At 47.2% G+C, this 144,179-nt stretch overlaps 1 protein-coding gene across 4 annotated transcripts; it reads left to right on the top strand.

Moving 5' to 3' along the window:
- The first annotated feature begins 46,166 nt into the window (after window positions 1–46,166).
- Window positions 46,167–135,185, top strand: GNG2 (G protein subunit gamma 2). 4 transcript variants are annotated; one of them, XM_048852180.2, is made up of 4 exons: window positions 46,167–46,334; window positions 125,207–125,271; window positions 127,726–127,841; window positions 131,498–135,185. In XM_048852180.2, exons 3-4 carry the CDS (start codon window positions 127,755–127,757, stop codon window positions 131,624–131,626), a joined length of 216 nt encoding a protein of 71 aa, XP_048708137.1. In that variant the 5' UTR covers window positions 46,167–46,334; window positions 125,207–125,271; window positions 127,726–127,754; the 3' UTR covers window positions 131,627–135,185. The 4 variants fall into 4 exon arrangements, with proteins under 4 accessions (XP_048708137.1, XP_048708138.1, XP_048708139.1 ...); XM_048852181.2 differs by lacking the exon at window positions 46,167–46,334 and adding an exon at window positions 46,388–46,665; XM_048852182.2 differs by lacking the exon at window positions 46,167–46,334 and adding an exon at window positions 47,754–47,923.
- The last annotated feature ends 8,994 nt before the right edge of the window (window positions 135,186–144,179 follow it).

Raw genomic sequence — 144,179 nt, 5'->3', positions numbered from 1 at the left:
TCATTTAACCATGCCACTAAGACTTATAAACTACAGAAGCCGGCCCTAGTGTATCCAGCCTCGCACAGCACCAGACAACCCCCCCCACAGCCAAGCCGGGAAGTGACACTGCTGAACACATCCTGCTGATGCTGATCATGCCACAAAGGCCACCTGGGACTCTGGCGCCTACTCACAGTTCTTGCTAATATTGGATCCCTTCCATTGCAAGCTGACCGCTTCCACCTTCCCCTAAGGGGAGAGAGAGAAAGAGGACTCCGATGCCATCTTGTGGTACTAGATGATCACAACCGTCCAGTGCTGCTCAGTTCTGGGCATCTGTCGTACAAACAATAGCAAGAAATAACGAAAGTCAGCGAGAAGGGCAGGACACTGGGACTCCAAAAACCTGCGTTCTGTTAGCAGCTCTGCTGTGTGACCTTTGCCAAATCGATTCCCCACTCTCTCTCTCCTCCTGCTGTTTGTGCCTTTAGACTGTATTTTGCTCAGGGCTAAGAATCTCTCTGTGTCCAACACCTCGCCCAGTAGGGCCTTGATCTTGCCTGAAAGGAGGCAGTGAGCAGAGAGCCTGGTAGGGTGACCAGATGTCCTAATTTTATAGGGACAGTCCAGATATTTGGGGCTTTTTCTTATATAGGCTCCTATTACCCCCCACTCCCTGTCCCGATTTTTCACACTTGCTATCTGGTCACCCTAGAGCCTGGCATTTCACTACTGCTTAGACTGCAAGGTAAGTCTGAAATGAAAATGAAAATGAAGTGTGAGTTAGTATGGGAAATATGTAAATGTCAGAGTCAAGTGAGGCAGGAGCGGGAGAGGTGTGTCTAAAAGCAATCCGGCCCTTGCAAAGGACGTGACGTGGTTTGTTTGTGCTCCTTGCCCCAAATCTGGGAACATCCCCCTCCATTCTGGTCCCTGAATTTGGCGGGGATGTCTTTAAGCACCAAATCCTGTGGCATTTGCTGCTGGCCCATCCCCGCGGGTGCTAGGGTAGTGGCTGCACGGAGAGCCTGGTGCCATCATCGAGCTAGGAACAGGGTCTTAGGGGCAGAAGACTGGGAAGGCAAAGATAATGTGCAATCAACAGCTCTGCCAGCTGAGCTGGGGGGAGAGTGTATTGGGGGGGGAGGGGGGCTGCATCTGATTGAGCAGCTAGAGGCTAGGGACTTGATTTGCAGAGGTGCTGAGCCGCCATGGCTCCGATTGACCGCGACCGCAATTGTGTGCGCTCAGCACCCTTCCCAATCTCTCCCCCCGCCCCTGGCTGCTGGGTGACGGGTATTTCTGGACTAGCCAGGGACTGCCTCTTGGCTGAAATGCCTGCCCTTTGCAAAGATGCTGGGAATGGTAATTCTTTGTGACAACATAGCTCAGGCCACTGCTGGGTGCTCCTCCTACTCCAGCACGGGTAGAAATTCAGGCCTAATTCTCTTTGGTCAGAAGGTCCAAACAGACTTATTGAAGTGAGATAAGATGTAGTCCTCCTCCTCCTCCTCCGGGTAGAAGTGACCAGCATTCTCGGAATGCGTCAGGGCAGCTGCGAAATGCTACCAGAGATGGCAACTAGCAATCTGCACTGTGTACACGCCGTTTCATGCATTGTGCCATTCCTTGCAATGGGTGATCTGCCTGGGGAAGGAGAGGAGGTGTGGGCCTTCGATTTCTAACCTCCTGTAGACCTCCCGTGACATGTAATGGGCCAAATCCTGTCTTCATTCTATTTCTGTTTTAATATTTATATTGCCCTGGGCTGCTGCCATTGGCACAAAAACCAAACGGAGAATCAAGGAGGTGTAACCAGTTGGGAGAGCTCCACCTTCCCCTTAGCCCCCTGGAGACTGCACAGCAAAGAATCTGGGCTTCTGCTTGCAAAGACTAATTGGACCATGGCACATCACCCAAGGACACCAGCCAGCGGGTTATGATTTTGATCCAAGTTCCCTGTTGTCCCTCCCTACAAAGTGGAGATGAAGGACAATCTTGCTCCGTAGTGGTGGTTGTTTTTTTTTCTGATCTGCTTTGAGGTGGTAAAGCCTTTGGAGCAATTGCTAATGTTTAAAACGTTTTCTTTGAGCATAAATATGTCTTGAGATTGGCATTGATTATCCTCTCCAACGAGGGCAAGAGATTGTGACAGCAGCATTAGGGGGCTTCAAATGCAGCAGCCAGGAGCATTATCATAGGCCGATGACAGTTCTCCATACTGCTCTATGAAATCCTCCCAGGCTTATGTGTGGAGGGAAGTTGTCTGTTTTCCCATGAGTAGCATGTGAAGTCACCGGTCTGTGCTGAGCCCTTTTCACTGTTCCCTAATATGGGAGGAGACCCGTTGTCTTCACTTGAAACCTGCATTTGTGATGCATGTAAAACACAAACCAGCAAAACACAGAATGGCCAGTGAGTTCTTGGAATGTATTTGCGCCAAAGTTTTGTTTCAGAAAGTAGCGGCAGTAACCAGGGGGACAGCCATTTTAGACTCGATTCTGACCGATAGGGGGGAATTGGGTGCGAATCTGAAGGTGGAAGGCAATTCAGTTGAAACTGATCATGAAATGGTAGATGTCGTGATTCTAAGGAAAGGCCGGAGTGAAAGAAGCAGAATAAGGACAATTGACTTAAAAAGCCCCCCACCAGATTTTAACAAACTCAGATTGCGGGTAGGTCAAGTCCATGGAAAGAAGAAAATCGAAGGGGAAAAGGAGTTCAGGAGAGCTGGCAGTTTCTCAGAGACAATATTAAAGGAACCACAGCAAATTATCCCAATGTGAAGGACAGATGGGAAGAATAGTAAGAGGGCAAAATGGCTCCATCAGGAGCTCTTTAATCACCTGGAAATCAAAAAGGAATCCTACAAAAAGGGGAAACACAGTTGCATTGCTAAGAAGGGGTACAAAAGATTAGCACACGCATGCAGGGACAAAATCAGAAAGGCTAAGGCACAGAATGAGTTACACCTAGCAAGGGGCAAAAAAGCAGTAAGAAAAGATGTTATAAATACATTAGGAACAAGAGAAAGATGAAGGAAAGTGTAGGACCTCTGCGTGGCAAGGAAGGCGAGCTAAGAACAGATGGTCTCAAGAAAGCTGAGGTGTTCGATGCCTATTTTGCTTCAGTCTTCCTTGTAAGAAAGTAAATTGTGACCAGAAAATTAACAAAATGAATATTAACAACAGGGGGAAGGGCACCAGCCACCACAGGGAAAGAACAGGTTAAAGAACATTTAGAAATGTTAGCTGTATTCAAGTCAGCAGGGCCTGATGCAATTTATCCTAGAATCCTGAAGGAACTAGCTCGAGCTAGTCGTTAGTGATTATCTTTGAAATCTCATGGAGGCTGGCTGAAGTCCCAGAGGACTGGAGAAGGGCAAACATAGTATCTATCTTTAAAAAGGGGAACAAAGAAGACCCCAGGAACTATAGACCAATTAGCCTAACTTTGATACCTGGAAAGACATGGGAATGAATTCTTAAGCTATCAGTTTGTAAGCACTTGGATGATAATAGGGTTATAAGGAATAGCCAGCATGGATTTGTCAAGAACAAATCATGCCAGCCCAATCCAATTGCCTTCTCTGATGGAGTTACTGGCCTAGTGGGTAAGGGGAGGCAGTACATGTGATAGACCTTGATTTTAGTGAGGCTTTTGACACAGTCCCACATGACATTCTCATAAGCTAAGTAAGGAAATGTGGTCTAGATGAAATTACTATCAGGTAGGAAGACTGTATTCAAGGAGTAGTTATCAGTGGTTTGCTGTCAGACAGGGGGACATATCTAGTGGGGCCCCACAAGCGTCTGTCTTGAGTCAGGTACTATTCAATATTTTCATTAATGACTTGGATAATGGGGTGGAGAGCACACTCATAAAATTTGTGATTAACACCAAACTGGGCAGGGTTGCAAGTGTAACACCAACAGACCCCAGTTGGCGGCGGGCAGGATCGAACCGGGGACCTCTGGAGCTTAGTGCACGAGCCTCTACAGCAAGAACTAAAAGGAAACTGTCTGTTAGCTAAGGCTGTAGAGCAGACTCATAATCTCTCTCTCTCTAAGTAGTCTTGGTGCCACTAGATGGGACAGAACGCCACACCCAGGAGGTGTGTGGGTTACACAAGCACTTTGAAGGGTAGGATAAGCATTCAAAATGACCTTGACAAATTGGAGAATTGGTCTGAAATCAACGAGATGAAAGTCAATAAAGACAAGTGCAAAGTAGTTCACATAGGAAAGAAAAATTAAATGCACAATTACAAAATGGGGAATAACTGGCCAGGTGGTAGAACTGCTGAGAAGAAGCTGGGGCATATAGTGGACCACCAGTTGAACATGAGTTAACAATGTGATGCAGTTCCAAAAAAAATCAAACACAAAAAACCTAGTATCATTCTGGGGTGTATTAACAGGAATGCTGTCTGTCAGACACAGGAGGTAATTGTCTGCTCTGTTTGATACTTGTGAGACCTCAGCTGAAGTATGGGGTCCATTTCCGGGCAGCACACTTTAAGAAAGACGTGGACAAATTGGAGAGAGTCCAGAGGAGAGCAACAATAATGATAAAAAGTTTAGAAAACGGGACCTCTGAGGAAAGGCTAAAAAAACCTGGGCCTGTTTAGTCTTAAGAAAAGAACATGGGGGAACCAGATAACAGTTGTCCAATATGTTAAGGGCTGTTACAAAGAGGACAGTGATCAATTGTTCTCCATGTCCACTGAAGGTAGGACAAGAAGTAATGGGCTTAATCTGCAACAAGGGAAATTTGGGGTTAGATATTAGGAAAAACTTTCTAACTATAATAATAGTTAAATACTGGGATAGGCTTCCAAGGGAGGTTTTGAATTCCCCATCATTGGAGGGTTTTAAGAACAGGTTACACTAAGACCTGTCAGGGGTGGCCTCAGTAGAGGTGCGGGGACTGGACTAACCTCTGAAGGTCCTTTCCAACCCTACATTTCTATGATTCTGTGTAATATTCAATCTGAGGGTTTGTCTACACTACCGCACGGGGTCGATCTAAGATACGCAACTTCAGCTATATGAATAGCGTAACTGAAGTCAACGTACTTAGATCTACCTACTGTGGTGTCTTCGCTGCGGTAAGTCGACAGCTGACGCTATCCCATCAACTCTGCTTGCGCTTCGCGTTCTGGTGGCATACCAGAGTCGACAGGAGAGCGCTCAGAGGTAGATTTATCGCGTCTATACTAGACTCGATAAATCGACCCCCGCTGGATCGATCGCTGCCTGCCCATCTGGCGGGTGGTGTAGACAAGCCCTGAGTATGTGCAGAGGAAAGGGAGTCTTATCTGGAGTATGCTGGCTATTTAAGCTTCCAAGAGTAATGCCTCTATATGTGTTTCCTGGCCCCAGCAATGCAACCCCAACCAGCATTCCACTCTGACTGTGGTTGGGCAAGCCTGGGTATTTTGGCTGTTCTTTTTCCTGAATGTTCTTGCCTCCATCCTCACTCGGTGTGCCCAGGCATCTAACAGAGAGATGGATGGTCAGTTTCAGCTAGCTTTATAGGCCATAGGAATTGCTGTATTGGGTTGCCCCATAGTCCATGTAGCCCAGTGTCCTGTCTCCAATGACGGCTGGTACCAGATGCCCCAAATGAAGTAGCAAGAAACCCCACCGTAGGCAAGTTTGGGATACATGGGCACGTCAATGTGGGATTATGGTCCGCTGCTTGGTAGAGTCTTTGACTGGCATCCTTTTTATTTTTTCTAAGTCAAAATAAAATATAATAATTCTTTTCAGCGGGCGGGGTGGGAAGGTGTATATTCAGACATTCAACCTCAGATTTTCTCCGTTTGCACTAAACTGAAGTGTCCTGCTGATGGCTGGCACCTTCTCCCATTTGAGGGGAGGAAGGATGCCCTTCATGTTAAACCACAGGGCCAGACAAGCTAGACCATGGGGGTTGCATGGCTAGCTCTCTGGGACCTGGGGCACGTGGCAGAGGCCCAGGCTTTCCGACGTGGCCGATGCTTCCATTTTTGCACGCCTGGCTGGAGACATGCACAGCAGAATTAGAAAACAACGGGTACAGGCTGCAGAAACAGACCCACAGCAGCCAGTCTCAGAGTCCAGCTCACCTGATTCGCGAGCTCATGTGGCTCACACTGTAATAGCTGTGTAGACGCTGGGGCTGGAGCCCGCCCTCTGAAACCCAGTGCGGTGAGGGAGGGGATCAGAGCCCGTGCTCTGAAACCCGGCGCGGTGGGGGAAGGGCTCAGAGCCCAGGCTCCAGCTCAAGCTGAATGTCTGCACTCCTTTTAGCCTCGTAGCCTGAGCCCGAGTCAGTTGACCCAGGCTCTGAGACTCACTGCCGGTGGCTGGGGGGTTTTTTTGCTGTGTAGTTGGACCCGAAGAGTCTTGTGCACATCCGTGAAACGCCCAGGCAGGGTTCCAGCCATTGCACTGTCCTCCGGTTAAAAGGGGAGGGTGATTTAAACCCACAGAACTGGCCACTTGAAACATGTGACTAGAAATGTCACTGTGCTGGTTTTATTCCCTAATCGCAGGATGCAAAGCTCCCTCAGAGGGAGAGCAACTCCCCGTGCTCATTGCTGGGGTTCTGTGCTATGTCTGCTCAAATCCAGTGCAGCTGGCATGCACGAAGCATTGCCCAAGTTGACAGCCTCTGACAGGCCTGATTAGACGCATGAGAACCATTATGCAGGCGGGGGAGTAATGGACGCTGCAGCAGCGAGCTATTAGCCAGAGTTTCAGACTGATTAACCCACGACCTGGTAGCGTGCGATGGCAAGGAAACCTGCCAAAAATAGCCCCAGCAAGCCACTGGGAAATAGGGCTGGAGCCATGCGGGAAGGTTCGCGCTGAGATCTCTGCGTCGGAACATGAGCAGGTTGGATCTGGCCTGGGGTTCACAACAGGTTTAAGAAGGCGAGAGAGAGTAGATTAAACTCCGGAAGTTGGCAGGGGGTGGGGGGGGAGGGGGCAGCAGGAAGAGTGTGAATTTAGCATCACGAGAGCCTGTCAGGGATCTCTCCCCATCAGATGCTACATGGAAAGTGCATTCACACAAGTCTAGTCCTTCCGGAGCGCACGACCGCCGTGTTACACACACAAAATTCTCTGTTACTCACCCACTCTAGGGACACCCGCCCTTACCCTGTTCCTAAGAGCTCAGGCATAACTTTACATTCTAGGACACCCACCCTTACCCTCTTCCTAGGGCTCAGGCGTAACCCTCTTAATTTAGGCATTTAACTTTACCTCTCCGTGGGCGCCGGGCTCTACTCCTCCAAGCTTCGGGTAAACACCCCTTCCCTCTGGCCTCAAAGCAAACACCAATTCCCTCTGGACTCAGGGCTTAATCTTTTGCGGGTTTACGGGGTCTTTTACCAGTGAAAGAGCCTTAAACACTAATATCCTACTTAACCTCTATTTAGTAACAATCACCAACACAGAATGCACACTCTACACATACAGTGCTCACCACTCCCAGTAAGACAGACGAACTTTTCTTGATGTCCAGTCAGGATCAGGTCATCTGGGGGTCTCCAGTTTCTGCATGGTGTCATTGGCAGAGCATTGAGGTCTGGCAGCTCTGAGCTTGGGTCTGTGTCCTGGAGCTGGTTCCCAAAGAACTTCCTTTGGGACCCCCGTTTATCTAGTGAAACTTGAGTCCTGCTTAGCTCTACCTTAACCAATTATTTTACTAACCAATCCTAACATATTGAAACAAAATTCGCTAACCAATCGTACCCCACCACCTTAATTGATTTACATCTAGCAAAATTAATTATGTAACAGACAGAAACAATGAAAGAACCAGACAGAGACCACACAGACAGACAATAGGGAAGTGGGGACCATAATGACAAAACGATAAAGAAATGAAGATTTCACACCCACAACTGTTGATAAGTGGTTTCTTGCCAGACAGAATGCTATCAAACTAAGTTTTCTTTAACCACCTTAAGATCTGTTTCTTTATCTGGTGATAGTGGGTGCTATTAGGACAGGATCTCCTTCTTAACGGCCGGATCTTATAGTGTTTTAATGTCATTTAGCTGGAACGTGAGGATGCGACTTCCTGCTTCTGAGCTAAGGGCTGCTGCTCTCCTAACATGGCTGCAGACAAAGGCCTTAGGCCTTACAATATGGCTACAGGAAAAGGCCTTATCGTTACAGTTGTCAATCTAGCAATGACAGGCTCTCCGCCCTCCCACCAAGGGCTTCTGACTATTTCTCCCCTTTCAGAGTCCTAAGTGAAGCAAACGAGCAATCCCAGGGCAGCGAAAGAGATTAAACAAAAAGGCGAAGAAGACAAAACAAGCCCGCAGGCAAGTCTAGCCAGGATATTTGGCCTCTTGTTCTTCAGAAGGGCCCTGGATGGATCATGGCCTCCCCAAAGCTTTCTGGGGCTCCAGTGTTAGCCTGAAACAGATTTTAAGGTGTATACTTTCTGAGGCCGCTCAGAAGATGGGCTAACCTGCAGGCCCTTCCCGCTCCCATACCCGGGGTAGTTAAGAATAAAATCAACAGGGTAAGGTGCAAATACAGCAAGATTTATTAGACCAACGTAGTCTTAAAAGCAGAAGCCTTGTTACAAAGCTAAATAATAATAGCACAGGTAATAGCAAAAGCACAAGTAATAACAAACAGCTCAGTTATTAACAGCAGATGCAAATGGACTTGCAGTCCGGAGCCCACAAACCTGATACACTGGGATAACCAAAAGACAATAAAAGGAAACTACAGTACCAGCTCTCTCCTTGTCCAGGGCTCGAACCCCGATCGTCCAAGGGATGAACCCCGACTGTCCCACGGAACGAACCCCAACACCACAACGAGGATGGTTCTGGAATCCTGGACAGAGCCAATGAAGACTGGAAACGCTGGACCACGGGAACGCGGGAACAGGATGCGACGATCACCAGGTACGTGGCTTGTCTTCTGGCTTCCGTGCCCTGCGCGTCATCCTGAGCGGTAGTGGGCAGACTCGCCGGTGGAAATGGAAACAGGTGCGTCCAGTGTACGACACCGCTGGAACCTGACCCCTTACGCTATGCTCCTGGCCTAGCTGGACTCCTTCCACCGGCTGGTAATGTGGGAGACGCTGGCTGCCCCGAGGCTGGACAGCCCCGAGCAGCAGTGCGGCTCCCACCTAAATAGTCTGCGGTTGCTGGGCAGGCCACGCAGTCACATGATCCTAACCGCTCCCTGCCTTTCCCACTCTAATTCGAAAAAGGCAAAGGGCGGGGCGGGAAGCTCTCCGTGAAGGAGGGCGTCCAAAATGGAGTCCAACTTGTTGATTTTACAGAACAAGATGGAAGCTAGAGGAGAAACATACCAAAACAAAGATTTTACCTCAACACCAGGACAAGCTCTACGAGACAGTCTCCTCCCCGTTTTGGGGGACAGAGGATCTGTGTTCCCTCTTCCTCTGAGAAGAAGAGGGAAGCTCAGAAACCTGCTCCCTCTCCAGGGCTGCTCCTGGCACTACTGAGCAGTGCTTCCTCCTTTAAACTCCTCTTCCAGTCCTGGCATGACTTGTAGGTGCAGCACGGTGAGGCGACTCCAGCCCAAAGTAGCTCCTGCCCCCCTTCCATGCTGGTGTGGGTTTATACACCCCGTCCCAGAGCCATCATCATTCCCTGGCCCAGGAGCCAGGCTGCAACCCACTGTCAGTGATCCCTGGGATACCAGAAGCGTGTCGGCCTTCCGCTCGCATGACAACAAAACACTTGGAGGAGGGGACGATCTCCCCGCACGCCCATTCAGCACTCGGCTTCACAATCTGCAGCCATGTATTTAAGCTGTCCTCGTTTCCATTGTCTCGCCAGGAGTTTCAATGCAGCTGGGGAATGCAATTACTAACCAGTAAGGAAATGCAACCATTATGCATGTACAGTGACTGTGATGCTGGCAGGCCAGGGGCTAGCTCATGCCAAGGTCTCAGCTGGACACTGACAGATACACAGCTGCAATCTGCCTGTGGGTTAATAGTGGTACAATAGGTGTTAGAACGATAAGGAAGCTGTAACGATGCTGGTTCTGGTGGGACCCAACTGAGAGTGCCAATTCAGGACAAATTGCTTCAAGCAGGGCAGTTACAGCCCAGGGCTTTGGTTTCTATGCGCATCAAGGCAAACCAAACCAGCCAGACAGAGAAGACTTTGGTTTTACCCCACTGGCTAACCCCAAGTCACACAAGCAATTCCCCTAGACATTCCAGTTTCCCAATATCTCCACCAGTGCCACTCGTTATGGGGACAAATGGTTATGAAAACCAATACCCCAGTAAAAGATAAAAGGTTCTCTCGATTCCCAAAGGACCAAGCCCCAGACCCAGGTCAATATACAAATCAGATCTTACCCACAAATCACGCTGTTGCCAGTCCTTTAGAATCTAAAATCTAAAGGTTTATTCATGAAAGGAAAAAGATACAGATGAGAGCTAGAATTGGTTAAATGGAATCAATTACATACAGTCATGGCAAAGTTCTTGGTTCAGGCTTGTAGCAGTGATGGAATAAACTGCAGGTTCAAATCAAGTCTCTGGAGAACATCCGCAGCTGGGATGGGTCTTTCAGTCCTTGGTTCAAAGCTTCAGTGTAGCAAAGTCCCTCCAGAGGTAAGAAGCAGGATTGAAGACAAGACAGAGGAGCTGCAGCAGCTTTTTATATTCTCTTGCCAAGTGGTCTTTCTTTCTTTGTCCCAAAGACAAGCTGCCCATCACATGGCCTGGAAACACCTCAGAGTTCTGTCCACAGGCAGGTCCCTGCATGCCTTGCTGAGTCACAAGGTGTATCTGCCTTTTCTCAATGGGTCAGTTGTATAGCAGATGGTCCTTAATGGGCCATCCAGCAGACTAGGCAGAGCTGACACCAACTTGTCTGGGGTGTCACCCAGAAGCATAGCATAAGTTTGAAATACAGACAGTATAGAGCCAACACTTATAACTTTAAATACAAAAATGATACAGGCATACAGATAGCATATTCATAACCAGCCAACCATAACCTTGTCTTAGACACCTTATTTGACCCCCTTTATACAAGATTTGGTGCCACTACAGGACCTTGGTTGCAACAATGTTCTGTACAGTCCCAGTTCAAGTCAATAACATCATAGAATCGTTCAGTGTTTGGACTCTGTCAGATACTTGTGCGTTGGTGCCTGTGTTAAATCTTACTTGTTAATATCTGTGCTCCATATTGTAACGTAATATTGGAGCGGGTGTCATGTGACTGCACAAATCACCACAAAAGAGAGGGACATTAATTAGTGGAAGGAGTTGGTCATCTACAGAAAGCATCACACCCTTCCTGAAAGATGAGACCCCTTGATACCAGACGGGCTACCGCAGGATCTTACAACTGGAAACGCGCTACATCCGGACTGAGAAACCATCAACAACAGGACTAAAGACCCTTATTGTTGCTCTGCTCTCTTCTCCATGTAGAGGAGTCATGTGAGTGGACTGCTGCCATCAGCTGAGTGTGCAGCTCAGCGCACGTTAGGAGGGAGATAAAAACTCCAGACCAATGGCGCTAAGGATCTCAGTGCTGCTTGGACTCTGGGTGGGCAGGGTGTTTCTAGGCATAAGCAAGAGATCCCCAGCTGCTTAGCCTGGGGTAGCCCTAAAGGAAAAATAGAGCTTGCTGATTATAGATGCCTACATTACCTTCTGAAATCTAAGGCCCGGTCTACACTACAGACCTTAATCGATAGAACTACATCGCTCAGGGGTGTGAAAAATCCACACTCCCAAACAACATCGTTATAGTGAGCTAACCCCCCATGTAGACATTGCTATGTCAGCGGGAAAGCTTCTCCTGTTGCCGTAGCTACCACCTCTCGCGGAGGTGGGTTAACTAGGCCAATGGGAAAGCTCTCTCCTGTCAGCTAAGAGCATCTTCATTAAAGCATTACAGTGGTGCAGATACATCAGTGCAGTGTTTGAAGTGTAGACTTGCTCTAAGACTGTAACTCATTCATGTGTCTATATTTGCTTGCTTTAACCCTGGAAATAATGCTCCGATTTCCTTTTCCTAGGTACTATAGGATTGGCTTCAAGCCTTGTCTTTGGTGTGAGACCTAAAGTGCAATTGACCTGGGGTAAGTGACTTGTCTTTTGCGATCAGGACTCATCTGAATATTGCTGTGATTCTTGGTGTAAGAGCCCAGCTATCTCAGAGCTATGCTCACCTGGGGAGTAAGACAGACCCATGTAGCCCAGGGGAGTGTCTGAGTCTCTGTATTAAGGCCATTAAAGGGCCTGAGGAGTTTGCCCTTGGTACAGTGGGTTGGTGAAATCGAAGTTTAGAACTCACAACCACTGTGGGGCTTGTGCCCTGGTTTTTAACAGCCTGCCCCCAGGTTGGTACTCATGCTTTTGTGTCACCATTGGGAGCATCACAGGATGGGTACATGTGGGCACCTCCTTGAGAGAACTGCTTCTCACGATGCTAATATTGACCAGTGCTGTGGAACAGCAGTTTTGGACAAGGCTACACTACCAATGAAACAGGGGGAACCCTCTGACCATATGTCTTGGTCCCAGTTTCAGGACATACAGTGCTACCATGAGAATGAATGGGCTACTTCTCAATGCATGGGCATATGATTATTTCCTAACCGGAACTCACCACTGGCCTAAGTTGTGTATCCCAGAGGAGGTCGAAGCAAGTTACAATTCATTATGTGTATTGCAGTAGCACCCACGAGCCCAGGGCTCCCTTGTGCCAGGCGCTGTACAGACACAATGAAAATATGGCCCCTGCTCCCCTGCTTGTGGGGATACAGACAAACATTTTGAGCAATGGTGTTTCTTCTAGGAAAAGCCCATGTTACAATACAACTCCTCTTGTGTCCATTGACAATACCAGGGAGGTCAGGACTGCTGCATACTCATGCTTATGACTAGATGCCGCCCGTGAACTCGTGTGATGTGGGGAAAGGGTCCTTGTGACTACAGAAAGGAGCAGGCAGACACAAAGGCTGCCAGGATGCTGAGTGCAGTATTGAGCCCTAGAGAGTATAGAATATAATGTCACTGATATCTTGTGGCTCACGGACCATAAAAGGGGAGACCATATCACGGACCATAAAAGGGGAGTTGGTGCTTTTAAGCCAGTTCCATTGGCATCCTTGTTGGCAGTTCCAGTAGGTCCATGGATTCAGTAGGCCATGAAATCTGAGCTACTCATGCACCCCTAGAGATGGTCTCTCCGGAACAAGATCAAGGTTCACTGGGGAGATGGCGGGGGGGCAGCCTGCGTTGCTTTTGTCACATGGCACCCCTTTTGTAGATGAGCGTAGGACTAAAGGCTGGGATTGTCCCAGGAGCCCAAGGGAGTTAGGCACCCTACTCCTATTGAATCCAGTGGGATTTGGGCACTCACCTCCTGTTGACTTCATTCACCCTCCCAGCCGCCGTCTCCCAGCCTGCTCAGCTGGTACCTGCTGGGATTTAGTATTGACAGGACTGTGAAATGATGAGGGAGCAGACGATGTGGAGGTAGCAAGGATGGTGAGAAGTGCTGGCGTTCCCCAGCTGGCGTCAGCGGAGCATGTGACGCACGGAAGGAGAGCATATTGCACTTGTCTTCTGCAGAGACCGAGGCCCCGGAACGGCGCCTAGACGGTCCCCATGGCGCTGTGCTCTGTGGACTCTAACGGGCCAACAGATTTCTAAAAGATGTCTCACTTCCTGCCTGAGCAGAAGGCTGGCAATGGAGCCTTAGCAGTCTATGTCACGGCCCTTGACACCAGCCCTCTTGAGAGTGTCCCGGGAGTCTTGGGATATTCTGTGGCTTTTCTGGATGCCCCAGCTCCCGGAGTCGTAGGTGAGAAGCTTGGCTTTCATTCAAAAATCTGAGTTTCTAGAACGCCTCTTTCTAGTGAAAAGCTTGAAACCCTGAGCCCAAAGGCTCACTAAAGAAGCCAACTGAAAGAACCCTCAATTTATTCTCATTGTTTAAATAGCATTGCAAAGCCAGTGCCGTGGCGTTCACGTTTGGACCTGGCCACATTGCCATGGAGGGTCTAACCTCTTTCCAGGGCATGCTCTCCTCTCGAGGGATCTTTTCCTCCCCAGAGGCTTTTATCGCTGTGTCCACGCCCCTCTGTGTAGTCCCGTGCACCTGCACAAAGCGGTGTGAAGTGCTAGGATATCAGGATAATAGTGTATACCAAGAGATGGAACGTCTGTGGCCCCATCCCCGTTGTACCTGCATGCCTCAGCCTTTGCTTTATTTACCCTCCCACCACCTCTGTGAGGGAGGGAAGTAAGAATTATTATTCCCCTTTTACTGAGAGGCAAACTGGCTGGCCTTAGGTCACACATGGAGTCTGTGGCACAGCAAGGACTTGACCCCAAGTCTCCCAAGACCTCAGCTAGAGCCCTAACCATTGGGCCATCTTTCTTCTCGCTTGCACTGCTATTAACACCTGCCCAGTGTGCAGAGCAAAGGAGAACCTGTTTGTCACAGCTCCAGTCGAGCGCCCCCTCTTGGCCACTCACTAGACGGCTATGAGGGGATCCTGCTGTTGAGTCCCCGGGTGTTTCAAGCCCATAGATCCCAGGCCCTGTTGCTGCCTTAGGGCCTGCAAGCACTCACAGGGTGCAGATTTTCTATCTGGCACCCTTCCTATGAGCTTAGACCATGCAGCCTACTGCCTAGCTGCTGGACCCAAACTTCCCCTGTATCTTATGCCCACGTTCTCTCTGAATTTCAGGTGTGCACCATACTGGCTGCAGTTTAAGGCTCTCAGGGGCACAGGATAAGGTGGAGTATGTAACACATGCAGACTTTGCACTGGACGCTAACCCGTTATTGCTCTTTCTTTAATAGCACGACAAATACAGAAACCTATCCAAGTGTGATAATAAACTCTACACACACTTCCCTGCCTCAGTTTCCTCACTACTCCAGGGCACTCTTCTGGCTGGGGTCAGGGTCACGTGGAGCTGTCCAGGGTCCTTCGTTTTGCAGTGCATGGCTTGGAGCCTTCTTCCCTCGGCTCACCTACTCTGTCTGTTCCCTTCCCCTGGCCTGCCCAAACTTCCTGTGTGGCTCCTTGTTGACCCATTCCCCATGAGTCCTTGTGTAACCTCCTACTTGGTCACCTGTGTCCTGCTGAGAGAATTTCCACTCACTCCATTTCTCGCTCTTCTTCAGACAAGAGGAGAAAGCCTCTGCTCCCAGCTTGAGCAAAGACATTGTCCCAGGGACCTTGAATAGACAGTCGAGTTCTGACGACCCACCGCTGTCCCTGGGCTGGGAGATACAAGCTTAAAGGCTTGACAGCAATGTCGGATGCACAGAGCCAGAGAGGCCTTCCATCCTACAGCAGTTTCATAATAGCAACTTCAATGTATCAACCAGATAAGTTATACAGAGAGACTCCCCAAAACCATTACGCTGTCCCAGAGTACCCAGAAGGTAGACATAAGAAAAAACAGCAAAGGGACTACAGTTAATCTCTGCAAACAGCAGCCCAGTGCTTGCTCTGGTAAAGAACAGTAACTGGTTACCAAGGGCTTGATCCAAGGCTCATGAAAACCCTTCCATTGTATCAACTAGACTTTGGATTAGCCCCCACGTGCAGGTGCCCTCTGCAGAAACATCACTTTATAAGGGTTCAGGAAAGGGATAGTCAACTATTTTTTGTGGCGGTCCAAATTTCTTGGTCAAGGGAGAATCAAGGTCCAGACTCCAGAGAAAATAATTCAAAACATAATAAGTAAATAAAAAGATTTTGGGGTCTGTTCAAAAGCGTCTGGGAGTCCAGATTTGGCCTGCAGTCCACCTATTGATTACCCCTGTGGGAAGTGGAAGGGGGTGGCATGGTGGGCGTCCCATAGTTATTTGGCTAATCAAATGAGACCAATCAGCCAATGCCCCATCTCTTTTTTTTGGTGTTGGCTTCCCCTCCGGAGCGTGCTTCCTGGTTTTATTTCTTCTTTTCTTGCTTTCTTTTGTTTTTCTTCTTCCTGCATCTGGCAGGAGTCAAATGCACTTGAACGGCCATCCAAAAATATCTGCTTTCCGGAGGGGATTCCAGGCTCTCTTCCTATTGTCTGCCTGAAACACCTGGCACGTCACTTGGCCTTGTGAATGAATGCCAGGAGCAGAAGCAGCATTTGAATAGGTAAGGGTGAGTCATGGGCCAGCTGAGCTTCCAATAGCTCTGCAGGACAAAGGGAGAATTTGGGCAAGAGGGGGGACCAGTAGGTGGCAGGATAGGAAGAGCCAATGGATGGATGTGGTTGTAGGATCATCTATTTACAGCAGGTATGGGGAAGGTTTGAAGTCACACACTTGGGCATGCCGGCAGAAGTGATTCTACCCATCTCCTCAGCTTCCTGCAGCCGTGGTTCTCATGAGGCCATCAAAGAGGTCTTGTTTCAATTTGGGAGCCAGGAAAAGTTCATGCAAATCTGTCTCCCAGTACTGGTGAGGTTATGTCTGCAGTCTGCTGTCCCAACCATAAAGGAAGGATCCGTGCCTGCTCGAAGGAACAGTGGCAGTCTAACATAGACAGTGCAGTCCAGACACAGGCCTAGTCTCAGATGCTCCCTGTGCTTTCTGGGGTGGGCGTCCATGTGGTTGTTGGGCATGCAGGGAGCAGGAGGGAGTTCTGAGAGCAAGGGGTGGCGTGGCAGGAGGACTCAAGACATGGGTGGGAGGAAGAGGCAAAGGAGGTGTTGAAGAGGTCTGTGTGGGAGGAGGGACATGGGAGTGGGGGCAGAGATGTACTGGGGTTTGAAGGTGAGTGGGAGAGGGTAGAACTTGAGGCAAAAGGCAAGAGAGATGGGGGGTGGGGTTGGATTTGCAAACACTTCATTTTTTCCTGATTTTTTTTTTGACCCAAAAATTGCAATTTGGACAACGTCGCCCTGCCCCCAGTGGAGGGATTTGGAAGCAAGTGCAAGCGGGCAACAAGAGAATGGAGATAGCGGGAGATACTGTGCAGTAAGAGGATGACTGAGGGCTGCAGATAAATGTGGGAATGGCTGGATTGGAGATCACCAAAGGGTGGAGCACCAAAGAGTGGTCCACTGGATTGGAGATCATGCAAAGGATGGAGGGATGAATGGTGTGCGGGATGGGAGATGTTTCTACAGATACAGCAGCACCCTGAAGCTGAGAGATCGGTGTTCAAGCCCTCGTGTGGCTCCCAGGTTGCACCATGCATCTCAGTCAGAGGGGACGAGACCCATGGTGTCTTGGAGTGATGTAGTCCAGTGAGCTCAGCCCATCAAGGAGTGGGACTACAACTCCCACAAGCCAGTGCAGACCCCCGCAGGAAAAGGTGGTGTAATGCTGACTATTTCAGTTCACGCTGAATGGAGATTTCGTTTCAGTTTTTCCCAATGGAAAATCAAAACATGTTGGAAATGACACATTCTATTGGCTGGAAAATTCCCGACCCACTCTAACCCCAGCAAAGGGACCCAGCGAAGGACTACGTGCTGTGTGCGGCTCACCGGGCATGGGCCTGTTATTTTGATATAAAGGCACATAACACATAATGCAGAATGCCTGGGCACCAACGAGAGAGAGAGACCGACTGAGTCTCCTCTGGCTGGGAGTGTTTAACTGGATCAAAATACAGACACTAGACATCTGGTCCGCTTTGCCCAGGATTCTCCACTGGCCCATCCTCTTGTTTGGGATGCAGTGATTCAAACATCAGACCCAACTGCCTCTCAGATACCGAAACCTGCATGTGACCAGCATCCGCAGTCTAAACAACCAGGATCTTTTGCAATGGACCAGGCAGCTCTGAAATAACATTTCCTTATGGCCTGGACTGGGTTTGAAGTATTCAGGTGCCTTTTCTCCCTCCTGTTGCCTTGTTCTGGTCCTCCCCAGGTCACTTTGCGTACATCTGCCCCTGCTGTGAGGAGATTCAGGCTGAGGCCTGTTGACTGGCTGCGGCCTGCTGCTAGCCAGCAGGGTAACATTTGCCAAGTGCTGGATAATGGGAGCAGATCAAAGGAGGCGGATGTAAATGTTATTCACGCCAGGGTACAACATGATTCGGGAAGGAGATTTGCCTCCCTGGTTCAAGGGGGAGGACTGAGTGGATTCGAACAGTAATTGACTGATGGGTCAATTCCTCTCCTTGTAGAAGTTCATCACAGGTGAGCTTAGCTGAGGCCACCTGGGAACCCAAGACTTTACCATTTCAGTTCTTTCTGTAACCCCGGTTGTTGGCGGGCAGGATCGAACCTGGGACCTCTGAAGCTTAGTGCATGAGCCTCTACCGCATGAGCTAAAAGCCATATAGCCCTTAGCTAAGTCTGTAGAGCAGACTCATTAATCTCTCGCTAAGTGGTCTCGGTGCCACTAGATGGGACGGAACACCACACCCAGGAGGTGTGTGGGTTACATTTCCACTTTCTCATCCCGCCAGCCTTCTGACTGACGATGGACTGTAGGAAACAGCTACTGGCAATTGGCCAGCATCACCCACTCCAGATCCAAATGTCTTTAGAATTCAGGGGTGCTCCAGGCCTGGCGATTTGCTTTGAGCCCATCTCCAGTTGCTACTTATGTTCATCATCATCATCATCATCATCCTCATCATGCTCTTTGACTACTACGCTCACTTCGTCCCTGGCCTTGTCGCCAGCCACGGTGCCCCCTCCTCCCACCCACCCCAAGTCCATTGACAATGCTGCTGCCAGGATCCAAGCCCTGGCTCATTGCTCAGGCCACATCACCTATGTCCTTCCACTGGCTCCCCCTCATCAGCTAGAGCAAACATAGGCTCCTTGCCTACGAAACCCTTATCATTCAACCCCACCTTCTCCATACCATCTACTAGTTTACTAAGCTGTCAATGCTGGCCTTTGTTCTGCCCGTGATGGTGGCCTCAACCACCTGCCTGTCCACTTCTCCTCTAGCACCTTTCTGACGATCTCCGTCCCCCACAAAACCGCCACAGATATGGGGGGAAGCCCTGTCAAGATCCATAAAGCTGTCACTGTCACGAAGCCTGGGCCCCTCCCCATCTGCCATTGGCAAGGCAGGGGGTGAGCTGTGACCTCTCTGCTAAACTTTGTTTTAGCTTTCCCCTGGCCGCCCATCCAGCCCACCCTGTTGGTCTGTTTCACGCCCCTGTTGTGGCCAAGCTGATGTGTAGCCTGTGAGCTCACTGAGACAAGGACTGTTGGCTTTGTTCCATGTCAGCACCAGGCACAAAGGGGGCTTGACTCTTGATTGGGATCTTGGCGCTCTCTCATAAGACAATAACACAGTCCAGTGGAGGGCATGTGCCGTTAAGCAACTCTAGTTACCAGGATGCAAATGTGACAGCAGTTGACTTTCCTACCCTGCCCTTTAATGGGGTTGAGTGGAAGCTGGAGCATTCTGCAATAGGATCTTTCTGTTCCTTCATCTACATTTGTGCAATTCTAAGACTACAAACAAATCCACTCTGCAAAACAGAGGCCGATTGGAAACGCCCACTACCACCGAAACCCTCTGGATGTACAATTGACTCCCTGGGAATTCTGTAACCCACTAGTGTTAAGGACGATCCCCCCCACCGACCCCGGACTGCCATGCTGAGCTTCATAGAATGATGTGCACCTCATTTATGATTTCCTAAAACAATTGCTGCTGACGAGCTTTCCTTTTGTGCCCCAAGACTAGAACTGGCCCTGAGAAGAGCTGTGCCCAAAGACGGACAGTTGAGGCACTAGCCGTTACAGGTGGGCTTCAGGGGTTGGCATACGGCCCACAGTAGTTCCTTGCTATTTGCCAGTGCAACAGGAAATACCAAGTGTAGCTAATTGCATCACGCAGGAGGCAAAGGCAGGAGGAGAGAGAGAGAGAAACAGACTCAGAGGGTTTTTTTATTGTTGTTTGTTACTAAGAATATCCTCCAGATTTTATTATAGTCAGATGAAAACTTAGATGGTTTCAAATTATGATCTGATAGTTCCCTGCACACAGACCTTCAGCCCTGCTCTGCCTCCTTTTCCCAACCACCGGGAGCCACCTCTGAGGGCTGGGGAAAAGAAAGGTAAGTTAGGGTGTTTCAGAGAGCTCAGCAATGGCCCAATTCTGCTCCCAGTGAAGCCGGTGGTAAACCTCCCATTGACCTCAGTGGTGGCAGAAGTAGGTAGGCCAGTGCTGAATGCTTCTGAAAATCCCCACCGTGCAAGGAATGGCTCTAGCCCTAGCCCAGCCAGTCCTGCGCTCACCAGCATCTCACGCTGCTGCCCAGCCAAAGGGGGGCACTACACAGCATCCTGACTTAGAAGTGGCCTGACACGGCCCTCGTGTGAAGCACTGGGAGCATCAATGTTCAAGGACCTTCTCTTGGGCTCCGCGGCCCTAGGAAAATGGTCCATTGTTCACCGCCATGGTGCCCAAGAGCTCAGTCCCCTGCCAGCTGAAGTCGAAGGGAATCTTTCTATTGACTTCAGTGGAGGCTGTGGATCTGGCCTATGGTTCCCTCCTCCCCCCTCCCTGCCCCGCTGGCCCAAGAGACATATGATGGTGATAGAGCGAGTCTTTCAAAATGTGCATTGAGGTCTGTGACCTGGTCATCTGGCCCTTAAGGTCAGTCCTCTCCATCCCATGGCATGGCTCTTTAAGAGGTGGAGGTGGTCTGATACACAAGGCCTGAGGAGATATGGGCATAGAGGTCCTGGGCAGATGTAGCATTTAGATGGACTCCTGTTACTGTACCTTGGAGTCTTGCAGAGAGGGTGAGGCAGGGCTTCCCTCTCACCCTCCGTCGTATCAGGACAGATGCCTGTAGACACTCATGGGAGTAAGAGGACAGCTGCAGGGCCCTGCATTAGCTGGGAGAAGCCAGAAGCCGGGGAAGGTCTGGTCACTGAACCCACCCAACCTGAGGGTAGAAGGATGGATTGGGGAAAGGGCCAGCTGCACGTGCCTCTACAGCTGGCTTAAAGTACAACACCTGCTATGGAAGGAGAGTTAGGAGGCCCCTGTCTTAAGGAGAGGGGCAAAAGTCCTGTGTGAAACGCAGCCCAGCTCCAGGAGAAGGGCTGGGACCTCCTGAACAGGGGCGGCAACTCGCCAGGATTCTTATATGGACCTAGAGTGGGTGTGAACTGGAGTTTCCCTCTGCAGAATGAGTAAATAAACCAGTCCCCAATGGGGACTGTATACAGTGTGCCTGCAGGGCCACAGAAGGCCACAAGGGGGGATAAAATCCTCGGCTTGTCCTATACAGTCGTCTTTAATGATCCCTGATTGTGCTGTCCTGAGGAGCACTGCACGCTCTGCAGTGTCTTGTTGAGAATCTTTTAAACCCCCCTCTGGGTATGCAGAGGTGTGATTTGCAGCTTGTGTAGACACAAACCGTGTTACCTTTGATCCAGCTAGCCTGGCTAAAAATAGCCATGAAGACGCAACAGTGTGGACTGTATTCGCCCACCTGGTACTCCTGAGTTCGAACTCCCATCACTAGCCCATGCTGAAACCCATGCTGCTGTATCTTCACCACTATATTTAGCGAGCGAGCGAGCTAGATCAAAGCTGGCTTGGGTACCTCTCGACATGCTGCAGTCACACCTCTGGTTGCAGCGGCTAGTGCTGTATAAGGGTGTGGGCAATTCTAAGGGTCACCCTTCCCCTGGTCACGCAGCAGGAGCTCTGTGAACGCTGCCCAGAGCAGAGAGCTGGCCACAGCCAGGGACAGGCTTTCGCTTGGGTGCTGTTATGTGGCCGCAAAGTTACAAATGGCATTAAAAATATTTGTTTAACACAAGCGCTCCTTGCATGGACACTGTGACAGGGTGGATTAGGCCCAGAGGTAGGTTAGGCTGGAGGCCTCAAGGTCCTGCCACACTTGTCTCGGGTAAGCAGCAGTGGAGAGGTCCTCCAAGCAGGCTAGAGGGGCTGCAGGGGAAACAGCCAATCAGGACCCAGGAGGTCACTATAAAAAGGATCTACAGCGCTGGGGAGAGGGAGCAGTTCTTTGTTTGAACTGGTGGAGGGTGGATGGCTGATGGAACTGTGGCACAATGGCCAGCCCAATGCTCACAGGGACCAGGGAAGCAAGGAAGAGCTCCTGGCTGGCTACTGGGCCTCAGGTTAGAAGAGCCCAGCGCTAAGGGTAAGACATTGGTAAGGGCTGGGGTCACAAGGAAGTGGCTCAGGGAACTGAAGACAGTTTTACTAAAGCAGTGAGTGGCTGCTATTCTTAGGGTTCCTGGGCTGGGACCTGGAGTAGTGGGTGACCCAGGGTTCCCCACCCACCCCCACATAGGTCACTGGGGAAAGGCCTACAATTGGATGTCAGTAAACCCCTAGAAGGGGACTGAACTGTCAGGAGGCCCAGCTGAAGACTGAGGGCAAAACCACTGCCTACAGGAAGGAAGCTCTGGTGGTACAGCCCAATGGCAGGGCTGGGACTGTTTAAAGACTGTGGACACACCCAACTGGGGGGGCATTTGTGAGAGGTGGGTGCCAACCCCATTACAGACACCATGAGCCAGGCACCCTCCCAGCTCCTCTTCATCCCACATGGCCGCTTTAGCTCTGTGACTGTTTGTAATATCCGCCTGGCCTGGCCTGGCCAAACCATCATGGAAAATTTGCCAGGTCAGCCACAAAATCTATACGTTCACCCTTCACTGTAATGAGAAAACTGTTACTTTACTCTCAATGATCCCCCTCGGCAAATGGGTGAGTGGAATTCTGCACAGTTGCTTGATCAGGCTGTGCTACGGGGAGGTGCTTCATGGAACAAATGCCAGCTCCGGATCCTGTGACACAGAGGCACGTTGGTGGTTCACTACTCTATGTTAGCAACTCTGCTCAAATCTGACAAACTCACTGCACCTAACACACTGTTGTCGTGATATATACCCAAAAGGTGACACGTAATATCTCACTGGAAAGCTAATAACTCACTGATCATTAATATTCTTGGGTGGTGTATGTACAGGGTGCGTACAAAGAGTTATGGATAAAGTATGTTTGGCAAGCAAGACCTAAGTCCAGTCTGTCCTGGACAAAGGAATGTGTATTTGCTTGTCTGGCCAGGCTGGCTGGCTGGCAGGCAGAGACAAGGAAGGTACGTTTAGATGTAAGGTAAAACAAAGCTAACGAGCAGGAGAGAAAACAGCCTGGCTTCTGTGTCCCAGCTGGAGAGAAAAACTTCATCTGGGGATATGCCTCAGAAGAATACATTGCAAATGTTTACTGGGCTATAATGAGAGGGGGTCTGAACCTCAAATGATAAGCAACTGAATCAGCTGCTTGTATGCAATATCACTGTATTATAAAAGTGTATCGGGTAAAGTTTTTTCTGCGATGCACCGGTGATTCATCTCATTGTGAAATATCTCTGTTAACACTGTATGAGGAATTATGGATACTCACTGATATTCTGCTTTAAACTCTGTGACCAAACACAAGGAGAAAGATGTTTGCTCCCAGACAGGAGTGAAAGCAGCTATCTAACATCTCCAGTGTAAATTAAACATCATGGGATCACAAAAATGGAAATCCCATTTACACATGAATCAGCAGGGTGATGGGAAGTCAACAGGAAGGGGAGAACAGCAGGAAATCTTCCTTCCTCTGATAACAAGGTGAATAAACTTTGGGAGATATAAGCAGAAATAGAAAAGCATTTTGGTATCCATCACATGGGAGATTCAAAGGGCCGGAGCTCTTCAAATCACAGAACACTGGATAAGTATCTAACAGTAGCAAATGCCAGGTGCTTCAGAGGGAATGGACAGAACAGACAATCATTGAGTGGTGCATCCCCTGTTGCCCATTTCCAGCTTCCCGCAATCAGAAGCTAGGAACACTTCAGAGCATGGTTTTTGCATCGGTGCCCATCCTGGCTAATAGCCATTGATGGACCTTCCTCCATGAACTTATTCTTCAACCAAGGGGGCTGAAGTCTCTGGGAAATGAATATAGGTGAGAAACCTGCTTAGGAAAAGCAAAAATTTTCAGGACTTGCAGAAATTAAGTTTTAGTCTTAAAAGTTCTGTTTGCTTGTCGCCCTTTCTATCTTTATTCTTTATATTAGGTATCCCTTAATCCTATGTCCTTTTGTTAAATATACTTTTACTATTAAATGAGTTTTTGGTGCTTGAAATAAGAGTGTGTTTGATGTCAGTTAAATTGATGAGCCTGCAGTGTGTGGTCTCTTTAAAGGAAAAACAAACTCAGTAACTTCTGAGAGTGTTCCAGGAGAGGGCTAGACACTGCAGGGGGATATCTCTGGGGAACTTGGGAATTGAGGTTCACGATTTGTTACCCAAAAGGCAAGGTTTAGGCCAGCAGAGCCCTGAAAAGTTTGCTGGTAGGACAGACAGGCTGGTGTCACGCAGCTGAGCAGTAGCAAAACTCTCACTTGCTGAGGCTGAGGGATAACACGGTTACTCACAGTTCTGGGTGCCTCAGCAGATTGTCACATTGGCAGACAGTGTTGGGGAAATTCGGGCCTGGGAGGGGATTGGGATCACCCTGCAAGGAGTAACTGGGCAGTGGAAGTGAAGGTGGGACCTGCATACGTGTATGCTGGCGGTTGGTGCCCAGGCTGTGAACCTCAGTAGCCTAGCATTGAAGGCTGAGTTTCAGGGCAGGTAGTGACACCCCCCTCCCCTTCCTGGTCTGCACTGAAGAGATGCTCTGGGCACTGCGAGCCTATTGCCTGGGACCGGGGTCACACCTGGTGTGAATCAGCAGTAAAGCTGTTGAACTCAGTGAAGATCTACTGGTGAAAAATCTGAGTAAGATCAGAAGCGGGCCCTACTCTTGATGTGAGCTGTGGTTTCTGTTTGGGCTAATATGTCAGTGTACATTTGTTTGGGGTAGGTCGTATGCCCTGTAAAACCAGGACTGGCTAGGAGCTCTTCTTTGACCTTACTTTGCTATTACAGCCACAGAGCATAGTGAATGTATTACTTTGTTCTTAAAAATAGAAAAGAATTCTCGCTCCGAACTGATTTGGCAGGGGTGGGGAGCAATTATACAAATCTTTTCCTGCTGGGTTAACTGTTGCTTCAAATACCCTGAGGACCCCTTTCCAGGTTCTGCAACTGGCAGCTGACACCGAAACCTGTTGGAAACTGAACCACCGAAACTGCAGTTAGAACTGGTATCATTTGGTATAGCAAGTGACTCCTTCCACTACCGATACCTTTAACTTATGAGAAAATGTATCGAAGTATTCTTGATTTCTCCAGACCACTGCATAGTTCTTCCCTTGCTGCTTTGCTTATATTAGCTGCCAGTGGCATGATGGCAAAGGACTTGCCCATATAAAGCAGAAGATGAGGCTAGCCACTTCAGGCCAGTAAAGCATAAACTGAAAGCATGTGGGCATGCTCAGTTAAGAACAAAAGTTCTCTGAAGATAAATGTAAAAACGTCATTGGAGTAAGGAAACCGCAGAGCAGCTGCTGAAGGGGTCTTGGAGCTGGCTGATAAAAATATTAATGCTTTACAAGTGACATGGAAAAGGAGAAGTCTGTTTCTGCTTTTGCTGCTTTATGATTGTGAGAAGAGAGCCTGGAAAAAATTAATTTTGTTTGGTTTTTATACTTTAGGAATAGCAGGAATATTAACAGTCATATTCCCTGTTTTTTACTGGAGAACTCCTATGACAGCGATGTCCAATACGTTTGCCACTAGCCACATGTGGCTAATAGGCTATTGAATTGTGGCTAATGCATGTGGCTTTTTTATAATGTGGCTAATAAGAAAAATTCAAAACCACAAGTCTGGCTAGCAGTGTGGCTAGCATCGAATTTCTATTGGACACTGCTGGGGACTAGAGAACTGAAGCAAGACTTGTCTCAGCCTTCGCTTGTGTTTGAATCTTAAACAAAGAGCTTTTCTCCCAACTGGCTGTCAGGAGTTTGAAGTACATAGAAGTTAAACAAACTCTTTGGTTTTTGTTACCCCCAAACGCCTTCCCTCTCTCCATTGTTCAAGCTTCAGTCTCTTGTACGTGTGATGTCAAAATTCCATAGAGACTCTTGGCAAAATCACAGTAAATTGGACTGGCTTTTTCTACCATGGCAACAAGCAGCCCTCACTCACTCTTAAAGAAAACACTACAATTTCTATATACATCATAAAGAAACCAGTGGTTTGAAATAGAGCTGGGCAAAATTAAGAGGCGGGAGCTGGGAATTTTACAATTTTTTTTTTAAATTCCCCCCCTTTCCAAAATTTAAATATTTAAAATTTGAAAAATTTCAGCTAGCTATAGAGGTGTTTTTTAGAAATGGAACAGAATTACTGAAACTCATCAACATTATTCACGATTTTCTTTATAAAATTTTGAAATTTCATCAAAATTTTAAATTTTCTCCCCAGCTCTGTTTCAAACACAACTTCCCCCCTTAGAAGCATTTCCATTTTTTTCAGCTTTTAAAAATTAGATTTCTAAAGAACACAATGCTTATAGTGGATAGTTTTCTCCTGCAAAACTACAGTAAGTGTGGAGTATAAGATACATTTTTGTAATGATGTGACATCATTAGTAGAGACAAGGGTTAAAGCTGGTTTCTACTGCAAGGGGTTTTATGATAGTGTTAATACAAAAATAATTCCAGTCCTGATGTTTTGCTGTAGCAGGATGATAGAAAAAGAGTTTTTATATACATGTTCCTTTGACCCACTCACCTGCACTCTGCCCACTAGTTTCTCTCCTCCAGGATTTATTCTGGTGTTCCCAGCCACTGAGCAGCTTCAACCACTTAAGATATTTAAAAACAAGCTGCCACAAAAATATTTTCTCCTCTCAAATGATTCTGTGTTTCACCCAAGGGTGCTCTTGGTATTTCTGCAAAGAGACTAACAAATCCATGGCTGCCCTGAAGAGTCTCTGGAAGAGTCTCTGGATAAGATGGTTCAGGGAGAGTTCTCCTTGGGTATTCATTTCAACAGTGCCCCAAGTGTGTCTGACCATGGCACCTGGTACTAATCTTGTAACCCCTAGGGTACAGCTGAAATGATGTGCAATGCTATTGGAATCTGAAGATGCATGTATAACTGTATTCATGGATTCCTGTGACGGGTCATTGTTGCAGCCTGGTCGAAGCCCCCTCTCTGTTCGAACACCAGACTGTTGTGATCGGATCCTGGTTCCCCCTGTGGTTCCACCTGGAACTGGGGTACCACTGAGCCCCGTGAACCACCAGCCTGGACCCTCTCTCACATTGAACTGCTGTGACAAGCTGCAAAGCCCTCCAAGCTTGCACTTTCACCAGTATTCACACAGGTAGGGACACACCCTGCTGCAGTTACATGCAGGCTCTCTAATCACCAGCCTCCCAGCCTAGGACCCCAGAGCAGGACCATCCTGCCCTGGTCAAATCTGGCCAGTACATGGGTTTAATACCAAGTCCACCTGTATGTGAAGAGGACCATGCACACTTGTGGTAACCAAGCTGAGATTTTTCCCAGACACCTTAGTCAAATGCACACTGGTTTGGATTAAAACAAAATAAATTAGATTATCAGTGATTATAAGTGATTACCTAGTAAATAAACAAAACCACAAACTGAGCTTAACATACTAGATAGGTAGGATATGAATTAGCAAATTCTCACCCTGAGTGATAAACAGGCTGGCAGATTCTTAAGTCACAAGCTGCTTTTGCTTTGCAGCTTGGGTTTCCCAGGTTTACATACACAGGATACCATCACTTCCCCCTCGTTCAGTCTTTGTTCCTCAGGTGTTTCCAGGTGTGTTGTTGTTGGGAGAGTGAGGTCCCATCATGATGTCATTTCCCGTTTTTATATAGTCTTCCCACTTGTTGGAAAGCTCTTTTGCTGTGACCTGGGTCAAACAGTTCCCATGGCGCAGTGCTATCTCAGAGAGGTTTCTGTTTTCCACAGTTCCTGGGGAATCCTGGTGCTTGTGGCATTTCCTCAATGAGCCATTCACATTGTTTGACCTTTTTACTGTCGTACCTGAAAGGCTGTGTGTGGGTGTGTTCAACCTCACTACATGTTTCAGTATCACATACGTAGCCAAACTTCGTAACTTCACATACGCTGATAGCACACACAATCCAATGGGATATTACTGTCTAGCAGATCAAGACTTTTAGAATGATACCTCACAAGACACACTTTGTTCAAAACATTTCATAATTACGTGGCAGTGGTGAACAGACGTCCTGTTTTTAAAGGGATAGACCTGTATTTAAGCCCTCCTGCAGGTGTCCTCACGTTTTCTTAAAAAACGGCAAATTGTGCCATATTTTATCTCTCCCCCACATCAGTACTGGTGGGTCCTGCTGCCAGCTGGATCCTTGTTCGCCAGCTGCCCGCCCACCAGTGTTAAGTGGGGATATCCAGTGGCCAGCGATGGGGGTGGGTGTGCAAGGCTGGTGGCGGGGCGAAGATGCAGTGCGCGGGGGCTGTGTGCTGGCTCTCAGCCAGTCGGGCCCCGCCCCGTATCTGGCCAGCAATGGCTGCACTCTGCAGCAGCCGGTGAGTGCAGGCAGGTGGCGAATGGTTACCTGTTGCCTCTGCTGCCATCCATCATCCCTTTATGTTCTCCCCCTCACTGTCCTCTCCCTGCTTTGCCCCTTTGCCCCCCAGCACCACTGCTCCTGCATTTACCCCCCCACACACAGCAAAGTGCGTCCCGTTTCCCAGCGCTATGTGGAGAACCAGCCCCTGGTCAGAGCGCTCAGCTCACCAACAGCCTAGCCGACAGCTCCTTCCTTCCCCCACTGCCTCTGGCTGGGCTGGTGCCCTAGGAAAGCCCCAAATCCTCCGGCCTGGGGCGCTGGCCAGGAAGAGTCAAGCCCTGCATGTGCCAAAGTCCTGCACCCTGCTGGCATGGGGAAGGCTCTCTGTCCCTCAGCTAAGCTCTGGGGTGGGGGTGGGGACGGGGGAGGAAGCAATTTCCAGCCTCTTCATGCCCCGAACCTGCAGGCTCCGCAGCAGCCCCCGCAGCAGGGGCTTAGCACCCTTTTTAACTGCTCTCCCGCCCTGCCCTGGGCCCTGCCCCCAGAGAGCATGGGGCTGCTGCATCCCCTAGGCACTTTCCCCTGCTGAGCCACCTCTTTGGCCAGGTTCCCTGAAGCCCCTGCAGTCAGGTTCCCTGGTGCACAAGGCATCCTTAGGGCTTAACTCCTTCCTCCCCATGCTGTAGACAGAGGTGGCTGGGCTATGTTGGTGGCCTACAGCAGCCTGGAGGTGTTAGCTGTCTTTCGGCACTGTGCGGGCAGGAAGGGACAAGTGAGGAGGGCGGGTGCGGGAGGAGAGAATAGATGAGCTGTAGCGGCCCAGGAGCCAGGAAACAGAGCTGTAAACAGGGGAGTTTCAGTGGGAGTTTGTAAGGGGAGTTTGTATTGTGGTGCTTGTTTGGGGTTTGTTTTTGCTGTGGGGGGTGGTGTTTTGGTGTGTTTCCTGTTTCCCAGATTAACAGGATTTAGGGGGGAAGGCTATTACAGATACAGAGGCAGCAGTGGGAGTGACCCGTGTAGTGGAAGACACAATGAAGATGACTGGATGTGGAAGCTGTGGTATGTACATGATCCTGGAGGGGGTACCTGGTAGGAGTTTTGTCTGCATGAAATGCCGTCTGATAGAGCTGATGGAGGAAAAGATCCGAGATTTGGAGACGCAGGTGGAAAGTCTGAGTTTAGAAAGGCGTTCGAGCAGATTATGGAGCAAAGACATGAGGTATCTGAAGGGAAAAGCTCAAACTTGCAGATGGAAGCAGAACTGAGGAATTCTGAGGGGAGACTGGGTGAGGAAAGTGGTCAGTGGAAGCATGTGACTAAAAGAACCCAGCAGAGGAAAAGATGGGCTAGTGAAGGAGAAATAGAGCTCAAGAATAGGTTTGTAGAGTTGGCAAATGAAGAAGGGGCTCAGCAGGTAGTCACTGAAGGTGGAAGGGCAAGGAAGAAAAGAAGAGCGGCTAGTCCTATAGGAAAAGGAGAAGAGTCAATGGAGACTACACCAAAAATGAGCCACAGGATGGGTTGAAGAAGATTACAAGGGAGAATAGGAATGGAAAGAACTTGCAGCCAGAGGGAACAGGGGATAGACTGGAGAATAGCACCGTCACCAGGAAAAGGCAGAGCTATGTGATCAGGGACTCTTACTGAGAAGAATAGACAGGCCTGTAACCAGAGCTGATCCAGAGAATAGAAGGGTGTGCTGTCTTCCAGGTGCTAAGATATGGGATGTAGACCTGAGGTTGAAAAGGATCCTAAAGGGAGCGGGAAAGAATCCCCTAATTATCCTTCAAATGGGAACAAATGATACGGCTAGATTCTCGCTGGAAAGTATTCAGGGAGACTATGCCAGGCTGGGGAAGACGCTTAAGGAAATCGAGGCTCAGGTGATCTTCAGTGGGATTCTGGCTGTTCCTAGAGAAGGGCAACAAAGGTGACAAGATTATGACTATCAACAGATGGCTTAGACAATGGTGCTATAAGGAGATATTTGGGATGTATGGCCACTGGGAGGCATTCATGGACAGTTCTCTCGGGATGGACTTCATCTGAGTAGGGAAGGAAACAGACTTCTAGGATGGAGGCTGGCACAACGGATTAAGAGAGCTTTAAACTAGGAATCTGGGGGAGATGGTTGGGAGATGTCCCGGTAATCTCCACGCCGGATTTTAGCATTGAGAGGGAAGAAAACGAAGTAAGAAAGAATACAGTCTTGGGTAGGAGAATGGATATAAGGAGGAAGGGCAGTGTGGATACCAGTCTAATAGGTTATACTGGCTGTAGAATGGCTGTGCCTAATTGGGTACAGAATGTGAGCAAGGCCAAACAGCAAAAATGAAGATGTTTGTACACCAATGCGAGGAGCCTAGGTAACAAAATGGAGGAACTAGAGCTACTGGTGCAGGAAGTGAAACCGGATATTATAGGGATGACAGAAACATGGTGGAATAGTAGTCATGACTGGACTACAGGTATTGAAGGGTATGTGCTGTTTAGGAAAGACAGAAATAAAGGTAAAGGTGGTGAGGTAGAATGTAAAGAAATAAGAAGCGATGGAATGGATAAGACAGAGTCCGTCTGGGCAAAAATTACATTGGGGAAGAAAACTATTAGAGCCTCCCCTGGGATAGTGCTTGGGGTGTGCTATAGACCGCCGGGATCTAATTTGGATATGGATAGAGCCCTCTTTCGTGTTTTTAATGAAGTAAATACTAATGGAAACTGCGTGATCATGGGAGACTTTAACTTACCAGATATAGACTGGAGGACGAGTGCTAGTAATAACAATAGGGCTCAGATTTTCCTCGATGCGATAGCTGATGGATTCCTTCATCAAGTAGTTGCTGAACCAACTAGAGGGGATGCCATTTTAGATTTGGTTTTGGTGAGTAGTGAGGACCTCAGAAGAAATGGTTGTAGGGGACAGTCTTGGTTCAAGTGATCATGAGCTAATTCAGTTCAAACTGAACGGAAGGATTAATAAATAAATCTGCAACTAGGATTTTTGATTTCAAAAGGGCTGACTTTCAAAAATTAAGGAAATTAGTTAGGGAAATGGATTGGACTGAAGAACTTATGGATCTAAAGGCAGAGGAGGCCTGGGATTACTTTAAATCAAAGCTGCAGAAGCTATCGGAAGCCTGCATCCCAAGAAAGGGGAAAAAATTCATAGGCAGGAGTTGTAGACCAAGCTGGATGAGCAAGCATCTCAGAGGTGATTAAGAAAAAGCAGACAGCATACAGGGAGTGGAAGATGGGAGGGATCAGCAAGGAAAGCTACCTTACTGAGGTCAGAACATGTAGGGATAAAGTGAGACAGGCTAAAAGTCAAGTAGAGTTGGAGCTTGCAAAGGGAACTAAAACCAATTAGTAAAAGGTTCTATAGCCATATAAATAAGTAGAAAACAGAGAAAGAAGAAGTGGGACCGCTGAACACTGAGGATGGAGTGGAGCTCAAGGATAATCTAGGCATGGCCCAATATCTAAACAAATACTTTGCCTCTGTCTTTAATAAGGCTAAAGAGGATCTTAGGGATAATGGTAGCATGACAAATGGGAATGAGGATATGAAGGTAGATATTACCACATCTGAGGTAGAAGTGAAACTCAAACAGCTTAATGGGACTAAATCGGGGGCCCCAGATAATCTTCATCCAAGAATATTAAAGGAATTGGCACATGAAATTGCAAGCCCATTAGCAAGAATTTTTAATGAATCTGTAAACTCAGGGGCTGCACCGTATGATTGGAGAATTGCTAACATAGTTCCTATTTTTAAGAAAGGAGGGGAAAAAAGTGATCCAGGTAACTACAGGCCTGTTAGTTTGACATCTGTAGTATGCAAGGTCTTGGGGGAAAAAAAATTGAAGGAGAAAGTAGTTAAGAACATTGAGGTCAATGGTAAATGGGACAAAATACAACATGGTTTTACAAAAGGTAGATCGTGCCAAACCAACCTGATCTCCTTCTTTGAGAAATTAACAGATTTTTTTTAGACAAAGGAAATGCAGTGGATCTAATGTACCTAGATTTCAGTAAGGCGTTTGATACCATGCCACATGGGGAATTATTAGTTAAATTGGAAAAGATGGGGATCAATATGAAAATTGAAAGGTGGATAAGGAATTGGTTAAAGGGGAGACTACAAGGGGTCCTACTGAAAGGTGAACTGTCAGGCTGGAGGGAGGTTACCAGTGGAGTTCCTCAAGGATCGGTTTTGGGACCAATCTTATTTAATCTTTTTATTACTGACCTCGGCACAAAAGGTGGGAGTGTGCTAATAAAGTTTGCAGATGATACAACGCTGGGAGGTATTGCCAGTTTAGAGAGAGACTGGGATATCCTACAGGAAGATTTGGATGACCTTGTAATCTGGAGTAATAGTAATAGGATGAAATTTAATAGTGAGAAGTGCAAGGTCATGCATGTAGGGATTAATAACAGGAATTTTAGTTATAAACTGGGGATGCATCAATTAGAAGTAACGGAGGAGGAAAAGGACCTTGGAGTATTGGTTGATCATAGGATGACCCAAAAAGAAAAGGATGACTATGAGCCGCCAATGTGATATAGCCATGAAAAAAGCTAATGTGGTCTTGGGATGCATCAGGCAAGGTATTTCCAGTAGGGATAAGGAGGTTTTAGTACCATTATACAAGGCACTGGTGAGACCTCACCTGGAATGCTGTATGCAGTTCTGGTCTCCCATCTTTAAGAAGGATGAATTCAAACTGGAACAGGTACAGAGAAGGGCTACTAGGATGATCCGAGGAATGGAAAACCTGCCTTATGAAAGGAGACTCAAGGAGCTTGGCTTGTTTAGCCTAACTAAAAGAAGGTTGAGGGGAGATATGATTGCTCTTTATAAATATATCAGAGGGATAAATACTGGAGAGGGAGAGGAAATATTTAAGCTCAGTACCAATGTGGACACAAGAACAAATGGATATAAACTGGCCATCAGGAAGTTTAGACTTGAAATTAGACAAAGGTTTCTAACCATCAGAGGAGTGAAGTTTTGGAATAGCCTTCCAAGGGAAGCAGTGGGAGCAAAAGACCTATCTGGCTTTAAGATTAGACTCGATAAGTTTATGGAGGAGCTGGTATGATGGGATAACATTATTTTGGCAATTAATTGATCTTTAAATATTCATGGTAAATAGGCCCAATGGCCTGTGATGGGATGTCAGATGGGGTGGGATCTGAGTTACTACAGAGAATTCTTTCCTGGGTATCTGGCTGGTGAGTCTTGCCCATATGCTCAGGGTTTAGCTGATCGCCATATTTGGGGTCGGGAAGGAATTTTCCTCCAGGGCAGATTAGAAGAGGCCCTGCAGGTTTTTCACCTTCCTCTGCAGCGTGGGGCACGGGTCACTTGCTGGAGGATTCTCTGCTCCTTGAAGTCTTTAAACCATGATTTGAGGAGTTCAGTAGCTCAGACATAGCTGAGAGGTTTTTCGCAGGAGTGGGTAGGTGAGATTCTGTGGCCTGCATTGTGCAGGAGGTCAGACTAGTTGATCGTAATGGTCCCTTCTATGAATCTAAGACACGGGCCAGGTCATCCCTTCCCCAACTCCCCTTTCCCTCCCGCACAGTGCCGAAAGGCTGCTGCTGGCCACATCCTGGTGTGAACCCTGGCAGAAATCTGAGGAAACGGGGCATGTGACCTTGCGCATGCACACCCAAACCCATATCCCTGCATGTGTTGCCTCGGGAAGACATGGTACCAGGAGAGGTGGGTCCATCCTGGAAGGCAGAGAGCACCGGGAAGGGAGGGTCATGTTGCTCAGTCACCCCCCCCCACCCCCTCCCCCTGTGTGAGAGAGGTGTATGGGAGTGTGTGTGTGTGGGGGGCGGGGCATGGCGTAGGGGTGTGTTTGTCACCCCTCCCCCTGTGACCCCTAAAGCCAAGAAGGTAAATAAAAAGAACCCGACTAGGCAGTATTTCTTTTTAACAGGGGCTCAGTCAGCTTAATGTTCATTTGAAGGTTTGTACCGCATAGTTCTGATTGCCGTTGAACTCACTTGAATAGGAGTAATTTTACCAGGTGTCCCGTATTCAGCATAGAGAAATATGGTCACCCTATGAATAAGGGGGTTGCCAGGGTGGTACAATGGGTAGCGGTTGAACACTGGTCGTAGCTCTGGATCTCTCAGACACACTCCCAGGTGTGGCCCCTGTGTCCGACACCCTCCTTGGGCAGTGGGACCCTGCAGTCCAGCCGCCTAGACCCTGGAACCAGAACCAGGGCCCTCCCTGGCCTCCTGTTGCTTAGTGCGTTTTCCCAAAGCCCACCTGGCTGTGGGAGCTCTGGTTTGCCAGTTAACCCCTTCAGGGACAATGTGGCGGTAAAGCCAGGAACATGGGCTTAGCAAAGGAATTTCTTAGCCACAGACACTTTACGCTCAGAGCACAAGAGAGTCACTGATCTATGGAAACCAATAAACAGTCCTGAATGCCACCCCACCTTGCCAGTCCCAGTTAAGCCAGCCTAACCCCTGGTGTAGACAGCCCTAGGTTGCTGGAAGAATTCTGTTTCTCTAGCTGCTGCCTGTCGGGGAGGGGGATTACCTGTGCTGATGGGAGAACCCCCCCCCCTCAGTACAGGTAGCGTCTACACTGAAGTGCAGCCAAGTCCCTGAGTCCCCTTTGACCCTCCCTGGTGTTTAAAGACCGAACCAGTTGGACTCAATTGAGAGTTATCTGCGATGACTAGAGCTGAAATCTCACCAGTTTAGGGGCTCAGCCTTAGACCGGGTGTGGGACCAGCCTTGCCATGAAGACGCAGCGGCAGCTGAAGCCCCCCCACTCCCCGGCGGAATCACTAAGAAGTGGGCTAAAGGGTGGAACCTCGGAGCGTGGCATTGCAGGCGTGGCCGTGAGTGGCAAGCAGTAGCCGAGGCGGCGGTCAGCGGTGGCAGAGAGAGCAGCAGCAGCGAGCCAGTGGCAGAACTGAGGCTGCAGCCGTGCCTCCGAACTCTGGGTCTTCGCTGATCAAGGACAACCACTGTGAGTGGGGTGCCGCAGGGGGGAAGGGAAGTGCTGTGGGAAAGGACACTGGTCCGTGGGACTTCAGTCACGTCATGAGTCCCTCTTTCCTGCTGTTTTTTTTTTTTTTAATACAGTCGGTTGGAGAGGCGCAAAGGAAAACGGTGGGGGGCGGGGGGGAAGCAAGCCAGGTTTAGATCATTTGACGATGTAGAGTTTGATTTCAAAGCAGCTCTCGCGACTGGCTGGGATTCTGGCATGTTCCTCCATTGGCTTTGGTTAGATTATGGGCACCTGCTAATGCTGTTGAGTAGGGCGCTGAGAAAACGTTTACGAAAGTCCTCTGTGTAGCAGTTATGTGTAGCCATCCTTTGACCTCCTGATGGCCAGCAACGGTCGTCACGCTCGGTCCATTAAATGTTGTAACAAATCCAGTTACAAAATTCTCAGTTGGTACCAGGCCTTGTGGCAACGTTGGGGATGGCGTACAGCTCCTCCGGCTTCAGAAGCACAAGCCCCTCCCTCCTGGGCTAATGGAGAGTCTCCATTAGGTGTTGGCAGTACAGGACCTATGACACAGACGAGCTGTGTGCGTGTGCACTGAATTAAAAATGAAAACTTGTGAATCCTTTCAACTGCAATTAAAATGAAGCCCCACACGATCAGATGAAAGGAAAAATCACGAGAGCCACATTGTGGCTATAAGTAAAGTGGATGTTCAATACTTCCAGTTTGGTGGAATTAGTCACCAAAAAAAAAGGCATCTGTGTAATTCTCCTGTCATCTGTCCAATATGCCTGGCAAAAGGTATTCCCCCCACCCCACACTTCCTTCCCCCCCTCCTATGCAGGCTCATGATCATTGAAAAGGACTTCCACTTCCCATCTGGGACAGAAAAAGATTTACAGTGAAAATGTTTTTCCCCTCTCTTGGGTGTGAGGAAATAGGATTACAGGTTGTTGGAGAGGTTTTTTGTGGATTTTTTGTTTTTTAATTACTGCCTGCCTTGTGTTGCACAAAGGCCGACATCATCCACTGCATTTGCATGGCAACATAGGAAATCAGTCATTCAGTGTTGCCTTGGTAACTAGAGGGGAAACCCATGTTATCACAGTCCATTGCATCCTTTCCAGGAAATCTACAGAAATTCTAGATGAATGCAAGAAGCAAAAGGGAGGGGAAGCTCAGAAGTTCTTATGACATGCCCTAGCAAGACAAGCTGATTGTAGCCTGTGTTTATGCAAGAGTTAATCAATGGTATTGAAAATGATAGCTCTCCATCAAAGGTTTGTCTCCTTAACCCATGACGCAATATCAGGCCCAGATGGCCTAATTTCGAATACTCCGTTACAACGTTTCGAACTGAATTGAAAAGGGGCCTGTTTCCGGTCCATGCTCAGGCAAAGGCACAGGATGCAAAAGTCACAGCAGCCATGTGTGTAACCCCGGCAGTGCAGCAGATAGAGAATAAAAACAATGGTGTAACTTTTCATACCACCATTGACTTCAATGGCACGACAATGATTTTCCCCACAGGTGGAGGATATGGTCCTGTGAGCGTTGAAAAATGTCAGAACTTTTCTATTAGACCAACTACAAAATCAGTCCCCTGCCACATTGCTACTTGTTCTTTATTCAGATCTGTGCTCGTATGAGATGTCTGTTTGCTGGTCGGTGAGAATTTCCAGAAATCATGAAAGGAAAGTCTTGTGGTTAAGGAGATGGAGTGGGAGTAGACCAGGGTTCAATTCCTGTCTCTGCCCCTTGTATTCCTTTGTGCACACTATTTAACATCCCTCGACCATCATGTCCCCATCTGTAAGAGTGGGATGATTACGCTCACCCACTTCCGTGAGGCTTTATGAGCCTTCTTCCATTAAGCTTGTAAAGTGCTTTGAGATCCGTGAGGGAAAAGCTCCATCAGAAAAGCTAAATGTTGCCATTATTTCATTAAGATTGTACATAAGGTGGATAGATGTAGTCTGACAGCTCTGTGGCATAGGTCTGAGAAGGATGCTTTAGATAGGTGTGTTGTACTAACAATTACTAAATGATACATGATGTTCATCCCAAGTCAACTAAAAGACGCTAACTAGAAGGGCATCTCCTTGAGCTCCGTCTCCGCGGGTGATCCTGTGTAGCAAGCTGTGGCTGCATGCATGCATACCGGCTGTCAACAAGGATCGCATTTGTGATCTGCTGTACCAAACGGCCCAGGGCCCTGCTACTTATGATCAAGGAGCGATTGTTAGCTGTGAGTAAGCAGGAGGTTGATGTAGCCACAGTAGGTAGCCACGCGTGATAGACATGCACTAAACCAGCGCATTACACTGGGCTATTTTGAGTGTGTATAAACTGAAGCCATTAGCTTGGTTACAGAGGTAGGCTCTGACCCCGGTGGGAGACGTTGCTGCGTGTCCTCAGAGACCCAGGCTCAAGCTTAAGGGTGATACAGGATACTGGTCATGGGTCCACCCATGCATCCAGGCTTAGAAAGTCCCCTTATTAGTAAACATCTCTCCAAATGATTTCATGCAGCTAAACAGTCCTCACGGCTCTCAGAGCGCCTCTGAAAATCAGGCTCAAAGTGTCCCAAATGAGGCCCCCCCAAACCAGTGACCACTTCTGAACATTGCTGTCTCTTTATCCTGCTAATAAAGGGTGTCTCTTGTAAAATGCGTATTATCATTATGGATGGGTGTTGCCAGAACACCTAGAGGTCCCGACCAGGACTCCGTTGTGCTAAGCACTATGCACTTGATCAGGGAGATGGAGCAGCTTCCAGATGAGGAGTGATTAAAAAGACCGGGACTGGTCAGCTTAGAAGAGAGGACTAAGGAGGGATATGACCGAGGTCTATACAATCATGAATGGGCAGGGGGGAGAAAGTGAACAAGGAAGTGTTGTTTACCCTTTCACGTAACACAAAAACCAGGGGTCAGCCACAGAAATTAATAGGCAGCAGGTTTAAAACAAACAAAAGGAAGTATTTTTTTTTCCACACAGTCAACCTGTGGAACTCATTGCCAGGGGACACTGTGAAGGCCAAAGTTATAACTGGGATAGATTAATCAATTAGCCAAGATGGTCAAGGATGCAACCCCCATTCTCTGGGTGCCCCTAAACCTCTGATTGCCAGAAGTTGGGACGGGATGGATCACTTGATAATTGCCATGTTCAGTTTATTCCCTCTGAAGCATCTGGCATTGGCTACTGTCGGAAGACAGGATATTGGGCTAGATGGACAATTGGTTTGACTCAGTATGGCCATATACTTTTACATTCATATAAAAGGAGTCTCTGACTCAAAGAGCTCTGGTTCTTGCTAAAAGCTCTGTGGTCTCCCACTTTCTTCGGGGCCAGTACCCCTGGTTTAGAGAGGATTCATGATACTTTTCAGTAGATTGAAGATTTCAAATCCCTTATATCATTCCTTCTCTTTGCAATCTTTTCTGCTAGTCAGAAACACAATCAGCTCCGTTAAGCTGCTTGAGCCAAGCCAGACAATGAGCCCATTAAAATATTACAGCTTTCATTAAGAATTTTAATAAAGCAGCATCATGTAAAATGCCACCTGATTCCATGGAGATTCTTGCTTCACAGCCCCCAGGGGCATGTCTACACTGCAGCAGGGAGCGAGCCACCCAGCCTGGGTAGTCAGACTCGCACTAACGGGGCTCAAGCTAACTCAATAAAACCAGCAGTGTGGACCTTGCTGCACTGGCAGAGGGTCAGGCTGGCCACCCACACTTGGACCCACCCGATCCCCTGGGTGAGCTGGTATTTAGCAGCTCAGACTAGCATTTTGAACTTGCCAAACCTGCAAAAATCTAAACGTTTTACATCTATAAAGCATTTCATTCCATCTTCAGTGTGTATAGTTTCCTGCAAAGAACAACTGTAGACTTCTTTTGCTCTCTGTGCCTGTAATTTTGCAGGTGCAAATAATTATCCTGGTGTACAATTTAGGCTATTTACACCTACAAATCAGATATTTAAAAGTCTCTAATCAGGTGCTGACAGCTAAATGAGCTAAATTGTGTCTGGTTATTTTTGGGTGCAAATATTGGGGGCAAAAAAGGAAGCCATCTTAAAAAAAAAAAAAAAAAAAAACAACCAAAAACCCAGCAATAAACCCTACCTCAGTGCTTCCCTATGGTAGATTTCTTCCCACATGTTCCCCTTTAGAGCTTTCAGACTTGTTACAGGACACTTTAGATTAAATGACTAGAAATGGAGTTATATTTGTTCTTACAACATCAAAGAAAATACGAGGGACCAAATATTTAAATAGCCTCCTTACAGATGTAGTGTCACCACCCAAGGCAGTGCAGCTAGGTGGACGGTGCCCTGGACTGGGGGGGCTGAGAAGATCTGGGTTCTGTTCCCAGCTCAGCAATGCTAGGGGAGAGGGAGATGGGGACAAACCTGCCCGGCCTGCAGTTACCTCACCCCAGAGGATTCACTGCTCCGTTTGGAAAGGTTTGCTTAGAAGCAAAACACTTTGATTAGCTCCTACAGGCAGCATGGTGGTGGGTCAGGGCCAGCCCTGTGAAGGGGGTGGGGACTGGTGGAGCAGGCTGACAGTGTGTATGGGGGGGAGGGAGGGGGAGGGAGGCAGGGGAGCGGGGCTGCAGTATGTTTGGGGAGGTCAGGCCCGAGAGGTGGGGGGAGCAGAGTGGGGACAGTGGGGGGGGGGAGGTAGCAGTGTGTGGGGGGGTCAGGCTACCAAATGGGGGGGGGGAAGCAGTGTGTGTAGAAGGGGGTGGGGATTAGCAGAGGGGGTAGCAGCGTGTATAGGGGAATCAGTCCGGGGGAGGGGGTGCCGGGTAGCAGTGTGTGTAGAGGGGAGACCAGCAGGTGGGGAAGTGGGGGGGTCAGCGTGGGGGGTAGTAGTGTGTGGGGAGGGCCAGCATGAGCTGGGAGTGTTAGGGTGGGTACGGGATGGGGAGGAGATGGAGGTGGGGGCAGTGTGTGTGTAGGGGGTCAGGCCGGAGGGATATCCGTGGGGGAGGGACAGTGTGTGTAGGGGTCAGACCAGCCTGGGGGGGATATCAGCGGGGCAGTGTGTGTTGGGGGTCAGGCTGGGGGATACAAGGTGCAGTGTGTGTTGGGGGTCAGGCTGCGGGATGCTGGGGGGCAGTGTGTGTAGCGGCAGCCGGGGGATATGGGGGGACAGGCTGGCCTGGGGGGGATATCAGTGGGGCAGAGTGTGTTGCGGGTCAGGCTAGGGGATACGGGGACAGTGTGTGTAGGGGATGAGGCAGAGGGGGAGTGTGTGTAGGGACAGCTGGGGGATACTGGGGCGCAGTGGGGGGGTGGAAGTGTGTGTAGGGGGTGAGACTGGGGGGGATATCTGTGGGGCCGGGGTGGGGGGGATATCCGTAGGGGGCGTGGCAGTGTGTAGAGGGGGTGCGGGCGGGGCAGGGATATCCATGGGGCAGAGGGGGGGTGGCAGTAGTGTGTGGAGGGAGTACGGCCGGGGGGGGGATATCCGTGGGGCAGAGGGGGGGTGGCAGTGGTGTGTGGAGGGAGTGCGGCGGGGGGGGATATCTGTGGGACAGTGGGGGGGGCAGTGTGTGGAGGGAGTGCGGCCGGGGTGGGATATCCGTAGGACAGCGGGGGGGGGGCAGTGTGTGGAGGGAGTGCGGCGGAGGGGGATATCCGTGGGACAGCGGGGGGGGCAGTGTGTGGAGGGAGTGCGGCCGGGGGGGGATATCTGTGGGGCAGAGGGGGGGTGGCAGTGGTGTGTGGGGGTGCGGCCGTGGGGCAGAGGGGGGGTGGCAGTGGTGGGGGTGCGGCCGGGGGGGATATCCGTGGGGCAGGGGGGGTGGCAGTGGAGTGTGGGGGTGCGGCCAGGGAGGGATATCCGTGGGGCAGAGAGGGGGGTGGCAGTGGTGTGTGGGGGTGCGGCCGGGGGGGGATATCCGTGGGGCAGAGGGGGGGGTGGCAGTGGTGTGTGGAGGGGGTGCGGCCAGGGGGGGATATCCGTGGGGCAGGGGGGGGTGGCGGTGTGTGGAGGGGTGTGGCGGGGGGGGATATCCGTGGGGCAGAGGAGGGGGTGGCAGCGTGTGGAGGGGTGCGGCGGGGGGGATATCCGTGGGGCAGAGGAGGGGGTGGCGGCGTGTGGAGGGGTGTGGCGGGGGGGATATCCGTGGGGCAGAGGAGGGGGTGGCGGTGTGTGGAGGGGTGAGGCGGGGGGGATATCCGTGGGGCAGAGGAGGGGGGGCAGTGTGTGGAGGGGTGTGGCGGGGGGGATATCCGTGGGGCAGAGGGGGTGGCAGCGTGTGGAGGGGTGCGGCGGGGGGGATATCCGTGGGGCAGAGGGGGGGGTGGCGGTGTGTGGAGGGGTGTGGCAGGGGGGGATATCCGTGGGGCAGAGGAGGGGGTGGCGGTGTGTGGAGGGGTGGGGCGGGGGGGGATATCCGTGGGGGGGGGGTGGCGGTGTGTGGAGGGGTGCGGCGGGGGGGGATATCCGTGGGGCAGAGGAGGGGGTGGCAGCGTGTGGAGGGGTGCGGCGGGGGGGATATCCGTGGGGCAGAGGAGGGGGTGGCGGCGTGTGGAGGGGTGTGGCGGGGGGGATATCCGTGGGGCAGAGGAGGGGGTGGCGGCGTGTGGAGGGGTGAGGCGGGGGGGATATCCGTGGGGCAGAGGAGGGGGGGCAGTGTGTGGAGGGGTGTGGCGGGGGGGATATCCGTGGGGCAGAGGGGGTGGCAGCGTGTGGAGGGGTGCGGCGGGGGGGATATCCGTGGGGCAGAGGGGGGGGTGGCGGTGTGTGGAGGGGTGTGGCAGGGGGAGATATCCGTGGGGCAGAGGAGGGGGTGGCGGTGTGTGGAGGGGTGGGGCGGGGGGGGATATCCGTGGGGCGGGGGGGGGTGGCGGTGTGTGGAGGGGTGCGGCGGGGGGGGATATCCGTGGGGCAGAGGAGGGGGTGGCGGTATGTGGAGGGGTGTGGCAGGGGGGGATATCCGTGGGGCGGGGGGGTGGCAGCGTGTGGAGGGGTGCGGCCGGGGCCGGGGGGGTGGCAGCGTGTGGAGGGGTGCGGCGGGGGGGCATATCCGTGGGGCAGAGGAGGGGGTGGCAGCGTGTGGAGGGGTGCGGCGGGGGGGCATATCCGTGGGGCAGAGGAGGGGGTGGCGGGGTGTGGAGGGGTGCGGCGGGGGGGGATATCCGTGGGGCAGGGGGGGTGGCGGTGTGTGGAGGGGTGTGGCGGGGGGGGATATCCGTGGGGCAGAGGAGGGGGTGGCAGCGTGTGGAGGGGTGCGGCGGGGGGGGATATCCGTGGGGCAGAGGAGGGGGTGGCGGTGTGTGGAGGGGTGAGGCGGGGGGGATATCCGTGGGGCAGAGGAGGGGGGGCAGTGTGTGGAGGGGTGTGGCGGGGGGGATATCCGTGGGGCAGAGGGGGTGGCAGCGTGTGGAGGGGTGCGGCGGGGGGGATATCCGTGGGGCAGAGGGGGGGGTGGCGGTGTGTGGAGGGGTGTGGCAGGGGGGGATATCCGTGGGGCAGAGGAGGGGGTGGCGGTGTGTGGAGGGGTGGGGCGGGGGGGGATATCCGTGGGGCGGGGGGGGGGTGGCGGTGTGTGGAGGGGTGCGGCGGGGGGGGATATCCGTGGGGCAGAGGAGGGGGTGGCGGTATGTGGAGGGGTGTGGCAGGGGGGGATATCCGTGGGGCGGGGGGGTGGCAGCGTGTGGAGGGGTGCGGCCGGGGCCGGGGGGGTGGCAGCGTGTGGAGGGGTGCGGCGGGGGGGCATATCCGTGGGGCAGAGGAGGGGGTGGCGGTGTGTGGAGAGGTGCGGCGGGGGGGCATATCCGTGGGGCAGAGGAGGGGGTGGCGGTGTGTGGAGGGGTGTGGCGGGGGGGATATCCGTGGGACAGAGGAGGGGGTGGCGGTGTGGGGAGGGGTGTGGCGGGGGGGATATCCGTGGGGCAGAGGGGGTGGCAGCGTGTGGAGGGGTGCGGCGGGGGGGGATATCCGTGGGGCAGAGGAGGGGGTGGCAGCGTGTGGAGGGGTGCGGCGGGGGGGGATATCCGTGGGGCAGAGGAGGGGGTGGCGGCGTGTGGAGGGGTGCGGCGGGGGGGGATATCCGTGGGGCAGAGGAGGGGGTGGCGGTGTGTGGAGGGGTGAGGCGGGGGGATATCCGTGGGGCAGAGGAGGGGGGGCAGTGTGTGGAGGGGTGTGGCGGGGGGGATATCCGTGGGGCAGAGGGGGTGGCAGCGTGTGGAGGGGTGCGGCGGGGGGGGTATCCGTGGGGCAGAGGGGGGGTGGCAGTGTGTGGAGGGGTGTGGCGGGGGGGATATCCGTGGGGCAGAGGGGGGGGTGGCAGCGTGTGGAGGGGTGCGGCCGGGGCCGGGGGGGGTGGCAGCGTGTGGAGGGGTGCGGCGGGGGGGCATATCCGTGGGGCAGAGGAGGGGGTGGCAGCGTGTGGAGGGGTGCGGCGGGGGGGCATATCCGTGGGGCAGAGGAGGGGGTGGCGGTGTGTGGAGAGGTGCGGCGGGGGGGCATATCCGTGGGGCAGAGGAGGGGGTGGCGGTGTGTGGAGGGGTGTGGCGGGGGGGATATCCGTGGGGCGGGGGGGTGGCGGTGTGTGGAGGGGTGGGGCGGGGGGGATATCCGTGGGGCGGGGGGGTGGCGGTGTGTGGAGGGGTGGAGCGGGGGGGGATATCCGTGGGGCGGGGGGGTGGCGGTGTGTGGAGGGGTGGGGCGGGGGGGATATCCGTGGGGCGGGGGGGGTGGCGGTGTGTGGAGGGGTGGGGCGGGGGGGATATTCGTGGGGCGGGGGGGTGGCAGTGTGTGGAGGGGTGGGGCGGGGGGGATATCCGTGGGGCAGAGGAGGGGGTGGCGGTGTGTGGAGGGGTGGAGCGGAGGGGGATATCCGTGGGGCGGGGAGGTGGCGGTGTGTGGAGGGGTGGGGCGGGGCGGATATCCGTGGGGCGGGGGGGGGTGGCGGTGTGTGAAGGGGTGGGGCGGGGGGGATATCCGTGGGGCAGAGGAGGGGGTGGCGGTGTGTGGAGGGGTGGGGCGGGGGGGATATCCGTGGGGCGGGGGGGGTGGCAGTGTGTGGAGGGGTGGGGCGGGGGGGATATCCGTGGGGCAGAGGAGGGGGTGGCGGTGTGTGGAGGGGTGGAGCGGGGGGGGATATCCGTGGGGCGGGGAGGTGGCGGTGTGTGGAGGGGTGGGGCGGGGGGGATATCCGTGGGGCAGAGGAGGGGGTGGCGGTGTGGGGAGGGGTGTGGCGGGGGGGGATATCCGTGGGGCGGGGGGGTGGCGGTGTGTGAAGGGGTGGGGCGGGGGGGATATCCGTGGGGCAGAGGAGGGGGTGGCGGTGTGGGGAGGGGTGGAGCGGGGGGGGATATCCGTGGGGCGGGGAGGTGGCGGTGTGTGGAGGGGTGGGGCGGGGGGGATATCCGTGGGGCAGAGGAGGGGGTGGCGGTGTGGGGAGGGGTGTGGCGGGGGGGGATATCCGTGGGGCGGGGGGGTGGCGGTGTGGGGAGGGGTGGGGCGGGGGGGATATCCGTGGGGCGGGGGGGGTGGCAGTGTGTGGAGGGGTGGGGCGGGGGGGATATCCGTGGGGCAGAGGAGGGGGTGGCGGTGTGGGGAGGGGTGTGGCGGGGGGGGATATCCGTGGGGCGGGGGGGTGGCAGTGTGTGGAGGGGTGTGGCGGGGGGGGATATCCGTGGGGCAGAGGAGTGTGTGGAGGGGTGCGGCGGGGGGGATATCCGTGGGGCAGAGGAGGGGGTGGCGGTGTGTGAAGGGGTGGGGCGGGGGGGATATCCGTGGGGCAGAGGAGGGGGTGGCGGTGTGTGAAGGGGTGTGGCGGGGGGGGTATCCGTGGGGCAGAGGGGGGGTGGCAGTGTGTGGAGGGGTGTGGCGGGGGGGTATCCGTGGGGCAGAGGGGGGGTGGCAGCGTGTGGAGGGGTGCGGCGGGGGGGGTATCCGTGGGGCAGAGGGGGGGTGGCAGTGTGTGGAGGGGTGTGGCGGGGGGGTATCCGTGGGGCAGAGGGGGGGTGGCAGCGTGTGGAGGGGTGCGGCGGGGGGGGTATCCGTGGGGCAGAGGGGGGGGTGGCAGCGTGTGGAGGGGTGCGGCCGGGGCCGGGGGGGGTGGCAGCGTGTGGAGGGGTGCGGCGGGGGGGATATCCGTGGGGCGGGGGGGGTGGCGGTGTGTGGAGGGGTGCGGCGGGGGGGATATCCGTGGGGCAGAGGAGGGGGTGGCGGTGTGGGGAGGGGGGTGGCGGGGGGGGATATCCGTGGGGCGGGGGGGTGGCGGTGTGTGGAGGGGGGCGGGCGGGGGGGATATCCGTGGGGCAGAGGAGGGGGTGGCGGTGTGGGGAGGGGTGTGGCGGGGGGGGATATCCGTGGGGCAGAGGAGGGGGTGGCGGTGTGGGGACGGGTGGGGCGGGGGGGATATCCGTGGGGCAGAGGAGGGGGTGGCGGTGTGGGGAGGGGTGTGGCGGGGGGGGATATCCGTGGGGCGGGGGGGGTGGCAGTGTGTGGAGGGGTGGGGCGGGGGGGGATATCCGTGGGGCGGGGGGGGTGGCAGTGTGTGGAGGGGTGGGGCGGGGGGGATATCCGTGGGGCGGGGGGGGTGGCGGTGTGGGGAGGGGGGCAGCGGGGCGCGCCGGCTCTGCGGGGTCCGGAGCTGCGGGCACCGGCGGGCGGACTGGCGGACGGGCGGGCGGGGAGCGGCCCGTGGGCGGAGGCGGCGGCGCGGGGCCGGGCCGGGGCGGGGGCCGCAGCGGGCGCGGGGCGAGCGCGGAGCCAGCGGCGGGGAGGAGGAAGTCGGAGCCGCGCTGCTTCCTGTCCCCGGGGGATGATCGCAGACAAGGCTGGGTGGGGACGCCGCTGAGCCCGCCGCCCCTGCCGGAGAAGGCGAGCTCCAGCCGTTCCCCCTCGGGCGAGCCGCGAAGGGCGCTAGAAGGTAAAAGCGCCGATCTCAGGGCGGCTCCGTTCAGCTCCGGCCCCGGCTGCTGCTGGCTAGCGATGGGGGCGGGCTGGGCGAGTCTCAGCCGCCGGCTCCTTTTGTTAAACCGACCCATTTACACCGGGGCAGGCAAGCGGCGCGACGCTGTTTCCACCCAGTTCCCCGCGAGCCGGAGCCGGAGCCGGAGCCGGGCGGCGCGTGTGCATCGCTCCCCGTGAGCCGGCGCGGGGGCTTGGTGCGGTCGCTCGTTTAAACCCGCCTGCTCACACGCGCTGTATGGCTGTGGAGTGAGGCTGCCGCTGGAGGATGTGAATTGCAATCATCACGGGTAAAAGCGTGCGCGGAAATTGCTTTGCTTGACAGCCATAGGTGCAACTGGGCTCGAGAGATCCGCCTTGCGTGGCTGCAGTTTGCAAACGGTCTGGTCGTAGGGACTGAGGGTCGCAGGAAAGTGGCCGCTAGACATGCATACCCTGCTCAGATAGCCAGGGAAACCGCCCACGCTCCGCTGGGAGCTGTTAGGTATATTTGAAGTTGTTTACTCTAAAGCAAAGGAAGAAACGGATTCGTTCGAACCCGTAACCGTGCGTTCGTTTCAGCTGGAAATGCTCCGCTTTAGGAAGCATTTCCAAAGTGTTCACTTCAGCTTTCTCGACAAAATGGGCCGTGGCATTCAACCTGATGATGGTGAGATGGAGCACCAAAAAGTAGAAGTGCAGATTGCTGGTCTCTTAGCAGAATGGTGGCCAATAAACAAGGTGCAGAATGCTTTCCCCTGGAGAGATCCTATGATAAGTCCGTTTTAACTTTAAAATATCAGTGTCTCCTACTCCCCTTTGCAGTGCCATTCACAAATCGGAATACAGGGAAGGGACTGTTTTGGGAATTCAGATTGTAAAAATTTTGCATGGAAAAACAGATTGGGGATTCGACTGTCCATAAAAATGGGACCTTTTATAAGGAGTCCAGTCTCCTCAACAAAGATTTAATTTAGAATTTTTGATCCTCAGTTAATCAATTGATTTACCATTGTAGGAAAAGCTTTTTCATGGATGAATAAGGTCTAGTGTTCCATTTATTTATTTGTTTGGGGAAGGGAAGGGGAGGGGGGGAATTTTCATTTAACTGAAATCAACCTTCCTCCCCGAAATAGTCAGTATAAAACCAAACTCCAGCATTTCAATCATACATAAATGTCTAATTCCCAGTCTCTTTGGATTAGAATCTTTCCACCCCTTAAAGTTATCATTTTATACCAAAGATGGAATACCAAAGTATTATCCACACCCTTACTCCACCTCCTCATACAGAAGCATTTGGACAAAGCACAAAGGAGCATCTGTACAAAGGATTTGAGTTCAGATTATTATTTTTATTACTGGGATTTAACAGGAAATACTGGTGATCTGTAACTGTTTAATGAGGAGTAACCATGGCAGAGGAGTATTTTGTCTACATTGCTGTTAGAAATATATGCAAAACTATATAAATGATATACAGATGCAGGTGGAAACGAACTTGGGAAACTTAATTCCCTGGGTTTGTTTTTCAAATAAGGGACTCGATGGAGGAGAATCACTTGAAATGTAAGTCTTTCTTGCTACCTTGATTGAAAACGGCTTTATGTGTATACAAAAATCCCCATCTCTCTCACACCACCCCCAAGATATTATTAAAGTTAGAGAATAATCAACTAAAAGGTTAACTTGTAGGACAGAAGTAATTTTCATACTGTGATACCTGTTGTATTTAGCTCACTGTAGTAATTTAAAATTCAGTTTATTGTTTCCATATTTTATTTAAGGAACCAGAGACTGGCATAAAACTGATTTTTCTGGCCAACTCCCAATCAGGATCCTCCCACTGCTCTCCCTAAGACAACACCGAAGCACAGCTTGTAGTTCTCTGCCCAGTAAACAAACCTCTGAATTGTCAGATAGCTTGGACCAGAAGATTAACCTGTATTTCTATGCTGTATAAGGGAAAAGGTTTCCATGTATACTGGCAGCATGATATGTCCAGTGCAATAATGGGTTTTATTTTTGGTTGTTTTGGGGTGTTTTTTTTTGCTTATAGTTTGGCTGTATTAACTGGATTTCACTGAATACATTTTGAGACTGAAATTTTTAAGCCTCTTTTCTGCCATATGGCCAGTGGATGAACTGAAATGAGACTCCATTAATTATCCCATAGAAAGCACTAGGGTGAAGCGCTTGTGTTTTTTAAATTGCCTGCATCTCCGGAGTAGATGTGGTGTGTTAGAAGCACTCAGTGCAAAAGCCTGTCTCTAATGCTGTAAAAGAGCCACGCGGAGATTCTTGATCAGTTTAATTTAAGGCAGTGCTCTGAATGCAGGCCCCATGTGCTGTTGAAGCACTTATTCAGAGGATTATAATAGGTCTTTTCTAATACACCACAAATCTTTTGATTATAGCATTTCTCAATTCAGCACAGCATTGCAGTTGGTACCGTCCGTTCCCTACCCCATTGTTCACCATGAATATGGACATAAATCAGTACCACTAGGCTGCTGATCTATTCTGCCTCAGTCATAGTACTGTTTGGATGAGATTCCTCCCCACCACCCCGCCCGGAACCAAGAAGGGACCAAAATATATTAGTTTTTTTGTTTTGCTTTTGTTATGTTTTCCCCAGAAAATAAACTTCCCTCCCCCCCTTTTAAAGCTGGCCTTAAGAAGAGCTCTGTGTCAGCTTGAAAGCTTCTCTCTTTCACCAACAGAAGTTGGTCCAATAAAAGATTACCTCACCCACGTTGTCGCTCTTATCTCCTGGAACAAACATGGCTACAACAACACTGCAAACTACATAAGGAGTCATGTCTACATACTAAACATATTTTTTCTTCTCATTACAGTATTAGTTACTGTACCAGGAGCCTATCAGAAACAAGTGTGGAACCGATGAGTGTTTCCAGAATGGGGAATCAGGTCATGGGATCCCATGTCCTGTTGGTTCTTTAATATATTTTTTCCCTTGCACAGATGCATTTTCTGTTTTTGCTTTAGGCAAGGAGGGGATGGAAGAAAGGGCAGGCAGGGTGCCCTGATTTAGGGAGGGCGTTCTGGGTATAAGGAGCGTCCTGGAATATGGTGCATCCACATCGCGTGGGAGTGGAAGGAGGGCATTCAGAATGCGGGAGGAGTTGGCAATTGTAGTGCATGGGTGGGGGGATAGTGGGAAACCGGGCTGGAGAGTTAGGGAGGAGCCAGCCTGTGCACAGTCTTGGAGAAGGATTTGAACTGGATACAGAATGATCCATTTTCTTTACTGGAGCTGCTAATTGCTTTTAAATGCTGCGTGAGGAAGGTTTCTAAGCAGCATTCAGGAACGACTTGGCTAGCACTGTGAGTTTCTTGCTGGACTGCTTCTCTCCAAGGCATGCTTCGTGCCGCTGTGCTTTTCCATCCCAGTTATCCTTGTGACTGAGTGTTAAAGGAGGGAGTGTCCACTTTACTTGTGGGAGTTGCAGTGTGTACCTTCTGTTTTTGTTCGTCAATGGTGTATTTAATTTCCCATATCTGCCAACTCAGCCTCCCCCATGTGATGGGGATGTGTCTTCAGGCAATGCACAGGAGGTGAGAAATATTTGTGGTCCTGTCTCTTTGTTTGGGAAGCCTTTTCCCTACTCCTTTGGGGGCAGTGTAGGTGCTGTACACCCAGTGGCAATCCTATCATAGAATCATGGAATATCAGGGTTGGAAGGGACCTCAGGAGGTCATCTAGTCCAACCCCCTGCTCAAAGCAGGACCAATCCTCAATTTTTGCCCCAGATCCCTAAATGGCCTCCTCAAGGATTGAGCTCACAACCCTGGATTTAGCAGGCCAATGCTCAAACCACTGAGCTATCCCTCCCCCCTATGGAAGGTGGTATGGTATATATCTTGAGCAGGAGTGATGAACAGAGTGAGTTCAACCAGAAAATATCTGGGACTATAAGCAGTACAGAATCGAGGATCCCCTCCTGCCCCCCGCCCCCTCCCCCCCCCCCCCAAAAAAAAAAAAGTGTCTTGGATTTTGTTGCCTGCAGCTTGGGAACTAATCTTGAAATGTGGGAGAGCAGGTGTAGCAGTGAGGTTGTTTCCATACCCTAGTGAGAGTCTGGTGTGGTACCTCTAGGGAATCCCGCTGGCACAGCTCTTACTCCCCAATCTCACCGGGGCCAGCAATTTATTCGGAACATATTGAGACTAGCTCTCCAGACGCAGAACAAGCAGCAGAAATCGGCTCACCTGAGATCTTGGCATGAGCAAGCACTGCCCTAGTGGGCTGCCGCTGCAGGGTGCGTGTTCCAAGTTCAGGGAGTCTGGGAGCCACCGCCCCATGCCAGCTGGAAGCTCCAGGGAGGGGTCAGTCCTGGTTAATGAAAACCTCTGTCCCATTAGAAAGCGACTGTAAAACACAGTTCAGACCAGACAGGGCTGCACTTAAAGTGCTGCTCTGTCTCAGGCAGTCTGCAGAGACATACGTTAAAGGAAACTTTGGGAGCTGCCTTGGCTTCCCATTCAACCAAAGTAGCTAACTTCAGATGGGCTCAGCCAGTGCCCAAGCATCCATCTTGGTGCCTTCTCTAGCCATCTATTTCTCATGCTGGCCTTTGAGAAATTGGCTCGCAACTGGATTTTGATGTCAGGGAAAGTTATAAACCTAGTTTCCTCCCTGTTGTTGAATACTTCGGTGTGTGCATTTCCTGGTGGCACGGCACTATCTCTGGGTGTGTGAGTGACGATGCGAGGAGCCAATACTATCTTAACCTCTTCTGGATGATGAGTCAGATTCTGCCCTCGCTTACATGCCCATGCCACCGCAATGTGGCCAAAATCTGGCAAATCTCTCCCCTGGTGGGGGAACCTGGGGTACTGTAGGGTCACCATATCTGCTCTTAGGCCAACCACTCTGCCCACTCAGCTGCTAACCTAGGATGTGTGGTCAGAAGATAGAGGGGCGGTCAGGCCTCCCCTTCACTCCAGTGATCCCCAGCCATCATAACCACTCCTTGGGGTCCCCGCCCACTGGTGCAGGTTAGAGTAGCCTAACCCATAGCCGGGGACTGGCCTGGTGAAGGGCAACCCCTGCTTGTGCAAACCCTCTCCTCAGCTGCACCGAGAACTCCTTGGCCAGAGCTTAGGATCTAGCTCAGTACCTTTATCTGCTTGGCTTCTGGCCAGTGAGCTGGCTTACCATGAAGAGTGAGCAGAATCCACAGGGTTTTTTGTTTGCGAGTTGTTTGCCTAGAAGGAATCAGCCAGTTAGCTGCCAAGAAAAGGCCGATTTCAAAGACGTGGAAGATGTAATGCAGAGGAAGAAGAATTAGCCATTCTGGCTGGATTCAGGCCAAGGTGACGTTCTGCTCTCGTTTTGAAAGGTGATGATGTTAGGCTGTGAGAGAAGAAAAGGGTTGGTTTGTTTTCTGGCAAGCTCTAAATCATACTTGGTCCTGCAGTAACTTAAGATCAGCAGAGCTTTCCATAGTGTGTGTCTAGGTGAATGATTTCTGCTCCGTATTTCCTAATTTGCCAATGAAATCTGCTTTCCATAGATGACAGCTGACAATTAGCCTTGGCTCTTGTTAGCAGAGGACAGTAATTGGCAGATGCATTGGAGAACAGCTGACTCTAGCCTTGGGGAAGATAGAATTAGAAGCGAGTAAAATGGACTGAGTGCCGGGTGAACAGAGCTTTGAGCTTCCACCGAACAGTGCTGAAAAGAGGCTAGTGAGAGCCAGTGTGACCATAAGCCAAGCCAAGCGGCCTGGAGGATGCTCCTTGCATGCTGGGGGCTGGGTTCTCAGGGCTGCTGAGGCCCTAAGCAGTGGAAAGTGGCTTTAAAGCAACCAGAGATGGCCTGTGGAGCATTTGCTCTGTGCAGGGGAACGCTGCTTGCCAAAAGCTGGCAGAGTCCGTGCAGCAGTTTTGTGCACCCCGTTCACTCCTCATACTGGGTGGGAGGAGGAGATGGTTTTGGGAGCAGGGAGGGGAACTCTGCTAGCCCTGATCCTCCACTGGCATAAGTTAGAGCTGCTGACCTGCAACTTCAACTTGTGCCTAGGCCCTTTGGCTCAGGGTTAGAGAACTGTAACCAGGTTCCTTCTGTGTTCGCCCTCTACTTGGCTGAGTTTGTTTGGGGCGGAGAATCTGCCCCATCAAGCTAGAATTCCTTCCATTGTATTCTCTAATCCACTAGCAAATATCATGTCCTTGCTTCTCTTGCTTGTTTTAGTTCTACCTTTTAAAATAGGGCCACGAGATTGCAAACCATTTGCAACAGAAGCACATATGTTATCTCTAAACAATTGACAAAGCCCCATTAATTGGATTATAGTGCTGGGGCTTGCATGGATTTATTTTAGATGGCTGAAGCATCCAAGGGGTTGTTTTTTTTCTCTGCTCACACCAAGAGGAAGGCAGAGCCGATTCTGTCTCCAAAGATCACAGCAGCTGTGTTCCACGATAACTGAGGGGACAGTATTCCTGCAAGGCGCGTGCGTGTGCGTGCATGCCGTCTTCAGCCTAAAAACGGTGTTTCAGAGGCAAAGCTTTTTTTCTTTTTAAAAATCCGTGAGTCATTTTAAGAGACAACCACCTCCAGTACATGTGGTTACCATAGTAATTAGCCCTAGCAAGATGGCGGATTGTGTTGAAGTCTCTCACCAGGAGAGACCTGTAGTTGTGTGGACTCTAGGAGAGACCCTCAAGAGTTTTGGGGCCTGTATGCCCCACCCAGGTGAAAGTCCCCAAGGAAGGTAGTGGGAATTTTGCCTTTTTTGAAGAGCGCAAAATTAGACCTGAATGATTGTCAATTTTGCCCTCGACTCCACAGCTGCAAAAGCCACCGTTGCCTGAAGTCTCCTCGCACACAGGGCCCTGGAGCTGGTTGTCCAAGGTTTTCAAGAAGACAGGCCCCCTTTCATCCCCCGCCCCTCGGGAGAGCGTCTGTTACTAAGGGAGTTGAAACGCTGAAGCAAGGAGACAGGCTGGGGGAGCGGGTTCCTCTTCTTCAGAGGGCAGATGAGAGCCACAAGGATGCCGAGACAACACCTCCCAAGTCATGAGTGCAGCGGGGCAGGGCCTGTGTGCTATGCTCTGGCTCTTCCCTCCCCGTTCCAGAGCAGCATGTTGGTCAGCGGGTGAGGCTGATGGGGGGGGCCCACTTTGTTTCTAAGCCACAAAGCTGGGAAATCTGGAAGTGCAATGCCTTGATGCCTGTGGGACACAGCAGCGAATGTCCAGAGGATTGGAAGGGGGTCGGGGCTACCCTGCCTGTATCCATCCACCCCAGACACAACCTCACGTCGGAGGGATTTTCCCTCTGATACTGCTGCTTGCTGCCACCCTCACTTTGAACGTTTTTCAGGGCTATTCCCTGAGCTTGGTTAAAAAGCCAAAACAATACGCGGACATGGTGCCTCGGGCCTGACTGCGATTCTCCTGCCATGGCTAATGCTCATTCTTACTTCTGTTTCTTTCGCTACATTCTTATGGGGTCCGTTTCACTTCCTTGCTTCCACTTGTCTCATCTTTTTACTTTTTGCTGATTGGCTCATCAGTTCGGTGAAGCTTGCTTTGATGTATCCCCCCCTCCCCTTTCTAAAACCTCGTCAGATGTTTTCTCATTACTGGCTTCTGCTTCAGCGTGTTGCTTTGCCGAAGTGCGGGCAAATCGGATTTTGAAGTCTTCCTCCCTCTACTGGCTCTCCTAAGATGGACAAGATCTTGTATTGTAGCAATGGAGGGAGACGTGCTTTAATGCTTTGAATGTAGGCAAAGAATGGGTCCTTCGCAGAGTGGATCTGTGTAGGCTAGAACTCTCATACACCTAGTCCATGGGCTGGATCCCCGGCCTGTTTGATATCTGTATGTGGCTTGCATTGTGTCCAATTCTGGGGAATCTAAGCTTTCATTTTAAAACCCTCGCTATTTTTAATCATCAGCATTGTGAAGAAAGTTCCTGTTTGAATGTCACTGGTACGGTGTTCTCTGCCAGATTTGGAAGATACCTCTCAAAGCCAGTGTTTCAGGCTGTGAGCTCCTCACTTGCACTAATCGCATGAACTTGAAAAATTAATTCCAGGTGATGAAGACTAAAATTTCATTTGCCACAGGAAGGCTGTGATCTCTGGGCAAGCATCTCATTGACATCCATGGGAGATCTGCTGGGGATTTAGGATATAGCGCTAAATTGATACCCCTGCTCATGGGCCATAGTTAAACATGGGATTTGACCCTCTCCCCTGAAAGAGTTTGACACCACTCATGTAAATGTCACTGTTTCAAATGATTACAAATATGATGCACTGGCAAGGAGGGGGGGCATTACAATGGAGTGGGGAACAGTTCCATTTCGGCTGCATCTTGCACCCTGCCTTCAGCTCGACTTTTGCAGACGGAGCACCACTCACCGAAGGAAACATTCCAGCACTTACAAACAGCCGGCCAGCTTTCAGCTCTTAGCCTAACTTATAGCAGGAAGCAGGAGGTCAGGTAAAAGTTTAAACTCACATGAGCTTTGATGGAAGCAGGAGTAGCAATAGGCGTCTGGGAGTTACTTATGTTGTTCAGACCCTTTCCTCTTTTCTAGCTGCTGCTGTTTCTTCTTTTTGGTTCCTTATTCATGTCCGTTTCTTCTTGTCCCCATCTACAATAACAGCTGGAGTAGTCCTAGGGAAACGGTGAGATGTCACCAGTGAATGCTGTGGCCAGATCTAATGAACATGCAGCGCTTTGGGTGTAGAACCTGTGACTGAGGGGGGGCCCCTGAGAATCTGGATGTTTGAAATCTATCCCTGTCACCTCCGCGGAGAGCCAGGCCTGACAGCTTAAATACACAATTGCTTCCCTCCCAAGGGCAACGCACAGGGCATGGGATGCCCCTTAAATTGGCCATCTTGCAGCAGCAGCTGTACGTACAAATCTAATTCACTGGCAGAAGTCCGAGGGGGAACTACTGCTTCACAGGCAAGTGCTCTGTGGCTGTACTAAAGCAACAATGATTGGGGTTCAAGTCGGTCAAGACAGCTCCAGCCAGAATCTGTGGTCTGCCAGCCAAAATGGTCTTTTATTTAAGACCAAGAAACGTAATACTCAACGTGGGAGGAAAGTTAAGTTTGTGCAACATTGTGGTGAGCAAAGCATCAGTAAATACAGTGTTACGGTTCCCACGCCAGCCGTAACCGGGGCCTTGTGTTGCTTCATATGCTGTTAACTTGCCTGGCTTTATATAAAAATATGACTATTAATGCAAATACTATATATACCCAGGGGAACCAGGTGATGGTTGCTGTGGGAACCAAGACTTTGAATTTCCTGACTGGTGTGCAGAAAACCTCACTCATCATTTTGCATTAACAGTTTATGGCGCTTACCTTTTCTAAAGGCCAATCTGTGATGGGTGATGTGAGCTTCAAATGTATGCACCAAACACTTTTATTGCAACTCTTAATTGACTACAGCTAGGGTCTGGCTCCAGCTGCAGAGGGGGTCTGATCCATTGAAGTCCTTGGGAGCATTTCCATGGGCTTTGGTCGAAGCCCATAATTCGTAGATTAAGGCTGTTTGAAAGCTTTGAGGGTTTGGAGAGAGCAGGAGCCTGAGGCAAACCCTCCTGGGTTTGGGTTACGAGGCCAAAGCCCAATTGACGAAGTCTGAAAAACCCAAAGCCACTTTGGTTTTGTTCACTGTTCCATCCAGAGCTCCCCAGCTTGCTGCACTGTAAAGCAGTTAGTGTCCAACAGTGTGCAGCATGGTCCGAGTCTTGGACAGCTACATCACTTTTGTTTTATTAACCATACTACTTCAGACATGTCCAGGTCATGTGTCGTCCCACGGCAAGTTTAAAATAGATCTATATTTGGAGATATCTGAATTCAAAGAAAGTCTCTCAAGATTGACTTTAGCCAGGAAAAAACACATTTCTCCCCGCTTCCTCCCGCCCAGTGAAGAAATGAGCAAATGGAATTGTTCCAAGCTTTACAAACAAATGAATCCTCTGCCTGCAGAACACTCCATGGTGACTGGACAATGGATGTACTGTGACTGCTGCTTAAGCCAAATCAAACTAGTTTTCATCCTTATCTTGTCCTCCCCTTGCTCCTCACTCATTAATTTTCTTCACTTGTTATCTCTCACCATCATTGTCGCTCAGTCTATGTAGTTTGTCTGAGAGAGGATCAAGAGGTGACTTGACTATGGTCTACAAGTACCTACATGGGGAGGAGATTTCTGATAGAAGATGGCTCTTTAATCTAGTAGGAAAAAGTGTAACGAAATCCAGCAGTTGGAAGCTGAAGAGAGACAAATTCAGAGTAGGAATAAGGTGCAAATTTTTAAGTGTGGTTGGTGGGTAATTAAGCATTGTTCAATTTATCTAGGGGGATGGTGGATTGTCCAGCTCTCGCAGTCTTTAAATTAAGGCCGGATGTCTTTCTAAAAGAGATGCTCTCGTTCAAACTGAAGTCATGGGCTTAATGCAGATGTTACTGGCTGAGGTTCTCTGGCCTGTATGATGCAGGAGATCGGACTTGATGATCATAACAATCCCTTCTGGCCTTAAAATCCATGAATCCTCTGGTAAGGTGGTCAGCTCTTTGAGGAAGGGTATGTCTCTTTATTACACAGGTACCTCACTCTGCACAATGGAACCCAGATCCCTGATTGGGGCCTTTATGTGCTACAGCAATACAAATAAATAATTATAATTAAGAACATAAGAATGGCCATACTGGGTCAGACCAAAGGTCTATCCAGCCCAGTATCCTGTCTACCGACAGTGGCCAACACCAGCTGCCCAAGAGAGAGTGAACCTAACAGATAATGATCTAGTGATCTCTTTCCTGCCATCCATCTCCACCTTCTGACAAACAGAGGCTAGGGACACCATTCCTTACCCATCCTGGCTAATAGCCATTAATGAACTTTATCCAGTTCTCTTTTAAGCCCTGTTATAGTCCTAGCCTTCACAACCTCCTCAGGCAAGGAGTTCCACAGGTTGACTGTGCGCTGAGTAAAGATAGACTGAGACAAGTATAAGCCTGAGTGTTTTTTTCTCCCCCAATTACAAGTGCTTGGAAATGGGACTCTTATAATGAAGTGTTCTCTCGGTCATAACTAGCGTCAGACTTATATGTAAATGTCAATATCTTCCTGGTGCCAGGAGCAAACAACTGACTGTCTAGTGATTAGATTACTCAGAGAAGTTGAAAGTGAAATCAGTCTTGGAGCAGCTCATGGTGAAAGCGACGCCCTTTGCAACCCTGGCTGAAGTTACAGCAATCCAGCTACACTAGTCACCCTAATTGATTTAACTGTATAGCTTTAAATGGGTTACTGTGATCCACTTACTCGGTGTGACCGCAACATGAATGGGTGTTGCAGAACTGGGAAGCAGACAAATGAGAGAGATACTGTACTAACTTTTCACACTTGTTAGATAAGCTCTTCTAGCTGGTGGGTGGGATCTTGATCTTGGTAAAATAGGTTTATCAAGCAGTCCTGTAGTCCTACCACAACAGCCTTAGGGAAGAACATTTCCCATAATTGTTACTAAAAGCAGTTTTTCTTGCTGGAAAAAATTGCTGGCCACAGCTAGGTTCTGATAGAGTAAACCTAGTCCAAGAGATAATAGGAGGATATAAGCCAACTACCAAATTCAAATAAGATGTCTGAACATCAGTTAAGGAAGTGTTATTTTACCCCAATCGTTGGATCCTCCTGTCTCCGTGCAGCAGAATGCTCACTTGATTTCCTAGGGAGTTAGGCCCACTCAAGCCCCAATCTTTCAGTGTGATGGGGGTGGATGCACTTGTGTGTCCAGGCTGAGTCCTGTAGAAATCAGTGTTGTTCACCAAAGGTGCAGGGCAAGGTCATGCAGGGCCAGACACCAGGAAGATTTTGGGGGAGTTTTTCTTATGGTTTTGAAGCAGAGATGAGAATGGACTAGCAGAGCATTGCTCTGCATTACTCATTGTGATAAAACACCCAGTGCACGAAATCCAATGGATAAGTAAAAGGAAGGAGGAATATGTCTATGTGACATTGTGGGTAAGATTTTCACAGCCGTCTATGGGATCTGGATTCCAGATCCCATAAGGACCTCCCACACAAGGTTAAAATGAATGGAAATTCACTTCATTTGCAATAGGGGGATTGGATGTCCAAAGAGGATGAGGTTTTTTTAAATGGTAATTTGTAGGTAATTTAGGTTTGCTCAGAAGTAGGAGAGAATCTCCCTCTCCCAGGTTTTCCCTGTGTGTAGAGCATTTAGACAAAGAGAGGCTTATTGCTATACCATTGAAATTAAACTGTGCCCTCTCAGCACTCTCTGGAAACTGCTGTGCCCTTTGGAGCAAAGCCAGTCCCGGAAAGTGTGCTTCAGTCTCTTTAAAATGCCAAGATTATTCAGTAGCACCTAAGGAACGTGAGTTTTAACCGCTGCTGTGGTCTGTCAGCTGTGGAATCTAAGAGGGATTGGGTGCAAAGAGATGGGAATCAAAGTAGTTTTAGGGGTCACAGTCCTAGGGTGGCTGGCCCTTTAAGGGGAAATGGGGCCTCAGCCCCACCTGTGACTAGATGTGGTCACCTCCCCAGGTGGGTAATAATGAATGAGGCCGTGTGACTAACTTGGGCCAGGCCTGGAGAGAGAAGGGAGGAAGAGACAAATTTCTGGGCTAGTTCTTGGGGCAGGGGATTTAACTTTCCCACCAGGCAGGACGGAAGCCTGGGAGCAGCTGATGGAAAAAGCGGGAAGTAGCAAGGCTCCTGCAGGAACCCTGGAAAACCAGGGGGAGAAGGCTGGTTTGCTGACCATGTGGAGCCAGATGGCTGGAAAAGGCAGGTGGAGGCCTGTGGAGAATTCTGACAGGATAGGGCTAGGCATAGACACTGGCTCCATGGGTACTACGGGGCTGGACCACCCATGGGGAAAAATTCGTGGGTGCTCTGCACCCACCAGCAGCCATGCTCCCATCACCTCCTTTCCCACCCTGAGCCTGCCGCATCCCTGTTTCTCCGCCTACCTCCCAGCACTTCCCGCCACCAAACAGCTGTTTGGCGGCGCTTAGGACTTTCCAGGAGGGTGGAGGAGCGGGTACGTGGCGCGCTCAGGGAGGAGACTGAGAAGAGCCGGGGCAGGGGCGGGGACTTGGGGGAAGGGGGTGGAATGGGGGTGGAGTGAGGGCAGGGCTAGGGCTGGGGGTCAAGCACCCACCAGAAACCGTGGAAGTCGGTGCCTATGGGGGTTGGGTGTAGCTTATTTTGAGACTTGACTTTCAGGATTGTTTTAAACTGTTCTGTTAATAAACTCAGCCCCCCAGGAATGGTGTCTCTGAACAAAAAGCCTTTGTGGATTATTCCTGGGAACTGAGCAGAAGGCAGCTGAAGCAGAGTAGCCGTAAGGTCGGGTCTCGGGAGGCGGTTGACCCCGTTAGTCATCAACTGGAAATTTAGTCAGTTTTAAAAAAAAAAACCAACAAACAAAAAACAACAACAAATAAAACCTAAGTAAGAAGTGGTGTCAGACACTACTCCTACCCCTGGGTCCCCCTCCCAGGGCTTGTGGCATACAATCACATTTTCCTATTTTAAAGTGCTTTTGTTTAGTCTGTTGCTTTGGGAAAGATCTGTGCAGAGCCAGCTGATGGATTCTGCAGGGGAAGCACTGAATGAGGGAATCTGTCTACACCGAAAGTGCTGTCAAATGCAGAATGAACAAACTGGAGGGGGGCGGGGGTGGGAAATGGGGAAAGAAAACTTGTTTTCTCATTTTTCACGTATTGCCATCTCGGGTGTTTAAAAACGTCTGGAGAGAAGGAGGAGTTCTTAGCTTGTTGGTGTCCCTTAAGTTTCAGGTGGCTAACGCAGCATGTCTGTGAGGAAGTAAACCACCATTAAGACCAAAAAAACAAACGGACTCAACCAGTTTGCTGGTGTCAGCTCAATGGCTAACCAGGAAACTGTTTGCATTGCTTCTCTGTATGTCTTGTCCCACTTTTAGCTCCCGCTGAGGTGCTCCATGATGTCACCCTAATGGTCTCTGATAGTTTCTGGGGCCTAGGGGAGACTGAGCAATATAAGGCCACTAAAATGATTGGGATTCTTGTTTCTCTTTGAAGCTGCTCATCTTACACCCCACAAAAATCTTCCTTCCTGCACTAGAGGATCTGTTCTATTGCAAGCAATCGACAAGATGAAATCCTGTCCCTCATTGAAGTCCATGGAAAAACGCCCATTGACTTAAATGGGCCTAGGATTTCACCCACTGCACATGTGGGTAAACAGGACTAGAGCCCTTATGTTTAAGCCCCATTAATATAGGCGTCTGCAAGTTGAGCTAAGGGAGAATTCCTGCAGCTACTACTGGTAGTAATAATACCTAGCTTTTATGTAACCCCTCTTCATCAGGAGATCTCAAAGCGCTTTACAAAGGAGGTCCGTATTCTCTCCATTTTATACATGGGGAAACTGAGGCACTGGGCAGTGGAGTGACTTGCCCATTGTCACCCAGCAGGCCAGTAGAGGAGCTAGGAATAGAACCCAGGTCTCCTGAGTCCCAGGCCAGTGCTCTGTCCACTAGACCAGCAGTCCTTTCGGTGGTGGTGGGGGGGGTCTGGGGCCCCCCTGCTGAAACCCTGAGCCCTGGCGCCCCCCTATGGAGCTGAAACGGCGAGGTGTGGGGCTGAAGCCCTGAGTTCCCCTTCCCTCTCCCCCCTTAAGCCAGGAGCAGCATGAGGCTGAAACCCTGAGCTTCCCTCTCCGCTGAAGCTGGGAATGGCGGGGCTGAAACCCCAACCTTCCCTCCCACCCCCCACTGAAGCAAGGAATGGGGCTGAAGCCTTGAGTCCATAGGCAAAGTTAAAGGGGCACAAGGGTGTTGCCACCCCCAAACTGTAGTGCCTTACCCAGAATGGGCCTGTCCTGGGGGCAGCTCCACCCCCACCACATCCCTCCTCCTCTCCCTCAGGCCCCCACCTCTGGTCAGATCTGGGTGGGAAGCTGGAGCCAGGCAGCTGCTCTTCTGGCTGCGGTGGTGCCATGGAGTGGGCAGCTGTGGCATTCCCCTGTCTGCTGCTGGTGCCCGGGTTGCGGCTGCTCCTCAGCTCCTACCCCCCTTTGCCTGCTCGCGCAGCTGATCAGAGCTACCCAGGCTCCGGGGCTGGCAGAGGCCTCAAAAAGAAAAAGTTGAGAACCCAGTAATAGAAAGGCCCTCATCCTCTCTGTGGTCCGGCCACTAGATGGCAATGCCATGTGCACCTTTCACTTCCCTATTGAGTGTGTATTGTCTGCAGCCTGGGCGTTAGTTTCTCTTCACCCAGGGAGGAGACGTTCCCACAAGCCATGAACAGATGCACTATGCTGTCCAGCGTTTGCAAGTGTCCAGCGATTGCGTGTCTTGCTATCTTGTGTTACCCCTGTTTTCTGAGTCATTGAGTATATGTTAAAAATCTGACCGGTGAGCCTCCAGTTTGGAATATATCCCCCAAGAGGAAATTGACACACTCACCATAGAATTTAGCTTGCAAAATGCTCGGCTGTGTACAGACACCCAGTAAGAGGCAGTCCCTGTCCCAAAGATCTTGCAGTGTAAACGGATAAAGGGTGGGATGGGAAACAGACACAGAAATAGATTGTCAAGGTCATGCAGCAGGCCAGGGTGGCATTAGGATTTGAACCCAATTCTCCTAATTCCCAGCCTACTGCCTCATCCCATGGACTACGTTGCTGCAAGCTGGAGTTCTGTCATGTGTAAGTTTAAGGATTATGGGCTATCAGAAAGGTTCAAACATTGGACCTTCAGGTTCCCCAGCATGTACCTCTACCACCTGAGCTTAAGGGGTAACTGTTTCACGTCCCATGACAGCTCACTGTAATAATGACAGCTGGTAGCATTGCTATTAAGGTTGTCCAACACTTCCCATTATAAGACCCTGTTTTCAGTGCCATGTAACTTTATACCTCAGTTCCCCATCCATAAAATGGGGCAAATACCCTCTCATCTCATAGGGGTGCTATGAAAATAAATCCGTTCTGTATTTGTGAAGCACTCAGATAATGTTGTGATGAGGACCACAGACAAGCCCGGCGGGAAACTAATCATTCTGATTTCAGAGCAAGGTTTGAGTAGCATGCAGTGAACGAGGCCTTGGGACGCAGGGATAGCTCAGTGGTTTGAGCATTGGCCTGCTAAACCCAGGGTTGTGAGTTCAATCCTTGAGGGGGCCACTTAGGGAACTGGGGCAAAAATTAGGGATTGGTCCTGCTTTGAGCAGGGGTTGGACTAGATGACCTCCTGAGGTCCCTTCCAACCATGATTAGGTATGCTATGTGGTTAAGAAGAGAGAACCAAACTGAATAGATGCTCATTCCCGAGCACTGTTCATCCTGTGCACTGAATGAGGCAGGGGTCCTGTGAATAAAATAATGTGTGATCATGTAATTAAAGACTGTCAAATTAAGGGGCCAAATTAAGCTGCACAGGCATCCTTAATTGTCGCATTTCCTACATGTTCAGTGCTTGGCTTTGCAATGTTCCTTTAACACAGTATTCTACAGAATAAGCAATGCACGGTGAGGGGGTGTGGCATAAAACTTCTAGCTGCATGAAATAGCAATACTGGTATTAGCTGGGTGTGCAAAGCCATGAGTGAGGTTATGCAGGTTGTTCCAAACGCATGCTGCTAAAACCTCCATACCGCACTGCCAGGTAGTTCGTGTATACCCAGGGATATTACAGAAAACCCACTTTCGAAATGTTAGACTTCTTAAAACTTTTACTGGGGCTATTGCTTGTGTCCCTCCACCTGTGAAACCAGAGGGGTCGGGGAGAGAAATGTAAATTAATAAATTGAAAATCTCTATATGTCCCCTGAAATAGCTCTTCTGCACTTTGCAACATCTGAGCTTAAAGAAACCCAGTTGTTCAGGGGTTTGCTGGGAACCTCCCCTTAAAGTGGTTTAAGTTCCTGTTTCTAGCTCTGTTGCAGTGCTAGATACCAAACCTTCAACCAATCACTAGCTCAGGTCTTCAGAGGGGGTGTGATACTGGGGGGAGGGGAAGTTCCACACTGCGGGAGGCGGGGGGACTATTTATGCGCCAGGCTGCTTGTATTTTTCTGAATGGTGGCTGTATGATGCTGCTCAGAGGTTTGGTATGTTAAAGGAAGTCTTTAGGATATGTCTGTGTGCAATTAGACACCCACAGCTGGCCCCTGCCAGCTGACTCGGGCTAAGGGGCTGTTTAACTGCGGTGTAGACCAGTGGTTCTCAACCTTCACAGAGCACTGTACTCCTTTCCGGAGTCTGATTTGTTGTGTGTATCCCCAAGATGCACCTCACTGAAAAAACTGCTTGCTTACAAAAATCAGACATAAAAATACAGAAGTGTCGCAGCCTACTAGTCCTGAAAAAACCATATAATTATAAAATAAATTAATGGGAATATAAATATTGTACTTACTTCTCAGTGTTTAGTATAAACAAGTCATTGTCTGTATGAAATTTTAGAGTTTGTACTGACTTTGCTAAGTGCTTTTTATGTTGTTGTAAAACTAGGCAAATATCTAGAAGTGTTGATGTACCCCCTGGAAGACCACTGTGTACCCCCGGGGTACCTGTAGCCCTGGTTGAGAACCACTAGTGTAGACGTTCCAGCTCAGGCTAGAGCCTGGGCTCTAGGACCCTGCGAGGTGGGAGGGTCCCGGAGCTTGGGCTCCAGCCCGAGCCTGAATGTCTACACCGAGGTTAAACAGCCCCTGAGATCAAGTCAGCTGGCATGGGCCAGCCACAGGTGTCTAATTGCAGTGTAGATGTACGCTTTAGTGGGCAGAGTGCAGGTGGGCAGAGTGCAGGTTAGAGAAATCTAAGGTTCATTGTAAACCCCCGTTTATTACCCACAGAGATCATCCCCATGTGCAGGGAGCGGTTAGTGCTCACTGCCAGAGCAGCTGTTCGCACAAAGCGCCTCTGCAAATAGACACAGACATTTAATTATGGAATCTCTGGTGTTCACAACACTTCTAGAGATCAGTAAGAGACAAGAGCTGCTACTCTTAACCTCCCCACACAGATGGAGCTAGGCGACACGTAGCATTTTCCTGATGACTGACTGACTCCAGAAAAATAGTGGCATGGTTAAGAGTATATTTGTGCTAATTATAGCAAGGTCCTTCCAGCTCTGTCATATATACACTCCTCCGACAGTATCATAGCACTGTTCTTGGGAAGCTAGCTTCTTCTGCGTTTAAAAAAAAAAAAGGGCATTCTTATAAGGAGGACCGTGCTAAAGAACGGAGAATTTTAAAATTGGGAATGACGAGGACATATTTTCCTCTTAACCACCTGCAATAGGGAATGTGTGTAACTCCCATTCTCTACCCTTCCGCAGAAAGCCTGCAAAGTCCTATGCACCGCTAAGTCCCTAGCGATGCCGACTGTTGCGATTTTATCGCATGTCTTGTGATACTTGGAGGCTTTCTTAAAGCCCCAACTCCTGGAGGCACGTGATTAGGAAAGAATCTAAGCTTCTGTTTTTTTTCTTAAGTAAGTTTTTAGTCACCATGGTTGGGGAGAAAAGCTTGAAAATGTGACCCTGCTGCACCCCAAATGCTGTAAAACAGAGGCAAATAAAATAACCCCCAAATCATTCAGATTTTTAAGCCAATATCCTGTTTTTTGGGAGCCTGACTCATGCTTTTTGAATACTTGTGGGTGGCAGTTCTGAGTCTGTTGGTGATTTACTGTATGAGTGTCCAGTGTCTAGTACGTTGGGACCCTGATCTGGTCGAGGTCTGTAGAAACAATATCATAGCAATCGTAGGAATGTAGGACTGGAAAGGAACATGATAAATCATCTAGTCCAGTCCTGTGCACTGAGGCATGGCTGAGTGTTAAGACCATCCCTGACAGGTGTTTGTCCAACCTGTTCTTGAAAACTTCCAATGATGAGATTCCACAACCTCCCTTGGCAATTTGTTCCTGTGCTTAACCACCCTGACAGAAGTTTTTCCCTTGCTGCAATTTAAGCCCATTGCTTCTTGTCCTATCCTCAGTGGTTAAGGAGAACAATTTATCAACCTCCTCTTTATAATCTTTTACGTACTTGAAGACTGTCTTCATGTCCCGCCTCAGTCTTCTGTTCTCCAGACTAAACCATGTCATGTTTTCCAGATATTTAATCATTTTTGTTGCTCTCCTCTGGACTTTCTCCAATTTGTCCACATCTTTCCTGAATTGTGATGCCCAGAACTGGACACAATACTCCAGTACTGATATGGGCTCAACTGAGTAGAGTAGAAGAATTACTACTTGTCTTTCTTACAACAATCCTCTCCTAATACATCCTAGAATGATGTTCGCTTTCTTGTGACAGTGTTACATTGTTGACTCATATTTAGTTTGCGATCCACTGTAACCCCCAGATCCTGTTCTGCAGTACTTCTTCCTAGGCAGTCATTTCCCATTTTGTGTTTGTGCAACTGATTATTCCATCCTAAATCTAATATTTTGCATTTGTCAGTGTTGAATTTCATCCTCTTTATATCAGACAATTTCTCTGGTTTGTCACGATCATTTTGAATTGTAGTGCTTGCAACCCCTCTCAGCTTATTGTCCGCAAACTTTATAAATGAACTCTCTCTGCTGTAATCCAAATCATTTTATGGAGATATTGAAGAGAACCAGACTCAAAGCAGATCCCTGCAGAGTCCCTCTTGATACGCCCTTCTGGCTTGACTGTAATTCATTGCAAACTATAATATATACTAATATAAATTACTATGTCCCAAAAGCATGTTTTGAACCTTTGTGGCATTTAGTGATGCATAGGCCTTGTGCACTGGGACTTGTGGGAACTATGCTTAAGAAGGGAAGGGGGACAGAACAATTAGGTAGAGCTGGTTGAGGGGGAAAATTTACCAAAAATGTTGAATTTTTTTTTCCTCCCCACCCCCACCACAAATTTCAAATTTTAAAATATCACAATTTGTTGTTTTTGTTTTTTTTAACCTTCTCTCTACTCTGTATATTATAGTCTAGCATTTTAAAAAACTGTGGGTGCAGATTTATCTAGCTCTTAAGAATGCCCTGGCTGGGGATAGAATTCATAGAATCATAGAATATCAGAGTTGGAAGGGACCTGTGGAGGTCATCTACTCCAACCCCCTGCCCAGAGCAGGACCAATCCCCAACTAAATCATCCCAGCCAGGGCTTTGTCAAGCCTGACCTTAAAAACCTCTAAGAAAGGGGATTCCACCACCTCCCTAGGTAACGCATTCCAGTGTTTCACCACCCTCCTAGTGAAAAAGTTTTTTTCCTAATATCCAACCTAAATTTCTCCCACCGCAACTTGAGACCATTACTCCTTGTCCTGTCATCTGCTATCACCTGAGAATAGTCTAGATCCATCCTCTTTTGGATCCACCTTTCAGGTAGTTAAAAGCAGCTATCAAATCCCCCCTCATTCTTCTCTTCCGCAGACTAAACAATCCCAGTTCCCTCAGCCTCTCCTCATAAGTCATGTGTTCCAGACCCCTAATCATTTTTGTTGCCCTTCGCTGGACTCTCTCCAATTTCTCCACATCCTTCTTGAAGTGTGGGGCCCAAAACTAGACACAGTACTCCAGATGAGGCCTCACCAATGTCGAATAGAGGGGAACGATCACATCCCTCGATCTGCTGGCAATGCCCCTACTTATACACCCCAAAATGTCATTGGCCTTCTTGGCAACAAGGGCACACTGTTGACTCATATCCAGCTTCTTGTCCACTGTCACCCCTAGGTCCTTCTCTGCAGAACTGCTGCCTAGCCATTCGGTCCCTAGTCTGTAGCGGTGCATTGGATTCTTCCGTCCTAAGTGCAGGACTCTGTACTTGTCCTTGTTGAACCTCATCAGATTTCTTTTGGCCCAATCCTCCAATTTGTCTAGGTCCCTCTGTATCCTATCCCTACCCTCCAGCATATCTACCACTCCTCCCAGTTTAGTGTCATCCGCAAACTTGCTGAGGGTGCAGTCCACACCATCCTCCAGATCATTAATGAAGATATTGAACAAAACCAGCCCCAGGACCAACCCTTGGGGCACTCCGCTAGATACCGGCTGCCAACTAGACATGGAGCCATTGATCACTACCCGTTGAGCCTGACAATCTAGCCAACTTTCTACAACCCACCTTGTAGTGCATCCATCCAGCCCATACTTCTTTAACTTGCTGACAAGAATACTGTGGGAGACCTTGTCAAAAGCTTTGCTAAAGTCAAGAAATAACAGGTCCACTGCTTTCCCTTCATCCACAGAACCAGTTATCTCATCATAGAAGGCAATTAGATTAGTCAGACATGACTTTCCCTTGGTGAATCCATGCTGACAGTTCCTGATCACTTTCCTCTAGTCTACGTGCTTCAGAATTGATTCCTTTGTTGGAATTTGTTGATTTGTTGACAGATTCTAAGGGTCAAAAAAAGAATTTCAAATTCTAAGTGCCCAATGTTATCTATCAAAGCTGGGTCTTACTGCTTTCAAAGTAAAGCCCACAGTGATTTAAATAATAATTTTTTTTAAAAATGTTAAATTTCTACACTGTATTTCAACCCTTACTCCTGGGGGAATTCTGGACATGCTCAGAATTCATGTCCCTCCACAGATTTCTTTGCTTCACTGCAGAAAAATGAAACTTTCTGATGGGGAAGCAAAGGGAAGCCACAAGAGCGGCTATGCAACCCTCACTGGCAGTAGGCTTTTGGTGCCCAGGGCAGCAGGCAGAGAGGTAAATCACTGTGGGGTGGGGCCAGGACTGGGGAAGACCCAACTGGTGGCTCCTACCCTGCGCCAGGCTCAGCTGCTAGTCCCAGCTGGGCTGAGGAAGACAGAACTTCCTCTTCCCCTGCACGGCATCCAGGGCCGGATCAGACCCACCCCCAGATTTCTCCCCAGGCATGAGGAAGCTCTGCAAACTACTCCCCGCTTCCTGCACCCATCACTCCTCAGCTGCAGGGGGAGGGATCTCTGTACAGGGAGCTGCTCCCCCATCCGCCCAACCCCTGTGCATCCAGACCCTCTCATACCCAGTCCCTCCCACCAAGCCTCACCACCCTCTTCCACTGTGAACCCCCCTCATGAGCCCCACCTCCTCTGCACCTGGACCAGCCCGATGAGCCACCCGCATCTGGACCCCCCATACTCAGACCCCCCTGCCGACCTCTATCCCTCCCCAGGTGCCCCCCAACCCCACTGAACCCCCAACCACCTTCTCCTGGACCCCCACTGCAGAGTCCCATTACTGTTGCACCCAGAACCCCTCAGCAAGCCCCTGTGCATCCAGATCCCCCCACTGAGCTGCCCGCATCCAGCTTACCCCACACAGAACCCTCTCAACCCACATCTGGATCCCCCCCACACTAAACCCCTCCACACTTGGATCCTGCAGGGCTGAGCCTGCCTGCCCACACCTGGTGCACCTGGCATGGAGGGGCAGGACCCTGGGGTGTTTCTGGGGCAGGCCCGGTCCTTGCACTGTGTCAGGATTGGGTGCAGTCTCACCTCTGAGTCCATGTCCTGGGGGCAGAGGGGGAGCAGCTGCAGAGTGATCTCCCACCTCTGTGCAGCCAGTAGCCTGTGTTTCCCCAATGCCATGCTGGAGCCTCCACATTTATGTGAAAAAATTCTGTAAATTTTAATGTGCGCAGAATTTTAAAATTTTTGGTGCGGAATGCACTCGAGTAAACCCTGTGTAACCTATGCCTGCTTGGCGCTCTGTCCCCCTCTAGTGGCACTTAGCCCAGCTACCGATTGATGAGTCTGCTACAGCCATGGCTAAGAGTCATGCAGCTTTTAGCTCATGCAGTAGCTGCTCGTACATTAAGCATCAGAAGTCCCAGGTTCGATCCTGTCAGCTGACAAGAGGGGTCTGTCATTTTGCACAAGGCAAAATGCCTAAACCTCCTGAAAAATAGAGTTTATAGTGGGGGAAAAAATGGAAACTCACCATGGATGAGCATCATAGATGAGATGTTTTATTATTCAAGTGAAACAAGTGGAGGAAGATGATTCTGTGCTCCTAAAGCAAGCTGTAGTGAAGCATTCAATTATCTCACACCCTTGTGGAAATAAGTCAACAGAGAGGTCCATTGTCTTTCACTAGGTTGAGCTGTTGATGCTCTGAAGCAAATGGAAGAGGCATCAAAGCCTGGCGTAGGCACCGACTCCATGGGTGCTCTGGGGCAGAAGCACCAACGGGGAAAAAAATAGTGAGTTCTCAGCACCCACCAGCCGCAGCTGTTTGGTGGCACCCCCGACCAGCTGCTTGGCAGCTCGGGGAGGGGTTTGAGGGAAGGTAGAGAGCAGCGGTGGGTGGGGGCTTCGGGGAGGGGGCTGGAGGAGGCGGAGCGTGGGTGGAGCCTCAGGGGAGGGGGGCGGAGTGAAGCCTTGGGGGAAGGGGCAGAACAGGGGCAGGAAGAGGTGGAGCGAGGGGCAGGACCTTGGGGGGGGGGAAAGGGTGGAGTGGGGGCAGGGCCTCAGGGTAGAGCTCTCCCCCCCCCTCCCCCACGGGAAAACTAAAAGTCGGCACCTGTGCCTGGTGCCATTGCAGGAATGTGATTTGAGGTCATAATGGGGATAGATTTCTGCAGCTTCTCTCACCCTTTAATAAGGGGCTTGAACACAACTTCTGGCCACTTCGTTTGGATCTTGCGTGAAGCGTAACGTTAAGTTGCAGAGGCGTTGCTTGTGCATCTCCTCCAGTTGCTCCAGTTTCATCACTGCAATGTGAGAATCGTGTCCTGGATGCTAAATCCAACTGTTGTGCCACCCAATGTGTGTTTCTTGGCTCCCTAGCCAGGACTGAATAAGAACGAGCAGCTACTCACATTTGCAAAGCAGCTGCTGCTACGTTTTTGGACCAGCAGCTTGATATTATGTGGGTTCAGTGCCTGGCTCAGGCAAGGCAACTGTGGATTGTACTGAGAAAAGAGTAGGAAGGGAACAGCACTTGGGCAAAGAGACCCGTGATGTGGGAAGGGGCAGTATCACATTGTACTTACTGTGACAATTTGGGAAAAAACAGGGGTGAATAACGGAGCCGGGATTTGCCATTTTTATCTAAATGTAGGGGTAGCTATTAAAAACCTTAAGGACTGACCCATCCAGGTTCTCTTGAATCTCAGGCTAGATTGCTTGCGGGAGGAGGGGATGTGGATGTGGGGAGATGGGTAACGAGATAGCAGCCTTTCACCTCCAGGTTATTGGCTTATTCTGGCCCAGGTCTGTAGTCACTAGGCTTAGTCATTTCACTTGTTTATTCATAACCCTGGAAGCCGCTCAGGTACCATGGTGATGCTGTGAAAAATATAAGAGCCTCAATAAAATAGCAACCACTGCTACGCGACTGGTGTGAAATGAGTTTCGCTCCAGTTCTTGTTGGAGTGGCCTCCTCGCACATGAGAGTCTTGCTGGAAATCTCAGAGAAGGCAAGGGTTAGATGGGCATGGAAGCTAGCTCACCCTACCACCCTGTGACAGTGGTGCCTGTGGGAGCCAGCTGCAGTCACTCAGTCAGGGTGAACTTTGCAAACAGACGGCAAACAAACCCCAAACGCTGGTGGATATTCCAATAATTAGATTTACCAAGGCAGCCCCAAACAGCTTCTATAGCACCTCCCTGGTTACTCAGAAGTCTGAATAATGCAGTTCCCCTAAAGTACCCAGCTTCCGGCCTCCATCCAGACACACATGTCAAACATATGATGATAAATTCTGAAAATGTTATTTCTTCATAGAAAAGAAAAGGTTCTCCTGACCCCAAAGGACCAAGCCCCAGACCCAGGTCAAATGGTAACTCAGATCTTACCCAAAATACATGCTTATAGTCAATTCTTATTAACTAAACTAAAATTTATTTAAAAAGAAAAAAAAGTGTGTGTTGGTTAAAAGATCAATATACATACAGACTTGAATTCAATTCTTGAGGTTCAGATACATAGCAGAGCTGAGTTTGTAGTTGCCAAAAGTCCTTTTAGAAATAGTCCACAGGTTATAGTCCAATGTCCGTACGGATTCAAGGTGACTCCAGTCCGTGACTGGGGATCTCAATCCTTATGGCTTAAGGTTTCCCCCACTCTTGAAAACCACAGCTGATCTGAGATAAAGAAGGATCGTGTCCCAGGGTTTTTATACATTTCCTGCAGCCTTTTGGCCTCAGAAAACAATAGGCATAACTTTCCTTCTTCCAAACATCATGGCAATTAGCACAGGGTAATTTATCCATTAAACAGTTCTGATACAGGTTACCACAACCTTCAATATATAGACAATAATACAGTTTCCCTCAAGTGTCTTCCTAAATACTAATACTTCTTTTGATCTTTGAATCAAAACTATAGACAAGATTTGTTGGCTTACATCACAATACCTGAACAAACGTCTACCCTTCTATCTCTAACAATACAGGCTTGCATTTCAAAGCTTTCTTAATTTACATATCTTCCTAACCAGTCTCTCAAGTTTGGCCATGGGTCTGGTAAGTCTGTGAGTTAATTGGTTTCAGAGTAGCAGCTCTGTTAGTCTGTATTCGCAAAAAGAAAAGGAGGACTTGTGGCACCTTAGAGACTAATATTTATTTGAGCATAAGCTTTCGTGAGCTACAGCTCACTTCATCGGATGCAACTCATTCTGTCATCTTTCAATAAGATACTATATTACACTCATAATGTCACACACCCCTACAGCTGTTCCCTTAACGCTGATGCTGCGTGCCTTGTTTGAAGTGATGGCCGTTGTCCGGTGCATCCTGTACAAGTATTTCAGGAGCAATCGTACAAAGATTCACACACGCTGATTCCAAGGTGTGATTTGGTGTCTCGCATTAAACATTATGGGTTGCTTTCCCTGTAAAAATACACGTTGTTTGTCTTTTGTACAATCCCCCTGTAATTTTTTTTTCAAACCTATGTGGTCGTCATACAGAGTGCAGCTAGACAAACTGAGGCTAGAAAAAAGAGGCAAGTTTTAACTGTGAGGGTAATTAACCATTGGAACAGCTTTCCTAGGGATGTGGTGGATTCTGTGTCGCAGGAAATTTTTAAATCAAGGTTGGGTGTATTTCTCAAAGGCAGGCTCTAGCTTCAACAGGAGTAATGGGCTTGGTACGTGAACCACGTGGTGAAATTCATGATCTGTGTTCTATGCAGAGCAGACATGTTGATCCTAAGCATCCCTTCTGGCCTTAGAATCTATGTTTCTATGAGTTGGTTTGCACGGGCTGCCAGTCTGATTCATTTTGCCAGCACTAAGTGTTTTGGGTTATGCTTCTTGCCTTGCTCTAGTTAAATGTGTCCATCATAGCCCAGTATAAGATATTCAGTGTTCATTTAATTCCTTTCTGGTCCAAATTCTTTGCCTTTACCTTGTATTAGTCAAAGATAAGGGAAGAGGAGTGCGATAATGAAATGTACAATCTGTTCTGTGCCGAAAATCGAATACGTGTCAGAGGCCCAAAGAAACATGTTTTAAGATTCATAATATCAGAAGATTGCCATGCAGTCTTTATCTGAAGTGAACTCTGTGTGATGTAACGCGCTAAATGCAAGACTGCAATGCCCAGGTTTAGGTCACATCAGGGGTCAGATTGGGCCCCCCTGGTGATCCTGTACTTTTCCCTGGTAAAAGAGCTCTTGTGCTCCAGAATCTGTGTATTTATTTTGTTTTAAAAATACAAATGTCTAGCCCTTATAGTTGCAGAAATAATCTACTGAATATGGACCCGGGCAGTAATGTTGCATGAGTCTTCAGGCAGCTTGAAAGACTAGCTTTAAAAGATGTGACTGCTTCATTTATCACATTGGGTGGTTGACTCTGAAGCCTAATGATTACAATGTAAATCTAAATGTTGTCTGTTTCACTGCTGACCCAGGCATGCAAGGAAGAAAAGGGATGGTCATAGTATGAAGATTTGCGTAGCCTATTATGAGAGGCAACATCTTTTGGCATCATTGGTGGGTGGGTCTTTAGTCGGGGGTGGAGCCTGGGGGGCTACCAGCACTTATTTTTTTCCTCTGCAGTTTGATGCCTGGCTGAAGTGGACCCAATTCCTGCTCGAAGCCAAGAACTCAGTCCCTGCATTTGGATGTAGTTACTCTTTCCTCAGCCCCGTTACGTCCAGCTCTGACAACTGGTTCCAAATAAAGAGCGTGATCCTGGTGTCCTATCTCATTGCAATCAGTGGGAGTTTTTCCTGAATAAGGCCTACAAGGGCTGGGCCCAAATGGATTTTTCCACTAGCCGAGCCCTATTTAAGAACAACATTGAAGCCTGAATAGAAGAAATTCACTTGCATTTTGAAACCACTGGAAGACTTGGCAGTGGGATGATACAGCCAGAGCCAGCAGACTGCAGAAGCAGTGAAGGGAGTGAATATTTGCATTTCGATTGGAAATCTGGACACTGCAAATGAAGCCTGGCCTTAAAACGGTTTGGACAAAGACATAGTGTGCCTCAGAGATGAGGGGGTAAAACTGCTGGCCAAAACTAGGGGCAGAGAGGCAGCCAATAGATTGAAGGGCTAACCCATCTTCAGTGCAGCCTTTGCATACAAGAGAGAGAAATTGCTTCTTGAATTTTTACATAGAGCCATCTCCTGGGTCGTAACCCTCCGTCTGAGGAAACTCTGGTATAGCTCTCAAGAGCCAGGGGCAAATACCGATTTCAAAGTCAAAGATGGTCCTGCTTTATGCAGTTGCCTCTGATTGCCAGCATTAGGGAGCTGATCTCTTCAGTTACACTCAGATGATTTTTGAAAAGGCCCTCACTAAGGGGTTCATGGGGAAATTGCCTAGACGTGGTATTTTCATATGTCAGTATAAATTGAGGTTTTTCTCTGAAAGCCCAGATAACATGCTAGTGAAAAGACTAAAGCTTGAGAAGCTGAAATACAAACAAAACACAGTGTGGTAATGGTGAGTCCAACCAGTACTACAGAAGTTTTCATGCTGGAATGGAAGGAATATTGCAAAACCCCAGGCCCTTTATAGTAGCTCAGTTTCCCAGAACTGCCTCTGAGCCCTCATGTCTCTTTCCCAGGATTTAGCTTTCAGTTTAAGACTGTTTCCCAGAATCCCCCCCATTCGAGCCTCCCCCAGTCAGGTGCAAACTGTCTCCTTACTCCGAGACCCTTCAGCGAGGTGCATCATTTAGAGAGGAAGGACGTGCTTATTGAAGGAGAATAGGTGAATATGCTCGGACTGGCAGTATGAGTCTTCACTGCAGATTTAACTCGAGTCAGAGCAGCTGCACTGGGGTATAATTAGGTTCAGTAGAATTGAGTTTTAATTTTATTATAAACAACGAGGGGTCCTTGTGGCACCTTAGAGACTAACAAATTTATGCTGAAATAAATTTGTTAGTCTCTAAGGTCCACAAGGACTCCTCAGTTTTTTGCGGATACGGACTAACACAGCTGCCCCTCTGAATTTTATTATAGTTTCTATGTTTGTTTTTAAGCATTGTTTCCCCTTATTTTTATATATTTAAGCTTTCAAAGTTGCAGGAAATCCTGGGTGGGGGACAACAGAAGGATTTAATGACAGCCGATATTGAGGTTCAAAAAACCACAAATTGTCAACATTACATGTCAAAACTTACAAAGTAAATATCCTTAAATCAAACCCCAATAAATTCTTAAGTAGCATTTTTCTTATTTTCTTGCTTTGTAAATCTTTATCATCATCTATGGAAATATGTTTTTCATCAGTTGGTGCGTGTGTGACAGATTAGCAATTTCCTGCAATCTCTGTGGGATATCTTCTTGTATTGAGTTTATGTACCAATGGTGGGCCAGGGATTGTATGTAATTTGGGGGTGGGTGTCCAGAGTCCCTCCAGGGACTAAGAATAAAGGGGTGTGATTAGGCAAATTTGCTCAGGATGTAACACCTCCAGAGAGGTACTACCCCCTGGAGAGGCTCGCATAAACTGGTTCAAACTGGATTCTCCAGGGGCAAAGACAAAGAAAGGACTTCTGGATAGACAGCAGACCCTTAAACACAGGCTGTCTGATCCAGCAAGTGGGCAGGACCCTCTGTCCATGGGAAGCCCTAATCTTTGAGGAAGGGCTGGAAGGACCAGAACCCTTTTGGGAGACTGGGGGGCGTGGGGAGATCTCTGGTAAGCTCATTAGTATGTGTGTAGGTTCTTTTAGTGTGTTTAATGTTTTCTCTGTAGCGCTTTTACCTTAAGAATAAATGTGCTAGCTTAGAAAAAGCTGTGTGATACCTGAAAACCATGGGTGATCACAGCTGTACATAGCCTCTGAAGAGACAGCAACGCGCAGAGGCAGGCCTGCTTAGGCAGTCTGGCCTACTGGGAATATCACAGTCTAGGCAGGGAATTGTGAAGCCTGGAAAAACCCCAGTCAGGAGGGAGAGAGACACATGTCTCTACCCAAGAGAGGAGCTCAGAGAGGGTGCCCTGCTGGGCCGCGGAGGAGGAAATACAGGTGCAGTTGCCCTCCGTGAAATTGGCATTGACTGACGCTTCACAGTACAAATCTAACCCTTCCGAGCCTAGCTCTGATGCCTGGGTTGCTGTGTCCACACCGGTGCTGCCCTCGCTTGTGCGTGCATGGTGCTGAGTCTTCCGGGAGCACAGCCCAGGGTTCTTAGAAGGGCCGTCCGCTGAGCCCTTCTAGGAATTCTTTCCCACGGAGTTGTGGGAGTACTTGTCCGTCCGTTTAGGGCACATGGGGGAATTGTGGGAAGGCATTGGAGCCCTAGGAGCACTTGCATGGTGCTAGCTTGTGGCCGCACTACAGAGTGGTCATATTAGCTGCTGACAACTTGTGCTAACTCAGGTTTTAGCCTGTCGCTCCTCTTGGGCCCACGGTGGGAATTAAAAGCACCACCGCACGTAGGGGTTTTTGTGTGTGGACAAGGACTTGTGTGAGGGTAACATCCGAATTAACTCTGCAGTGAAAACAAGCTCACAGGTGGCAAACTAAAATACAGCTCAAAGCCAGGCAAGTCAGCGTTAAGGTAGGGAGTCATCCTGGCCCCCAACTAAACTAACTTAACAAGCCATGGGCTTCTCCAAGCACCAAGCTGTGGGATCTGTGCCTTATAAAGAGTTACTCATCAGCTTTTCAAGGACACTTGGAGCAGGAGACAACTACAGTAGACAAGAGAGCCCATTCACACTGAAGAAAGGGATTTGATTGTTTCAGGGAGGCTAGGCTTGGGGGAATCCCATTGGTTTACTTAGCCTGTAAGCTCTTTGGGGCAGGGATTTTTCTTTACTATGTTTGTACAGCACCTGGAGTGAAGGGCAGAGGCAGCCTCTGGGAGTTATCACATTGCAAATAATAAACCTGTAGGCTCATGTGTGGCATATCCTTGCCAGAGGAGTGACTCTGGCCCCATACTTTGATGCCCCATCCTATGCCCACTCTAGAGAGTATTGAATGTTATCAAGGTGGCATTGGACGTTTATTGCCTTCACATTTGCTCGTTGCTGCATGCTGTTAGCTGACGCTCTTGTTGCTCTGCTGGGGTGTGCTGTAATCGTCTGGCAAGACGTAACTATGTAAATTAAACCTCCATGCAGTTGCTGTTACCCTTCCGAGCAATCTCCGCATATTCCTGAAATAAACCCTAATGCTACCAAGGCAGAGCTAACTGAAAATTTCAGACTGATGTTTATCACTTTTAACCAGACAGCCCCATTCTTGCCATATCCATTTTCCGAATGGCTAGGCAGCCCCCCAGCACGGTTTCATATCAATCTGAAATCGGTTTCCTGTACAGAGCTTCACATTTGACCTTCAATCTGGCGTGCTTAAAAAAGAAGCAATGCAACCGCCTACGCTAATAAGTTTCTTGGCGTTAAATGTAGAACTTGATTGTCAGCAAGTGAAACGTCAGTGAAACACACCCACATTAAACGGCACACAAACCAGTCTCTCAAACCTTCCATTGTGAATTACTCCTCCCAACGGAGCGTGTCCGGGAATAGCAGAATCCTAATTGCCAAACAGGCCAGAAAAGAGAATGGATGGAAGAAAAGTCTGGACTTCATTTTATATTCCAGTGGTATGAGTTTTAATAAGACAGTTACCATAATTTGTGATTAAATTGCCCTAGCCAGGCATGTACACGGCATGTTTTCTTAGCAGGTGCAGGGCCTTTCACAAATATATCGGCTATGGCTTAGCAGTTGTGAATGCAGCTCACTGGTCAAAGAAGCTGCGATGCCCTCTGATTCTCAAACACATTGTAGCCCTTTTGATGGTGGCAAAATGCAAAAACAGGAATGCTAGATTATGAGGAAGGATGTCTCACAGATGTGAGAACTTGGGAGCCGGGAAACTTCAAAGACTGTTCTACTGAGATGTGCCAGATGCTGTGTGCGCATGGGATATTCGTAGACTATTGTACCAATGTATCTGCATGTTCCTGGCTCGCTGGGTGGATTTCCTATGGAATCTGGACTCGCTGGAGGGTGATTAATGCAGAGTCCTGACGCCAGTTAAGCTGATACCCTGCGCTTTGAAGCGTTGTCTCCTGGGGGAAGTGGCATTGACTGTTACCTGTTTTGGGAGGCCAAGGCCCCAAACTGATCTGACTCAGGGTTCTCCTGCATCCAAAAACTAACAGGAGAGCCCTGCTGGAAGGGTTTGAAAGATTTTGCAATCTACTGGAGTCCCCAGGGTGGAAGATGGAGAACGCCAGGGACAGCAGGCCACAGATAAGCTCCTCATTGTTTTCAAGAGACATTTTCTCTGTAATGCTTTTTGTTCTGAATTAATACAAGGCTTTATGAAAGCTGACTGGCCGCTGGTTAACCCTCTCCTTGCCTTGGAGAGAGAGCAGGATGGCAGGTGCTTAACTAAACTCCCAGTACTAAGGTGATAACAGTGACCTGCAAGAGGAGATTGCACCCTAAATCCCTAATCTTGGGGGAGGGGAGTGTGAGTTCCTTCCCTGAGCAAGGTGACAGCCAGAGCCCAGAGCCCTGAGAGGGGGAGGAGGGCAGAAGTGAAGTTAACACTGGAACTGGGACGGAACAGGCCTGTGGTTAGTGCACTAGCATGGGACTTGGAAGACTTGGGTTCAAGTCCCTATTTTGCCACAGACTCTTTGGGTAACCAGGGGCAAATCATTTACTCTCTGGGCTTAAGTTTTCCAACTGTAAAATGGCATTTCCTTACCTCCCAGGAGAATCAACACCTCAAATATTGTCAAGCTGTCAGATACTTTGGTAAATACCCAGTACATAGATCCACTGGTCATTAGTTTTTGGATGCCAGAGACAGCAAAGGTTGGGGTGGGAATTAGATGCCCCATTGGCGTAACACTGTGGCCCATTATGTGGAATTGCACGTTATGAGCAACTTATCTTGAAACTAGCCGTTATATTGGCTCAGTCCTGTAATTAAACAAGTTTATTCCCTTTTTGATTAGGTCTTTGAAGGAACAGGCAGGTGTCGGTTATAGGAGAGGGGAAAAAACCCACCTTCACAATTACTATTCATTGTGGTGGTGTGGACAATGTAATTTACAAACCTGTCAAATAGTCTAGTGCTACCCATGGGAGCGTTAATGTAAAGTAAACTGAGGCTGACAAGTGTTTCATTAGACAAACATCGCTGTTTGGTAGACATGCATTAAATGCACTGTAGTGCCTGGTGGTAAATAACAGGCTGTACACTTTTTGGTCCATAATTCAGGCCTGTCTGAATCCACAGAAGCAATTCCTAAGATTGATTTGTCTACCTCCAATAGTGATTGAATAATTATTCAAATTGCCCTGTAGGTAATCCAGACACCGTATGTAATTTAAGGACACATTCAGTATATTAAAGATTTCTGGCATTTGATTGAATTTTACTGGTGAAACCTATGGGAAAACAAACAGCATTCAAATTGTGGGTAAATGTGATTGTACAGTGGTAGCCCCTGGAAAAACTTAGCACAATTACTAGGCTCTGCATCCTGGACCATAGTTCAAACAGAAGTTATACGCTTGATACAGAAGTTGCAAGGTGAGGTTCTTTGGCCTGTATTATGCTGGAGATCCAGCTAAATGATTATGATCTGGTCATTGTAAATCTGGCCATGAATTTCACACTGGACCAAGCTGCACTGCTCAGCTACTCTATGTGTTGCCATCCCCACTCCACTAGGCTTGCCACGAGACTTAAATCCTGCAGCAAACCTCCTGCAGCACAAGCTGAAATCCACCCGTGGCTAACAGAGCTGGAAGAAGCTGGCTGTTGAGTGTCACCTTATTTCCTCAAAAACACTGAGCCACATTCTTACAATGGTGTGGCACGTCCTCCATGGAGTTACATCCAGGATACATTTCCATGGAGTTCCATCAAGGTTACCTCAACAACTCAGCGCAAAGGAAACACCTGGCAACCCTTGGACATGGTATCGTTGCATTTGTCCCAGAGACTTCCATGGGAGTTGCATCTGCTTATATCCAATCTGAACTTGGCCCATCACAGCAGAAGGTGGAAAAGGAGATTAGAAAGGTAGGGCAGTGAGTTGGGATAGTTTCTACCCCATTTAGGGCCTTAATTTAGCAGCCAGAGTGGGGAAAGGGGCCAGGCCTTGTCATATCTAAGAATCGGGCCCAATCTACTTTCTAATACTTAAAAACTGGGAACCCAAACGAGGGAAATTGTTGAAAACCCCCCACCCCCACCCCCAAGGGAGAGCCCTGTAGGATTTAGGCAGGGTGGTCGCTTCACTGTATTACAGCTGATTTGAATTGCTGACGCATTTGCTAGTCTTGCATACCTGGGATATAGTCCCACTAGCTGATCCGGGCAGAAGACACAAGCAGAGGGTGAAGCTTTACTTAAGTCATGACCTATGTAATGCTAATTTGAGAACTTTGCCTGCTGAGACATTGAAAGCCCAATTTAAGCTGCATCTCCCCCTGCATCAGTTTATTCTTAATTTCCTGATTTGCTTGTCTGCTGTCTATTTCCCCAAACATAATACGTATGTGTTTTTTTTTTTAAATATATTATTTGTATAATTCCCACAGCGTGTCAGGCACTGTGCTAACAGGTCTGCAGACTAGGTCCTTCACCCAAAAAGCTGGCTATCGCAGAGCCAGATCCTGCAAACCCTTATATGCGTAACATTCGTGATGCTCAGGTTCCCAATGATTTTCTATTATTTCTATGCCACTAGCATCTAGATACCCCATTGTGAGGCGTACTCTACAGAAAACTGTGTCCCTGTTCCAAAGAGCTTAATTTTTAAGGGGTGTCAAAGTTTGACTCAGACTCACAATTTATCAGACCACTCTGTTTTATTAGCAAAGCTGCTCTGCTAATACATTTAGAAGTGAGCCCCCCCCCGAGTGGGGCTTGTGTCTCTTAATTTATACAGCTTGCTGGAGAACAAGTTACAGAGACGTTACAGACAAAAGAAGAAAAAGATTTTAGTCACCACCCTTCGAGATCCCTGAGACCAGTCACGTATCTTCAATTACCTGCCACCCTTAACAATCTCCTTTAACAGCTTCCAGTTAACTTAACTAATTGCCCTTCACACCTTCCATTCTGATGCCTGCTTCTTAGACGTGCTGGCTCTATCTTAATTGCTTCTCCATTCAAAAGCTAACTGTCCCTACGTGTGCTCCCTCAGATACTTTGTAACATGTTTTGGCATGCCCTCTCATATACAATGTATCCAGCATGTCCCCTTATACAACGTTATACTTCCACAGGGGTATGTCTACACTGCAGTCTGAGGGGTGATTGTGGCATGAATTAATATAGCAATGTAGACACCGTGGCACTGGCTGCCATGGTTCTATTTTTAGCTGAGCTAGTGCTGGTAAAGCTAACACAGGATTGTCTTCCCATGCCGCAGTCACACTGCGGATTGCAGTGTAGACCACGCCAAAAGACAAGACAAACCAGAAAGCAGCTTGCCCAAAGTACTTGCCAAATGATCTCCTGTCTTTGTGTGAGATGCCCCGAGTAGATACTTTATTGGTGAAGATTGAAGGATGGGATGGCATAGGAAGTAACGTGCATGGCCAGTGATGTGTGTCATGTGCCTTATTCATTCCAGAGCTGTTAGACGTGAGCAAATGGACAGGAAAAGAATTTGTCTTTGAAGGGAGAGCAGAGGTTTATGGGTCTCTGGGGAGAAGGGTGTGTTTTAAGGAAGGACGTGAAAGAGAAGACCACAGAGGTAGGTGATCCTGGATAGGAAGTGGGCTCCAGGATGGTAGGGGAGGCATATGAAAGGCAAATGCAGTGGCAAAATCCACAGTATCAAAAAGCTCAGACATACAAAGGCACTGGATTATATGCAGAAAGCTTGCTGGGGCAACTGTGGCTTCTGCATTGGCAGTGCCCAGAGGGATCAGCAGAATTCCCATCGGCTCAAGCTCAGTGGTTTGAAATAAAACCTTCCAGAACACAGGACCCGATGTTTTTTCTGAAATGGTGCCGTTCTCAAGTCTGCAGAACCTTAAACGGCTGGAACTGATGCTCGTCTGCCTTGTGTCCTGCGTGCTCGTTTGCACAAATGACTGGCCTCAGTGCAGGGCAGTGGGCATCGGGTGCAGAGGGTTCTGCGCCGCTGCCTTTCGGGAAGCAGATTGTTAAGCTTTTGTTACAATTCACAAAACCTTAAACAGGCTGAGTCCCAAGTATCCAGCTGAGGTTCTAATATCCTTGTTACTTCTGCCTTCTAAGGCAGGTGTGAGGTGAGAGAGGTGGTCCTGCGGACTCATGGGTCGAAGAATAGACATAGCTCACATCTGACTCAGCAGCCAGGGTCAGTGCAGTCCCTTCTTACTGGAGTCGGGAATTACCACAGATTTTAGGCCCTGCCATTGAATCCGTTTGACATCAGCTGGACATCATACTGGTGGAGGGGTCTGCCAGCAGGGATCCAGTTGGAGAACTGGGGGCTTCGCTCGTTCTAAGAGAAGAGCATAGATCTTGCCGTTTGCCAGTTTTCAGCCAGGCTTTTATTTCAATTATTTGAATGATTTTTGTGTCATGTTTCTTCCAGTGTCTGGCTCACTGTTGTAGAGACACAAGGGGTTTGTGAGATGCTGGTACCATAAAAATAAAATGCAATATTTATTAGAAGACTATTATAATTGTCACTCATACATTATTCTTAGAGGATCCTGTTCTTAATTTATGTCCATTATTTCCCTCCCTTCCTGGCTGATGCTTCGAGATAAATGCCTGTAAGGAGGATTTTTTCCTCCCTCTCCTTCCTGCTTTCCTTCGTTCTTGAATCCTTCTCCTTTGTTGATGTGCTGACTGTTGCTGTGGATGCATCAGCTCGCAATGAAAAGACTAATCTCTCAAGATCATGGTAGAGAGAGAGAAGGCTGCTCTTAAAGCAGAAACCTAGAACGGAGAGAGAGAATAGCGAATGATAAATTTAGATTTTTTTTTTTAGGATGGGGGAGGGGTTCCACAGACTCTTAAGTCCAATAGAAACGTTTCCATTCATTTTTTAAAAACACCAGTAGACCGTGGTTTTTTAAATCCACCCCTTGCACCCAGAAGTACAACTGACTTGAGTGATTTTCATAGTTGCAGTTCAGAGGAATGCAGTGAGCAAACGGCATTAGTAGGCTTTCAATTTTAATCACCTCTGGTGTTTGATAGTTGTATGGGTAAGGAACTGTGTCTACAGAAGGAAAAACTGTTTACAATGTTCCGTTTCAATACAATTAGAGTTAGAAATCAAAGATGGGGTGGGGGAAGAGGGAGAATAGATGAAATTGTCAAGTCTCGTGGCATTGAGATATTGGAGGCTGTGCTCTAGTGGTCCATTTATATCCATCTTAGCTGGCAAAAAGCACTCCTGAGCAGCCCACAGTGCTTAATGTTCCTTAATGCTGCATGAAAGACATGATCCTAGAATGAACTAACTAACTTTAACAGGATGGTAATTGCATCATTGTAGAGAAAAGTGAATTGGATTTGGAAATGTCCTCCTAGGCTGGTAATTCGGCACTATGGATTGAGATTTAAGTATGGCACGTTGTCCTTACATGTGTATTTCTTTGCTCTTGTTGTTTGTATCGCAACTGTAAAGACGGTGTTGAGGCTGGTAGGTTCAAATATTTCCCTCCTCCTGTCTGTTTGCAAAGTCCAGGTCATTTAACACTATTTGCTTTTTCTTCTGATGAGACATCTCCACGACTAGAGGTTTACAACCCTGGCAGCCTATTCTGTACGGTCATCTGCTAATCTCTTTGTGGATGAATATTGTCCTTTTGATCCACCCAGGCTAAAACATTATCCATCCAAGATCTTTTTTTTTTTTTCTGCCTCATGTTCTTCTGCCATCAACTTTCCCTTCCAGTGCCCATAAACAAGTATCACCCACTGAGCCCCCTAAAATGTGCCCTTTACATAAGATCTCTGACTAGCTTTTGCTAGAGATCCCATCATTTCCAATACTTTTTCCTTGGTTATGCAGTCTACTATAGTATTTTGAGAATTATTCTATAACACTATCATTTGAAGGACTGTGGGTTTTTTTTATTGATTGAATGTCCCATGTTTCATAGCCATAATTTCACATAGACCAAATGTAAGTTTTTAAGTCTCAGAATTTAAATTTATGTCCTTTGTCATCAGATGTTTGTTTTTTCAGAATGTCTCCTTTGCTCTTGCTATTCTGGTTTTGACTTCAGTATCTGATCATGCATCTTCTGTAATGATGGCTCCTAAGTAGAAATTATGGCTGTGTCATTCACTGGAACCTTACATGTTTTCCTAGGATCCTTGTTAACACGACAATATTTTTTGTCTCATCCACATTTAGCTCATATTTAGACCATATTCTTTGCCATATTTATATATAATCTCCACTAACTTCATCAGACCCTTCTTCTGAATCAGCCAACTGTGCTGTGCCATCTGTATAGCGATTTTCCATTTTCTGTTCCTCTTAATACCACCTTGTTTCTTTGCTCAATTACTAACTCTAAAACTATTGCTTAGAGAGTTAAATTCATTATCAACTCAGCAGGAACTATGGGAAGGAACTACCTAAGGTAGATTGATTTAAATCACCAAGTTGAAAGCCTCCATTTAAATCTTCGATTTGTCAACTTTTCCATTTGTACTTGTTGATTTCTAAGAAAGGTGCGTCCCCATTGGTTGATATAACCATTAAAACATGTTGTTTTACAACTAAGTAGAGCCTTGACATTATATGTGGTACATATTTTTGCTACCTAGGAAGGTACACTAATAACTGTATTATTATTTATATTGCTTGAAGTTTTCTTATTAATTGTACACTTTTTAGAATGTTAGAAAATAGTGAATGATATACTGCTTATTAACGAGATAATTAATTTTTTGTCATGATTTGTGTCAAGCTGCAGTAACATGGTAGAAGGAATTTAATTAAACACACAAAACAGCATATAAAATTTATGTTTATTGAACAATCCTGTACCCATAGTACAGCCTGTGAGTCCCCCACAGGATCAAGCCCTTAATACAGTATTTGACTTTTTTTGTCATATTTATAAAGCTTAACCTTAAGTTAGATGTCCCCCCATCCCCTCCCGATTTTTTTCTTTATCTAGAAAAGCAGCCTTTAACTCAATGTTTTCGATAGAGCCTCATGGATTCAGCATAGTTAGTTTTTATTTAAATGTTTTAAAAGATTATAATATGTTTGGGCCTTAACGTATTTTGTATTAAATTCAGATTTCATTTTAAACAAGTTTATTTTTAAAACGAAAAAGTTGTTGCAATTTAAATAACAATAAAAATCCAATTTTTAAATAAAAATCCAATTTTTATTTTTATTTTTTAAATCCACTGCTGTAGACTTTAGTATACTTCCACTGGGTTATTCTAAGTAACTGTTTGTGGGTTTGGAAGAACTTGTTATAAAAAGTATGGAAATATACTTTGACTGCACTTTAAAGTTACCTAAGGTTGGTTTTGGCCTTAGATAAAGAAAGTATCTATCTATCTATCTAACAAAATGGCTAACATAAGCAGTATAGATTATTGTTCTGATAGATTCATTTTAGTTTTAGCTATATAAATTCTTATTTAATATCACATTGGTCTGTAATGAGGACTGTTAGAGCATACAGACCTACATACATTTTGTATGGAATGGAGCTGGGCATTTGACTAGTCCAAAAATAACTAGTCAAGTGAGGGGTCAAATATTGTCAAAAATAGTCAAATATTTTTAAAGCACTAATTTATTAGAACAGTAACAATAGTAATAAAAAAGAGTAAGACTTTATGGTCGCCAATAGGCTTAGCCTAAAGGTAGATACTTATGCCTAATTAAAAACCACAACAAATATCTGAGTTACTTTAACTCAGTAAAATGCAAAACCCAATGAAATGAAAAATGAAAGGATGATTCTAAAAAATGAAAGGAGGAGGAGGAGGATGATTATTTTATTTTATTATTACCTTTTTTCGCAATGTTAGGTTGGCATTTAAATGTAAGCTTTCTTCAAGACGGAACAGTTACAAAAGGAAATAATTAAATTAAATAGCAATAAAACAAACATTGCCACTATAAAAGAAAAAAAACATTTTAAAATGTGCGTATACTAGGTAGGCAGCAGATCACCTCTGCTAGCATGTTAATGGCTGTGCACTTACTCTTTGTGTTGCAGGAGGAGGTTTACTGACTGTGAACCTTTCTCTCCTTTGCTCACTCCCTTCTGAGTTAATTTCTGTATGTTTGTCTAGTCAGATTAGGTCCTGTGCTCTTCAGAGCAGGGATTTTTAGCTTGTTTTAGCCTTGTAAACCACCCTGTATGTTGCTGGCCTGGTATCTAAATAAAGATCTATAGACAGTGTTTGTTCTGAAAGATGGCAGTGAATCATAGAACTGGAAGGGACCTCGAGAGGTCATCTAGTCCAGTCCTCTGCACTCAAGGCCGGACTAAGTATTATCTAGACCATCCCTGACAGGTGTTCGTCCAACCTGCTCTTAAAAATCCCCAATGATGGAGATTCCACAACCTCCCTAGGCAAGTTATTCCAGTGCTTAACCACCCTGACAGTTAGGAAGTTTTTCCTAATGTCCAACCTAAACCTCCCTTGCTGCAATTTAAGCCCATTGCTTCTTGTCCTATCCTCAGAGGTTAAGAAGAACAATTTTTCTCCCTCCTCCTTGTAACAACCTTTTATGTACTTGAAAACTATTATGTCCCCTCTCGGCTTTCTCTTCTCCAGACTAAACAAACCCAATTTTTTAAATCTTTCCTCATAGGTCATGTTTTCTAGACCTTTAATAATTTTTGTTGCCCTTCTCTGGTCTTTCTCCAATTTGTCCACATCTTTCCTGAAATGTGGCACCCAGAACTGGACACACTACTCCAGTTGCGGTCTAATCAGCACAGGGCGGAAGAATTACTACTTGTGTCTTGCCTACAATACTCCTGCTAATACATCCCAGAATGATGCTTGCCCTTTTTTTTTTTTTTTTTTTTTTGCAACAGTGTTACGCTGTTGACTCATATTTAGCTTGTGATCCACTATGACCCCCCGATCCCTTTCCGCAGTACTCCTTCCTAGGCAGTCGTTTCCCATTTTGTATGTGTGTGCAACTGACGGTTCCTTCCTAAGTGGAGTACTTTTCATTTGTCCTTATTGAATTTCATCCTGTTTACTTCAGACCATTTCTCCAGTTTGTCCAGATCATTTTGAATTTTAATCCTATCCTCCAAAGCACTGGCAACCCCTCCCAGCTTGGTATCGTCCGCAAACTTGAAGTGTACTCAACAAGTGAATCATGTTGCTCAACTTTCAGTTAGTTCATCTTTTTTCCACTTTGCATAGAGTAAAGTGGTTGATCGAGACGTTTTAGCAGACTTGTTAACAGATAGCACCATGATGCAGTCAAAAAAGATAGGCCATCACCTACATCAGGGTATTCTTCCTGGAGTATTTGACAGTATTTGACCTTGGTCAAATAAAAGGTAGAGACAATTGACTGGTCAGTTGATTGGCTTGCCAACCCTAGCATGGGAATGCTGTAGTGTTGGCTAGATGGCACTGTATTAAAATAATGTACAGTTGATCAGATGGTGTGGTGGGGTGGTTATTGTCTCTCTGGAGACCTGGGTTGATGTCAAAAGCAGAACAACTTGCCTTGTCCTTCGGAGGTATTTCACCCTATTACAGCACCTGTCAACACAGCCGAGTTTGACTGAGGAAATATCTAGCAGAGGCATAACCAGGGTATTGCAGATTACCACGCGGTGTACCGGCAGAGCTGTCTGAGGAAGCCTGGGCCATCTGACAGTGCTGTCAGACTCACTTTTTAGGAACTATGAGATCCACACCATCTTTTATGAGAGTTGTGGGTTGGGGAGAGGCAAATCACTGCTCAGTGAAAAGTCAAAATACCTTAAATGTTGAGCTTCAGCCTGGACCAAAGGCTTGTAAGTGGGTTATAAATCCTTTAAACCTCCCCAGCCCTCCAATGAGTGTGTCACTCCTATTTGATACGCAGTAAGTGGAACTGAAATGGTGTCAGAAGAGCTAATGTTTTTGTCCTGAATGTGGCCTGATAGTATGTTACCCGACCTCTGTTGCCTGCAGGGGTGAATGAACAGATATTCTGTTAATAGGTTGTGCGTATAATGGTAGAGTTTTGGGTGCTATACCGTGGCTGGTATAAAACTGCCATTGAAGTTCACATCTCTCTGTAAAGGACACCTATGAAATGGTCATCAAAAACCTGGGTTAGTGCAACCTAAGTTAAGTGTAGTGCTGTGCATCCAAGGCTGGGCAGGACCTGATGTGCATAACGTACCCACACAACGCAAGACTGCCCAAGGACCATGCCTCCTGGGGAGCCAGTGATTGTGATGCAGCCCTGTACAAACAGTGTCCCTTAGTGGGCATATGATGGGGCAAAAAGGAGTTTATGAAGGATGCCTGAGGGGCTTGCCGTTGACCACCGGGGTAGATGGTACCTTTGGAAGAGTAACAGCTATGAGTAACGGGAGGAGGAAATGGGGTGTCATCAGGCAAGCAAGCAGAATTCCATGAGCGCCTGCTACGAATCTGGGTGTCTGAGCCAGGGGCCGATTCAATATTGCCTCAGAGGCAGTACTGTGCAGTTAAATCAAAGGCTAGCCAGCCCATACGATTGCTCCTCTAATGCACGAACTCCAAATTGTAACTAGAATGCAACATACAGCGTACTCGGTGCTTCATTTGTGCCAGGGTTGAGCCCCGCGGGGCACCTCTAGACTCTGCAGTTCATAACTCTGGCCCCTCTGGGCTTTCTGCATCCGTTATGAATGTAAAAAAATTGCTTGAGCCCTGGCACCTCTTCCATTACAAATTAAGCACTGAGTGTAACGGTGGATGAGGAACTACTGTAGTTACTGTTAGTCTTGCTATCAATGGGTGTCGCTAGCCTGCAAACCACATGCCCCAGCTGGTTATGCTTTGCCTGCCTCCTAAATCATTCCACTCCCGATAAATCAAGTCCTATATGTTTGTCCAAGGCAACAGCAGGGGAAGTTTTAAAACTGAGCTGTCTAATGAGAACACAGATGTTGCTTTACGAGAGTGACACAGAAAAGGGATTCATCCCTACAGAGCGCGAAAAGTATTTGTGAAAATGAAAGGAGACTGTACCATAGCTGCAACATGAGAGGCCAAGCTTAGGTGGGGGGCAGGGGGATGGAAATTCCCCCACATCAGCTTTACGGTGCTTTTTGATCCCGTCCTGTTATTAAGGACTTCAAGAATGCTGCCCTGGGATGTTTAATTAGAGTGGACCAACCTGTTCAATATACCGTACCGGGCGTTCTAGATAGGACACGGAGCTGACTTGGGAGGGGCGCGGCAGGCCCTGTTTTAGGGGCTGCCTAGCCTAGTGGAAGCAGATAAAGTGTTGATTAAGACACACGGATGATCTGCCTCTGTGTGCGAACTGGGAAGTAGGTCCTGGTAAGCTACTCCTCTGGGCCCAGCACGGGGAAAATCTCCACCGGTTCCCACTTGGATTGTCTCCAGCTGCTTAATGGTCACCACCGCAGAGGGGCCTTTCTCATGAGAGCGCCACCACCAGGAGGAGCGGGAGTGCCCCAGGACTCCCTTTACCGCCCCTGACCACCAGGCTGCTACCCAATGAGCCACTGTGCTTGTGGGGAGTAGTGAGAGAGGTTTACGAGCCTGACTGGCCGGGCCTGAAGGGGCGAAGAGCTTGGTGAGCGGCGTCGGAAGCAGCATGTGGTTGACCAGGCAGGCTAGGCCTTGTCTGGATCCGTGTTTCATCCTTCAGTGGCCAGCGACTGGTGTAGGTGCACTAATGCAAGTCCCTGGCTTCACCGCAGAAAGCCGTGGTTGGGCGCTGTCTGAACGGATCCTGGTTTTGAAACCAGGATTAGTTCAACCAATGCACATCCCTGTTTTCCTTGTCTATGCTTGGGCTTAGCACTGGTGCAGCTGTGCTGATTGCTGGCTGCTGACGGCTGTATTGGGGCTAATGCTAAGTATGGACCAGGCCTGAGCCCTTCTAGACACTTCATGCGTCTGAAAGTTACTTGTCCCAATTTGGTGGCCCGGGCCTGTGAGAATTGCAGCAGAAGTCAGCGCCCAGTTCTCTTAATTGCATTAGGAAAGACCCAAGGTGCACCAACTGCCACCTTAACCTGTTTCTTCGTTAAACTAAAAGGCTTTCACTGAAAAAGAACACAGCCGTGGGGCTCAGAAGTGAAATTTAATTGACATAATATGGGTCACCCCACCTACAGAGAATTAGCAGGGAGGCTTGTGTGAGCAACCTACTTCCCTTTACCCAGCCCTCCCAAAATTGGCTTGCTGCACCGCTGTTCCAGGATTTTACAAAGGGAAGTAACTTTTTAAGAAATTATAAAAGGTAGATCTGGGGGAGTAGCCTGAGGCAAACGCACCCTGTTCTAGGCCTTACAACTCTTCCAGCATGTTACCTGCAGAGTATTAGGAAATTCCAAGTCAGTGCCCCTTGCAGCCACGTTTTATGAAAGCCTAAATGTGATCTTTACTTGGCATTAGCAATGCCTCTTGGGGCTCTTAGGACGCTACAGTGACCTGAGCAGTGTATAATCTTAGGGTATGTCTACACTGCAGCATGAGCCTGGGCTTAAGGCTAACCCCCTTTGTGTCTATCCCAGAGCTCAGACCCAGGGTCCCAGGACCCTGCACAGCTGGAGAGTCTGAGCTCGAGTCAAGCCAGAACCCAGGGTCCAAGCCCTATTGCTTCCCAGTGTAGACGCAGCCCAGCTTGACTCAGGTCCTGGGAGTAATCTGGGAGTATCCCACAATTCTGTGGGACAACTTCCTTAGTCAGTCTCTCACTTTCTCTCTCCCAACAATCTGCAATCCACTGTATGGAAAACGGTAACCATCCTGCACCCTCTTGGCAAAGCAGTAGCTCAGGTCAGCATTAACCCATCATTCTCTGCTGATCACCGATTCGCCACGACAGTATCAGAGCTTTCAATGGAGACTGAACTGATGAAGTCTTTTGCAAAGCGAGCTGCTTCTTGGTAACATACAGGGTGGACAGTAAAGTTTTCCCACAGTGCACCATGTTCCTAGGACTAGAGCGGCCGCATTTTGGCAGGAGGGCGAGGCGCTAGGGACTCTGACTCGGTGTGCACGGTACAGTTTCGAGCACCAGTTAGAAAGTTCTTAATCTAGGGTTAAAATACAGTGTGGACGCTCAAGTCCAAGTTCCCTAATATAGGGGAGCTGACTCGAGTCTCACTAACCCTGGGCTTACATTGCAGTGTAGACCTACCCTTTAGTCTCCTTTTTGCTGCTGCATTTCTTTCTCCTTTTCTTTCTTTCTTACTTTCTTGACTAGGGGCAGCTGCAGACATGGACCCCTTCCCGAGTTTCAGGTATGTTCTGCTCCCGATCCACTCCTTTCCCCTGCTCCTTTCCCTCTCACATCCTTTTCTCCCCAAGTCCCCCACTGTGTTCTGCTCCCCAAACTTTCACCTCCGGCTGCTGGCTGCCCTCCAGCAGTGATCGTTCCTGGTAGGTACAACCAGAAACGAGTTAACTTGGTTCCCACCGTTAACTCGACTCCATTGTGCTTTCAGTTAACCCCATGCAGGCATGTGAGAAGCTAAATAGCTCTTGCCTTCCTGGCCCTGAGGGGTGGCTGGACAACTGTCCTTGCCAAGAGCTGAACCGCGTGGATGATGGGCAGTGTCTTTTGAAATCTGTGAAGGATCGTCTTGTCCAACACCTGGACTGTGAGCTTCCTGGGACAAGGACTGTCATCTTTGCTACTTGTCTGAACAGCACCTACTACAATGAGGTCCTGATCTTTGGGTGGGTTCTAGGCACTTCTGTAAGATGAATACATAATAGGAGGTCAGGATAATATGAGCTCTTCCTGGTCTAGATCATTGACAGACTATCCTGATTTGCATTTTTATTTGCATCTTCCCCCCCTCCTCCAGAAAACCCATCTATCCATCATAGAAGCGTGGAAATTTTGGACTAGAAGGGACCTCTGTAGGTCATCTAGTCCATTCCCCTGCATTGAGGCAGGACAAACTGTTATCTTGACCATCCCTGTTAGATGTATGTCTAACCCGTTCTTTAATACCTCCAATGACGGAGATTCCACAACCTCCCTAGGCAGTTTGTTCCAGTGCTTAACCACCCTTATTGTTAGGAAGTTTTTCCTGACATCTAACCAACACCTCCCTTGCTGCAGTTTTAAGCCCATTGCTTCGTGTGCTGCTCGCAGTGAATAAGAAGAATAATTTATCACCCTCCTCTTTATAACAACCTTTTATGTACTTGAAGAGTGTCTTCATGTCCCCCCTCAGTCTTCTATTCTCTGGACTAAACAAACCCAGTATTTTCAGTCTTTCTTTGTATTTCATGTTTTCTAGATGTTATCATTTTTGTTGCGCTCCTCTGGACTTTCTCCAATTTGTCTATCTCTTGCACGAAGTGCGGCAACCAGAACTAGACACAATGCTCCAGCTGAGGCCTTATCGGTGCTGAGTAGAATGGAAGAATTACTTGTCGTGTCTTACTCACAACACTCCTGCTAATACATCCCAAAATGATGTTCGCTCTTTTTTTTCCTTTCCTTTTCTTTTTTTTTTTGGCAACAGTGTTACACTGTTGACTCATATTTAGTTTGCAATCCACTATAACGCCCAGATCCTTTACTGCTGTACTCCTTCCTAGAGAGACGAGGTGGGTGAAGTAATTTAATCTTTTGCTGGACCAACTTCTATTGGTGAGAGGGACAAGCTTTTGAGCCACACAGAAGATATGACCTCACCCGACTTGTCTCTCTAATATCCTGGGACTGACTGTGGATAAATTGGAGAGAGTCCAGCGAAGGGCAACAAAAATGATTAGGGGACTGGAACACATGACTTATGAGGAGAGGCTGAGGGAACTGGGATTGTTTAGTCTGCAGAAGAGAAGAATGAGGGGGGGATTTGATAGCTGCTTTCAACTACCTGAAAGGGGGTTCCAAAGAGGATGGCTCTAGACTGTTCTCAATGGTAGCGGATGACAGAACGAGGAGTAATGGTCTCAAGCTGCAGTGGGGGAGGTTTAGATTGGATATTAGGAAAAACTTTTTCACTAGGAGGGTGGTGAAACACTGGAATGCGTTACCTAGGGAGGTGGTAGAATCTCCTTCCTTAGAGGTTTTTAAGGTCAGGCTTGACAAAGCCCTGGCTGGGATGATTTAACTGGGAATTGGTCCTGCTTCGAGCAGGGGGTTGGACTAGATGACCTTCTGGGGTCCCTTCCAACCCTGATATTCTATGATTCTATGACACAGCTATAACTACCTCCTCGTACTCCTTCCTAGGCAGTCATTTCCCATTTTGTATAGTATAGTTCATTTTGTGTCCGTGGCCCTTGAATCACTACTAATTGGCTGTAAAATCAGTCCCGTTAAATATACAGAACGTTTTGCTCATTTAAGCGCTGCCCTTCCAGTCAAATGCAGGGTAAGAAGGATAATGTTTGAAAATCATTGGTTAGAGAATTTGGGGGCGGGAGAGCAGCACCCATCTGCACCCTGCATGGCAGGCGGGATGACGTTGGCATGTGAGCGCAGGGCTTTGCTTCTCCCTAGAACTGTGACCAGAGTTGGGAGACCTTTGGCTGAACCTTTTTCATCAAAAAACGCAGACTGGGTCGATGGGAACATTTCATGAACTTCGGTCGAATTCATCCAATTCTTTCTGTTGAGGGCAGCGGGGGGCAGAGGACCTGTAAAAATAATCAGAAAAAAATCAAAACTTTTTGATATTTTTGATTCTAAATGACTTGTTTTGAAATTGACTTCAATTTTATTTTTGAAAGCTTTTAAGAAGTTTGAGAGCTCAACAGTTTGATTCAAAACGAATTTTTCTTTCCCAGTTAGCCGAAAATTTCAAAACCATTTCATTTCCGCTCAACCTGAAATGAATTGTATTTATTTACTGTATGTCCACTGAACCGCACTATCAATGATCTGCGTGGCTCTAATTGTAATATTACCGGCATCTTGCATAAGATGCAGTCTTACCGTTGTTTACAGTGGACTGGGGGTTGTGTAGTTTAGATGTGGACAGAGGCACTGTTTCCTGAAATGATACAGTTCAGTAGATATGGGCGTGTAGCTCCCAGTGATGATGACATCGCCTCAAAGCCACTTAATTCTCAGAGGCATTAACAAACACGCCCTCATGCCTACTGCTGGTACTTTACCACCAGACTGATGAGTAAACTGGATTATGTTTCAACGGCCAAGGATTTTTATTTTATTTTATTTTGCTAGCAGGTGGCTGCCTTGATTGGTGCTGACCATAGGTGTCGACTCCGTGGGTGCTCTGGGGCTGGAGCACCCACGGGGAAAGAAAATAGCGGGCCCTGCCGATCAGCTGTTTGGCAGCGGGCAAGAGGGCTGGGGGGAGGGAGCGGGGTGAGAAGAGGCGGCGTGAGGGTGGGGCATTGGGGAGGAGGGGCAAAGCAGGGGCAGGGCATGCTCGGGGGAGGGGGCAGAGTGGGGGTGGGAAGAGGCAGAGCGAGAGTGGGGCCTTAGGGGAAGGGTCAGAGCCCCAGGGCAGAGTGGGGGTGGAGCACCCACCCAGAAAGAAGCAAATGGATGCCTGGGGTGCTCACCCGTGGGGGCCACCAGAAGAACATGTATGTGGGTGGCCCTCCCATTTTCCAGGAGGGCTGCAGTGGGGGTTCCCAGTCAATCCCATTGTGGCCCCTAATGATCTTTCTCCATGCAGGAACTAGGCCTCTGTGTGATGCTTAGGAGAATTTGCAGTTGAGAAGAGAGTTAAAATAGATGGGGAATTGCCCCTTCTGCCTTTGGTGCAGCCCTTTTCTTGCCTATTCTCTTCGGTATTGCTCTGCCTTCTGTATCCAAGGCCAGCGTGCGAAACAGGGCAAAGCTGCTTTCCCTGGGCCCATATTCATTCTTCACAGCCGTGCTGTCCTCCGAATTGGAGCTAGGGCATGTGTGCTGCTCCCAGAGCTTTGATTCTGAATTAGAGGGCTGGGATCACGTTCAGTGTGGACAGAAATGGCTCAGTCCTGCAGATTGTAACAGCGGCTAACTCATTTGAGGAAAGGCCTTCAGACACTGATCAGAAAATGGTTACGGGAATGTGCCACTTTCCGTTTGTATTAATGGTTTTGTGGAGGGGGCGTGGGGGAAAGCAACCGTGGCTTTATTTTGTGCCCTCTGTTCTGCTTGTTGTGCCTTTCCACCGACCAGAGACTGCATTATGCATCACAGTGCTGTGATAACTCCCACTCCTAACAGAGCCTGTCCTCCGATTAAAACTTGGAACACACTGTCTCGGTTAGTGCACCGAGCATTTTACCCTCAAGGTATTGATTTAAACAATGTACTGACTAATTCCAGGAAGCATGTTCTTTTAACTAAAGTGGCCAGAAGTCCCTTGGTTTCATAAACTCAGTGATTTTTATGGCCAACTCGGGGACCATTATGATAATCAGATAATGGATGAGAAAATGAACAAACCGCACGTGACAGATGTTAGTCACGTCGCTTAGTGCACGTCTGCCAGGTGCTTGGATACTCCAGTGATGAGGGCTGAATAAGAACCTGTGTAGAATAAAATAAAATAGCATGACTCTCTATGCATAGATTCTAAGGCAAAAAGGATCGCAGTCCCTCCTCTAGATCGCAGGCTCTTACATTTCATCCAGTTACCCCTGGATTGAGCCCAGTGACCTGTGTGTCGCATCCAGGGGTGATCTGAAGACATCGAGAGATGGAGAATCATCACTTCCCTTGGGAGTTTGTTCCAGTGGTGAAGGTGATTAACCCTTAAATATGTGGGCCTTATTTCTGATTTGAATTTGGCTGCAGCTTCCCGCCCAGTGTTCTTTTTCTGCCTTTCTCTGCTAGATAAAAGAGCCTTTTAGTAACCGATATTTTCTCCCCAGGAAGGTGTGTGCGCATTGGCATCAGGTTATAGGGGATTTTCTCCAGTCCCGGTGTGTTGTTTTTCTGGCTCTTTTCCGCCTCCTCTAATTTTTCATTATCCTTTTTAAAATGTAGACACCAGAACAGTACAGAGCAGGGGTGGCCAAACTGCAGCGTGGATTTTTCACACCCCTGAGCGTTGTAGTGAACCCAACTTAATTTTCTAGTGTAAACCAGGCCTGAGATACTGAAGCTTTGTTCTGCTTTGATGTAGTAATGGGGTGTGACCTGTTTGGTGTATTTGAAGCTTAAAATAGATTCTTATGAGTAATGCACTTCAGGTGCTTATCACTAATTAATTAATTCATTTGTATGATGGATACCTAATTAAAACAGTCTAAGAGAACTCCTCTGAGGCCTTAAACTAATGGGACTGCTAACAGGGTTGTTTCTTTGCTGATGTAACTTGTTGGATTGATTCCCACAGGCTGGGCCAGTTTATTAGGCTTTGTTTGAACGTTACTTAAAATGAGACGCCGGTGAAGGTGTGAGTTGGGTGGTATCATTTGAGAAGAGAAAACTCCATTAGGGAAAAAGAAAGATCAGGCCGTAATTCTAAATGTGATACGATGTGTAAGTGACTTGCTGTAAGAGGGAGACGCAAGAAGCCTCACCTATGAGCAGAAAGGGAACGGTTTTGATTTTCATTGATCTGGAAAAAGAAAACATGCTCACAGAAGCAGAAGAAATCGCCCAGCAGTGGGCGATTGTGGAGGCAAATGTTGGCAGCCCTTTCAAAGAGCATGTGCCATGGATCAACTTTTTGATAAACAGGGTTAATGATCAAGCGACCGGTTCTCGGTTAGATACGGAACGTAACCTTTGCTCACCAGGGAAAGGACCTGAAGTATCTGAGTGGCGTAAGAGTGTCTGCGTAACAGTTGTACGTTTAGCGCAATTAATGATACTTACACTAGGGGGTTCCATTTTGCTTGAAGCATCACTTACCAGGGCAGATAATAGAAGAAAAAGAGAAATGAATTTGAGAGAGAATTTGACTGCAGGCACTTGTGATTTGTACCCTTGTGAGAGGGGAAACGCCGGCCCCAGTGCCCCAAGGTGATACACAACCTTTAGACTTAGTTCCCATACAGAGTTGCGCCGTTTTAACTCCGGCCAGGTTTACGCTACAGACTTTTGCTAGCGTACCGTGTCGGTCGGGGTGTGACGGGCTGTGGCTTGTGACAGACGTAGCTATGTCAGCGAAAGCCCCTAGTGTAGACTTGGTTCTACCAGCAGAACTGCATCTTTGCTGGTATCGCTGATTTTGCTTCAGGTGTGGGGGTGGGAGAGGAATAACCTAGACCGGCAAAAGCACGGTATTCTGCCCGTGCAGCTGCGTCCACACAAGGAGTTCTGTGCTGGTAGAATGATACCGGCAAAGCCTGGCACATGTAGACCTGGCCTGAAGGACTGATGTCACACCGATTTAGTTAAAACCAGTGCAACTTTGTGTGTAGACCTGCCTTGAGCTAGTTGCACCGGGAAGCAGTGTACATGTCACAAAACTAGCCGTAGGTCTTTACATAATCAAGAACACCCATTTCCTTTCACCAGTTTCAACTCCTAACAAAATGGCTCTCTTCATAAAACATATTCATTTTATTTTTTCTTAATGAACACCTTCCCCAAACTTCTATACTTTTAGACTAGCAAGTATTTAAGAGTAAGCTGTTGTAAACAAAACCCAAAAAAGGATCTGCTAATTAACATGAAATAAGTGCTCTTGGCTGCTCCCATTAAGGGTCAGCAGTCCAGAGTTGTACAAAGAGACACTGTAATAATTTTGCGATTATAGGAACTTGTTGCTTCCAAGCCAAGACTCTTGTTTTCCCCCGGGGACACTGGGGAGGGGAAAATGGGGTTGCTGATCCAGCTGTGTACCTGTGAATTTATTGCACAGTAAAACATATTGGTGCTTTCTATTGGGTATATGATGAAAGCTGTAATTAAAATAAGATTTTGAAGGGAGCTATTTGGGTGCTAGGTGTTTATCCACGAAAGTTAACCTCTTGATAGCTACTATCAGGCACATTTTGAAGTTGGGAGCTTTCTCTAATGAGACCCAGGATTTTAATGCAGACAGGTAATCCTCACAACTGTCATACAATCATTCCCAAAGTAAAGACTTCTATCTGCTAAGCAGGCTAGTCTGGTCCTAAGGAACATTGACAATCTCAGGTCAGAAGTATGTATTTCCTAGATCACCACATGGTCAGCCAATGCTGGTTTTTTGGCAGAAGTCTTCTCCACACTTTGGTGCCCAGGGGAAGATGAACGCTATATAATATACCTGGGTTTGGATGTCCATATTTAAAGGATTGTGGTGCCCGGAGGCACACTGCTGCAAACATCCATTGTAATCGATCCGTGGCCTTAGGCGCAGTGAAGAATAGGAAAAATGACCTGGGCTCACCTGAAAATGTCCATTCTATGAGTAATAAGATCCACCGATCTAGCTCTTCCTGAAGACACCATGCGTGATCCAGAATACAGATAGAAATGGATATCCCAGGATTTGGGTTTGTTGTCACTGGAGGGGAATTTCCCGTGCTCTGCAGCAGGAGTAATAGTAACACAATCTGTAATGTTGGAAAGCACACTGATCTGAATCTCACTTTGGATTGATCTCAGCTGGAGGGAATTTCAGGGAATCTGCCCTTGATTGACAGGTCTGCTCTCAACCCGCCCCAAGCTGCAAGTCGACTGACACTCCCATTGTAACGGATCTGTGGACATCCTTACTCAAAGAAAGGACATTCTCAGATAAGCATAGATACGTTTTCCTGTTGTGCATGAAGTAGGAACAGCTCCTGCAGCAGCTCTGAGGAAGCACAAGCTACAGTGGCCCCAACCCCCCGACCCATGGGTCAGCTTTGTTGGGTGGGGCCATGACCTTATTTTTGTCCCTTTCCCTCCTGTGCATACTAGCATCCAGGACAGATTGTTGCTCTCTACCTGCTTGGAAGGGAAAGGAAGGCTCCTTGCACCCTCTTTCTCGCCTCCCTGCAAAAGATGCAGCTCTTACACCTGTGCAGGCAGGAGACTCAATCTGGACCTTCATTTGCAACTGACCCCCAGGTGATGGTAGATTGCAGGAAACACCACTCACCTTTACTGTGATGCAGCAAAATGTGGTTATCAGAGCAGGCTGGTCCAGTGCTTAGGGCACTCCTCTAGGACTTGGGAGAGCAGGGTTCAGGTCCTTACTCTACCACAGGCTTCCCGTGTGACCTTGGGCAAGTCACTGAGCCTTCCTGGGGGATTGTGAGGCTAAATACATAAAGAATGCAAGCTGCTCAGATACTGTGGTGCTGGGGGCCTAAGATAGATAGGCCAAACCCTCGAGTTACTGGGCACAAACACTGCCTGTCCCAGGGAAGGAAACTTACATCCATCATTCAGATACTTGGACTTCCGTGTCCTGGGTATGCTGAACTTATATACTGAAAAATTCCATCTGCAGTAGGGTTTAATAATCCCCCAGTACTATTTAGATGCTGTGAAATATTCCCCTTTTGTGGTTTTTGCATTTATTTCCCTTTAGTTGGTCTCAGGCACTTTGTCCTATGGAAATAGTTTTTGTCAGGGGGATATGGTGTGATTAGACATCTTAGCATCTGAGCTATTGCTTCTGCTACCAGGAACTGTTCACTTCTTTCTGAAAGACTATTGCACATCGACGGGACGTGAATGTGCCATGCCTGCGTTTATCTCCTTGCTGATCTGTGCATTTAGTAGTGAACGAAAAGTATAAACTAAAAAATAACCATTTATCTCCCAGATTTTGCCTGCTTCTTTTTACCTCCTTTTTCTCAGCTGCTGTAAATATAACGTAACCGATCCCAGTGTGATGGGACAAGAGTGAGGAGCATCTCAGTATGCGTTTGATTTCCGTGTCCACAGCTGTCAGCTGTGCAGGGATCCAAGGTTCTCTTCAGCTCGAGGTTCCCAAGCTATTTTCCCTGTGCGTTCCTGTTCGGTTACCATGCCAACAGTTCTTAATTCTGTTGAAAGATTCCAGTGTTTGACTTTCGTTGTGAGATAATTGGCTTCCAAAGGTGGCCCAGATTCTCCCCTCCTGTTCCAGAATTTCAGCCTAACTGGCCAGCTGAGAGGTCCCTTGGCCCAGGAGTTCCCATCTGGTATAAAGTGGCATAGTTGGCTCCTGTGTCAGTTGCCCCTCCTCCACCCCACCCCCCCTCCCCGCGCACACTCTGGTGTACTGGACGGAAGACCTGCACTATGCCAATTCACAGATGGTGTGTGGTCATCAGTTGGCATAAGTTAGATCAGCCCCGAAACTGCTCTCATTTCAGACATAGGGCCCCGGCAGGCACAAATGCACCATGAGAATCAGGGAGGTGTAACTTGCCCCGACCCTCCCCCCCGACTCTCCTGCACTCAGCTGATCTTGAGTTTTGTGCTCATGTTTTTACTGTGAACTGAATTTTCCTTATTCTATCTGGCCTCCACTGACTTCTCAAAAGCATCCCAGTGGATGGAGAAGGCAGGCGGGATCGGGCGACATTTGAGCTGGAATGCAGAAGTGGATGTATTCCCCCCCCGTGGTCCACCTTGCCGCCTGGCAGCCGTGAGAAAGGAGGCTGACAAGCAGGAACAGCTTCAGGACCCCAGGTTCTGACACCCTCCCCTGATAGTAAAGCTCCTCTTTAAAAATGAGTCACTCCAATGTGTACGATCAGCATTTCCCAAACTCCTGGCAGTTTAAACCCTTTTCAGGAAAATGAAACCATTTGTGTCCGATTCTCCTCCCCTGCTCCCGCCCCCATGTCGACCTTGCTATGTGGTGCTAACGATGAACACATGTAGTTAAACATCTTCCACACGCTCCCAGCCAAGCCCTCCATGTTTTCCCCAGGATCTGTGCTCTGTACTCTTTGACAAACATTGTCTTAAATGTTAATGGCGACCATTTTCCCGTGTAATCTTACACCTAACTGTTTCCAAATCGGTTTCTTACACTGCTTCTCATGTCATGCGTATTTTTTTTTTTTTTAGCCGTTCATTTCTTCGAATCACAAGATGTTCCGGCCTGTGTGGTTTTTTTGGGTCTGATGATCATGCTGCCTTCGGCCTTGTGTCTAACCACCACAAAGACAAAATGTCACTGGGACCTGAAATGCCCGGTCATCTCTTCATAAAACCACTGTTTGCAAAAGGAGAAATTGAAACCTTGAAAGGCTGTGGTGGGAAAGCCCGTGATAACACAGCAGCTTGTGCTTCTAGCTCAATTGGGTGGTGTCCATGCCCCTGACCACTCCTACCAGGAGATTCAAGGGGGGCAGATTGTTAAATAGTGCACGCCAAGATCGTGCGCACAAGCCAGGCCGACAGACCCTTGCATGTGCATGTACCATTAAGCTCACGCACAATCAGCTTTTGCAATCTTTCAGGCACTGTTTTTCAAGAGGTTTAAAGCTGCCTCCAGTACAATACAATGTTGTTGACATGACAGGCTCGGCTAGTGGTGCCGGAGAATAAGAGCGAAAGACCCTGCGAGTTTGTGTTATAGGGAAGGGCCACACAATGTTTGGGGTGTCAACCTCTGTGTGCGTTTGTCAGCAGTGTCCACTCCCGAGCCAGTGCAAGATTTGCAGTGGAGCGTGGTGCCATCTCTCACCTTTCTCCTCAGGTCAGGCACAGTTTCCCCTGATTGCTTTTTGATGCCACGTCTTTTGTGATTCCCAATAGTGAGAGGGAATTTCTCTCTCTGCCCTGTGTTTGGCACGTTGGAGTAATAACAGCAGCAAATTCTCCTACAGCGCTTTTCATTAAAGCTTTTACAAAGGCGGTCGGTATCATTATCCCCATTTTACAGATGGGGAAACTGAGGCATAAGAGCAGCCACAATGGGTCAGACCACTGGTCCATCTTGCCCAGTATCCTGTCTTCGGCAGTGGCAAGTGCCAGGTGCCCCAGAGGGAATGAACAGGGCAGGGCAATTATTGAGTGATCCATCCATCCCCTGCTGTTCAGTCCCAGCTTCTGGCACTCAGAGGCTTAGGCAGAGCACGGATTGCATCCCTGATCATCCCTTATACCCACTGATGGACTGATCCTCCAGTTATAGTTTTGGCCTTTACAACATCCCTTGGCAACAAGTTCCACAGGTTGACTGTGCGTTGTGTGAAAAAGTACTTCCTTTGGTTTGTTTTAAACATGCTGCCTTTTAATTTCATTGGTTCTTGTGTTATGCGATGGGGTAGATAACTTTTTCTTAATCACCTACTCCTCACCAGTCATGATTTTATAAATGTCTATCATATCACTCCTTAGTTGTCTCTTTTCTAAGATGACCAGCGCCAGTCTTTTTAACCTCTCCTCATATGGAAGTTGCTCCATACCCCTGATCAGTCTTGTTGCCCTGGCCTCTACGTTTTCCAATTTTAATAGATCTTTTTTGAGATGGGGTGACCAGAACTGCATGCCGTATGCAAGGTGTGGATGTACCATGGATTTATGTACAGTAGAACCTGAGAAAAACACCTCGGGAATGGAGGTTGTTGATAACTCTGAAATGTTCGTAACTCTGAACAAAACGTTCTGGTTGGTCTTTCAAAAGTTTACAACTGAACATTGACTTCATACAGCTTTGAAACGTTACTATGCAGAAATAAAATGCTGCTTTTTACCATCTTAATATAAATGAAGCAAGCACAGAAACAGTTTATTTACCTTATCAAATCTTTTTTTAAACTTTCCCTTTATTATTTAAGTAGTTTTCATTTAACTGTACTGTACTGGATTGCTTTTTTTTTAGGATTATCAATTAGTCGCAGTTAAAAAAATTAATCACGATTACAATAATTTAATTGTGATTAATCGCAGTGTTAAACAATAGAATGCCAGTTGAAATTTATTAAATATATTTGGATGTTTTTCTACATTTTCAAATATATTTATTTCTATTACAACACAGAATACAAAGTGTACAGTGCTCACTTTATCTTATTTTTATTACAAATATTTGCACTGTAAACATGATAAACAAAAGAACTAGTATTTTTCAATGCACTACAGTACGTGTACGAGGTGAAATCTCTTTATTGTGAAAGTGTACCTTACAAATGTAGATTTTTGTTGTTACATAATTGCATTCAAAAACAAAACAATGTAAAACTTTAGTGCCTTCAAGTCCACTCAGTCCTACTTCTTGTTCAGCCAATTCCTAAGACAAACAAGTTGGTTTACATTTACGGGAGATACTGCTGCCTGCTTCTTATTTCCAAGGTATTTATGTGCCAGATATGCTAAACATTCGTGTGCCCCTTCATGCTTCGGCCACCATTCCAGAGGATGTGCTTCCATGCTGACGGTGCTCATTAAAAAAATGTGTTCATTAAATTTGTGACTGAAGTCCTTGGGGGAGAACTGTATGTCTCCTGTTCTGTTTTACCCACATTCTGCCATATATTTCATGTTATAGCAGTCTCAAGTGATGACTCAGCACGTGTTCATTTTAAGAACACTTTCGCAGCAGATTTGACAAAACGCAAAGAAGGTACCAGTGTGAGATTTCTAAAAATAGCTACAGCACTCAACCCACAGTTTAAGAATCTGAAGCGCCTTCCAATATCTGAGAGGGACGGGGTGTGAAGCGTGCTTTCAGAAGTCTTAAAAGAGCAACACTCCGATGCAGAAACTACAGAACCCGAACCACGAAAAAAAAGAAAATCAACCCTCTGATGGTGGCATCTGACTCAGATGATGAAAATAAACATACGTCGATCCGCTCTGCTTTGGATTGTTATCGAGCAAAACCCATCATCCGCATGGACACATGTCCTCTGGAATGGTGGTTGAAACATGAAGGGACTTATGAATCTAGTGCACTGGCATGTAAATATCTTGTGACACTGGCTTATAATAGTGCCATGTGAACGCCTCTTCTCACTTTCAGGTGACATTGTAAACAAGAAGTGGGCAGGCTTATTTCCTGCAAATGTAAACAAACTTGTTTGTCTGAACAATTGGCTGAACAAGAAGTAGGACTGAGTGGACCTGCGGGCTCTAAAGTTTTACATGGTTTTATTTTTGAATGCAGTTGTTTTCTGTACATAATTCTACATTTGTAAGTTCAGCTTTCTATTATTGTTTAAGAGTGCAATTAATCATTTCCCCTGAAGTGCGAATATTAAAGATTAGTGAAGAAGGCGTTGTTTGCTCTTGGGCACTGGAAAACAAGATCACTTCTCCACCAATACACAGAAGGCAGCAAAGCTGGTTTGTTTTTTTGTCTTGTGAAGGAAAGCCCCCCCCCACTCCACCCAACTATTTCCTAACCAACAGCCAGTCACAGCAAGATGGTAAAGTCGTCAGGACAATAAGGAAAACCGCAGCTGTTTGATAATAAGCCTGGGGAGATATGGGACTGAGGGGGGAGCAGTGTCCCAGAAACACTTTTTTTTTTGATGGGCAACATTCAAGAACACATTCCAATGTTAAGTCATAACCTTTTGTTGGCAGAGCAGCTCTGGGTGTTGACTACCAATGTTTGTTTCAAAAGGAGGGAGAGGGGACGCCCAATTCAGTATTCCAGATCAACCAGTGACAAATGGGCCCATGAGAGAACACGCTCTTTTTATTCACCCAATTATGACATGTTACGAAGTAAGTAAATACTACTGAATTTCATGGTGTGATCACATTAGGTGAGTACAATATGTACAGTGTACCCCATCTCCATGGAAGGCTTTTCCAACAGCAATAAAATGTGTGTGTGTGTGGGGGGGGTGTTCATTGGATCCTAGCCTTCCCTGTATAACACTTACTTTGTCCTGGACTTAGCACCTCCCCCCCCCCTTTTTTTTTCTATCAAGGGCTAATAAAATAAGCTATTTTCCCTGACAGTCGACTGCATCTTATGTAGCAAAACGAGGGAAAACATTGACTGAAATGAATATTGGCCAGGATACCCTGGGTATGAAAATGGAGCCAGCAGGGCAAGGAAAATGACTACTTCATCAGAAACAGGCATTCACCTTGATCTGCAAGCTCGACACGTTACATCCACTCTGTTTAGCACAGTTCTACATCAGCAGACACGCTGCTCAAGGGCTGTAAAAATGACAGAAAAATTCCAGAGCAGTGTGTTTTATTTCAGTGTGTAATTTGGCATTTGGAAGATCTGGAGATCGTTCAGATGCTGTTGTGGCTTTGTACTGGAGAGTGCTTAGAGTCCCCAGTCAGGGGACTCCTTGTGCGAGCTGTTGAACACACCATTTACATTCCCATATGTTCAGTATTCTGACAGTTATTTGCACAAGTGTTCCTATCATGGCTAACAAAATTATGGGCTTTCACTTTTTAAAACAGTTGGATATAGAAAATTGATTGATTTATTTTTTAAATCAAGACGTCCTACACACCGGATCCCCCGGCATTGCATTTTCTCTGTAATATTCTCAGAACCTAGTGTGGCTGCAACTTCAGTTGAGTCTTCTGAACTACCTTAGCGGCACAAATAGCCACATGGAAAAAGGTCAGGACTGGAGCTGGTCACGTATATTTTCTGCAAATGTTTCAGATGAAACAAACAAACAAAAAATGGTTTAGCGTGAACTTTTGCTTTTTTGCCTAAATGAAAACAAAACGAAAGAACAAAAATCTGTTTTCAGCTATCTCCACCCTGAGAAAAGAAGAGTGAGAGAACTCAAAATTGAACATTTTTCATTCTTTCACTGAAAAACCAGAAAATTTTGACCAAAATGAAAATCTCCACAGGAAATTTCCATGACTGTTGAAAAGCTGCCTTTTATCAAAAATCTGTTTGATGGACAAGTTTCCACCGGCTTTAGTCTCGACCTATTCTAAGGCACAAGCTTAAAAAGGTGATAAATCCTGGAAAAAAAAATTTCCTCTCCTGTCATCCGTCCATCTGGCTTTCCTTTATTGTTTCTATCCCATAGCATGGGCGACTTCAGTTGCGTGCTCAGATACAATGGGGATGGGCCTGGTATAAAAATGTCTATAGAATAGAAGAGAGGCACCCAAAATCAGTTGCTACTTTTTTGACTGTCTAGGCTGAAGGACTCAATCTGCAGGCACGGACAGAGCCTACAGTGGGCAGCGGGCTGCCCGTGTGACACTCATTGCGGGACCAGGGCCTAAGTGACTTGGCCCAGGATATGCTGTGCTCCAGCAGCAGAGCTGAGAATCAGAGTCAAGAGGCCTGGCTCTCAGTTCCGTGATCTAACAGCTAGATCATGCTCCTTCCCCAAACTGCCCCACTAGTGCCCTTGAGCCTGGATCTGCAGGGAATGCCTCTCAGGTTGAGATGGTGTTTTTTGTCGATGTAAAAAGCTAAACCCGGTATCATGAGTGCGGTCTTTTATTAAAGTAGTAGAAGGGCACAGAGCAGGAAAGGAACCTGTCAGCTATCCCTGGGTTAGGAAAACATTCATATGCATTTGGACTTAATCTATTTGACCTTCCCTATTGTTTACTATTTAACGATTTGCCAAAATCATGCATTGTGCAGCCAGTGAGGAAGGAGACGCTTGGTCTTACACCTACAAAAAAGTAGCAACTCTCCCACACACAAGATTTTGGCTAGCTGTTAGCGTGGCCTTCAGTTGGGCAAAGTTTTAGTGGCCCCTTTAAGTTCTAAACAGTGGTTAACTTTTTAAAAAAAATAAGGCTCCAGAGATAAGGCTGTGGTGTTATCAAGTATTCTGAGGACAGTATCAACCAGGTAGGGCAGCCCTGAAGCTGTTTGTACATGCCCCGCTGCATTTTGAGGCCGAGTATGCAGCTGTGTAGTGTGGACAGTCCGGGCGTGTTTTCAGTGCCGGTGAGAACACTGGTGTCTAAACTAAAGTTTTTGTCTGTTTCCTACCATTTGTGTAATTCTGCAGGAGGATGGCAGGAATTAATATCTAATGGTATGTTTGATACTCCAAAAAATTCTCTCTTAAGAGTAAATACTAAATCTGGGGACTTTTTGAGGAATATTTTTGGTTGTTAAGGAAAGGAAAATTCTGCTTGAGTACTGAGGGGTGATGTTCTGCTGTCAGTGGGCACATGTGGGTCCCACTGAGGGCCGAACAAGGTAAGCCCATTCTGTGACGGCAGAGGAGCTCAGCTCTGCCAGGTACTAGAGTATTCTGGGAAACTGTAAAGTTCCCTCCAATCTCCTTGATCTCAGTGAGAAACGTTGGGTGCTCACTAAGGCATGAAGTGGGACAGCCCATTCTGAGAAAGCTAGTGTGCGAGTCTCACCGTCCTCTGTACATCTGTACTAGACCTAAAACCAGCCATTTCTCCCTTTTTATAGGGGTGCTGCTAAGGTTACTGTGATTTAATAAGCCTCAAAAATAATGAAAAGAAACCCAACCCCATCCTGATCCTGAAGTGTCTTCCAAGCTCCCCAAAGCAAAGGTTGCAACACTCTGACAACCTGCCTTCTCTGTTGCATGACCCACCAACAAACCCGGGCGCTGGGTTTCTTAGCTGTATGTCCTAAAATCAGAATCCTTGTTTGTTTCATACAAGAATGGAGTAGAGGAATGGAAGTACTTAATAGCAAACCCAAAACCCGGAGGAGAGGTTTAATCTTAGTCCTGTAAACCTTGCAGATATCCCTTAATGTGAGTTTTCGGTCACCAGAGAGCTAGATACTGTTTTACCCAAGACCTGTTCCCTTGAGATAATCACTGATGTACTCTACTGTGGTGTACAGAGTAACTGCTTAAAGAGCATCAAGTAACAACGGAAAGCTTCCAGCAAGCAGATAACATTCATGAGTCTCATATTCATTTGCCTTTTCTCTTCTTTTTTGCAACCAGCTAACTTCAGAAGTACTCGTAGCTTTTTATTTAAATACAGGAGCCATGGTTCCCATTTGGGAACCTTTGGGATGGGAGGCTTAATTCTTACCTCTTCATTCTGTGAGAAACAAATAGTAGAATTTCAGCACTTCAGTTACTGGTTTGCCTCTGGGTAAGTTTTAACATTTGATTAGGTTTAAACCAGTCCCTTAAGTTATTTTTCATTTTCCATTAAGAAAGGATCGGGATGACTTCTTTTCCTCCCCTAAATCAGTGGTGCCCTCAATGAAATTGTCAACGACCTTGTGTTTTGGGGGGGTGTCCTTTGTTCCCAGAGCTTTAGACCAGAGGACAAAGGCACTAAGGGAGAGTGAGATTAAGAAATTCTGGTTATTTTTATTCTCTGTCCAGCCCATCAGACAAAATGGAGACTAGAATCAGGCTCGACTTAGTTCAGTTAATTTCACAAACGTGTCAATGTCCTAAAACACCACCACTGTGGCAGGTTTCAGAGTGGTAGCCGTGTTAGTCTGTATCAGCAAAAAGAATGAGGAGTACTTGTGGCGCCTTTAGAGATTCACAACTTTATTTGAGCATTAGCTTTCGCAGGCTAAAACCCACTTCATCAGATGCATGCAGTGGAAAATACAGTAGGAAGATATATATATGCACAGAGAACATGAAAAGATTGGGTATTGCCAGACACACTATAATGAGAAAAGGAGTACTTGTGACACCTTAGAGACTAACAAATTTCTTTGAGCATAAGCTTTCGTGAGCTACAGCTCACTTCATCGGATGCTACAGCTCACTCTCATCTGTGAGTTCAGAGTCAGACTGCAGGCAGATGTGTCAGCCCCACTCCATCTGAGTGCAATCACAGTTGACATCTCCGCTGGGTCCGTATTTTTATAACCTTGCATTTATAAGGCAAACAAAGATTCTACAAACATTATTGTATCATGTGCGCTGTTAATTCTTTTAGCTGCCCAACTTCCATTAGCCTAATGATGGTGGTGTTTGTGGGAGGGACGGGGAATTGAACTCTGATCTCCCAAGTCCCAAGCTAGTGCTGTAGCCACTCAGCCATTCTTCCTCTCCGCTCCCTGCTTTATATTACCTTTTACTTTCCCATCTCGTTAGTGGCTTTTCCTGCTACACTCGTCTTGTGACCATTTACGTGTGGTTCCCTGGACCAAATCTGGAGGAGCTGAGTAGGTGGGTGCGAGTCTAGCAACTTGTCTAGATGTAAAGTTGCACTGTTTAACTAAAGGTGCGAGGTAAAATTGATTTTAGTCAAACTGGTGCCAAAGGCAGCCTGGACACCCTTGGCCGACGTCCACACTACGCGCCCGTGGTGGCAGCATGTAGAGTCCGTGTAGCTACACGCCGCAGTGAAAAGCCTGCTACATCCAAACTGCATTGTGTAGCTACACGTGTCCGTGAAAAGCTCTGGCAGGGGAAGGAGTGGGGAAAGCTCCCGCCTCCTGCGAGAGCCTTTCCTCCCCAGGGGAGTGTTTTCCCAAGGAGGGAAAAGGCTCCGGTAGCAGAGGGGCAGCAAGACACTACACTGCTCCTTGTGGCACTGCAGATGGGGAGGCATGGCTTGGGTGCGTAAAACCATGCCTCACCCTCTCCTGCTCTTCATACCCCTGCTGGGGGGCTGCATGGGTATGTACTTGACACGCTGCCCAAAGGTACACATGCCTTTACATTGATAGAAACCTGATCTATATGTATTTAGCTTATGGCAACTGGGAACCAGTGTAAGCTAAACTGAAATAAGAATGTGCAAACTAACCAAATTAAGTTAAACTGGTGAAACTTCGGTGTGCAGACAAAGACGGGGGGAGCGTAAATCCCATTCATTGTCAATGAGATTTAGACTCCTAGGGACTGGAATCAGTTTTGAAAACGGGAGGCAGGCTTCTAAATCAGTTTGGCACTTTTGATAATTTTATCTGAGGCCCAAGGCAGTTTGAGTATAGCTGAAATTCAAGCTGTAACCAGTTACCGTGTCTCCATCACTGTGGGTCTGTATGTCTCCAAGGGCTTAACTGTATCCTCTGATTCTAAGGTTTTTACTTTCCCAATCCGCAACTCCCTGTGTGTGTCGTCAGTTTGTTTTCTGCCTTTCGTCTAACTTGAGATTGGACTGTTGCCCACCTTGAGTGTTTAAAACATCATGTGTTAGGCCTGCCCTGGAACCATGAGACTGGCTGAGAAATCGGCGGATTTTAAAAATTAAATAAATGGGGGGTTCTGTTTTGCCTTTTGGAGGATTCAGGTCACACAAGCTTTTCTCTCACCTTCACATGACTCCAGGAGCTGGGGCTTTAAGAAAACAAAATCGTGACATTTGCACCCTGGAGATTGTAAACTCTCCACCTCAGAGGCCTTGTCTTTCTATTTCATCTCAAAAGTCCCATGCACACCTATGGCACCATATAACTATATTAGAATTATTGTTGGGTTTTTGTTCAATTTGTATGCCTTGTTTTCTTTCATTCTTTTTCAGGTCTTTATACTCTTGATTCCTCTGACCTGATTTGTTTGTATATTTCATAGTGGCCTGTGTCCCCTCCGGGAGCCGTGTTCCATATATTCTGGGTCTGCCATACGAGAGAGCTCCCAGAACTTCTTGATTTCCTCAGAATTTTTCCACTCTGCCTCTCGGGGCCGTATAAATTCATAGATATTTTCAGCCAAAAGGGACGACGCTGATCATCTAGCCTGACTTCCTGCATAACCCAGGTTACAGAATGTCACCCAGCAATCGCTGTAGGGGAAGGAATTATTTATTCTTCCCCATGACATAAAGGAACAATATCAAGCCCAATAACTTGTGGTTGAATTGGAGCATGGCTGTAGCTTGGAGCCTATTCATCCCATCTGGATTTAAAGACTCCAAATGCACCTTTCATTTTGCTTCACCATTTGAAACGTAGATCTTTATTTGCCGTTAGATATGTCCTAACTTCAACTTCTAACCATTAGACCTTTTTTCTGCCTTTAGCTGCTAGATTAAGAACCTCCTAAAATCAGATATCTTCTGCTTGTGAAGGTACTTTCAAAAGTGGAAAGATAGCGTATTCTATAGACTTGTATATTGCAGCTCATTGATAATTCGGGTCTGGGACTGTCTTTTGTTTAACACCTTGCAAAGTGATTGGTGCCAGTCGGTGCTACTTGAGCGTAAATAAAAAACACGCATTGTTACTTGATTGTTTTAATAGCACTGCCATTTTTATGCCTTTGATGGTGTGACTCCAGGAAGGATGTTGTTACTGTTGTGCTTGCTGAAATCTTTGCTTCTTGCCAACACTTGAGGGAAAATATGTGAATTCCTTAAAATAAAAAGGACTCTGTTTCATTGGTAGTTTGTTCTAATACTGGGTACCTACATATGACTAGGCTTGGAAGGATTAGATTATGATCAGTAAATGTCGGTGAATGTCAATTTCACTATACACAGACACACCCCCAAACCACCAAAAAAATATTTCCATTGATAATCATCAAAATTTACAGATAAGCAACATAAGAAAAATGCAGCTTGAGAACTTAGTAGAGCTTGATTTAGTGATACTTACTTTGTACATGTTGACAGGTGATGTTGACAATTGTGTGTTTTTAACGGCTATAACACTTTCATTTTTTGAATCTTAATGTCTGTGGTTATTAAATAATTATTGTCTGACACCTTCCCTCCCCCCCATAATTTCCTGCAACTATGAAAATTTAAATCAGTAAAAATTAAAACCCATAATTTTATGCAACTGTGAACATTTTAATTGATCAAGTTGAAAAAAAAATGCCGGCGCAGGGTCTGTCTGCATTGCAATACTAAAACCAGGAGCCTGAGCCTACAAGCCCAGTCAGCTGACCCGGGCCAGCCCCCAGAGGCACTGAGTTCCTGAGTTCCTGGGGGTGCTCGACCCCTTCTCTACCCCACCCCTTCCCACCCTGTTCCTCCCCCTACCCCCCAGCACCACCTGCATGCCACTGTACAGCTGATCACTGGCGGCTGGGAGGCGCTGGGTGGGGAGGGGGAGGAGCTGATTGCTGGGACCCGCCAGCGGGTGGGAGGCGCTGGAGGGGGAGGAGCTGATTGCTGGGACCCGCCAGCGGGTGGGAGGCGCTGGAGGGGGAGGAGCTGATTGCTGGGGCTGCCGGTGCGTTTGGAGAACCCACTGTTTTTTTCCCCATGGGTGCTCAAGCCCCAGAGCACCCACGGAGTCGGAGCTTATCTGCCACGGCCATGCTATGGGTCTTTTATCTCCGTGTAGACATACCCTTCATGCCCAACTTCCATTGACTTTCAATGGGATTTAGGTGCTTAACTCCTTTAGACTCTTTGAAAAACGCCAGCTCTCGTCTCTCTATGTGCTGGAACAAAGTATCAAACTATCCTTGGTTATTTTCACTTTCAGCCCCCCACCATTTCTGTAATACCCCTTGAGAACTCTGGCTGCTGCTTCTATTAACAGCCCCACGGCCTGTTTTTGACACAATATTTGTACCAGTGTGACTATCAATTAGGGGCGTGATTATTTTTTTACCAAAATAGTTACCAGTACAATCCCTAGTGGGTGCAGTTCTACCAGTGTGAAGGTGGCATATGCTGGGATAGCTCATTCCCCTTCACATATGGGAATAAGCCCCTTTATACCAATATAACTGTGTCTATGCTATGGTGATTGTACTGCTTTATCTATAATCAAAGTGGTGCAACCTTTGGGTGTAGACAAACACTAAGTCACTGCTGCATAAATGCCACTGGACGGAATTATGATGCCGTACACAGTGTACATGGAGGTCTTGCAAATAGGAACGCCATCTGAGGACGTGGGCATCCAGGGGAAGTGTCTCTCTCTCCCTCTTTATGGATAGCAGCCTAAGTGGGTGTCGCTGATGCAAAAAGGGGCATTGCAGGGGCGGAAGAAACTTCCGTTGCTGTCCCAGTGAAGGAGTTTCTCCGCCAGTGACCCTCCTGGGTGGCCCCAGTCTAAAGGAGGAGCTACTTCACCTGCCCAATCCCACAGCACATCCCTGGGGTAGAGCAGAGACAGAAACACCATCCGCCTTCCTTAGGGATGCATTTCTCCTGGGGCCCAGTGGGCTGCATACTATGAACCAGCAGTGCTGAAGTTAACCCAGCTGTCTGAGTTTGTCTCTCTCCCAAACCCAAATCATCATTTTCTAACTTGGATGATACTAGTCCCAACCTGGACAAGCAAATCTCTCTTTGGATGGTGTACTACACTTTCAATCGAAATGCCGAAGGTTTATTCAGTATTCTTTATTAAACCCTACCATGGAGTGTACCCTGAAATGCTTTTTGTGCCCTTTAAAAACAATCCACCTGGACTCGCTTTGATAGCTTGCCTTTTCAGTGACGTTCAGTGAAACTCTGGGACTGCTTACCAAACTGTCACAAATCCCAGATTGCTCTGAAATCACTGCAAGTCCTTATTTGCAGGGGGGCTCAGTGGACCAAAATGTCCCATCAAGTTCCCTTTGGCCTGCTTTAAGCAATTGTTCGCACAATCACCATGCCAAACATGCCAAAAAACCCAGCCCAAGTGGGAGACTTGTCCAGGAACAAGGCTCAGCAACAAAACAACATTGTTTTTAAAGACCTCTATGATGATAAACTGAACTTTTCCTGGGACCCTCCCCCGCTCCTGCTCTCAGAAGGTATCCGATGCTAGCATGATAATGAACCCATTTCTATGGAAACTCCCTCGTTACCACTCTTTTTTGCTGGCTCCCCTCCAATTTGTGAACTGCTTTTCAAAATTGAAAGACCGCCTCATAAATCACACACAAATACAGACTGCATTAAAAAGAAAGCATCCTTAAGTGTGTGAACACTAACCATGATTTATGAATCAAAACCTTTGTTCCAGTTAAGGAAACCCCTCGGCCCGATTTTAATGTTTCATTTTTTTCCCCTTTGTTAAGAAAATAATGAAATACGTGTCACTTGGGCATCATTAAATCTTTCATACCTTTGGGCTGGATCATCAGCTGTGTTGAAGTGAATAGAACTGCATCAAATTACTCCTGCTGGAGATTTGGCCCCTGGCTTTATTATTTTGATCAGTGTAGGCTGTTGAAGGTGGGGTTAATAAAAATTGTTTTCAAACTATGAGCGGCTTATTTTAGAGGGAAACCTTTTCAGAAGCAACAATAATACTGAAAAAAAATACCCCAACCAGCTTTCACAGCTTAGCCTGAGGGATTCCCACGGCAGAGAGAGATAATAGTGGGGGGAATTATGTAGATGGGGGGGAAAAATAGTTACTTATTTACAGCTGTCCTATCAGATCTGTGGGTCTGTGTTCTTGCACTAGACTCATCACCCCCTAACATTAGGCTCAGTCCTCTCACCGGTATCTTTACCTTTCTCACCTCCGGTCTGCAGGGACCGGACTTTGGGCGGTGGTTGTGGTCGTTTTGTGAACTAGGCTTGGGAACTGGGATTTGCTTTTTGCTGTGAGGTTACCGAGTTTCATGGTCACGCCTGATCCCGGAGGGCGTGGGGGGCAGTTTCTGAGAAAGCACTTGCTCGCGCGCGCTCTCTCTCTCTCTTACACACACACACACATAAAAATAAAAAACAACCAACTCCCTCTTGAGGATAACAGTGCCATTATTTCTGTGGACTGCGGCTGTTGTGGGATGGCTGAGGTAGCTCACAGTCTTAACACTGTCTGGAGGCTAAATACATTGTAACATCCCCATTTTACAGATGGGAAACTGAGGCACAGAGAGATCAGGGCCTGGTCTATATCCGGTTAAACTATTTCAATGGGGAGGGAGGTTTTTCCCCCATTACCGAAATCGTTGTACCCGTAGGAATAAGCTATGCTGTTATAAACACCTCCAGTGTATAGAAAAGTTCTGTGTGCAGAAATGTCTGAGGGCCAGGTTTGCCAAGGTATTTAGGCACCGAAAGCTGCAGGCAGGGACCTAGTGAGATTTTTAAAAGCATCTAGGTTCCTCGCTCCCATTGCAATCAGTCTGGTTCTAATTAACTTTGCCAGGATCACTTTTTGAACCCTGCTGGCACCCTAACCATTGGGCACTTCTTCCTCACTAGACCTGATCACAAGGGGTGAGGTGGTTTCTGGGTAAGCTGAGCCAGTCTTTAGAAGATGGAGGCTGGAACCTGGAATTCTGGGCGAAAACCTTCCAAACCTAGTTTCTATTGGACTCTTCATCCAGTATGAGCCAGGTATTGAACCCATTTACATAGGTGTAAGTCTGGAGTGTATCTACGTGTTGCAGTGGAGGTGTCAGACCAGAGGGTAACTGAGTGCCAATGCGGACTCATAAAGCCAAAGTTTGTCAAGGACCCACCCCTGCATACAATGAATAACTTACCCTCAGCCACAAAAATAACCCCATGGCCAACAATCAGCTAGAAAGGAAACAGCCTTAGGCCTGCCTGGAAGGATGCTACAGATCCTCCCAGAGTGCTGAGCAGGAAGGGCAATCTGGAGTGATTGTCCCTTGGTGGGAGAGACCAAGCCACCTGTCCTTTCTGGGCTGTACCCAGGATATGGCGCGGTCTGAACCTCACCAGTTCCAAGACACTTTCAAGTCCCATGATCCAAGTGGTCCCACCCATTCATGCTGTGTGGAGGGGAGCCCGCTCTCCCAGCCTGTGAGGAGGGGGAAAAGGAGCTGTGTGATAGCATTTCATCTGGTAACTGCCTCTCCCCGCCCTCATTTGGGGCACATCTGGCTCTACGGGTCTGGGGAAGAGGGCAGGAGTCAAAGGAATAACTGCTCTACGTTGCATGTTCACCTGTCAGAACAGCAGGGTTTGCGCTGTAAAATGTGCCATAAAGTCACCTGGCTGCAGCTCTGAGCCTACAGAGGAGTGATGGGTGGGAGCTGAGCGGGAGGCAGGTTAATGTCATTGCTAGCCCTGGCCCCATTGCTACAGCGGGACTGGAGGGAGCACAGAAGCAGATGGCGTCTCGGCACTTGGGGGCCTGCCTTCTGCATTTATTCCCTTGGGTCTCTGCCTAGTGTGGGCTGTGGTGGCCTTCCCCACTCCAGGGAAGTGGCACCATCTCTTGGAGGCGGGGGAGTTGGTGAAACCGGATTATAAACTTGGTGGACTCACATGGGCCTGATCCTCAACTGATATAAATGAGCGTAGCACCATTGACTTCACGACCCATTTACATTTCTCTTTGCCATTGCTGAGTTCTTCTAGAGGGGAAGATACAGGGAAAGGCATGGTTCTTATTAGCTAGAGTAGCTCAGTGAATCTTAACACTCTACAGACTTGTATTGGATAGGGAGTAGCAGGCAACTTTGTAAATTAATCTACCATTGATTTAAAAAAGTCTCCAGTGGTTTGGGATCAAAATGAAATTAGACTTTCTGTTCTGTGCATGCAGTATGTTCCCATTAGTTGGTACCATCATGGGCCATTCTAGAAAAAGGTATTTTCCAAATTTAGCATGAGTTAAATGACTGCAGCAGGACTGGAAAGAAGTCATAGGAACACGATGGAATATAGTGTTGATTAACATTCAGAAAAGACACGTTAGGCTACAACCACCATTCACCTGGGTGAAGATACGGGGCGTCCGTGCAATACAAAACAAAGGCAGAGACGAACAAAATTCACAATAATTGTGGGGGAAAATAGGTTCTCTGTGTTAGTCCTAAAATGATGGACTGAGTACAAATGTCTTCTGAGGAAGAGAGAATCAAGCCAAGGCACTTCCAAACAGACAACTGCTTGATCCACTGAACACTTACATAGCAAAGATGGATAAACAGGGTAAGTGATGGGCCCCTGTGTTTAATGCTTACCCTGAAAGCTGCCCGAATCATCACGTCCCATAGGTAAAACGCTCTCTAAGTTCTAAGAACTTGCTGGGTCAGAGTCTAAGTTTAAGTACATACGTAACTCTAAACATGTGAGTATTGCCAATGATGTCGTGGGCTTAAGTTCCTTGCTGAACTGAAGCATTGGGTCATGATCCTGCAATAGGATCCATCAGAGACGCCGACTCCATGGGTGCAGAAAAAAATTAGCAAGGCGAGCTCCCCTCCTTCCTGCCAGCGCCTCCCGCCTGTCGGCACCCCGCTGGTCAACTCCTCTCCCTCCCTCCCAGCGCCTCCCGCCCACTGCGATCAGCTGTTCTGTGGCATGCAGGAGGTGCTTGGAGGGAGAGGGAGGACTGAAACAGGGACAGGTTCGCTATGGGGTGGGAGCAGGGAGGGGGTGGAGCGGGGACAGGAAGAGGTGGGACAGGGGAGGGGCCTTGTGGGGAGGAGGGGAGGTGGAGGCAGGGTCTGGGCGGAGCAGGGGCAGGAAGAGGCAGGGCAGGGGTAGGGGCTTGTAGGAAGGGGTGGAGTGGGGGCAGGCCTAGGGCAGAGGTCAAGGGGGGGTCGAGCACCCTCTGGGTAGACCTAGGTCAGGACCTAGGGGATCCATGCAGGTGGACCCGTTCACCTGGGCTAAGGCCCACTGACTCCTGTAGGGCTCCGCATGGCTTATTTGCAGGATCGGGGCTTTAAAGGGCAATGACAAAATGTTTTTTAATGTAATTTTAATGTAATTTTTAAATTTGAAGGCAACAAGTGTAAATGGCCAAATAAGGGTGTTACCCTGAGAATAATGAACAACATGAAAGGTGTTTTTGGTAGACAGCACCATTTTAAATTCCATGTATTTTCGAACTCTAAAGTACGGCATGAAATAAATTCAGAAACACGGGATTCAGATGAATAAAGCCTGGCCTAGGATCTCCAGTTACCATAGTTCTTAGGGGGAAAGGTCTTAGTTTTTCTGTTCAAATGGAAGTATTTTTCCTCTGAACACAAGTGGCCAGTCTGCAGTTCTGGAGCCAAAAAAGCATCAAAGAGGAAAATGTTGCTCAAGTATACAAAGCACTCTTATTTATTTTTTAAAAACTGGGAAATTCAGACAAGTCGGTTAGCTCTTCTGAGTGTAGGCACTGGGGAGGCTAACCCAGCTGGAAAGTTTTAGGGCCTGGAGAAGTGTCTGAGTTTCTTGTGTTTTGCTTGTCAGATGAATCCAGCCCATTACAAAATGCCATAAATAATCCACAATCCCTGTGTACACAGGATAAGGAACAAAACAATCGTGAGAAATACACAGCTGTAACTGAAGTGTAATACCCCAGGGACATAGTACCTATATACTATACTTTATAAACATCATTATCATGGAAATAAACAGTATCCTTACTCATTAACCTGCGGTCTCCAAGGCAAGAACCCCATTATCCGAAACATGTGCATCATTAAGCTGCAGATAGAAGAGGCTGTCTGTATTCCATTGTGAATTTCACTAAAAGGTTTCTTTTCCCTGCAAAGAAGAAAAATTCCTTTCTTTGTTATAGAATGGATATTGCTATATTTTAATGTGGTTTTCTTATTTATATTAGATATTAAAAAAGTTCATTCTTCATTGGGATTCAGGAACTGCTGTAAAGTTAAGTTGCTTCTTAGTATGTTTTCTTAAGATTCAGGTAGACTATTGGTCTTGGATTTTCTCTTGACTTCCCTTTGGCTCTGATTAAATTGGTTCCAATTTACCACTGGAAAATGCTGTCCTGCATAATTACTACATCTGTGCTATGAGAATCTTATTCGAGATAATGGGTGGCGTGTATTGTCTAACAAAAAAGCAGGAAAGTGATACTGGGAAATCCCAGTAACACAAATAGGATACCTAACTATACACGCATGCACACATATTCTGCAATAATAATCTCTGTGTTATTGTTTCTGCACAAATCCACCCAATGGCAGCTGACATACCACTGTATTTGGACCATCTTTGGATCTTACCAATCATCCAGCTAGTTCAACATCCTGTCTCTGAAAGCGGCCAGCACCAGATGTTTCAGAGGAAGGTGCCAAAAATCTTAAGTGGATAATTATGCAATAATTATGCAATAACCTGATAATAGGAGAAGTTTCTTCCAAACACTCATGAGTGTTGGCATATTCTTTGGAACCTGAGGTTTATAGCCCTTTTTATACGCTTTTTCCTTTGTCTAATATGACTGTAGATGCTCTTGTTATCTGTATAAATGTCTATCCTTTTTCAATCAGCTAAGCTCTTGCTCTCAATATCTAGCAATAATGAGTTCCACAGGGTAATTATGCATTGTGTAAAAAAGCATTTCTTTTCTCCAGCTGTGCTTTGTTTCTTTTTAATTTTATTGAGTGCTCTTGTATCTGAACTTATTATTGACCAAAGATTGTCCACGGTTTCCTGGAGGTGTATGCTTGTGCGTAGTTGTGTGGTTGATTGGTTTGAAAATAATGTACAAACTTACATTCAGAAAAGCTCCACAGTGAAACTGAACTGAGAAGAATTAAAAGCTTTGCAAAAGTAGAGTTGGTATTGTCAAAATAGCAATTTAAATCAACGTCGTATAAGATGAAAAGCGTGCATTTAAAATTGTGGTTGAAAAGATGGGTATTTGAACACGGTGGGTAGTATATGATCAGCACTTCAAAATTTATAATCTTAAAAATTTGCTGTGAAGATGAATTACTGAGGGAAAAATCCTAGCCCCTGTGCACAACTTCAGTAAATGTGTTGTGTTTGATGGAGTTTCACCCTGGGAAGTAATTGGTGCAGAGGTTCGGAGCTGCAGTTTCTTCCTTAGCTGCTGCACCACCCCAAAATCTTCTAGGCAAGATACACAGAGTCATAGTCCATCTTCAGCAGGATGCATTTATTGAGCAAGGCAACTGCAAACTACAGACACACACATGGGCTTCCACACAGCTTGAGCTCTAGCTGTGTCTCCTCTACTTACCAGGGACTGCACCCTGGCTGAATCCCGGTACACCATACAGAGACATCTAGTGGCCAAATGACAATATTGCAAGTAGTTTACACCTCACACTTCCTCACTTGTGGGCTTACTTACTTGGCCTGCAGTCCACATACCACAGAGCCGTGGAGAGTAGTTTGGGCAGCACGTCCCCAGCAGAAGGAGCCCCTGCTACATAGCACATGAAGGCTGTGGACCTTCTGAGTGCCACCCTGAGGATCAGAGCAATATCATTTCAGCTACATTCAGAGTCTTCCATGGCCAAGGATGGTGCTGTTTCAAACTGTAAATCTCTAGCTAAGCAGAAAGGAAGCTTTGATAAGAGCAAAAGATGGGAATTGCATATAACACCCTGCTTTCACACACTCATACTTGATAAGGAAAAAGTGAACGAAAGCATCACTCACTGCAAAATTTTTAAATTTTCCTTATTGAGGAATAGGGTCACTGCTAGCTTTGGGAGATCCCAGGAATGTAGATAGTGGATTTTTCTTTTTGCTTTTAATTCAGGTCACAATTTTGCTCCCTGCAGCAGGGCGCTCTTTCACATAACTTCTTTGCAATTCTCCTTCTCTGCCCCAGTCTCTGATTCATAGCCTCTGCTCAGAAGTACCTTTCTACCAACTGATAAGTTTTTAATTTCATCTCTAATCATACACTTTGAAAGGCATGTCAGTAATGGTCTCAAAGAAAAACACAATTTTATATTTGTTCTGTTCTTTAGGAATATTTTCTATCTGGAAATATCAAATATTAATATGTTAAGGTAAATGCTCATGTTCGTGTCCTATCAGAGGCCCCAATCCTGCAATTTACAATTGGGGCTGGAAGAAAAATTTCAAACTAAACATTTTCCCATTGGGAAATGGGGTTTCTTTGAAATAAAAGTTTTCTATTGGGAAAAGTTGATGTCTGGAATTTTCAGCCAAGAGAGTCAAAATGAACCATGTTGTTTAGTTTCAAGTCGACGTTAATCCCTGTTTCTGCCTGAGGTGTCACCATCCCTTATACACGTCATAGGTCTGGGCATTTCCTATCCCCATCCTCCCTATCAGCCCCACTCTCTGGTTGGCCATCATTTCCTGGGATTCCTCAGAGCCTCTCCCGGCAGCTGAGCCAGTGCTGAGCCTCCTGGAGCCAGCGGGGGTCTGCCTGCATTTTAAATGGAAGGATCCAGGGGGAATGATGGAGGCGGAGACGGGAGCTTTAGCTCAACGGCAAGGCCTTTTTTCATATGTCCTCAAATGAGAAATGGCATTCATGCATCGTGAACAGCTCTTGAATAGCGTACGAAAGGCATTGATTTTCTGTCACTCTTTTTTTACTTCTGATGTCTCCTTGATCACTGAGCTATGACCCTTTTCAGATAACAGAGCTAAAAACCACCTTCTACAGCAAATCCTACTCACCTTCGCATGTGTAACCGCCCTGAATCCAATGGGGCTATTCAGAGAGAATGGTGAGCAGGGTTCGGCCCTCTAACGTTGCTGTTTTCTTAGGGAAACCAGTCAGAGCATCGCAAAGTCAGGCTCTTCACTTTACCAACATAAACAGTAACATGCTCGCGTGCATATTTCAGAAGGGAGGAGGGAAAAATAAAAATGCAACACAGCTAAATGAGCACGGCTGTGGAAAATTGAACTAACATGGTCCCTTCATTTTTTTCTGATTGACTTTGCGACAGCAGCCCCCAATCTTGCAAACACAAAGGTACTTTAACTTTACGATCATGCATGTCTGCACCCCCTGGACTCTCCACTTTGGGGGCTGCTCCTGGTAGGAAAGGGGTAAAAAGGGGGAAAATAATGAGAAAAGACATTCAAAGGTAGAGCAAGCTGGCGCCAGTCAGTGGCTATTGCACATTCTCAGTAGTTTGCACTTTCCAGAGCGTGTGTCTCAAAGTGCGAGCTGTCAGACTTGCTAATGCTTTCTGCTGTCTATGTACACTCTGCAGTCTTCAAATGTTAATTCCTTTCTTCCCCATCCCGTACTTAGCTATGGACTGTGGTGAGGTACACAAGCTCCGCCTCAGGTGAGGGCAGCAAGGGGTTAATGATCTGACCTGGAAACAAGGAGTTAAATCAGGAACACCTGCCAGAAGCATCAGACCTGGATGGAGGGTCCTCCAGCTGCAGTTAATAATCAAAGGGGACTTGGATATAAAGGGAGGAGGCTGCCCTGGTAAGGGGAAACTGCAGCTCTGGAGGGGACTGATTTCACAGAGTGATCACCCTGTGAGTAGGGGAGACTGTACAGGTCTCCCTAAGGGATAGCATAGACAAAGGGATTTTTCCCTCTAGTTCTGTCCCCAGCCTGTAGACAATACAGGCAAGGGTGCTTTTCTGCTTGTTTTACTTGCCTGATTTATCAAACCTGCCTGCCTTTTGTGCCCCCCCCCCCCCCCCCCCCGTGATGTGATCTCTGCCTATGGGCTTGCTTCCCAATGAAGACTATTTACATGCCAAATCTCCTTTCCCCTTCTTTAAATTATGGGGAGGGGGGAATGTCTAGGGTTTTCATGGTGTGGAAAGGAAATATTTCCCATCCCAACTCAAAAATGGTGAAAGGGACTTTCTAAAAAAATCCCTTTGAGCAAAGACCAAGTGTCTGTGGAGAACATCACCCCACCAGGTGAATTCTTCAGGGCTCTGAGCTAGTTGGAAACTGTTTTGCAACCCTAACTGTCCTGTTTCACTCTGAAGGAAATGCTGTAATAATGCTCTGTATGTACAGGAACACTTTTCATCTGAGGCTCTCAGGGCACTTGAGGTAGTGTGGTGTAGTGGCTTGATCACTGGACTGGGAGTCAGCTGACCTGACTTCAACTCTGCCGCTGACCTGCTGTATGACCTTGGGCAAGTTACTTTCTGGCTCTGTGCCTCTGTTTATTCCTCCTACCTTTGTGTCTTCAGACTGTAAATTCACTGGGCTAGGAAGTGCCTCCTGCTTAGAGTTGTCCGGCTTTTGACCAGAAAGACCCCTTGAAAAGGAAACCTGACAGTGTCCAGTCAGCTGTACTGACCGGACACTAAAAGTCTGGTTACTGCGGGTGGGGGAATAGTGGCAGCCTGTTGGCCAGCCCTGAAGCGGCAAGTCCTGCAGCAGGACGCCAGGCACCAGCTCGGGGAGCATGGTTTGCAGGGTGGCAGCAGAGGCCAGAGTGCAGGGCCCATGGCGAGTGGGGTAAGGAGCTCTCAGCGGGCAGGGATCGTTCCCCAGGAGGGAGAGAGGCGAGCTGCCCTGCCAGCCAGGTGCTTTTTCTGGCTGTGCTCTGGGGTGGGCAGCGGAGGGGGAGGGGGCGGGGAAGGGGGCTGCTCCTGTGTGGCTGCAGGGCTCTTCTGACCTTTACTCCCTGGCAGCCTGCTGGAGCTGGGGTTCGCAAGTCCCTTGGGGCTATTCATGCTGGAGGTGAGGCGGGGAGAGGGGTGGGACCTCAGGAGAGGGGTGAGTGGGGCTTTGGGGGCAAGGCATGGGCTGGGCAGGGCCTGGTTTTCGGACATTAGAAATTTGGCCACCCTGCTGCTGCATGTTTGGACAGGATCTGGAACAAGGGGAGCCTGAGCTTAGCTGGGACCTCGAGATGCAACTGCAGTAGAAATGACTTGGTCTTCCCTGTGGGGTAGACAGGAATCGCTCCTCCCACCAGGTTCCGCTAGGGAACACCGCATTCAAATGTTAGCAGCTGCTGAAAAGCTTTTCACAATGAAACTGGGCAAATTTACCCAGACTAGGTCCCAGTCTGTCTTCACTGGCTTAAAAAAGCCTGCACTGTAGAGAATGGCACTTGGAGACACATCTGTAGCCAATTAGTTCATTTTATCATGCATGTATTGATCTTGGTCAAACATTTACTTCTCTGAAATAGCTCCAGGTGTGTAAGGAGGAGCAAGTCTAAAGTTGAAATGAACTTACCCTGTACTCTGAACCATGCAGAGAGCTGCACAGGAAAGCTATCTTGTTTTCTTCCAGCTCTTGTCTGTATTTCTCTGTCACAGCGGTTCACTGCTAACCACAAAGCAACAAGTTTGTCAGTTTACATGTAGATTAGCTAGTGTAAATGCGGACATCTGTATGAAAGGCAGACTCTAACCCAGTGAACTCCTTCCAGCATTCCAGGCTCCTAAATCAACAGGCGGTAAACTGTAAACAGTGCTTGCTCCAGGGGTTGGCAGGAAGCAGTGACATTGTGGGTGCACTGGTCCCTAAAGGGCTTGCTTCTCCAAGCAGATCTCCAACAAACCATCTTTCAGCTACAAATCTAATAGAATTTAATGCACTCTGCAATTCAGTGAGGAAGAGGTCAACTGCTGTTGTAGTTATGTATAAAGTATTGTCTGAAGAGGCTTAACAACTTATCTTAAATCTCAGAACTCTAGCTTGCTTCTTAAAATGTCGTCTTATAATTTCCTTATACAGTTCCGTGTTTGTCTAGATAATCTGTGTGCATATCACACAATCTATATAAAATAGAATACATGAAGGGGTGCTGTAGCATGATATTACAGTTCTAATAGCAGGAATGTGGTGTGGTTGCATAACTGAGCTATGCAGGAAGAAAAGGAGGACTTGTGGCACCTTAGACTAACCAATTTATTTGAGCATAAGCTTTCGTGAGCTACAGCTCACTTCATCGAATGCATTCAGTGGAAAATACAGTGAGGAGATTTATATACACACAGAACATGGAAAAAATGGGTGTTATCATACACACTGTAATGAGTGATCACTTAAGATGAGCTATTACCAGCAGGAGAGCGGGGGGCGGGGGGGAGAGAACCTTTTGTAGTGATGATCAAGGTGGGCCATTTCCAGCAGTTAAAAAGAATGTTTGAGGAGCGTTGGGGGGGGGGGAATAGTTTGTGTAATGAGCCATCCACTCCCAGTCTCTATTCAAGACTAACTTAATTGTATCCAGTTTGCAAATTAATTCCAATTCAGCAGTCTCTCGTTGGAGTCTGTTTTTGAAGTCTTTTTGTTGTAATATTGCGACTTTTAAGTCTGTAATTGAGTGACCAGAGAGATTGAAGTGTTCTCCAACTGGTTTATGAATGTTATAGTTCTTGACATCTGATTTGTGTCCATTTATTCTTTTACATAGAGACTGTCCAGTTTGGCTTTTCCAACTGAGGGCCACTGACGATGTTATACCATATCACCCTCATGTATTCTATGTAATATAAATTAAATGCACATGTAATGACAGATCTCCTTCATTGTAAAATGTTTTTTTCCTCTTGAAACATTTCTCAGTCCATTCCTGACCCAAGTGAATTAAAAAGTCTTGTAAATAAGGTAAACGTAGTGTAACTTTCTTCCTAGTCTAGTGAATTGGAATCGGTATTTGATCGGTCTGTGTACCTATCAGTCATCCTCTGATGCTTATGACTAGACCGGGCCTGTTTATATGAGGAATGAGACAAGTGGAAGGAATTTCTGTCGGAAATCCTGAAACTCCGCCCTCCTAGTCTCACCCCTGTTGGAGTACGGAAAAGTGAATAGAATAAAAATCAATACGTCATCTCACCAAGCATCTTGGAATAACCCCACCCCCCCAGTACATTCTGCCTTTCTGAACTGAGTTTTAAAGCTTGCTGAGCCTCTGAATGATGTTTTGACACCTCTTCCTTTCCAAGTACTGTCTGTACCGTCGCAGTCATTCAACGACCTTGATCTAATGTAAAGTGTCAGTCTAATAAATTTTTTTTTTTTTTTTTCCCCACTTAAAGGTATTGACTATTGAAGATCAGCAGACCTTTCACTAGAGAAGCAAATCACGGAGAAGACCGTTTTGGTAAAACACTTTGTTACTTAATTCTAAGTGCAAAGGGCACATTGGGTGTGGAGAAGGCATGGGGATCAGGAGGGGTTTTTGTGGAGAGCTCTTCTTCGAGTTCAAGGTCTCCTTGAAACACGCATCCTACCTACCAGCCTGAGTCCCGGACTCAGTGCATCGTCCCCATAGGCTGGTGGAGAGTCATTTAGCCATGGGTGGGCTTGCGCCCTCCCAGAACCCACTATGAGCTTTCTTTGCCACTTGCTCCTCGTTGCTACCCCAGCATATCCTAAGCTGACAGGCCTGAATGGGAACTGCACTGCAGTGGCTTCATGTCAGGCTCTGGTTTTCTCTGAGCAGTCCCCAAGATGAGTTCCTGAGTTGAAGGATTTAACACAAGCGCTGTAGGGTGACCACCCTTGGATCCTTCCCTTTAAGCTGGCTCAGGTTAAAATGGCCAAAACTAGACCTTCTGACGGTTTTCAGAGCCAGTTGGAGATCCCTTGAGGGGGGGTTATTTTGAAGAAATGCCTCTCTGCCCCCTTACTCGTTATCTCTCTGAAGGAAAATATGGGCCATAGAGAATACGGAGCTGACTCTAGCTTGGTCTTTCTAGCTCAGAAATTCTTACATGTGCCCATGGAGAAATGATAAAATATTTGGATAGTCATTGGCTGGGAGAAAGAGTGAGAACGCCTGACTGTCCCCAGTTGGGAGCGGGGGGGATATCTGGGTTCCAATCCCTGCTCCAGTGACTGTTTGTTTGGACGAAGTGGAACATCTTCAGCCTGTGAGATTGAGAGAGAGCCCAGAATAGACAATAGCCTGGTGCTTTGGGCACACGCCTCGGGGGGGCAGGAGCAGAGATTCGAACCTGGCTTTCTCACATCCCAGGTGAGTGCTCTCACCACCAGGCTAAAGGCTATGGGGGATGCATTACTGCTGCCTCCTCAGCTTTTATGAATTGAGCCCTTCATTTTATTAAAATACCTGAAATAAAATCTTTCAATTCTCCAAAAATTTCAGTTTCAGCTGGACACAAACTGATTTCCCGCCCCCCTCCAACCCCGGAACTGCCAGAAATCTGAAAAGTCCGTTTATTCTCCTAGCTCCGCCTGGGATAGCCCAATGCACTTCAACTGTGTCTCATGTCTTACATTGATCATGTCTGTGCTTGCAAAGTACTAATCCTGCTTAAATGGAGCCCTTGCTGGAAAGATGCACACACTGGTTTTTCTGACCAGTGTAGGCAGAGCCAACTTAAAAAAGCATGCTTTATAGAGACCGTGTAGACTTGGCAACATAATGAACGATTGCAGTTATCCTTTTGTAGGAAACCCTAAAGAAACAGGAAGTGACAATATCCTGTTTTGCATCTAAATGCTCACTTGTTGTGCGGACAGTGAAATGCTAGACCAATGCACCATGTCTGTCTCTAGAAATCGGTATATTACAGCCAACTACTTAACTGCACGGGTGCGTATTTCCTAATTATTTTATAGTAAAGCTTGGTATTTAAATACAGTATAATGACTGATATTACTGCTACAGGCAGCTTGAAAGACACTTCAAGCTGTCGACTAGAGACCTTGTTGAAAACATCCGTTTGCTGACATGTAAAGTTGAAACTGAGAGGGGCTTTTATAGTAGATGCTACTTTGTTCCAGGACTGGAGGAAATGCTTGCTTGCATTCCGTGCATAATTATAGCGCTGTTGTTCTGATTGGGAAGGTAATGGGAAAAGTTTCTCCATTAATGATACTTCTCTCTCCTACCCACCTGGAAGTGAAAATCCTAATTACTGATTTAACTATCTGCTCTCTAGAAAGCTTGCTGCATTACGCCAACAGTGAAAACACCATTGGCTTTACAGCTGGTCTGCATCAGAGCAACAGCAGTAGCCCAAAGAGCAGGCTAAGTGCAGTTTAAAAATCTACCATGGGGAACAACAAGGTGATGGATGGTTACAGCACTGGAGACTCAGCCCCACCAGAGCTGTAAAACTAAAGTATGTTCCCGTCTGCCTCCAACCCCAGATCTCCTTCCCTTTCCCTGTCCAAGTAAGGATATAAACGGTGGGCCTGCTTCTTTCACCTAACGCCAACAGGCAAATCTAGATTTAACTTTGTTGGTGTGTAGTGGTGTGATGAGAGAACATTGCTCAATGCTGGAATAGTGCTTCTGGCTATGGGACCCTTATAATTTTTGACTCCTAACTGCTATAGACACTGCAAAGAGGAGGAACATTGCTAGAAGCATGACAATGTTACTACATCCAGGCTTTACATCTTTTGAGGCCATTTACCCATATAAAAAATGGATTGAGACCACACTAAACTTCACACACACACACACCGACATCTCTGTTAATCACAGACACCCTTTATTAGATTCCATGGCACTGCGGCACTTGCGACAAATCCAGTTTATTAGTTCCCTGATGTATTGCCTTAATTCACTTGGTTTCCACAGCACATCTGAAAAGCGCAACCACCACTCAGATGGCCAGCAACAACACCGCCAGCATCGCACAAGCCAGGAAGTTGGTGGAACAGCTGAAAATGGAGGCCAACATTGACAGAATAAAGGTAAAGCATGGTTGAAAGCACTGGGTAACTAGCATGTTCTTTGTGGTTCTATGATGAGTCTTCTGCAAGTCATATCAAGTCATAGATTTTAAGGCCAGATAGGATTACTGAAGCCATGTAGTCCGTCTTATAAAACACAAGCTAGAGATTTGAGATCTAGAGTGTCCCTCAAGTCCTAGAGCTCTGTGTATTTAGCTTATTGAACAAAACATTAAGTTGAATTGATCGTGGCCTACAGTTACCTAGGGAGAAGAGATCTGATATTCGAGAGCTCTTTAATCTGGAAGACAAAGGCATGATCCAATGGCTGGAAGTTCCAGTGTGAACTTGCGTACTTCAAATGTTTGTTTTTAACAGTCAGGGTAATTAACTGCTGGAATGGATTAGCAAGGGGTGCGGTAAATCCTCCATCACTGAGTCTTTAAATCTAGACTGAATAGTTTTTTCTAAATTATGTCAGGCTAGATGCAGGAATCTCACTGGGCAAAAATCTCTGGCCTGTGTTCTCTTGGAGGTCAGACTAGATGATCATAATGGTCCTCCTGTCTTCAAATCTGTGACATTAAGAAAGTTTCCTAGCTTTCCTATTCAGTGATGGATACTTTGCTGGTGTGACCATGAACTGTACCCAATGGGCAAACTAGAGGGTTTAGGAAATTCAGTTAAACCAGTGGTAATTATATGGCCTTTTAGGAAACAGGAAGATGCTCTTTCACAATGAATTGGTATTGTTTGAAGACGACTACAGTTGAGCATCTCATTTAATGTATTTCAGACACTTTGTTCTTCAGATAATGTTAATGCATGAAATTGGGCTCAGTGGTTTACCTGGACTTGCTTAGAGAAATGCAGCAAAATGAAAAGCAAAGTTATCCTTTCAAGTCTCTTTTCCCAATGGGGCGGGGGGAAAAAGAGTGATCCTTTCGGGGAGGTCTTCCTCTGCGTTGGCTGCATATAGGTCTCTTAGTGCTGGTCCGTACGTTACTACACTGGAATAATGAGCCCCTATAACGTTCATCTGAGTTGTAGTAAATGGGCACAGTTCTGCCTCTGCCCCTCCAATATTTACCAACTTCTGTCCTTAAACGGTGAGCTCCTCAGGATTGGGCTGTCCCTTCTTGGTTTGTCCAGAAAGCCCCTAGCACGTGATGAATGCTACTATAAACAATCATTACAATTGTGATCATGGACAGATTCGGTTTTTAGAGGCCAACATTCCAAACTGGGTGCCTGTATTGAATGTGGGCACAGACACGTAATGGTGCATGCCAAAAAACCAGCTGCCTGCACAAAAGGAGAATTATGCATCTATGGCGGCTGCTTCTTCAGCTTAAGTACCAATCTGATGCATTCAACTGCATGGTTTTCATGCTCCGGTATATATTCCGAATCTTGTCCCCCAAATACGTGCAGGTTTTGAAAGGCGTAATGTAACTCTGCTGCTTAAACTTTGTTCAAGTTGGCTCCAAGTCAAATGTCGCTGATTCCCAAGTGGGACATACCAATATCTGAACTTCATCACTTGGTAATGTCTCCTCGCTGCTCCAGAGATCCACTGAGCCAGTTTCCTGTTCTGAATAGATAACTGTATCCACCAATATTTGTTACCGTGGCAACCACAACCCTCCACTGGAAGGGGTCGACATGGTATAAAGATGACCTGCCACATCCCTTTTTTATTTATAATCGTGGATAAATATTGTAGCTATGTATTTTTGCAAGCTATTTGCAGTCTAGTGTGACCTGCACAGTGTGTGAATTTTTTTTCTTGGTAAGATCAAATCAGATCAAAGGTATTGATGGATCAAAAGCCTGCCTGTAACTCAACGGAGATAAAAATAGATTTGCAGCCCGCATAGGTTTTCTCTTAGTCTTTGCTAATAGATTTGTGTTAGCTGTTAAATGCCTTGAAGAGAGGCTGCGTGGTGGTGGGGGAGGGGGGGGAGAGAACTAGAAGGCTGGATTGCCTGAAAGAGATGCAAATGAAAACCATCTTAACATCAAAAGAAATCCACACAAGTTTTAGATAGTTGATAAAATGCATTTTATTGTGTAGAAATTGTTTCGGATTTGGACATCAAAGATGCTACAGCAAAAATGCAGGTCTGTTTTATTCTTCTGCTTTATACTGAAAGTGGAAGTTACCATCTGATAAGGTGATCTTCTTTACTAGGTCAAATCTCCCAGCTGGCCTGCCCTGACCTCTTATTGACCTCATCAGGCTCCTGAAACACAAAGTAAACTGGGCTTCAGAATTGATTACACGGGCGAATATTGGTGTCTGCTCCTAGCAGTAGAGGGTTGGCTGGAGAGGGTTGGCCCTGTAGTAGGTTTTTCAGGTTCTAGGAGTCGGAGGCCTAGTCAGATCAGGTGGAGGGCCCCCCTAGCCTCCAACCCTGGAAGATAACTGGTGGAATCCAAGAGCTAGGAGATGAGACAGGAGGTCTTGCAGGGTAAAATAACCATAGCAACACCCTGCCTACAAGGAAGCTTGTGCAAAGATTTACATCGATTGTTCTTAAGTTTAGACTAAATTGAGAAATCTCCAGGGAGCAGATGAAAGTTTGCGACACTGAATCTGTGCATGTGCTGTGTTGAGGGGGTGACCAGCCCATTTATAAGGCCAGGAGAGGATCTTCAACATTCAGGCCATGTCTACACAACCCGCCAGATCGGCAGGTAGTGATCGATCTATCTGGGATCGATTTATGGTGTCTAGTGTAGACGTGATAAATGCAAATACTCCATACTGGGAAGAAAAACAATGGAAGTTCCAGTTGTTACAGCACTAGCATCTAGGAAGGGTGAAGTTCAGTTTGCATTATATTTTCTGGTTGGAGGTCTTCCCTCAGGCTTTCGTCAGGCAAATTCCACTTGCATGAGTAAGGACTGAATAAAGCCTGGGCGACGATCTCCACTTTGGCCTTTATGTCTACACTACAAATAGACACCCGCAGCTGGTCCATGCCAGCTGACTTGGGCTGGGGCTGCTTAATTGCAGTGTAGACATCCAGTTTGGGCTAGAGCCCAGGCTCTAGTGACCCTGGGAGGTGGAAGGGTCCCAGAGCTTGGCTGCAGCCTGAGCCAGAACGTCTACACTGCAATTAAACAGCCCCTTAGCCTGAACCCAAGTCAGCTGGCATGGGCCAGCTGCAGGTGTTTGGCACTAGTCACTTAGGGTATATCTACATTGCAGTTAAAGTGTTAGCCCAACTGCACGGAAGTTTGCTGATGCTTACAGCTGCTTCAAAAGGGTTTGTTCTCTAAGTAGAAGAGTAATGCAGTTTAAAGGGGGATTTCCCCTCTTTCTGCACCATTTTAAAATGGATCTCATAGTTCAGGAGTACTTCAGATTCCTAGCCTATTCCATTCTACCTAAGCGTATTTTACCTAAGGGATACTGTGAATGCCCAGTAGTGAACCAGGACAGTGCTATGATTATTGTAATGTCTAGCTAGAAAGTCCATCCATTGGTAGTGAGCAGAGTGGAGGAGCAAGTAGGAACTTGAGGCAACTTCTCAGTCTTCCATTCGGCCAAATAAGACCCTTTAATTCCGTGCTGCTGAAGTACTCCCTCCTTTGTGTGCTCTGAAGTGGAGGCGCTCCAGACAGTGTAGTTCATCCAAGGCTTATACAGTGTGTGCATTTATTTTCAGGTGTCAAAAGCAGCGGCAGACTTGATGGCATACTGCGAAGCCCATGCCAAGGAAGACCCTCTACTGACCCCGGTGCCAGCTTCAGAAAACCCCTTTAGAGAGAAGAAGTTCTTCTGTGCGATTCTGTAAGCCCTCCATGAGCCTGACATGCACTTGGCCCGCTTTGAACACTGATGTAGCGTTTTTAGCAACGTGGACAACTTTCTAGTCCACGGAATTTAAAAAATAACAAGGCCTGGAAGCTCCAGAGATGTGCATGTTTAAAGAAACTGGTCACCTTTTGGGGCATAAGATCTACATCGTGAGGCTGAAGATCTGAGGTAGAAAAATATGTAAAGATTAAACGTGTCACTTTTCTGCTCCCAAAAAACCCCAACAAAAAACAAACCCTTGTTTGATTGTTCCCATCTTTAAAAAAGACACTTGAGCTGAGCAAGGTAAAGGCTGAGGCTGTGTATAACCTCACTGGAATGATTATTGTTGGGTTTTTCCAAATAATACTCTTATTTAAGTTGAATTGTCAAATATCACAACAGGCTAGATTACTATTATATTCATGTTCGGTCTTGTGCTTGTTTGTTTTTTTTGCATTAGGGTAGCCCAGAGATGGATGGGATTCCTCAAAAGATAACAAACTAAACCGTTTAGCAAGGGCTTAGTCAGTGATACTTCACATCTGCCATGTGAATGCTGTCTGTCTGTGTTTCTAGCAACCTATTACCACGATTTCTCACACTTTTATAGGGTAGCTTCAATTTTGCAAGTAAAAGTAAATCAGGTGTTGTGATTGGTGCTTCATATTTTTGTGACTACTTTTAAGTAATAGTGCATGAAAATATCCCTGTGTTCACTCCATTTAGAAACTTCTATTGTTTGGAGCCACGTGCTGGTGGAAAAGCTGTAGAGAAAAAACAAAAGATGTTCTGACAGCAAAGAGAAACTACTCAAATGCCTTAGATGTGCCTGAAATACCTCTCCTGTTATGTAGGGTTGCCAGCTATTGAGAAGCCTATTCCTGAAATCGGGATGGTTTATACCAGGAGTTTAGGGTCACTCAGATCCCTGGAGGTCACAGGGTAAAACTAAGAAGAAAAATGATATACATTTATTTTGACCAAGTTTTCTCTGGTCCTCCCATACCCTCGGTGCCTCTTCTTTCCCCATATATCTTGATTTTTTTTTTTTTAATATCCCTCTATCTGTATTAACTTTTCACAGCAGCACATCTTCTCTGAACCATTTCCCTTAAGCAGCATGACAGAACCAGCACACAGCAAGCCAGCTGCTCCACTGTACTAAGTGGCTGATCCAAGCACGGCTTGACTCAGCGGGGGGCTTCAGCTGGAAGGCACTGCAAGCTTGTCCACCCCCTGCCCAATTCTCTGCTTCTGCTGTGCTGCCCTCAAGGGGTATCTTTTCCCAACTCTGTTGGCTCTAAACTCCCTCTGCCATCGACTCTGACTGCTAAATTCAATCCCCTCTTCCCCCACTGATTATTCAGAAAATGCTTTTAATAACAGAAGGGCCATAGCACTCTGTACCCCAACAATGGCAAATGCAGGTGGCAAATGTGCATATGGTTATAATAGTGAGAGGACTCCATAGTGAAGGACTAAGGGTGATCTATCAACCCCTGAAACTTTTGTTAATATGTTGGACTCCTGTTATCCAGTCACTAACTATCCAGCCCTTTCTGAGCTCTCACCATGTATTTCTTACCGCTTTAACATCCCAGCAGGAAACAAGACGAGAGTAAAGAAAATCAGGCGCATCTTTCAATAAAGCCCCCAACTACAGGATGGAATATTGACACAACATACCCCTCATGGCTTAAGGTGGAAGCTTGCAACTTCCTTGCTTTGTGCATGTAATGTTTTGAGCTGCTGTTACAGGTGTGCCTCCATTTATAAGCCTACAAGCGGGATAATGAGGCATTAAGAAAGATGTAGAAGTGGCTCCCTAATCGATCGGATGAGCCCTGCCAATCAGAGCAAAGCCAAACCGTCAGAATGGTGTCCTGGTGGCAGCACCCAGTGCTTTGCTTACATGTAGCCTGAAATTGACATTTGTTTAATAAGCTTTAGGAAACTTGCCATAACCAGATGGAGAGTGAGAAGACAAGCCCATAGGCTCAAACATATCAATTTGAACACCACAAAAACCTAATATTTCAGGTAGAGGCTGAGGCCATCTGAAATGGCCCCATAAAGAGTTCTGAGAGACAGGTTACAGTATATGACTCAAAACATGAATCTCCTCAAGGTCAGCTTTGCCTTTCTACTGCTGTTAAAATTGTGTTCTGGCCTTTGGCCTGAAGTGGGACTGCTGTGATGGCAAAGACACCGATACGCCTCAAACCTAAACCGCATTAATAAAGGATCTGATCATAAGGTTCTGTGCCACTGGTTGAGAGCAGCTCTAGCTTTTCATGCTATTCTGAACCCTTAGAACACTTTCATTTTTGGTTCAAAGACCCAGCAGCTATAAAATTAGGATAATTCCGGATCCATGGCAACCCTGTTAATATGAAGTTCCAAATCAGGTATGAGTTCAAATTTTTGTATTTAAAAGGACAGAGTCTTAAGGTACCTGTCAGAAAATCTGTATAGCCTGTAACAAAGTAGAAATCTTTTTTTTTTTTTACACTAACTTTTCTACTTACATCCTTGTGTACAGGCAGAAGGGTTTCTGTGGCAAAAACCACTTATTGTAACAGTGGATTCTCTTTCTGATTCTCGGCATCTGGGAATATTTATACAATACAACCAGTAGCTAAATGGTGTACGACTTGCCTTGCTAGCTTTCAAATACAAGATCCTGTATTTCAATCTTTATACTGTATATTTGACTAGCTTAGGTTTCATTTGACCAATGCGTAACTCTACAGCTGTTTTCACTTGTAGTGGTAAAAACAATGTAAATTGCAACTCTTCTTTTTTTAATAAGATCTACTATAACTGACAATGAAGCATATCTTAATTAGCCAAGACCCTAAATCTCACTAATCCTGGAACAGTACTCCAATCCTGTCATGAAGTTTTGTCATAACTTTTTAATGACTTACATATTTTACAGCTTAAATTCTTTAAAAGAATGCTACATGAAATGAATATAAGGAGATTTTTAAATTACACCAAAACATTCATTGTCTCTTTTTTTTGTTATAGTTCTGATATTTTTTTTTAAACTGGGGAGGCAACCAGAAAATCTCACCCTAGTATTTATATTTACACAGACCCGCTTTCATTAGCAAAGTAGAAATTTTACCTACCACGAAAATTTTCCCCCATAAAAAAGTAAAATTAGTATTTCAATATTGAAAATATATTGATTCTGTATATTCAACATAATTTTTTTGACATACTGAAGGTCTTTTCAATAAAAATATCTCTGTGTGCGGGCACATGATCCCTCCCCCCCAGCCTTACAAACTTTGTTTATAGCAGTGGTGAGTTGCAACATGTACATTATATCATGTCAGCCAGATAGGTGGATGCATCCACCTACACAAGAAGCGATCTGTCCTCAGGAAGAGGGTCAGTGTAAATGTCAGTGGGGTTTTTTTGTTTTGCTTTTTGTTCTTGTTTTTTTTTTTAAACAGGGAAACTTGAAGTTGTGATATAGTGCACACACTCATCCCATGTGATCAATGTATGTGTATGAAATAAAATTTTGGATTTGTTTCAAATATTGTCTGTTTGCTTTTTAAAGTAGCAGTGTTGGGGGGTGGGGTCTTTTTCACAAGCTTACTCTCCTGCTCCTAATGACAGAACCAAATGTGTTTGGGGTATGATGTTGGTTTAGGGAACTTTCCAAACTAACAGTAAACCACAGATTTCTCCCCAATGTATTAAACGAGGCTGCTGGTTTCAATAGCAGCTTTTGTGACGGTGTGAAAGGGAAAGAGGCCTTTCAGAACCTCAGCTTTCCCAGGACCCTCTCTAAGCTCCTGTCTACTTTAAGGAAATTTCCACTGATGTAGTTAGCTGCTGCAACCCCCTAATGGGGACATGCTGCCCAGAGTTTATGCTGATACAGTTTACTTTGGGATGTTATCAGCTTAGGTTTACACCAATACAGCTTATCTTTTTGCCAGTGCAGCACATCTGTACAGGTGCAAATCACCAGTACACAGGGCACAGTGGGTTGTAAATGTTTAGAACCTACCTCCTTCAGAGGATGGTGACTATATCCCACTGCAGGGAAGCTGAAGGTTCAGTCTGTACAGGGAAGGCCAGTTGTCATCCTCATTCCACCCCTCACCCCCTTGTTTCTCCCTCAGCCCCTCCTAAACGTAAAAATGGAGTCAAGCACGAAAAGCCGCAGCTGCTGCCTCCTGGAGGTGAGAGGGTATTGTCAGCCACATCCTAGCGTCTGCCTCTGGAAGAAGCTGGTGACTTGGCTCAGCTACTCGACACTGTCAAAGGTTTTGGAAATGGAGGATAAATTCTTGGATCTATGAGCAAGGATTGAGAGGAGGAGAGAATCTGTCTTGCCCCTGTTCCAAAATCCCTGGGACACATAATGGAACTAGAGTAGAAAGTCCAGCCCAGGAGGAAATGACCAGTCTGCCATCAGTAAAAGGTACCAGGAAGCAAAGGGTTCCAAGTTCACCTCCCCATCTCCGGCAGATGCTTTTGTCTCCCAGAAAAAGGCAGATCTCCTCTCTTGTGGGGGCACGTGCTCAGCCTTTCCAGGATGAGACTCCAAATTCCTAGTTGCTGCATGGGAGCTCTGTGTGAAACACCAGCTTAGTGTCACTCACCTAGGTTCACTTAAACTGGCCCAGCGTGTGGTCATGCCCCTGTGGAAATAGTCCAGATTCCATTCTTTTTTTCCTATAAACTGTCTCCCCTTCCATACAAGCATACATCCACCCAGTGTGTGCAGCTGTCTTCTTCCTGGGGAAGCTTTGTTTTCCCACCATCTTCTCCTAAGGTCTTCACAGCATGAGTGGTTGCTTTACTTCCTCTGTGCGGACAACATAAGTGCATTCTTTCCCAGTCCAAAGGAAAGGCTCCCACTCCCTGTTGCAATGACCTTCCAGCTGGTCAGTGTAAGCTCCTTGTACTGTCTGTGTCCCGTACAGTGCTGAGCATGCTGGTACTTAACTAATAGCCTCTCCTTAACAAGAGGAATTAAATCAACATTTATCTTGAAGGGTGCTGCATTCCCCTGAGTCTCTCTCTATTGAAGCACTAACTGGAAATGAAATGCTTGCTCAGGGGATCAATACTGGCCCAGGATACAGAAAGCTTTCACCTCTTGCTCATAGGCTCAGATATAGGACAGTACAATAGTAACTAACAGTCTTTACTATACAGAAGATGTATGTGAAATTCAGTTGGTCTCAGCTCAGTTGTTCCTAGGGGATGTCCACCTCACAAAAGCTGACTAGTTAACTTGTAGTGAATTATTTGTTTTTGGTTTAATTTAGCATCTTTGTTCCCCATATGGAAAAGAACCGTAGAATTCCATTGGAACGATCCAACAGCATTCCACAGAAATGAACATAAGAATGACCATACTGGGTCAGGCCAGTGGACCATCTAGCCCAATATCCTGTCTTCCAACAGTGGCCAGTGCCAGGTGTTTCAGAGGGAATGAATAGAACAGAACAAATATCAAGTGATCAATCCCCAGTGGTCCAGTCTCAGCTTCTGGCAGTCAGAGGTTTAGGGAGAGCCAGAGGATAGGGTTGTCCCTGACCATCTTGGCTAGTAGCCATTGATGGACCTATCCTCCATGTGTTATACCAAGAAAATAAAAAACAGCAGGATCTTATTAAAGGGAATAAGGGAAAATGCCATGTTTATTGTGAATACAGAAAGAATCAGAGTAAGCAATCAATCACTATAACATCTCATTCACTCACACACACACAGCCACACAAGTTCTGCAAAGTTGCTATAGTTACCAGCCTAGGAGTTGCTCATGCCAAGTCACTGGCCAGGTGGCCTGGACACGAGGGTGGAGCAGGGCCTTGTCAGATCCAATGCTCCTGGAGGTTGGTTTGCAGAATCAGACCCAAAGTCTTCAGGGTCTGTTTTCATAGGGATTTATCATCATACAAGTTTACAGGGTTTGCTTCATCATGCTGTTCTCATGTTTGAAGTGATAGTCAATCACTGTTCTCACGTTTGAGGTGATAGTCAATCATGCAGATGGCACAGCAATGACAGAATGACAGTATGTTGTTATCTTGTTCTTTGGCCTTCCTGTCCTTGGGGCAAGTATGCCCTCAGGGTTATCGGGCTATCTCGTCCACTGTATTCTTCAGCCAAACAGTCTTATTTTAAGGCTGGCACCTCAACCTTTAATCTTTCAATCATACATACGTAGATACAATCACACTCGCACGCCAATGTATATCCTGTTACATCTGCATTTTATCATCTACCCATCCTTTAACATAACCATTCTAAAATCAGTGGGACGTGGCAGACTTCAATAAGTCTATTCATCCCACTTATTATATCTAAAAGGAAATGAACAAGATAAGCATGCAAGGGTGGGGGGTTCACACATCTTATTCCAGAGGTCAGGAAAACAAAGTTGTACCAACCGTAAAGGACAGCTGTTAGCTTGTTACTTTTGCAACAATCTCTTTGTCTCTGGATGTGCTTCTACAGTTCACAGTGACCTTGTAAAACTGACAGGCAATTTCAGTCGACATAGACTCAGCAGGGTGGCTGAGAAACCTATTTCTTTCTGGTTTCAGAGTAGCAGCCGTGTTAATCTGTATTCGCGAAAAGAAAAGGAGGACTTGTGGCACCTTAGAGACTAACCAATTTATTTGAGCATAAGCTTTCGTGAGCTACAGCTCACTTCATCCGATGCATATTTCTTTCTAATGGTCAGACCAAATTCTGGGGTCTGCTGTGGAGTCACTCTTTCTTACATTTCCCATATCAGAAATATACCAGTTATCAATCTAGTCCAACACATGAAGGTATCTGGGTTCAAAAAAGAATTAGATATGATATTGGCCTTCACAACATCCCTGGCAACGAGTTCTACGGGTTGACTTTGTATTGTGTGAACAAGTACTTCCTTTTGTTTGTTTTAAATCTGCTGCCTATTAATTTCATTGGGTGAACCCTGGTCCTTGTGTTCTGTGAAGAGGTAGATAATCACTTTCTCCACACCATTCAGGATTTTATAGCCCGCTATCATATCCCCCCTTTAGGCGTCTCTTTTCTAAATTGAGCAGCCCCAGTCTTTTTTATCTCTCCTTGTATGGAAGCTGTTCCATACCCCTCATCTATTTTGTTGCCCTTTTCTGTCTTTTCCAAGATATATTCTAAAATATCTTTTTTGAGATGGGGTGACCAGACCTGCATGCAATATTCAAGGTGTGGGTGTACTATGGACTTATATAGTGGCATTATGATATTCACTGTTTTATTATCTATCCCTTTTCTAATGGTTTCTGTTACCTTTTTTGACTGCTGCTGCACACTGAGAGGATGTTTTCAGAGAATTATTCAGGGTTCTATGTAACAGGATTTTATATAAGGAACTCTGTGTGACACTCTGTACCTCGGGGGAGCACCCTGTAACCTCCGTGTTCCTCATTTATATATAATTGTGATCTTGCATATAAAGCATGCCATGTATGGTATCGGGGAAAGGTTAGGATCTGCAGAAAGTCACTGTTCTATCTAAATATATATATCATTAGTGCACATGAAGTTATGAGATTGTGTTGTATGGTTGTCAGTCACACATGCTGTAAGTTGGGGAATCAGCCTGATATTATCTCCCCAGAGACAACAGCAAGGAAAATAACCAATGCCCGGGCAGGTGTCAAACAACCATCAACAGCCATTATCCAGCAAGGGAGATACAATTCAATGACTCACCTGCATAAGGCCACACCAGGGGAATTGTTCAACCTTGCATGTGGACTCAGCAATGCCCACCAGACATGGTTGGCCCTGGACTTGTATTCTCCAAGCACACAGACTAAGGGTATAAAACAGAACACAGGGGCCCCGTGCTTGGCCTTTATCTTTCCCCCACCTACGCTGCCAGTAACAAGGACACTGAGAAGACTGAAGTCTCCAACAGAAGGGACTGGCCCAGGTTTCAGGGGTGAAACCTGTGTACTATGAACTGCAGTAGCCAGTGGGGTGAGAAAAAACTGCTTAATCTAGATGTTGCCCAGTCTTATAGGGTTGCGAGTTTAGACTGACTGCTTATATTTTCTTTTTCTTTTGGTAAGTAACTCTGACTTTTTGCCTATCACTTATAATCACTTAAAATCTATCTTTTGTAGTCAATAACTTTGTTTAACTCTTTATCTTTACTGTAACTTCACCCTTACCAAATAGTTCAGGCATCTATCCACGTTCCACTGATGAAGTGGTGAGCCAATTAATAAATTTGCACTGCTTGTCTTGAGCAGTGCAAGATGTTATATTCCTGAGGTACAAGGTTGGGAGCTGGGGGGATTAGGCTGGTGCCTTTCTCTGTGTGATTCGTGCTTGGCTCTGGGAGCATTCATGCAATCTAGCTGGGTGTGGGGTCTCCACATGTGGTTGTGCTGAGTGATAACAGCACCTGGAGGGGCTTGCTGCTTGTCACTAGCAAAGCGTTGTGAGAGACAGCCCAGACTGGAGAGTTAAGGGGGCACAGCGGTCTCATGGCCCCAGGTTGCACCCCGGGGATCCTGTCATGATCTAAAAACCTGCAGAATTCAATAGAGAAGGATACCCTTTCACTGGTGCTTTGAATCTTCCTATAGAATGCTATAGCAGGGGTATAATTCTCTTTTAAATTCTATGCCAGTTCCAAAAACCTCTAGAAAAGCTAACAGGATCAAAAAGACTCCAGAATTCCAATTGAATTCTATAAGGGTCATGACTTTTCACTGTTTTATTGAATGCATTTGTTAGAAATTACTTGGTGAATGTTTTTATGAAGAACTCTTAAAAGTGACCCAGGAAGGTCTTAGGCGGCAGTGTGTAGTCAGCATTCGAAATACAAGTCATGTTGGTTCATTTTGATTGGATATACAATAGGGTTCAGTTTCCTGAATGGATGAGCTCTAAGAATGAGGTTTCAGTTTCCAAGTCTCTTGTTTACAAATTGTACTGGAACCGTTCTGAGAACTACATCACTGTCATTTGGTACTTCTGCTTCCAGAGCGGCATGGAATGGAAACACAGCAGTAATATTTATGGTATGATGTAAAATACACAGTAGGGTCTGGTAGTCATCTGGCAGCAAATATTGGCATTTCCAAAGCCATATGGGCCATTTCTGAACTCCATGCCCTGGAGACTACCTTATAAGTCAGGAGCAATATGAGCTAAACAATTTTTGTAATACAATTTGGTGCAAAGAGACTTTAACTCAGCTGGAGTTACTTTAAATTCACTCTGGTGCAACAATGGCCAAATAAAAAGGCAATTTTTGCTCACAGTGAAAACTTGGTTAGAAGCCACATGCTATCATGGCATTTTCCTTATCTGGTAGCTTAGCTTCCATGCACCTTAATCTGCCTAGCTGTAAAAATAGCACCTCCCTGAAAAGTGGATGTTGAACTGAAGTTGATCTTAGGAAAATAAATGTAAAGGAAAAGATGGGCAAAGCTAAAGCCAATAAAAGGAAAATTCTTATTTCATATCCATGGGCCTTGTGAGTTTATTATAGGAACAAGACTGCAATTGGCGAGTGTCTTAACAGAACTGCTCCATGGCCATATTTTTCCTAAAAGATAGGGACAGTGAGAGGAGGAAGTGGATTGTAGCAATAACAGGAAAGGTATGAAGAGAAGAAAAGGGTGTGCAAAATCATACGGTGTGTAGCCCTTTTAATATTTATTTTTTAAATGCCTGATAGAAATCTAACTTTCATCTTCATCCTCCCTTCTTTAATTTTGGTCATAAAACTCCGTATTTAGCTAGAAAGCAGTGTTTAAGTTCAGCTTTATGAACGGATGTTTGCATTTGCACCTAAAAGATGCATATAGTATCTAATTAAAATGTGAAAAACGTTACTATAAATGTATCACGCTTTTCTTACAAATGCACTGTAAAGAATCAGGAATTAGTACATTTCTCATAAGCCCTCTGCTGGCCAGTTTGGACTTCTGCAGGCAAATTCTAACTTCATCCACCTAAAGCAGGCAGGTAAGGGAAACTCAATTCTTTCTCTTGTTTCCTGGCACAACAGTCTCATTGCCCATCTATCTCTGCGACTTCTACTGTACACAGCCTAACTGCTGCAGTACTTACCTTCTGTGGAGAATGCTGCAGCTTTGAAACACGTGTTCTAGTCTTATTTGAACTCAAATTCAAAAGGCGGTGAAAGCCAGAGATCCGTGAATGTAAATGTATTTTCTTATTTATAAAAAACCCACCCAAACTGTGCTTGGTACTGTCCATATAGCTAAGTTAAGATGGTCCTTGCCCTAGAGGTTGCACACTCTAAACAGCCAGTGACTAGACAAGGGACAGCAAATAGGATGTACCAAAAGCAGATGAATGAATAGTGATGTTAAACATGTATCTTCCCCCCCACACACACAAATATTTATAATTTGTAAATACTTTGAGAGGATAATTTGGGCATGTAGCCTCTCAGAAGAAAGTGTTTGCAAGGAGAATGTGCAGGCAGATCAACTTCGGAAAGGGCTCGAAAAAAGTGTCTCTCAACCTTTCTAGACGACTGTACCCTTTTCAGGAGTCCGATTTGTCTTGCGTACCCCCAAGTTTCACCTCACTTAAAAACTACTTGCTTACAAAATCAGACATAAAAATACAGAAGTATCACAGCGCAGTAGTACTGAACAATGGCTGACTTTCTCATTTTTACCATATAATTCTTAAATCAATCAACTGGAATATAAATACTGCACTTGCATTTCAGGGTAGAGTGGATAGAGCAGTATAAACAAGTCATTGTCTGTATGAAATTTTAGTTTGTCCCGACTTAGCTAGCGCTTTTTATGTAGCCTGTTGTAAAACTAGGCGAATATCTAGATGAGTTGTTGATGTACCTCCTGGAAGACATCTGCGTACATGTACCCCTGGTTGAGAACCACTGCTCTAAACCCACAGGACCACATGGAAGAAAGAATAAGAAAGGACACAAGAGGGGCAGTTAGACATGCAGTTTTGGCAGAGCAAAAAGGGCACAAGCAAAACTATGAGAGCAGAAATGTAGGAAGGAGCTAAGTAAAGCGGGACCTTGAAGGCAGGGAGAAAGACCTTGAATGCAATGGTTTTGGGACGTCAGTAATGGAGAAGCTGGACATGAATCAGGGAGGTGGGCAAGTTGTGTCTTGCAGCAGCATTTGGATGGATTACAGAGAAGTCAAGGCTGAGAATGAGGGTGGCCAGCGAGAAGAAGGTTATCGAGTTCAAGTTGAGAGACTACTAGGGTGGCATAGCTGGGAATGGAGGGGAAGTGACAAAACTCAGCTTTATGATGAGCCTGGGAAGTTCTTTAACTAATTTCCCACCTTGTCAATTGATCATTAGAATTTTGCCTTCCACACCCCACAGTTCCTCTGAGTCCTACACAACCACACATTGTAGTTCCCTGCCTTCTCTTGCTTGAGGTACCGATGCTCAACCACCATGCTGCGAACTGTGAGTATTTGGAGGCCACCCTAGAAGTGACCCAGGAAGGGCGATACAGAGCACAACAAGGTGTTTACAAGGCTGAGTACATTTGTCTCTGCCACTTTTCCTTCCCTCCTGGTCATTTCCTCCCTCGCTCAATTTGGGGCCATGCATAATAGCATGTAATGCTGTCAGCAGGCTTCTGGGTTGATCCATTCATGTTTTTTTTCTCCATATATTGTTCATTCTTTAACAAGGATAGTGTTATTTGTTGCTCATCATGCTGTAGTAGAAAGAGGGCCTGAAACATAAGCCCTTGTATCAGAGGCCTAAGCTAAAGTAGAGGTCAAAGCTTTGCTGATGTAAAGCAAAGTTAGGTTGTGAGCAAGAGGCAGGCCCTGCTCACAGAACCTGGCAAGAACGGGGCTAATATTGCAGAAATACTCATTCCTAAGAAGTGCTAGGCACAGAATACACACACAAACACATTCCAGAAGGGTGGTACCAGAACTCCTCGATACCAACGCATTCCCCAAAGAGAACAGGAACACGCTGACCATCTTAAAGATAAGGTCTGGATAACAGCATAATGAATAAAGATGTTTTGATTAAATCAACATGTACAAGGTAATGGGTGGCACCTAGATATGTCAGAGGGTGGCACTTAGCCAGGTCAGAGGGGCAATATGTAACTTGTTTGTATCAGGGTATAAAGACGTATCTCAGAGGGAATGTCTTTGGCCAGCCAAGGGGGGAATGGAAAGTCCCGCCGTTCACTAAGCTGCGTCCATTGTCACAGGCATACAAGTGCTAATGTAACTATAGACATTGATGCAGGGAGCTAGGGCTGTGCTTCGTTGACAATAAACCTGGCCAGGTGCCTTTGTACCTTAATGGATCTTGTGGTCATTGGGCGGTTCGCTCGAGGTCTGCTGGGCCAGCTACCTGCACAGAACTGGGACGGCACACAGGATGAACACACACACATGCAGCCAAACATCTGACACATGCATGTAAGTTCTTTTTTTGGTTTTACTCTTGAGAGCTCATAAACATTAAAATTAAATTCATATTGATTTATTGTAGATGCCCATTTAAGTATTGCT

This window comes from Caretta caretta, chromosome 6 (assembly GCF_965140235.1).
Source record: "Caretta caretta isolate rCarCar2 chromosome 6, rCarCar1.hap1, whole genome shotgun sequence".
In the NCBI taxonomy this organism is placed as follows: Eukaryota; Metazoa; Chordata; order Testudines; family Cheloniidae; genus Caretta; species Caretta caretta.
This window is presented reverse-complemented; position numbering and strand designations above follow the sequence as displayed.

What these genes read in the sequence shown, in the direction of transcription:
- GNG2 (XM_048852180.2), top strand. Translation starts at nt 127,755, where the DNA reads ATGGCCAGCAACAACACCGCCAGCATCGCACAAGCCAGGAAGTTGGTG. An exon ending in CCAACATTGACAGAATAAAG is followed by an intron (nt 127,842 to 131,497) that starts GTAAAGCATGGT and finishes ATTTATTTTCAG; the next exon opens with GTGTCAAAAGCAGCGGCAGA.